The sequence below is a fragment of the Spermophilus citellus genome, assembly GCF_964194105.1.
Source record: "Spermophilus citellus genome assembly, chromosome: 1".
Taxonomy (NCBI): domain Eukaryota; kingdom Metazoa; phylum Chordata; class Mammalia; order Rodentia; family Sciuridae; genus Spermophilus; species Spermophilus citellus.
The window spans coordinates 258,444,537-258,588,715 of record NC_138182.1 but is presented as its reverse complement, the minus strand read 5'-3'; the positions used below and the strand labels follow the sequence as shown (position 1 = coordinate 258,588,715).

The following is a 144,179-nucleotide window of genomic DNA, read 5'->3' as shown; positions in this document are numbered from 1 at the left end:
AATGGGGGAAAATTCCAAATCCAAAAAGAAACCTCTAAACAAACATTGAGATTATACAGTAGTGAATCAGGGTATAATCTGCCCTTTAAACTATCATATGTAATACAGATGAAATCACAAAATATTTTTGATGCCATTATGTAAAATGGAGTAAGCAGACTACTTAGACTCAAAGTAATTTTTAAACTGTGTAGTTCTACAATCAGCAACCCCTGTAAAAGGTGTCCAACTGGGTTTACATGCACATTGATGATGATAAAATAATGCAGTGAGGGCTGGGGGTGTGGCTCAAGTGGTAGCGCGCTTGCCTGTCATGCGTGTGGCCCGGGTTTGATCCTCAGCACCACATACAAACAAAGATATTGTGACCGCTGAAAACTAAAAAATAAATATTAAAAAAAATTCTCTCTCTCTCTCTCTCTCTCTCTCTCTCTCTCTCTCAAAAAAAATAATGCAGTGACTTAAATTATTAAAAAGTTCTAAATCTTCCTGTGAATTTAGGCATACATTTGGTACCCCGCTGTATAATTTTTTTATATAATCATATATGATAACCTTTTTTTGTCTTTTATTTATTTTCAGTACTGAGGATTGAACCCTTGCTGTCCGTCATGAGATGAAAGGGCTCTATGATTGACTACACCTCCTTATACTGAATATGGTTTTTAAAATTCCTATTTATATTATAAATTTGTTGTTATTTCTTATTTTTAATCCACTTCTTCACCTACCACCCACATAAGACAAAAATGATTATGGATTGATTGTCTCGTCTCACTGAACATTAGAATTGACTCTTTAAAAGAAAGAAGAAAATGATGTATTGCATAAGAGCTTTGAAATATAGTTTAGAACAATTTTCATATATATTCAACACACCCTTGACATTTTTACTTCCTTCTACATATCAACACTGAATATATCTGATTGAAAATAAATTTCACCAAATGGAAAGTATATAATTATCTTTTGCTATTGATTTTAACCCCAGGCCCCTAAGAAAATTTTCTAAAATAATATTTGAAACATCAAGAATTTTTCATAAGCAAAAATCTTCTACTTATTTGAGAATTATATCATGCTACATGCCTATAAAAGAGAATAAAATTAAATTGGTATTACCATGTATATCAGAAAATATAAATTCTGCATTGGTAAAATAACATTAGAATATGGGAAGTATATTGATATACAGAATGATCCAGACTCCTTTTGTTTTCTTTCTTGCCAATACATGGTTTTGACTTCTATTGATGAGACTAATCATGGTTGTAAAGTAGAGATCCAAGTTTCTTGCTTTCTTCTGTACTACTAGCCACTGCACTAGAAAGAGAGAGAGAGAGAGAGAGAGAGAGAGAGAGAGAGAGAGAGAGAGGTGTATCATGGGTAAGGACTTAGGAAATCCTATCTTGAGTCAATCAGGGAAAAAGGGATGAACTTCCTAGAGTTTGCTTGCCATGTTGGTGTATGCCTGTTGTCCTAGCAACTCAGGAAGCTGAGGCAGGAGGATGGTAAGTTTGAGTCCAGCCTGGGCAACTTGGCAAGACCCTATCTCAAAATAAAAAATGAAAAGGGCTAGGGATAGAGAACACCAGTCAAGCCCTCTTGGGGGTGAACTGATTGAGAAAATGTAAAATTCTGAAAACTGGAGCAAAATCCACATGGCTACTACTAGAATTTGCAAAACTAGATATGTGAATCTTCCCTTGAGGCATATAAACTGACAAGATGAGTGTGTCATTTGAGATCTTAGATAACTTAGGAAGGAAAACAAAGGAAGCAATGCTAGTCAGCTAATACATTCCAAATCTAGGTATTTCACTGATACATTTATAAGCCCTAAAGTTTATTATTGAACAGGTTTGTGCCTCCACTGACTTCATCATGAGATGAAATTACATCAAAAAATCCATTTTAATACACATTTCCACCCCATTCTGGGAAGTAGGTCATAAAATCAATTCAACTTCTAAATATTTTCAGTAGATTTTTTTTTCAGCAATTCTCAGTATCTCTGGATATATCACTCCCTACAGTTTAGTTAGCCTAGAAAATATACAAGTTTTCTTTGTGAAAATGTATTTAAATGGTTTTTAGAGTCATCCCTCAAGTGTAACTAAATACCTAATCATTTTAGGGATTCTTAATCTTGAAGTGACTCACTTCTGGAATTTTGCTCAAGAGCCATATATCTCTGATTGACCAACAGACAGGTTTTTTTCAATCTTCAGTTGATATAGTGTAGAGATCATTGCATTTCTGTTTCAGTCCCAGAGACTTTGTGATCAATTTGTCACTGGAAAATACTTCCCTGAAGCATCACTATTAATTGCATAAACTATACCTCATATCTTATGACTCATTGATATTGTTTGGTTTTAGTACCTATGGATGACATCATTCTTAGGGAAATAACCTATTTCAACTACAACATCTCTGACTAGCACTACTGACTAAAAAAGAGCAGACTATATGATATTCTTCAAAGATGATGATGTTTTACCATTCATGTATTTCTTGAAAGATGAAGGCATCTTTTACCCTGAAATTGATAAAAATTGTTTTTATGTATTCATGAATAGGTCACAATGAAACTCACCATTCTATATAACGAATATGCACCAATAAAAAGAGATGCATGGAGTAGGTTGAATAAATCACATATGACAAACCATTATATTATTCTCATTTATTTAATTAATGAATTTTTATAGGTAATGAATCAGTCATTTCAGATCTTCATTAAGAACTTTATTTGGGTTAGATGACCACCAGTAGAGCAAACCACTCTCTAATTTGCTTAGGTTTGAATACTAATGCTAAACTTTGGGAACAATACTGATAATTATAGATAGATACATTATAAAATTATGTTCTGTAACCCTTTTTTGAGTACTTTCAGAATTCATTCCTACAAATGTTTTCTAGATTGTTACTGATACAAATCCTAAAATTTTAGCAATGTTTGCATGTTTAATATCTTTTACAGTTTGAGTTTGTAATGATTTTCCCACCACACGTTGAAGTCTGTTTCTAATTTAGAACTGGAGATAATTAAAAATAACATGGGATGGTTTTCCCTGATAAGGTCAATCAGATGAAGTTGTTAATGGTTTTAAGCAAGAGAAAAAAGTGTGTCATTGAAGGGCCCATTCTTTCTGCAAATGATATACCCTGAGACATTTGAATGGTTGAAATATGTGGAGCCATATGGATCTTGCTCCAGTTTTCAGAATTTTACATTTTCTCAATCAGTTCACTGGCTTTCATACTGAGGTTGTGATAAGGCTGTACACATAAATAACCTTGAAATGTTGAGTTATAAAATTCCCATTGTTACTCTCTGTGCCTTGAGCCAAGATTTTAGGCATTTGTGCTTATTGTTTTTTTTTCCTTCAAGACATCTGTTCAGTTTGCAACAGCCCACTCACCTTCACAGTACATTCTTCTGCATATTCCTTTATTTTCTTGTTGTGGAACAACTGCCAGATCCTTCAAAACCTTAGTGCTAAGAGGATATTGTACTGCGGGTCGTCCTTTGATGAACTGTTTTGCCAAACTGCAAATGAATGGGTGGTAACTTCCTTTTAATTTCATATGAATTTTACTATGGGAGAAGGGAGACTTAGCTCTACAAAGACTGATGATAAACATCATTTCTTGTACTGCTCTGAGGTTTTATTGCCTCTAAACTCTTCTCCCCAATTCTGTATGATTCAGAATTGTGATGCCTAAAGTTTGTGGTGCCAGATTCATATTTGGTGTTCCTAACTGCAAAGGAACTAAAGAAAGTTATTTTTTGGAATTCTTCCTTAGTAATTATGAGTTATGAAGCATGGCATTCACTAGGCATTAAAAAGTTATTTCAAATATACTTGACAGAAGAATAATGATAATATATAGCAATTCTTAACTTTCCTTTGGGCATAGTCTATTTATTTTATATTTTTCCATTGTGTCTCATTTTTTTCTTATTAAAATGTCAAAGCACTTTATCCCTTAGAAGAATTAAGTTCTTTATCAAATATGTCACATGTATTTATTTCCAAATATATCTTCAAAATCTGTAGGCTTCTTATTGTATTATAACTTTTATATGTATTATCTTTTTTTATTTTTTAGAAGCTTATTAGTTCATTTTGGATGTACATAATAATAGGGTTCATTTTGACATAATTATACAAGTGTGGAAAATAATTTGCTCCAATTCAGTTCCTAGTACTTCCCTCTTCCCTTCTTTTCCCCTTCACTTTTTTCTTTATATTCATCTATGGTCATAGGGAAGTTTGAGCAGATTCATTTCTCCATTCTTCCCATTTCCCATCCTTCCTCCCTTCCCCTCAGTCCATTTCCTCTACTTCTCTGATCTCTGCCATCTTTTTATTAAAGTACATTAAAATTTTAAAGACTTTTAATATTGTCATAACTGTAATTGTGGTTTTATATATTTTTCTAATTATATCATGGTCCTTTTAATTATATTCTGTTAGATCCCAAATTTTGCTTTGTTTTGATTTGCCTAAAATGTCTTTCTGAGATTACTGAAATTGTCTTTTTCCCATTGATATGAAGTTTATGTCTCCTTGGATTTAATGTCATCAAAATTTATATTGGTCATCTAGTGCATTAATATTGTTGTATTAAACTAAAACAAAACAAAATTTTAGTAGTTTTCTTGTTCCCGAGCCGGCCAATCTGCTTTCCTGCACAGGTCACGTGACCAGGACCAAATGCTTTGCAGTGAGAATGTGGACTTTGCCCATTTTACAAGGAGGTTTTGGAGGGATGCATGGCAAAGACTATGATATGTAATCCCAACAAAAGGAGCAAGTGAAGTTTTAAAATAGGCTTTAAAAATCATTCCTTTGATATATGTCATTAATTTGTTTTTACATAATTTTCTATTTTTTTTCTATTGTCACTGTAAGACCAAAAATAAATAAATAAATAAATAAATAAACAGCATTTTCTTAAAGCTTTTAAAAAACAAATTCAGTGTTGTACTTACTCATTAAACTTTTTAAAATTTCTGTCTGCATGCTTAGGCTGTGAGGATTCAATTCTATTTTCAAAATCAGTTAATTTATTATCAAATCATATCAGAAAACTTTAATTTTGAAATTAAATTTTCATCTTATAAATTAGTGGCTACAATTTCTTTGTTAATAAGGGAAATTATTGTGAATGTATGATAATATCACGTAAGCAAAGATTACTAACTTGTCAAAAATACCACAGATATCATTATATTGTAATTATTTGCCAAACAAAAATGGAAGCATTCTTTCAGGCCTTTTAGTTAACTCATTTTATTGAAAACTAATGTGAAAATATTGAGATAGATGAACATTTTGGATAACATAACTTTTGAGTACTACAGTGTATATGTTGTGCACTGTTGCTTTTTCAGAGTAGCTGAGCTTCTTTAATCCTAAGCAGTTCTGCTGGACCTTCTCCCACTCTCCTCAAGGACCCACCTTTGTACCTAACCTCTTGGCCAGTTATTAAAATGGGACATACTAAGCTTTATCAATCAAGTACACGTGCTAGTTTAAATAAACATTTTGATCGTTTCCTGAATTTTAGTATAGTAAAATGCAGTGAAAGACAGCCTAAATGTATGCTTGAAAGTGTACAAAATGTTTTAGGGAATTTGTTGTGAGATAGAGTTCTGAAACTTGGGGTTTTAGATCAGCTATATCAGTTAAAAAAAAAAAGAAAACACCTTTGAAAAAGTAATTTACTACTATGAAAACTGATTTTTTGCTTTTATACAATTACTCATTTGAGTGATATTGAATCTGAGGTCACTTTAAACTATAAGTTGTAGCAAGAATAGCTTAGAAGTGGGAAAATAATGGAATATTACTCAGCAATAAAAGAGAATAAAATCATGGCATTGGAGAACATAATGCTAAGTGAAGTTAGACAATCCCAACAAAAACAAATGCTGAATCTTTTCTCTGATATAAGGAGTCTGATTCATAGTGAGGTGGAATGGGGTCATGGGAGGAATAGATGAACTCTAGATAGGGAAGTTGGGGGAGGGAAACAGAGGGTTCAGGGTTTAGAAATGATGGTGGAATGTGATGAACATCATTATCCAAAGTACATGTATGAAGACACGAATTGTATGAAGTATAAATATACTTTATATATAACCAGAGATATGAAAAAATGCGCTCTATATGTGAAATATGAATTGTAATGAATTCCGCTGTCATATATATATAAAAAATAAAAAAAAATTTAAAAAGAAATAGTATGTTCTAAAAACTTGGCTTACATTGTATGTTTGCATAGAGATTAATTGGCTAATAGATTTCTCATTTCTTGGGATTTTGGTCACATAGTTTCAGTCTTTTTTTTTTTTTTCTTAAAATTTTCACATTTTGTTTATAGAGTTTTCTTGCAGGGCTTAATTAAGTAATTCATCTACATATGAATATTCTAGGTGATGTTCTAATTCTGTGGTTCTCAATTAAGGGAAATTTCTTTCCTCTTCTCCTAGGTAACATTTGGCAATATTTGGAGACTTTTTTTTAATGGTCTGGAGTTGGGGCAGGGAGAACATTGCTACTGTCATGGGATGAATAATGTACAGGATTGTACACCTCATCAAGCAACAAACAATTAAGTCCTACAAAGTATTGGAAGTACTACTGTTGAAAATCTTATATAAATTCATTCTAAATAGAATGCTATGAATTTTCAAGGGATTGGATTAACATTTCATTTCCAGCAATAACTGATGTAAAGACTTTCTTATTTAAAAATGGATATGTATTTTAAAGAGATGAGATGTTAAAATCAATTGAATCATAATAATGAGAGATTTGTACTTTTCCAAAATCACTATCATACCTAGATGTCCTTGAATATAATGAGATCTAAGATGGCTGTTAGAGGAAAAAATTATATATGCACTTTGAGAACCAATGTAGTTTATGACCATACCACAAAGTGAACTTAGCATTCATGAAAATTGATAAGCACGACACTTGGCCCCAGTCCAGGGGTCTAATATGATTTGACATTCCTTTCCATCTGGAAACAGTGAAAGCATTTGAAGACTTACCAAAATATGCTGGAAAACAATCTAAAATTTTGTTCCACATCTAACTGCTTACAAAATAGAAACAATTAACTACGGAATACTTTTTTAGAACATGGAAAAAATAGGTATGCCAGATTTTGCAAATTAATTCTAACCTAGTAATAACACCTACTTTGTGAACTTCGTTCACGTTTATCACCTCTACAATTTGTTTTTTCTATGTATTTTACACTTTATTCCTTTCTTTTTGGCTTTTAAAAAAAAACTCCCTAAGTAGTCAGGCACATTGGCTCATGCCAGTAATCCCAGTGGCTTGGGAAGCTAAGGCAGGAGGATCATGAGTTCAAAGCCAGCTTCAGCAACTTAGTGAGGCCCTAAGCAACTCATTGAAACCATGAATCTAAATAAAATATAAGGAAGACTGGGGATATGGTTCAGTGGTTAAACATCCCTGAGCTCGATTTCCTGTACCGAAACAAACAAGCAAACAAATACCTCCCTAAGTATAGTACCCTTGTTTAGTTTTCTTCCCTAAAATGAAAAAGGTCTTAAAAATCATAATGCTAATTATAATACAAATTTATTTCATTGAGGAAAACTTCTGATTCTCATAGTCTTGAAAAACAAAGAGTGTCTTAAGTAGTGAATGATTAAACATCATGTGATCCTTGCAACAGAAAACTAAGGTACCCGATATCCATTTTGTTTGCCAAACATAAATTCCTCCTTCTAAAAATTACTACACATATACCTTCTTCTTTTTAAAAAATTTAACTTTCAGAAAATAACTAAATCCATGCAGTGCAGTGGGATATATACCTTTTTTGTTGTTGTTGAAAAAGTATAAATACAAAAAAAATGACAATATTGCCTAAAAAGAAAATGGCTCACATTGATATAATTTGAAGTTATTAAACACAAGGCATGCTAAAACCTTGGCAACATGAAAGAGTAGATGGAATACACAATGACCAAGTTCACTACCTCTAATGGCCAAGAGAATGTGGTAATGCACAACTATTATTATAGTAGATGTAATATTATAATAGCTGTCAATTATAATAACTGTGCCTAATTTATATAAATTAATTTACACAAACAGAGCCATTCTAATGGGTAAGCTGGCAGTAAGAGTCAAAAGGTAAATAACAATCAAGTAAAAATTAGAGACCTCACTGTATTATTTAAGATATTACATTCCCCAGAAGTTGAATTTTCAGAGAGAAAATTCCATGAGAATATAGGATGTTTTAGAGATGCTACTTATTTTTAGAATGTAAGGTACTCATTTACTCAATGTTAACTTCCATTTGTTGCATACCTACAGTATGCCACACTATGCCTTATGCTCAGTAGCTTCACAAGAGAAAAATAAGAACTAGTATCCTGTATACATATAAAATGTATTTTAGTGACTGATGATAAACAGTTAAACAATATATAAAATTAATAATCATATAACATTGTGATAAATTTCATGAAAAAATAAATGAGGTGAAGTGAATGAGAATGTCTTTGAGGTACAGTTTTAAGTAGGACATTCACAAGGTGATAAGGAGATGACATTTGCTTTGAAACTGAAGCATTTAATAAATAAAATATATGAGATACAGGGAAAGAGCTTTCCGTGTAAGAGGACGAATAAGCCCACAGCTCCTGGTGTGGAAGTTGATTGGATCTAATGGTGGAAATGAATAGATGCCATGGGGCCAGAAAAGCATTGATCGAGAGAAACAGATGAGAGAAGAGTTTAGAGAAATTGACAGCAGTATTATCATGCATGTGTCACTTGGCTGAGGAGAAGAAAGCTTGGCTTAGAGTTCATGCAGAAATGTGGGGAAGATGGCCATACTTCTCAGTGACACCAGAACTCCTGCGGTTGGAGGTGGCACGATGGCTGAGGCCAGCTTGTTCAGCTTCATCATCTGGCTATAGAGGCAAGAGGATGCAGGGAAAATTACTTAAAAATTTGACCTATCCCTTTGGATTTGCACAGAACAAGCTTGTGTCAAAATGAGAATAAGATCCTAGGTAAACATGGATCTTATACAGTTTGAACAGGTACCCAGGTTTTGCCTCCAAATATCAATTTCAATGTAGTTGGCAGAAGGAATTTATTATGGGCTCCACTAGCATAATGGATATGCCTAGATCTTTCTGTGCTTGCCTTGAAAACCAAAACTAAATCAAGCTTCATCAGATGGTGGATACAATTAGAATGTTGTGAAAATCAGTATCAGAGAAAACAGGTGACAATGTTCCCTGATCTCATTTCAGTTGGTTTTGCAATGTCATGATGGTCATTTTTTGCTGAATATTTAATGCATTGAAAGTCTGTTAGAGTTTAAAATTTTGATATACACATCTGCAACTATAATGAGATTTCCATCTACAATTTCATGACTCGTACTCTTTCTATTCCCAATTACTCTTGTCCAAATTCCTTATTTTGGATCAGGAGGAAGTTTAGCTACTAGAGTACAAGCCTTAGAATTATTTTTATGGTGATGATATATTTTCTATGTATCTTTAGTTTTAAAAGTAATAAGGAGTACATATTGCATGCAGCATTACCACAGAGCCCATCTTCCAAATATGCCATTCATCCACACTTGTTTTCATTTTCCTACTTCATAAATTCTTACCACAAAGATATGGCCTATCCTTAGATCTCAAAGAGTTCAGCCAATCACTTAAGAGTAATTTTTTCTTGACATTTTTAAATCCACCATATACACAGTGTACATGAATAACAACACTGACTATACAATAGGACTAGTATACACACTTGTCAAAAAGTTTCACAAAATCATTTCTGTTATTCCAAATAGATAATTTTTCAGATTCAAAGTTGAATTTGTCATTTTTATCTAAAAGACTTCATTCAATAAATATTTACTTATTGAATAGTTTATTCAAGGTACCTTCAGTGGGTTGAGATGGAAATGACCATCTACTTTTAAAACAGGCCTTTTTGCTAAAAGTCCTTCTACTTAAAAAATAATAATGAATTATTTTCACTTAATCTATGTATTGTTTGGTGCTGGGAGAGTGATTCTTTGATGACCAAGAAAGCATGTGTGGAGCTGGGATTGTGGCTCAGCAGTAGAGCTTCTGCCAAGCACATGTGAGGCTTGAGTTCGATCTTCAGCACATACAAATAAATAAAATAAATATATTGTGTCCAACTACAACTAAAAGATAAATATTTTTTAAAAAGAAAGCATGTGCCCAAAATTTTGTTTAAAATTAGGACACGTGTGGCCCTGTTCTCAGTAGCAACACTGTCCCTACTTAAGCTTATTGAGAATGCCTTCAGCAGCTGCTGCCAGTACCTTTAAGGACATTCTTTCACTCTTGTGGTAAATGAAGGCTATCATTCATTCATTTCTTCATTCACTTAATGAAGAGTATGTTTGCAAGTCAAACAATACAGGAAGGATATAAGGAAAATGGTGAACAAAAATTGTAAAAGTACCACACAGGATAGAAAGTAAAGACATAAAGATGATTTTAATCTTCTTTTTACTAGAAAGACCTTAGAAGTGAATCATATTGCTATGAAAATATTTACTTATAGGCATATTAACTGCAGAGAGCACAAACACATTGTTTCTCCTGAGTTTTTTTTTTTAAATATACTTTTGCTCACTTCAGATATAGTGGAATAATAAATGAAAATGTAGCACTTCAGTGGTGATAAATAAGCTAACCTCCACACAGTCTATACTTCCCATTTGTACCTCAGTCATCTACTTTCAGTTGTAAGAAACTGAAACTGCAGAATGCATGTAAAGGAAACCATTGCATTGCACTCTTTAATTCATTTTTCTTAGATTATTCTAGATAATGATAATGACATCACAAATCAATTATTGATAATTTGTCTCAGAGGCAGTAGATGTGGGTTACACTTCTTAGCAGACCATGTCCTCAGCTTTTCCAAATAAGACACCATATAATCTTAATAAATAAGTAAAAACATTATTAAAATTTTAAATATTTAATAGTAATATTCTGTCAAATGCTACAATTTCCACATGTATTGATTTTTATTTTTTTTTTGGGGGGGGCAGGGGGTACTGGGGATTGAACTCAGAGGCACCCGACCACTAAGCCACATCCCCAGACCTAGTTTGTATTTTATTTAGAGACAGGGTCTCACTGAGTTGCTTAGCTGCCTTGCCATTACTGAGGTTGGCTCTCAATATACAATCTTCCCATCTCAGCCTCCTGAGACTTGGCATTACTGGTGTTCACCACTCCGCCCAGTTCCACATGCATTTTATGATAGATTAAATAATGACATTACATTCTTAAAATTCAACATAGCAAATTCACCATTTTATTAATTATTGGGAGGCATCAATGAATTTAACTGAATGAAAAAATAACTTTAAAACCTCTTTATAAAATGTGTATAAACATATTATCGAAATTACCTTCTGGTTTTCTAAGAACCAGTGTGTACATGAGAATTTTTTTTAAATTTCCCCAAATAATGAAGAACACAAAAAAAGCATTAAAAATTTTTAACACATTTGACAAGTATTTTTGTAGTTTTTCTATTATGTAAGCAAAGTTATTTTTGTGATATGAAGAGTAAACTGATTCCAATTCAACTTTCAATCAATTGGAAGATATTTTCTGTATTCACAAATGGTAATATGATTTTGAAAAACAAAAGTGTGTTATGGATGCGAGAGAAGATTGCCAATGGGATTATCCACAAATTGTAAAATTTTTAAGAATTTCCTTTTTAGGATACTTTATTGCAGTTGAAATCACATCAGTTATGCCACTTTATTACAGTTTAAGAAACTCTTATTTTTTCCATTGATCCATTAGAACACTGTATCCCTTTTATAAGTTCATTTGTATAATCATAAGCCACTGATATTTTCATAGAAAATATATAACAATTTTTAAAATCTAAATCAATTTAATTATTTTATTTGATATCTAGTAATGTGTAACACATTTCTGCAAAATTTAACTATTTAAAACAACATTTATTATGTCAGGTTATGTAGGTCAGGAATCCAGGCCTGGTTTTAGGGTCTCTCACAGGTTAAAATCAAGTATTGAGTTCCAGTTAGACTACAGTCCTGAGTTCCTTGCTGGTTGTTGGGTTTTGTCCTTTTTCAGAACATGAGTGCTCCACTGCTAAGCTGTATCCCTAGTCATTTATTTTTTTGATTTTGAGACAAGATCTCTCTACATTGCCCAGGCTGGCCTCGAATATACAATCCCCTTATCTGAGCCTCCCAATTCTCTGGAATATAGGTGTTCACTATGGTTCCAGTCAGTCTTTTACCACAAATCCTCTCCAAGCCTGCAAGTCAAGAAGGCAGGAGAGGGATCTGTTAGCCAGATATAAGTAGCAGTCTTTTCTAATTTAATCCTGGAAGTGATATATTTTCACCTTTGCAGTATTCTATTGATTAGAAGCAAATTCTAAGCAATTCCACATTAAAGAAGATAAGATTATATAGGGTGTTCATACTAGGAGGAAGGGTTCTCTGAATACCCTATTAAAGCCAATTATTAGGAAAAATCTATTTTGAAAAATACAAGGCAGAGATTCTTTAACAAGTTTTCTAATGATGCTGTTTTATTCTTGCCTTTATGTTTCTTGGTTTTAATTCTTGAACTGTCTACATTTTGAATATAGAATAAAAACTTAAAATCGCAGTATAGCCATTTACTTGCTGAATTGTATTATCATGTTATTTAATTTTTGTTTGGTTAACCCTGTTTGGTTAATCAATTAAGTGGTATTAATATTATATAGTTATGGATATGAATTAAGGTAATAACAATTATAAGTATGTGTGCATAATACATATGAATAATAATTATATATATGCATATATGTGTGTATAATAATAATTTACTTACCACTAATTAATTGAGCAATTATGTATATAAGGATCCATGCCAGAAATTTAGAACATTAGCATAAATATCTGGGAAATAAATAGGCCTCTCTCAGAGTATTAATTATTAAAATATGAAATATATCTATTCTGTAGTAAGCACCAAGCAAATGATGTCTAAAAAAAGGATTTGCTCTTTATTAAATTTTCTTTTTCTAAATTCTAATTTCTGAGCCTCACAATACCTTCTACCTTCTGCCCATCAGTGACTGTAAATGACCAGTTCTTACAGTATTAACAGAAAATCAAATACAGGTGCAGGGATTTTTTTTCTTCAGCATAATAACTTGTTAGTTTTCATTTCTCTACATCTTTCAGATTTTAAAACATTTTCCCCAAATCCCCAAATGCACATAAGTACAGGCACTTAAAACCTTCTTGAGAGTTTGGACTCAGGAAAATAAAACTCAGCATGAGAATATTTCCAGAAAATATTTATTGATATTATTAAAAAGATTTCACTAAAAATAAATTAAATCAATACATAATCTCTTTATTCAGGGATCATAATTCCATTTGGTAGAGCTGTTTAACATTGCCATTCATAGGAAACCTGATGTTTTATTCATGTGTTTTTTTTTAATAGAGGCCAAACATTCATATTTATAATATGAAAAAAATCCCATATTAATATTTAAATATCTGTCTCTAAATTTAATCAAATATAATTAGCATAATGAAAGCCAAAATACAGATGATCTTAGTCAATACAATTTTCAAATGGACTCTAAAACTACTGTTTATTGGAATTAAGTTTTAAAAATTCAATTTATATTTAAGAAGCTATTTAATATGATATTCTTTGCTATAGTCCAACAAGTGAATAGTTAGAATTCTTTTCCTTACTTTCCCCTTTTATAAGTATTTAATAATCTACTTCACAGTATTATAAAAATTAACTTAGCATTTTTTAAAGTTCCTGGCTCAATGATTGACAGGTAATAATTACTCATTTATAAAATTTTATTTTTTAAAAACTGACTCAAAATACAATTAAGTCCTCAAAAAAGGATTGACTTGCAAAAAGTCTCCAGTGTATCTGTGAGAATATGGAACATTTCTGCTTCCAGGACGCCTTTAAAATATGTCACTAAATGACTAGTACTGGGTTCTGTTGGAAGTCATGTATAAATTATGGCTTTGTTTGAGCCAACATAAGGCAATGAAGCTACTTTTCTGAGAACTCTTGGGTGAAATTCTCCAGTTGGAGAAAGTCCAGATCATAGTGGTACCCTGCATTAGCTCACAGTCCTAGGTTCAAATGCAGCTGCTCAGAGATGGACAAAACCGGCCAAGCCCTGAACAGTCTTGTTTTCCTATCCTTATCCTGCTTTCCTCAAGAAGCCTGCAATACTGAAACATTTTGATGTTTTTTCCCTTATATAAAGCATTGGGTCCTTTTTACTTTTTTCAGTTCCAGTTCCTATCAGAGATGGAAGATTTAACAGGGATCCCAATTCTAAAACTAATTTCTGTCTTTGTCTTTTATTCCTCAGTGATTATTTTTTTAAAAATTTATTTTCCTAGCTGATTCACAGCTCTATGGGGGTACTGGTAACCCCAGCAGGGTTCCCCTCCCTGCTCTTCTGGCCAATACTATAACACTTACCAGATGTTATATCCTAAACTCTGGGATTGGTGGGGAAAGAAGTGAATGGATATCTGACAGGCTGTAACTGAACAATCAGTAATTCTGGTGGGCATCTGAACATTGAGGTAAAGTCAGCTGACAAGATAATTAGGAGACTTTCAGTCATGGTGCGGGTGACTGAAGCCAGGATGGCAAATGTGTATACAAGGAAAGGGATGATGGGGAAAACCAGAAATCAAAACTTTAAAGAAAAGTTAGCATTAGCTTTGCAGTGATGGCACATGCTATCTTGAGTTCCTGTTGGTCTCTGCTTCACAGTGTCTAATCTCTTTATACACTTGTACTGCCATAATTTGGGGGTGAACATTTTGACAAATTCCTTCAGAATTCTGTTGGCTTTTGATGTAGAGTGATATGCTCAATAAGTTGTAGACCTACCCTTTTATCATCTGAGGTTGAAATATGTGGTTCCTATTGTCTTTGTCTTCATGTCGCTTCCTTCCAATTTTTGTTCTGGCTTATGAGTTACATATTCAACAGACACTGGGTTGCACAAGGCTTGCTATGATTTGGATCTGGAATGACTCCCAAGACCTCCTGGGTTAGTAGATGCAGCAATTCAGAGGTGAAAGGACTTGATCACAAGGGCTCTGGCCTCATCATGAAGTCCATATCATGTCCCATTCTGAGGGTCAGTCCCACTGACAGCTCAAAGATTCACTAGGAGATAAATCCTCTTTGGAGGAAGTAGGTCATTGAGGGCATGTCCTGGAAAGTAATGTCTTCCTTCCAACCTTTTCCTCTCATTCTCTGTCTTGTGCTCTCTCTCTGCTTCCTGGATTCTATGAGCTTAGCAGCTGTCTGGCACCACATGATTCTGACATGATTTTTTGTCCTACCTCAATCCCAGAGGAATGGAGCTGGCTGAACATAAATCTTTCTGCTTCTAAGTTGTTCTTGTCGGAATGAAAAGCTGGCATAGCACTCTTGAGGCTGCCCTTCAAATCATCCACCTGGACACCTGCATCAATCACTTCTTATCTCTACCCAATCTGAGCATCTTTTTCTCCTCACCTTTAACCAAACCTCAGGAAAGTAGAGAAACAGAGGAGTAATAAAGAGTCAAGACTCAGTGGGCTGACACTGTTGGATCATCTGCATATTATTGCTGTTCTTTTTTTTTTTTTTAAAGAGAGAGTGAGAGAGAGAGAGAGAGAGAGAGAGAGAGAGAGAGAGAGAGAGAGAGAGAGAGAGAGAATTTTTAATATTTACTTTTTAGTTCTCAGCGGACACAACATCTTTGTTGGTATGTGGTGCTGAGGATCGAACCCGGGCCGCACGCATGCCGGGCGAGCGCGCTACCGCTTGAGCCACATCCCCAGCCCCATATTATTGCTTTTCTGTGGATGATTCTTCAGCATGGTTTTAGTCAGCTTTTTTGCTGCTATGACTAAAGTATCTGACCAGAACAATTGTAAGGAGGAAAATTTTATTTGAGGGCTCACAGTTTCAGTGATCTCTGTCCATAGACAGTGGCTTCGTTCCTCAGGGATGCAGGTGAGGCAGGAAGAACATGGCAGAGAAGTGTGGCAGAGGGAACCAGCTCAAATGGTGATCAGGAGGCAGAGAGAGAGATTCTCCATTTGCCAGTTATAAATATATACCCAAAGCCACACCCAAATTTCCACCTCCTCCAGCCATACCCTACAACTTCAGATACCACTCACTTGATCCCTATTGGGGTATTAAATCACTGATTGGGTTAAGACTCTTACAACCCAATTATTTCTCCTCTGAACCTTCTTGCATTTTCTCACACATGAGCTTTTTGGAGACACCTCACATCCAAACCATAACAAGCACTTATCCTTTTTTTTCCCCTTTCCTTATTGCAGGAAGGTAATTTTCCTACCTTTTGTCCTCAGTTATCTCCACACCAAAGTTTTTAGTAAAGCATTACAAATTTAGTAATTATGACTTTCAAGGCATTTATTCTATAAATAAGCCAAAGAAAATACAATTTGAAACTCAGGGTCATGTCCTCACCCTTTCTTCTGTGCACACACTTGGAGCCTCCCACCCAAAGAATAATGTTATTATAAATGGGTCATAGCCACCCACACATTATGGGAAATTTTAAAATGTGCAAATTTTAATAACTTTAAAAATATTGTACCTCCAAAAAATCATAAAGCATGATTAAGGTAGTTTCATTCCAGGGATGCAAGATTTGTTTAACATATTCAAATCAATAAATGTGATAATGACATGAATAAAGTATAGAAATCATATGATCATGTAAATAGATATTTTTTAAAAAATTTGATAAAATTCAACTACATTTATCATAAAAGCTAAGAACAAATTCAATATTGAAATATAATACCTCTCAACCTAATAAAGGCTATATATGACAAGCCCATAAAAATATCACAGTGCATGATAAAAAAATATGAACTCATTCCCACTAAGAAAGGAGTAAGTAAGACAAGGATGTCCATTCTCACTGCTGCTACTCAATATAGAAGTAGACATTTTAGTCTGAGCAATGAGGCAAGAGAAAGATATAAAAGACATACAAATAGAAAAGAAAAAAATCAAATTATTATTTGTAGATGATATGATTCTATACATAGAAATACCTAAACACTCCACCATCACAACAGACAAATGAATTCAGTAAAGTAGCAGGATAAAATGTCCCTCATGGGAAATCAGTAGTTTTCTATACATCTATAATTAGTTTGCTGAGAAAGAAATCACAAAAGCTTCCCGTTTATAATAGCTAGAATATAAACAAATATAGGAATCAACAAACAAAATGTTTGGAACAAAATTAATTAAGGTAGAAAATTTGTGCAATGAAAATTATAAACACTGAAGAAATTCAGAGTTGGAAAGATCTTCTGTGTTCACAGACTGAAAGATTTAATATTCTTAAAAACTCCCCATGTTATCTACAGAAGCAATGCACTCTTCATTAGAATCTCAATGACATTCTTCACAAAACAGAAAATTCTAAACTTCCCAAGGAAGCACAAAAATTCCAAATAGACAAAGCAATCTTGAAAATAAAGAACAAAAGTGGAGGCATTATAATACCTGACTTCAAGACATACTATGCAGCTATTATAACCAAAAAAGAATGTCATTTACATAAAAGTTGATGCATAGACCAATGGAACAGAATAAAGAATCCAGAAATAAACCCATGCATCTACAGCCAACGGTTTCTTAACAAATGAATCAAAAACATATAATGGAGAAAGCAGGCTGTTTAACAAATGGTGCTTGGGAAACAGGATATTCACATCGAGAAGATTGAAACTTGGCTGCTCTCTCTTATCCTGTATAACAATCAATCCAAAACATATCAAAGGCCTTAATATAAGACCTGGAAATTTGAAACTGCTATAAAGAAGGGGAAACACTTTAAGATGTTGGCACAGGCAACCATTTTCTTCCAAAAGCACAGAAAACAAGAGTAACAGTTGACAAATGGGATTATGTCAAACCTAAAAGCCTTTGCACAGTTAAGAAATCAAGAGTGCAGAAACAACCTACAGAATAGGAGAAAATATTTGTCCATTATTTATCTCACAGAGGATTAATAGTAAAAACATTTAAAGAACTCAAAAAAATTAACAAAAGCAAAAAATCAATAATCCTATTTAAAAATGCCCAATAATTTGAATAGACTGGTCTCAAAAGAAGAAATATAAATGACCAATAGTTATATGAAAAAGTGTTCGTTATAGTTAGCAATCAGGGAATTGCAAATCAAAATTTTAATGAGATATAAGCTCACTCAATTTAGTGTGTCTCATAAGAATATGGTCAAACTACTATTAAAAATAAAAAATATTATCTTACATACACTTTCATGTTCTTTCTCCTAATAGTAAAATTTTATATCAAAGGTATTTCAATAGCAAACTGTAAAGGATTAGGAAAATTCAGTCAGGCTTGATACTATCAAATAAAAATAATAGAAGGCCCCCTTTAAAATATAAAATTATCTTTATAATAATATAGTTAAGAACTATTTATCACCAGATAATCTTTAATATTTATATCAGGCTAGGATATAAAATATTCAAACTATTAATAAAACAATTTTATGGAAATTACAGAATATTTGGTTTATTTATTTAATGTGAAACATAACCTTTAATTTGTATAGTCTAAGATGAGAAGTTATTTTTGGATGACATATAATTCAACTTCTCTTGAGAAATCTTTCATTTCACTTTTTCAGAATAATCTAAAAAAGAACAACTAATGTTCATCCCTAGACAATAAAGTAAAATTTATTCTGTATGGAATTCTTACCCATATTGCTTAAACTTCTTTGGGATTTACAGAAGGTTGTTAGTTGTTAGAAAACTTAGTCAATATGTCATAAAAATATTATTCCTTATTTATAATTTATGCTAGAAAATTTGTGTGTGAATAAAGTGGGAACAATAGAAGCCTGGTGGTATCTTTCATAACTTTTTTTAAAATGAATAATGCAACCCTGTCAAGTTCATTTCCCTTGTTGACTTGCCTTTTCCTATTTTTGTTTGTTCCATCAGATACTTGTAAATCTAAGGCGCTTTGAGAATAACTCTCCCATCCTTGTGTCTGTCTCCAAAGGAGAATGTAATCTTCAGTCATCTAATTAAGAGTAGGAGTCTCTGTGCTTCAGGCATTGACATCAACACAAGTCTGATGAGCCAGTGTGCTGACATCAATGAACACTTTATTAAATTACACACTCCCCTAAGCAGGCATGGGCTTTCAGAGCCTAATATTTTATGCACTACTGCACTGACTCCTTGTTTGCTGAAGCTCAGGTTGTTCAGGCCTCGCTAAGTATATAAAGTTCTAATGAGGTTATGGAAAAAAAAATTAAACAAGATAGTTGGCATGCTGTTAGGTGTTAAGTGTAGTCCATTGTTTTGACAAGTGATAACTAGAATCAAAGAATTTCAAGAAACAAGACAGAGTATAAGTTTAAGGCAATTTAATTTTTTCGTTTGAACAACAGTTTCTCGGGGTAGAATAAAGGAAGCATTGATCAAAATAAAATTTAAAATGACTACTTTTTCTGCAGACTACTAATTTAGATATGTAATTAATATTTAGTAGGTCTTGTGTTCTGTATAATTTATCAAATTGCATATTCTTAATAGTTTTAAATTATTCAAATATTCAATATTTGATAAAGGAGAATGCAGTGAAGGTAAATACATTTTTAAAAATTTTTACATCCTTTTATAGAATAGCCATCCTAACAGATGGGAGATGTTGCCTCATTGTGGTTTTGATTTGATTTCTCTATGTTGGTTGATATTGAAAAGCATATCATACACCTGTTGGCCATTCATATCAGTATAAAATTTAAATAGAATAAAATGTATCCTTCCTAAGGTAAAGTTCTATGAATTTTGACAAGTTCCTATTTTCTTATTAGTACAGTCAAGAAAGAGAATATTTCCATATCCCCCTCCCAAATTCCCTTGTAGTATCTTAAGTTTACTAGACTGGGAGGGAAGTTACAGATTTGTGTTGTATCTCTATACTTTTGCCTTTTCAAGCATGTTATATGAATGCAATCATATACTATATATAATTTTGAGTTTGATGTCTTCTTTTAGTGTAATGTATTTAAGATTCTTGCATGTGGTTTCATGTATCAGTAGTTCATCCAATTTACTGTAGTGTGGATACACTACAATTGTTTATCCATTCATCCATTTGAAAATATTTTGATTGTTTTCATTGTTTTATGATTCTGAGTAAAGTAGGTACACTTTACTTGCATAGAGTTTTATTTTAATAATTCTTTTTTAAAATATGTAGCCTGATAATATTGGGTGATTGGTACATATGTAACATGATAAACAGAACAAAGCAAATTTGTTTTCAGAAGTAGCTATGATATATTGTTCCTACCCACAAGGTATAGTAGTATCAATTGCTCTATATTTTTGCCAATATTTAATAATGTCTTTTTTAAATTTTTGCTTTAGCTATTTTATTGAGTGCAGTGGTATGAATTGTACTTTTAATGTTTACTCACAATAATGAATGCTGTTGAGCATCTACTTATGTGCTTGTTTGTCATCTGCATTATCTGTTGAAATGTCTGTTCAAGTCTTTTGCATGTTTTTTTTTAATTATTGGCTTTTATGTTTTCTTTATGCAATGTGGATAAATGCTTTCACAGAATAGTATTTTGCAATTGTTTTCTACAAGTTTATGAATCGTATTCTCATTTTATTAAAGCATTTTAAAGGCATTTAGCTTTTCTAAAAAAAATATTTATATATATATATATATATATATATAGTTGTAGGTGGACGAAATACCTTTTTTATTTATTTATATGTGGTGCTAAGGACCGAAACCAACCAGGGCCTCACACATGCTAGGGGCCTCACACATGCTAGGTGAGCACTCTATAGCTGAGCCACAATCTCAGCCCAAAAAGCATTTAGCTTTTAATTTTGATGGTCAAATTTGTCATTTTTTTAAAATTTTAGAAATACTTTTTAAGAATCATATCTAAGAAACTTTTACCAATTAAAAAACAAAAATGAGTCTTTTTCTAAAAATTATTAAAATTTGAATTTTACTTTAGTCTTTTGAAACTGACATTAAGCTTTCCCAATTATAAATATTTTAAAAATAAAACATCTCTTCGTTAAATTTTTACTTTCCTGTAGGGGCTTGAAAATTTCAGCAAAAAGATCTTGCATATATTTTCTTATATTCCATCTTAAATATTTTGTGTCTTTTTGGTCTCAGGTAAATTATACTTTTATTCTTATTTCAGTTTACAATTGTGAGATTGCGATTACTTGACACTGTAATTAATGTTTTTTGTTTCATCTTGTATTTGTCAACTGCAAGTATCTACTACTACATGTTCCTGGTTATGGGAAAATGCAGGAGCTTAAATTAAAGTGACCTTGAAATATTTTCTTTGATGAGCTCAGTTCATTGAAGGTCATTAGGATGTGTACCCCCTCACCTGCATAAAATGATACACACTTTCCCCAAGATGCAGCAGGTCACTTTGGGCAAATAGGTTAAAAGTAAGGTATATGACAATTAAATAAGTAGAATTTCACAAAATATCATTTGAAGATAGAGAGAAGTGAATATATAAGGCGTGCCAACTATCCAGGAGAGAGAGAGAAAGAGGAAGTGCTGGACAGCACTCTGCTTGAAATAGTAAATTGCAATTAAGTGGCCAAATGGCACTTTATAGATTGTGGCTTAATGGTCCAGAATTTAGATGTACTGTTTTGTTTCTGGCACTGGTCTTAGCATTCTAAATTCTTACTGAAATGATGAGCCTCTCTGGGTCTCACAGTAATTTTGACTGAATATAGGTCAAGTATATAATTGCTGCACAGGCCAATGCATAATCTCTTTTATTGTCTGAAAGCTTAAAAAATTTTACTACCTTTCATAGTTTAGATTTTTGTTGTAATGATTAGTATTATACTGGATTCAGGCACAAAATGATGCCCTGAATCAGAATTTTAAATTCTAATACTTTCTACTGTTTAAAAATTAAAAGTAATGATTTCCCCATTGATGTTTGTGCTACAAAAATCAACCAACAACCAACAGCAAGAAAAACAAAACTTAGACACACCTGTATAAAAAGGAAAAATTATTGATCATGAACCTCATCACATGAAAGACTATAAGCTGTGTATCAGATGGAATTTCAATAGGGGAAGTTGGGAATTAGTAATGATATGGTGAAGATCAGACTGTAAAGCTAAGCCAGAAACCACTCAGTGTATCCACAATTTAAAGGATGTTTAAGACATTTCTTTTTATTAAGCAAGTTACAATGTTAATTCATCAAACTTTCCACTGAAACTATTCTTTGTGTGTGTGTGTGTGTGTGTGTCTTCAATACCCTTTATTTTTTTTTATTTTTTTTTATTGGTTGTTCACAACATTACAAAGCTCTTGACATATCATATTTCATACATTAGAATCAAGTGGGTTATGAACTCCCATTTTTACCCCAAATACAGATTGCAGAATCACATCGGTTACACATCACATTTTTACATACTGCCATATTAGTGACTGTTGTATTCTGCTACCTTTCCTATCCTCTACTATCCCCCCTCCCCTCCCCTCCCATCTTCTCTCTCTACCCCATCTACTGTAATTCATTTCCCTCCATGTTTGTTATCCCATTCCCCTCATAACCTCTTATATGTAATTTTGTATAACAATGAGGGTCTCCCTCCATTTCCATGTGATTTCCCTTTTTTTCTCCCTTTCCCTCCCACCTCATGTCTCTGTTTAATGTTAATCTTTTCTTCCTGCTCTTCCTCCCTGTTCTGTTCTTAGTTGCTCTCATTATATCAAAGAAGACATTTGGTATTTGTTTTTTAGGGATTGGCTAGCTTCACTAAGCATAATCTGCTCTAGTGCCATCCATTTCCCTGCAAATTCCGTGATTTTGTCATTTTTTAGTGCTGCGTAATACTCCATGGTGTATAAATGCCACATTTTTTAATCCATTCATCTATTGAAGGGCATCTGGGTTGATTCCACAGTCTAGCAATTGTGAATTGTGCTGCTATGAACATTGATGTGGCAGTATCCCTGTAGTGTGCTCTTTTAAGGTCTTCAGGAAATAGTCCGAGAAGGGCAATAGCTGGGTCAAATGGTGGTTCCATTCCCAGCTTTCCCAGGAATCTCCATACTGCTTTCCAAATTGGCCTCACCAATTTGCAGTCCCACCAGCAGTGTACAACAGTACCCTTTTCCCCACGTCCTCCCCAGCACTCATTGTTGTTTGACTTCATCATGGCTGCCAATCTTACTGGAGTGAGGTGGTATCTTAGGGTGGTTTTGATTTGCATTTCCTTGCTAGAGATGGTGAGCATTTTTTCATGTACTTGTTAATTGATTGTATGTCCTCCTCTGTGAAGTGTTTGTTCATGTCCTTGGCCCATTTGTTGATTGGGTTATTTGTTTTCTTATTGTCTAATTTTTTGAGTTCTTTGTATACTCTGGATATTAGGGCTCTATCTGAAGTGTGAGGAGTAAAAATTTGTTCCCAGAATGTAGGCTCCCTATTTACCTCTCTTATTGTTTCTCTTGCTGAGAAAAAAACTTTTCAGTTTAAGAAAGTCCCATTTGTTGATTCTTGTTATAAACTCTTGTGCTATGGGTGTCCTATTAAGGAGTTTTGAGCCCGACCCCACAATCTGTAGATCGGAGCCAACTTTTTCTTCTATCAGAGGGAGAGTCTCTGATTTGATATCTAGCTCCTTGATCCACTTTGAGTTGACTTTTGTGCATGGCGAGAGGAGGGGATTCAGTTTCATTTTGTTGCATATGGATTTCCAGTTTTCCCAACACCATTTGTTGAAGATGCTATCCTTTCTCCATTGCATGTTTTTAGCTCCTTTATCAAATATAAGATAGTTGTAGCTTTGTGGATTAGTCTCTGTGTCCTCTATTCTGTACCATTGGTCCACCCGCCTGTTCTGGTACCAGTACCATACTGTTTTTATTACTATTGCTCTGTAATATAGTTTGAAATCTGGTATCGCTATACCACCTGATTCACACTTCCTGCTTACAACTGTTTTTGCTATTCTGGGTCTTTTATTTTTCCATATGAATTTTACGATTGCTTTATCTATTTCTACAAAAAATGCCATTGGGATTTTGATTAGCGTTGCATTAAACCTATAGAGAACTTTTGGTAATATCGCCATCTTGATGATGTTAGTTCTGGCTATCCATGAACAAGGTATACTTTCCCATCTTCTAAGATCCTCTTCTATTTCTCTCTTTAGGGTTCTGTAGTTTTCATTGTATAGGTCTTTCACCTCTTTTGTTAGGTTGATTCCCAAGTATTTTATTTATTTTTGAGGATATTGTGAATGGAGCATTTTTCCTCATTTCCGTTTCAGAAGTTTTGTCGCTGATATACAGAAATGCCTTTGATTTATGTGTGTTGATTTTATATCCTGCCACTTTGCTGAATTCATTTATTAGTTCAATTAGTTTTTTTGTAGACCCTTTTGGGTCTTCTAGGTATAGAATCATGTCATCCGCAAATAGTGATAATTTAAGTTCTTCTTTTCCTATTTTTATGCCTTTAATTTCTTTCGTCTGTCTAATTGCTCTGGCCAGTGTTTCGAGAACTATATTGAATAGAAGTGGTGATAGGGGGCATCCCTGTCTTGTTCCAGATTTTAGAGGGAATGCCTTCAATTTTTCTCCATTCAGAATGATGCTAGCCTGAGGCTTAGCATAGATAGCTTTTACAATGCCGAGGTAAGTTCCTGTTATCCCTAGTTTTTCTAATGTTTTGAACATAAAGGGATGCTGTACTTTGTCGAATGCTTTCTCTGCGTCTATCGAGATGATCATATGGTTCTTATCTTTAAGTCTATTGATATGGTTAATAACATTTATTGATTTCCGTATATTGAACTATCCTTGCATCCCAGGGATGAATCCTACTTGATCATGGTGCACAATTTTTTTGATGTGTTTTTGTATTCGATTCGCCAGAATTTTATTGAGGATTTTTGCCTCTAGGTTCATTAGAGATATTGGTCTGTAGTTTTCTTTCTTTGCGGTGTCTTTGTCTGGTTTCGGAATCAGGGTGATGTTGGCCTCATAGAATGAATTTGGAAGAGCTCCCTCTTTTCCTATTTCCTGAAATAACTTGGAAAGTATTGGTATTATTTCTTCTTTAAAGGTTTTGTAGAACTCCGCTGGGCTTTTCTTGGTTGAAAATCTTTTGATTGCTTCTTCTATTTCATCTATTGATATTGGTCTGTTTAAGTTGTGAGTTTCCTCCTGACTCAGTCTGGGCAAATCATATGACTTAAGGAATTTATCGATGTCTTCACTATCTTCTATTTTATTGGAATATAGGTTTTCAAAATATTTTCTAATTGTTTTCTGTATTTCTGAAGCGTCTGTTGTGATATTGCCTTTTTCATCCCGTATGTTATTAATTTGAGTTTTCTCTCTTCTTCTCTTCATTAGAATGGCTAGGGGTCTGTCGATCTTATTTATTTTTTCAAAGAACCAACTTTTTGTTTTGTTAATTTTTTCAATTGTTTCTTTTGTTTCAATTTCATTGATTTTTGCTCTGATTTTAATTAATTCTTGCCTTCTGCTACATTTGCTATTGTTTTGCTCTTCCTTTTCTAGGGCTTTGAGATGAAGGGTGATCTCATTTATTTGTTGGTTTTTCCTTTTTTTGAGGAATGACCTCCAGGCGATGAATTTCCCTGTTAAAACTGCTTTCATTGTGTCCCATAGATTCCAATATGTTATGTCTGTATTTTCATTTATCTCTAAGAATTTTTTGATTTCCTCCTTTATGTCTTCTGTAACCCATTGATCATTCAGTAACGTATTGTTCATTGAACATGTGATGTAGGATTTTTCCTTCCTTCTTTTATCATTGATTTACAGTTTCATTCCATTATGATCTGATAAAGTGCATGGTATTATCTCTACCCCTTTATATTTACTGAGGGTTGCCCTATGGCATAATATATGATCTATTTTTGAGAAGGTTCCATGTGCTGCTGAGAAAAAAGTATATCCACTTGATGATGGTTGATATATTCTATATACGTCAGTTAAGTCTAGGTTATTGATTGTGATATTGAGGTCAATAGTTTCTTTATTCAACTTTTGTTTGGAGGATCTGTCCAATGGTGAGAGAGGTGTGTTGAAGTCACCCATGATTATTGTGTTGTGGTCTGTTTGATTCTTGAACTTGAGAAGAGTTTGTTTTATGAACGTCGCAGCGCCATTATTTGGTGCATAAATATTGATAATTGTTATGTCTTGTTGGTGAATGGTTCCTTTTAACAGTATATAATGTCCTTCCTTATCCCTTTTGATTAACTTAGTCTTGAAGTCGATTTTATTCGATATGAGAATGGCCACCCCTGCTTGCTTACGAGGACCGTGTGCGTGGTATATTTTTTCCCAACCTTTTACCTTGAGCCTGTGTATGTCTTTTCCAATCAGATGTGTCTCCTGGAGGCAGCATATTGTTGGATTTGTTTTTTTAATCCATGTTACCAGCCTATGTCGCTTTATTGGAGAGTTTAAGCCATTAACATTTAGAGTTACTATTGATATATGGTTTGTACTTCCTGCCATGTTTGATTATTTATCTCTTTATTTTTTCTAATTTAGTTTGTTTCTCCATGATTAGCTTTCCCCCGTCCTCTGTCTTTAACGAGGCACTTCCCACTGATGTTTTTGGTTATTGTCTTTCATTTCTTCCTCGTGTAGAGTTTTGCTCAAGACGCTTTGCAATGCTGGTTTTCTGGCTACAAATTCTTTTAGCTTTTGTTTATCATGAAAGATTTTTATTTCATTGTTGTATCTGAAGCTTAATTTTGCTGGATACAGAATTCTTGGTTGGCATCCATTGTCTTTCAGTGTTTGAAATACGTTGTTCCAGGATGTTCTCGCTTTCAGCGTCTGTGATAAAAAATCCGTTGCTAACCTTATTGTTTTACCCCTAAATATAATCTGCCTCTTTTCTCTTGTAGCTTTTAATATTTTCTCTTTGTTCTGTATATTGGATATCTTCATAAGAATGTTTCTTGGTGTTGGTCTACTGTGATTTTGTGTGCTCAGTGTCCTGTATGCATCTTCAATTTGTATATCTGTTTCCTTTTTTATTTCTGGAAAGTTTTCTGTAATTATTTCCTTCAGCAAGTTACTCATTCCCTTGGCATGAATCTCTGTCCCTTTCTCTATCCCGATGACTCATAAGTTTGGTTTTTTTAAGTTATCCAAAATCTCTTGGATGTTTTTCTCGTGATTTTTTACCAGCCTATCTGAGTTGGCTAGACTCTTTTCAAGATGATATATTTTGTCTTCATTATCTGACATTCTGGCTTCTACTTGCTCCACTCTGTTAGTGATACTCTCGATTGAGTTTTTAATTTGGTTTATCGTTTTCTTCATTTCTAGAATTATTGTTTGATTTTTTTATAATCTCTATCTCCTGATAAAGATGCTTAACTTCTTCTTTTATCTGTTTATGTAATTCATTTTCAATGTGATCTTTAAGGTTCCTTTCCATCTGTCTAAGGTGTTCCTTGAGTTCTTTATATGGCCATTTTTCTGATGACTCCAGGTCCTCCTGAATATTTAGGCTGTCCTTCATTGTTTGTACTCCTTTTCTTCCTTGCTTTTTTATGCTCATGATACTTCTTGTTCTGTTTGACTGCTGAGTTACTGTTTACTCTTATAAATTTATTTGATGCTTGGGAGGAGAGGTATTAGAAGGGAAGGGAAGAAGTCACTAAAGAGAGTGAGTGTAGGCAGGTAGAATTCAAAAAGGGGAAGAAGAAAATTGAAAAGAAATGAAAAGACAAAAGAAGAAAAGTGAAAAGAAAGAAAGAAAAAACGAAAAAATAAAAATTTAAAACGAAAAAAATTATAATGATTATAAACAAATGGAAATTAAAGTTTAAAAAATAATAGTAATAATAATAGAATAAAAAGAATTTAAAAAAAATTGAAACCATTAATAAGAAAGTTGAAGAGCAACAACAACATCAACAACAAAAAGTGAAAATAAAATAAAAAAAATACCAATAATAATCATTATAATAATAATAATAATAATAATAATAATAATAATAAATGCAGTCATAGAGCTCAATTAACTTCTCTTCCAGTAGGTGGGAACTGGGCCAGGCTTCTCTTCTTGATGGGTGGGAACCAATCACTGTTCCTCAGCTCTTCTTCCCAGACTGTGCGGGTCTCCAATCCTGAGTGCCTAGGGCCTTCTCTTGTGGTTCCTCAAGCCAGGCCCCGCTCACCTGTGAAGCTCGCCACAATACTGGCTACACGCTGGGTCTGCTGCTCCTGGGAGCCCTGTTTCCATGGATGCCTGGGCACACCCTTTCTGTTTGCCTCCCTCAGACCCTAAGTTTGTAGGGCTTGGGGCTGAGGACCCCCAGCGAATTTGTTTGCCCTCAGGTAGCAACTCCCCTGGTAGCTGGTGCAAGGGACCTCTGTTGTCAGCAGAGGGATACCCTGGGTCTGACTATCATGCTCAGTTGGCTTTTACCTCTGTGAGTTCAGGTGGGCCGACTAGTTATTTCAGCGGGATCATTAGTGCTGAGTCACTAGAAGCAGGCGAACCAGAACTAGAATGCAGCCCAATCCAGGCTCGGTGTGTTCTGAGAGGGGCAGACTGTTCGCCCGGGATCCCCTTCAGCTCAACAGTGCCTAGTGGTCCTGAGCGAACAGTATTTTGACAGTTTACTTCTCCCTATGCTCGCGCAGCTGAAGGGGTTAGAGACTTGATCTCTCCGCATCCGCCGCCATGTTGGATCACTTAGATTTTAAATTGTCACTCATCTTATCAGCTGTTCCATTTAACTCGGCAGCTCACTCGCGCGGTGAAGAGTCTGCTCTATGGTGCTCCGTGGGAAGCGGCGGTGGCGGCCCAGCTGTGGCCTTCGGGACCCCCGGGGAGGGGGTGCGGGCTGGGGGGGGAGGCAGCGCCTCGGGGCCGCGTGGTCCGGGTACTGGGCACACGGGAGAGCGGGCGGGGTGTGGGAAAGAAATTGAGGTCTAGATTTAGGAACTGAGCGTGGGAGGAGAGATGGCGGGGGAGAAGCAAAGCGGAAAGGCGGAGAGGAGAAGGAGAAGGGGCCGATGGAGCCAGGCAGCTCGGGGGCTGCAGCCTTACTGCTCGCGCTGAAGTCGTGATGGACTCACTCCACCTTGGCTGGAGTCATGGCGGATTCACTCCACCTAGGCCCCTTTCTTGACATGGTGCCGAGTCTTTGTCGACAAATCTCCTTTAATGATCTTTACTTCATCTTTTAAGACGCGGCAACATATGCTGCGGGCGCGGAGTACGGAGCAGCTTACTCACTTCCCGCCGCTGTCTTCTCCTGAAACTATTCTTAAAAAGGAAAAAGTAGCTATTGAATCTTTGTTCTCAAGAGTAATTAAATAGCAAATATATACTTAAAATTTGACATGTCGATATATTTAAAATAAAAAGCAATCTATTGAATTTAGATATGCAAAATGCTTTTATTGTTTTGAGAAAATATTCTAGATCCAGAATCATGCTGTTATCCAAACATGTCCTTCCACAGTTAGTAGTTCTTATGCCTCCCACCACATTAGAAAGAAATCTTCCTCTCCCAATTGATCCATGATCCACCAGTTGAGCCAACCTGGAAGCTAGCTGGAGTGTCTTCTAGATAAGCTTTAATCATAGAAACATCTGTTCATTACTAAATTATGTAGAAAATTTATAAAGAGTGCAGATGCATTTGGTGACCCAAGTATATTTCTAGTTATAATACTGTTTGAATTGAACACCTCAGATAACATTACTCTTGAAACTTTCCATACCCTTCAGATTATCCCATAGAAGAAAAATATCTTATGCTGTTTTGAAGACAGCTCAAAATCCATGATAAAGTTTGCTACTAAAAATCAGGGTCAACTTCCCCATTTAGGCATAGACCTGAGTGCTTGAAATACTTTTAAGGACCCATGAAAATGTTTTAATTTCTTTTAAAATCCAAGAACTAAGCAAACCTCTAAGTAAAATAAACACATATAGTCACATATAAGTTATATGACTATATACATGTATCTATTAATGCACATGTATTTATATGAATGCAATTGTAATATACATTTTGTTTTAAAGCCCACAAAATCTAACTACCTAGTGTCCATGAAAAGCATAACACAACCTTGAGTAAGAAAAAATTTTTGTCTTAATTATTATTATATTTGGGTTCCACATTGTTTCAGGCCTGGACCTAAATTTATATTTGAGCTTATTTATCTTAGAAAAGTGAATTTCATCAAATTAGTGCACAGGCTGCATTTTATTCTTGGAGCTCTGTAATGTCCTTCCTCTATTCATGTCTCTGTACCTGTATCTGCCACATTATTCCCACTCATGAAACACAGTTCCACTCCACTGTGTTGTCATAGCTGAATTTAACTCTTACAGTTGTTGGCAAACCTAACACACACACACAGTTCACACATATTGGCACTCTATTTTTCTTTCCTTTGGATCATTTTGGATATAAATTCCATCAAAATAATTCCTTAGACCACTGATGTTTAAAGTAGGTACTCCTTCATGTTTTTACATTGTTAATTCTTAGGTGGTAAAAGACATTTCACTTTGTTTACATTTGACAGCTCCTATAGGGCAGGCTTGATGGCACAAGAAACAGTACTCCATAGACACTGCTAAAAGAACCATTCTGAGTGTTGATGACCCATCTATAGAATGGAAATTCTGAACACATCCCACTGAGATGCAAAGAACAAGAACAAAAACAAAAATTTTAAAAGAATGGTTCATTGATTTGTACAACATACTATGGGTTAATACTTCAAATATTTATGTACCTAATAACAGTTTTTGGAGTCTAGTGTCTATATCTAGGCATTGATAACTTTAAAAATTAAAATAAATAAATAAACGAATATTAGAAAAAAGGATATAAACCTTGAATTTTTTGTTTACTTGAAAAATATGATGAAATTATAATTTAGTATTGAGATAAACATTATAATAAATAAGAAGTACTTTATAAGCTAATCCTGTCTTCCATGAAGAAAATGAACTTCAGCTGACATGGTATTTTTCCAATTTTATATTTCAACCACAGAATGTCATTTAGTAGATAATTCTTTTCTATGGAATGGGATTCCATATAGGGAAAGGACACGTGATCAACTAATGAGTAGTTCAGTTTAGTAGTGGGCATATCCTAAAGCATAATTAGAATTAAAAAATAGTGCTAATATATTTAATATATTTTTCGTTTTTTTTTTTTTTTTTTTTTTTGCTTAAGCCCAATTGTATCACAAATCCATGCCACAAGGTCTGTCTGATGATTACTATGTTTATCCTCATGTTGACAGCAACATGTATCCTTTTAATTTAAGTAGATTTTAATGAACATTTGTTTATCTTTGTATATTTGTGTTTTTCACTCATTCTCACAAATTAGTGTCAAAATATTTTGCACTTTTAGTTTAACAGTTAAAACATCTTAAAATACGGTTAATTCCAAATTAGTGCATATTCTATACATTTCCACAGTAGAACATATTAAAGTATATAGTGGTTTAGTACATATACAAAAGGTCTTCATTGAAGTGACTTAGAAAAGATCCTTAGTAGTGGCTTCCAACTTTGTTTATCTTTTCCTTGGTGTTCTAATATTAATGTTTTCAATAAGAAATAATTCATTCTGGGTGCAAACTCCAAAAGAACTCTGAAATTCTCTGTCTTTGTTTCTTTATTCATTGTTTTACACAATCATTCAAGTCCTGGATCAAAGAAAATTGGGTACCAGATGGCTTTTATCTGAGCATCTTTAAGTTACCCTGAGAGCATTCTTGCTACCAATTTCCACGTAATGAAATAAATCCCAGCTACAGTAAAATGAGGCTTCCTGAAAGGAGCAGGTGTAATGTCACAGCTGTATTGGCACTGCTAACATGGTCGTGGATCAAGTTACATCTGGGACTGTCACATTTGCTGCTGAGTTAAAAAGGTTGTGCAGAGAGCAGGAAGAACTTTTGGATGCTGTTCCTAAGCCTATTAGCAGGAATCTTAGAGATAATGACCACACCAAGTTATGTACTTCATTCACCAAGGCTCCTCTTCACCCCTGCCATATGCTTTATCTACTTCACTGCTGCAAATTTATGTGGGTTGTACATGGCTGGAAAATTACAATATGAAGATGTTAGTTCATAGTACAGCTGGAGAAGTGTTTTGCCAGTTTGTGTGCAGGTCACATTCCCAGGAATAAAACTAATTTCAAACAGTTTTGCTTGAAGGGGAATTTTAAACTGAGAATAGCAAGAACTGGAGCTTTTTGGAATTCTTTCTGCATTGATAGTAAACGTAGCAATCAAAAATGTTTGATAACTTATCTGAGATTAACAAACTTGTGTTGTATATTTTTTTACTCAACAAAGATGTATTGATCACTAGTTTGAATAATGTCTTATGTGAGTTCTGTCATTTTACATACAAATAGGATTATGCATACAATGTTTTTGTTTTGTTTTAGGGAAGGGAGACAAGTTTCTTTCTTATTAAAATATTTTAGACAGAATAACAATATTCAGTCAATTTCAACAATAATATTCATTGAACACTTTGCATTAATCCCTATATTACTAAATTTGCATGCAAGGTATGCATGCTTTACAATTTAAACAGTAGTACATATGCAGAATATTTAAAATAGAGTGATAAATATTCAGTATAGAACTATATATTTTTCTAAGGCATTAAAGCACATTAAGTAATGTATAATGAAGTCTTGGAAAATATGATCAAACATATGGACTCATTTTATTTGTGTCCTTTGTGTAATGCTTTGATTCAATTATCTCACATTGTGCTTTATCCGAGATGCATAAAATGGCACCATTTGAATAAAAAGGAAATATTTAGTATGCATCAACTCATTTTAATTATACCAATACACCTGAAAAGTGTTCCTTTATTTTTCATTCTTGAATTTCATTAGACAGTATTTGTTGTATGAAATACTAAAAGCATTAAAGTTACACAACTACACAGGCTTCAGTTTGTTCTCAATAATCTTTAGCATTTTTGTTACTATTATAAATGGTGGTTAAAAGAACTAATACTTTAGGATTCTAATCAACATAGACAATTGACTGAAGAATGATTAATTCTTTTTATTAGCCAAAGATGGATTGTAGCTTAAGTAACCATCTGTGATATATGAAGACTTAATTAGTAATTGAGTTTTGCCAAAATACCCACTATTGTATCCTGTGATCTGCTTTTTTTTTACTGTTTTAATGATAAAATTTGAAGATTTTAGAGGAATTAATATGTGTTATAAGTATTTACAGAGAATAATGAAATCTCATGATTATAAAAATTATAGAAGCCCAGTGAGACAAATTATCTAAAATGTGCTTATACAAGAAATCATAGTTTATATATTTATGTTTCTGATTAGAAGGGAAATTGTTGTAGTGTATGCTGACTTGAGTCAAAACTTTCTGGTTAAAAAAGTGTCCAAAATGACTTTGAATATTGATAAATAATGTTCTAATCTTCCAGCAGCAATCATTATCATAGTAAAATGTGTACCTGTTTTCTGAAGCACTAAATGGGGAAAAAAGTCATAATAATATTTTAGAGGTGAATTTAGGTTTGAGTTGGTCTACAGATTTTCTGTTGAAAGCATGGTACCAAGCTGTGTTGACATGATATGGGAGCTAGTTGACAATGGAAAATCATGCATGCTGTCTCAGATATGCTGAGTGGGAACAGACACTTACCAAAGGTCCTAAGAATCCAGAGTGTATGTCAAAAATTGAAAGCACTAATTTAAAGGAATATGGGAATGCACATGCTAAAGGGTGGTTTAATGATTCTTAATTTGCATGATATTTATGTTAGTTTTATGATGAAAATATGATTTTAAATGGACTACTCAAAAATTAAATTTATTAATTGGAAGTTACATTATAAAATTCTGTTAATTTAAGTATTTTACTTTTATCTTAATCCTGTTGACACTTTTAATAGTTTATGATTTCCAACAAGTACAAGAGTTCCACTGAATAGTATTGTTATATTCTAAAATACAACTTTTATTTTTCATCACAAGTAGTCCAACCTATTTAGAAAGAGTTCTTTGAGCAGGGAAGGGGGTACCAGGGATTTAAATCAGGGACACTCCACCACTGAGCCACATCCTCAGCCCTATTTTGTGTCTTATTTAGAGACAGGGTCTCACTAAGTTGATTAGTACCTCACTTTTGTTGAGGCTGGTTTGAACTCACAATCCTCTTGACTCAGCCTCCCAAGCCTCTGGGATTACAGGCATGCCTCACCATACTCATCCAGAAAGAGTTTTTAAAAACATGTATTACTTAATTCTAGAAACATCTGCTGTTATATCTACATCTAGCTTACAAAATGGAGTTCACTAGTGGGGAAAATTCAATAGAGTCTAATCACCTAAACAGTACTCTGATTTATATATTCATGAGGAAGTAGCTTATACACATAAGAAGTTTCATATCAAAACTGAAATGAAAAACAATTGGAAATCATGTGAAATAAAAATTTTAAAATTATCTGATTTCAGATATTGAAATGAATTATGAAAGGTAGATGTTATGTTCCCAATAGGAGATACACTCAAAATTTTTAATTGATTTGAATCTTGGTGAAGTGAGTTTTGGAAAATTAATTTAGCTAACACTCTGTAGGATAACTTTTAAATAAGAAAAGTTGAGGTTTAGAAAACCTGGCAGTAGCTATGAGCAAGGTAAGCTCTCATTCATGAAATGATCATTTAATGTTGGGTAGTGGCACATAGAACACAGGGCTGGTCGGGAGCACAATTGTGAGTCATGAAATACTAAATAAAACAATAAAATATATTAATTTACCATATAAAAAGTCTATTGGTTGAGGGGCTGGGGATGTGGCTCAAGCGGTAGTGCGCTCGCCTGGCATGCATGCAGCCCGGGTTCGAACCTCAGCACCACATACAAACAAAAATGTTGTGTCCGCCGAAAAAAACTAAAAAAAAAAAAAAAATTAAAAAATTCTCTCTCTCTCTTTCTCGCTCTCACTTTCTCTCTCTCTCTTAAAGAAAGTCTATTGGTTGAATCTAAATTCAAAATTATTCTATAATTTGAGGCAGGTTACAGGCAAAAATCATTATTGTGGTATTAATAATAAATGAGCAATGCTTTCACATGTCTACATATAGACTCTGAGCCACATAGAACATCCTAGGGAAAACTAACTTTGGACAAATTAAATGATGGTTTACTAAAAGTGTCTACATTTATGTATTCTTGTCAGTGGAATAGTTTTTTCCAATGATCATTGTGTAAAATGTACTTAAAATAGATGAACTTAGAATGACTGTTGCTTCAATGAAATTTTATGCTTTAGTGGAAAAGGGTAGAAACCATTCATTACACGAACTTTTCCTTCCCTTAGGAAAAGTGACTTTCCGGATATACCATTGAGCACACCCTGAGATACAAAAAGACAAATATCATTTTATTAAATGTTTTTGCTACTTAGAATCCAAACAATATGAGTTTCTATAAAGTCATCACTTTAGGATGTACAACTATTTTGTGCATCAGGTGATTACTAAACTCCAAGTAAAGTATCACATATAATATTTTAGTAGAGTTTGTATCAATCATGTTGAATGACTTCACACACTATGGAGGACATTTAGTACACTCAGGAGATTTACTGCTTCACCATTAGTATTATTTCTAAAGCACATTTATATTAGCTTGTCAATATTTTAAATAACAAAACAAAAAGTAAACAGATTGCTAGCGAATAATCATAGATGGAAACACAAATGTAAACACCAGAATGCTTAGAATGCATGCTGTATAAGAGAAGTAGAACTCAATCATTTCATTCTCCAGCCACTTTTTAAAACAAATGTCTTATCATCCTTGACACATAATTTATTTCTATTGGAAAAATTTAAAAATCCACACATAATTTTAAAATAAAAATAATGTTCTGGGACTGGGTTTGTAGCTCAGTAGCAGAGTGCTTGCCTAGCATGTGTGAGGCACTGGGTTCCACCCTGAGTACCACAAAAAATAAATAAAACAAAACAAAACAAAACAAGGCATTCTGGCCATTTACAACTACAAAAAGTTTTTTTTTGGATAAGAAATTCTAATGATAAGATAAATGAGGATTAAGAATTTTATTTAAAATATGCATTTCCATAGATGAATACTTTAGCATAACAACACACAGCAGGTAATGAATCATATTCAGATGTTTGCATCCACTTACAATTTATGCAGGCATTTATTCATTCATTCAAACTATTTATTCAGCATCTACTTCGTGCAAGATCCTGTTGTATGTATTGTTACCAAAGAACTAAAGAAAACAGAGAAAAAAATCCTTCCTGAAAGAGATTATAACTGGTTGGCAGAATTTATGCATAACAAATAAATAAAATGCATGTCATGTGTTGGTATATGTAAAATATCAGAAGAGATTTCAAAACAAAATCTGAAGGAACCAAAGGGCCTATGTAAGTTGCTATCTTGGGAAAAGACATTCCAAGCACAGGGAACAAGCAGAAAGACTTGAGGAAAGAAGCAGATGAACTCTGTTGCAGGGTGAAGAAGAGGGTCCTTGTAACTGGAAAGGAGTTGGTCAGGAGGGCAGCTGGAGGGTTGAAGTGAAGCAGGTCAGAGGAGTGACAGTGATGAAGGGAATGCGGTAACTGTGCATAGATTTTAGATTTCACTCAAAGTTAGATGAGAAGCCAGTTGAATGTTCGGTGCACAGCAGTGAAATGGTGTAACTTACTTTTGAATGGGGTTACTTTGGAGATTTTGTTGTGAAAATATTGACAGGCACAACGTGGAGAGTGGGGAATAGACTATTGCCACAGTCCAGCAGAGATGCCATGCAATTTGGGACAAACTTGGTGGCAGTAGGGACCATTAGAACTGCACAGTTTGGGTAAACATAGCACAGGTAGAGCTGTGACTTGATTATATCCTCTTACCCACTAGTATTCATTGTTTTAGAAATGATTCTCTGAAGTGGGATTTTTTTTTTTTTCTGCATCTGGGAAAACCCAGATGTTTCACACACCAAAGAAAAGAGAGGAAATATTTTAACCCAGTGTAATCCTCTTTTGTTTATATGTTTGTTTGCTTGTTTTTGCCTTTACTTTTGCATCTAGACTAAATTGGAAAAAAATTGTCCACTGTTTGAAAAATATTTAGGTATTATTATATTTCACAAGTAATGCACAATTCCTGTAGTTTATTTAAATCACTGTTTTTAAGTAAAATTTATTCCAGAAAAAATGATACACAATATAAAATACACCTCCAATCTATAGGAATTATAAATTCTAAATACTATTAAATCACCAAAAGAGATAAATTAACTTCATGATGTCTCTTCTTTATACTTTGTTTGAAAGAAAACACCCATAATTATATTTTCTTAAACCATGCATATTTTATGACACAATGCTCCCCCAAACCAATCACTATTCTATGAAAAATAGTTACACTAAATATTTTAATAAATTTGTATAATTTTAAATTTAGAATGACAAGTAACAGTCATGATGTTGTCAACTGACTTTTTTTTTTTATCTGTTTGCTTAAAGATTTTGGAAACGTACCAAACATTAATGAAATGTTGGAAACCAGTTGCAATGCAGTAAAATCCAATCCAGTAAAATAGGACTACTTTTTCTTCATCCACTTTGGGATTTGTCAACAAGTGAACTATGACAATACACCAGTTTTTGAGACTGATTCTACTCTGCGTATGCCTGCCACATTTCTGTTCTCCAGAGATAACATTCAGAAGGACTCCTGTGCCTCAACAAAGGATTTTAGGTGCACAAGTGTCAAGAAGTGATGGCAAAATTCTGCATCGTCAAAAACGTGGTTGGATGTGGAATCAGTTTTTCTTACTGGAGGAATATACAGGATCTGATTATCAATATGTAGGCAAGGTAAGTCCATACTGAAATGACAAATATTTACCTTCATACTTTACAAGTCTTACTATGTATGGAAAATGAAAGGTTGTAGAGATGATGATCTGTATAACTTTGATTCCCAAAATATCCCAAAAGCATTATTTATGAAATACTATTCTATTTTGAAAAACTAGGAAATTAATAAATGTAGGAATTCATTAAATTGAATTAATATTTTTCCACCAACTCATGGACTAAAGATGTAAAAAAAAATCACTTAAAATTTTAACTACAAAACAATGATAGATATGTTAATATAGTCATTTAAATGACTATATGCATATGTGTTTGTGTATATATGTGTGTGTATATGCATGTGTATTCTTTAGTTTTCTTAAATCAAAATTTGAGAGTATTTGTATAAAAGAAAAACAACTAAGAAGATCAGCAGGTAGAAACAATTTACTTACTACAATATGAGGGGGGCATACAAGTCTTGCATTAAACTTTGTTAAGTTTTTATCTTCTAAGTAACACTATTTTTGATAAAATATATTTTCATTCATTTAAAAAATGTTGATATGTTTTATCATATTCAATTCTATCAGTCCTTAAACATCTGATAATGTAAGAAAGATGATATTAAAGGTGAAATATTATATTGAGAAGGAAAACAAATAGCAACCTAAGCAATCTTAGCAAAAAGCAAGAATTAACAGACTTGTCATAGACCCAATGGTTGCATGCTTAAGAGCACAGAGTGAAGGTAATTTTTATGGATGTCATTATAGAAAACTTTTAAAACATGAAATCAACCACATAAAGATGTGATAATGGTAATCTTGCCCATAGAAACTATAAATAGTTTTGTTTGGTTTTTCCTGGACATAGGGATCATTTGGCATCTATTTCCCTTCATCTAGTTCTTAATGAGGATTTAATAAATGTTGAGAAATTAAATTATTACATTATATATTCTCTCCACAGAGTCAAGATGCTTCTTGTTTTCTTTCTTTTTTCATTTCCCATAGAATGTCAATACTTTAAAATCAAGAACTGTACTTCATATCTTTGTCCATAGTCTTGGAATAGAGCTTAATAACTACTTAGCTGATTGAATTAACTTGAGCCTTATTGAATTGAATTCCCTCAGCCATCTGGTACCACTTGGCTCTTCAGCAGATAAAACTAGTCTAGAATTTTAAATCACTGAGTACAATTAAAGTGAGTAACCACTTAAGATATATGCATCTTGATATGCAGTCAAATTATAGTCTCTCTATTCTGCTCTATGAAAGCAAATCAGAAAATCATTTAATGGGATGGGCATAGAGAATTTACGGTAGTTACTTTCTGTAATCTATATACTGAGCTCCTGGATGAACAAAAATTTAGTAAATGCTTTACCTCTGAGATACAACTAGATTCTGAATCTGTATTACAGCCACAGTGTCCATTTTATACTGTATGTTTCAAGTGGTAGAGCACTTTCAAGTTACTGTGGATTATTCATTTCATAATCTGTGAAATAGGAATTTTGTTATTTTTGTCTATATTACAGTATTATATTAGTTATATTGCATTAATTGCCTATATTATTTAAAATCTTATTTTAAATGGAAGCATACACATTTATATATGTCAAAAAGGCAATGCCAAACTTACAATAATTTAATAAATGTGCCTTATGATGAATGTAAATTCAGAATAAGATATATTTTCTTCAGGAAATATAAAAACTTAAAATATCCTACATATTCTCACTAATATTATTTATAATAAGTTTATTACAGCCATGGAAATTTCCCCTTAAGGTTTCACTTCCTTTAAGATAAGCATGTGATCTTAATGTGCGATGAGCATAAGAATGTAAAGAGGAAGAACATTTTTTAAATATTCAAACAACTGGGAGTGCATTTAATTCATCAGATAAAAATTTTTGCTTATAGTGTGAAAGTTGAGGGAAACACAGGAAAATCATACAGTTGGCCACAGATCACCTAGCATATATAATGTTTTTTTCTGCCAACATTTCTTTTTCAATGTTTAATTGCATTCTCTTGGTCTTCATTTTCTCATCTATGAAATCAAAAGTAATGATTATACCAGTGAACATTTATGCACATTCAATTTTTAAAGTACTATTATATTACTAATGTAAAGTGTATTTTAATATCTATTTTAAAAAGAGATAAAGAAATAAAGAGAGCATCGGGCGGTGGGGAGAGAGAAAGAGAAGTCAGTGGCTGAATTTCACCACCACAGCTACTATGTTATAAGAAACAGAGTTGGACTGGGGCTGTAGCTCAGTGGTAGAGCACTTACCTAGCGTGTGTGAGGCACTGGGTTCAATCCTCAGGACCATATAGAAATATATAAATTAAATAAAGGTATTTCATCTATAATATGCATATATATTTTTAAAGAAATAAAATCAACCATAATGAACTTAAAACATTTCTTTGCCGAGTTTTCAATAACTAAGAAGCCTATTCTAATAAATCATTCAATCAAATAGATTTCCAAGCAAAAAAAATATCTATCATTAAACCTTTTTTCTTCAAAGAGTTAGTAAGAATGCTGCTCTTTAAGGTATTTTCTATATACAAAAATTGATAGCATTTTGGGGAAGTTTTCATGTACTGGGTCCAATTTCTTCAACTTTGAAAGCATAGTCTTCAAGAGTTGAACTTCAAGAAATATACTTTAAACTGTGTAGCCTTTGTATTGAAAACCTCTATTTTCAAATTTCCTAATTTGATTTGAGAAACATTATAATTTTGAACTTTTTATCAATTTGATTTTTTTTATATGTAGTTTCTAGTCACAGAGTCTTGTTGCCTGTAAGAGTTGTCCTGTTTTATCATAATTTCCAATTTCTCAGCTTCCTATTTTCAAATCTAAAATAAATAATGAAACTAAAACTTGTATTCTTGAATTTAATTTTGGTAGTAACAGACAACTCTAAGTAAATTACTAATATTATTTACTGTACAAACTTTGTATCTTATATAATAGTCTGAAGTGATGAAAAGCATGTTAAAATAGATTTTCATAAAAATCAGATATAGAGACAAATCCAAACCCACAAAAATTAATAATATAAAAATATAATAGTGGATTTGTCTCTGAATCAGTATAGTAAAATAATTCACTTCAGGAAATAAAACTGTGAGCATATATATATGGTCATGTATATTTGTGCATTTATATAATCAGAATAACCCTCAATCCTCTTAATATAATAAAATCATACAGTATCCAGAGTCATAAAAGATTAAGGGGCCTCCTAGCAATTCTGAACTAACAGATGTTATTAATATCCTTTTCTAAATACAGAATTAGGTCCCAATTTTTGAGCATTCTTGAAAAACAGAAACCATGTTCAACTATTTCTTAAAATCATAACCCTTTCCCCTGAAACATTGTTACCTTATCAGACTGGATCGATAATGCCTGCTTTCCATTTTAATAGATTAAGAATATAGTTGAAGCTGTTATTCCCACTGATAATTTACCTGGGATTCCCTTCCAACCATGAGGTACATCAAATCTTTAATGCATTGCTGAGCTTATACACTCTGTAAACCTAAGATGAACAATCATTCTCCCTCTTGAATAGTCAATAGAAATACTGCTCCTAATGCATTTGTAACAGTTTGGAAACAGCTGCTTTTGTTTGCACAAATTTCTTGCTGGTCATTTGACATTTCATTATTTTAGTTTACATTTTCTGACTCTAAACTTTCCCATGATCAAAGAGGAATGAGTCATGTATTTTGTCAGTTCTTCTCAACTTCATGTTTTCAGAACTTTCTCATTTGCCTGCACCTTCTGAATGACTGTGATGAGCTCAAATTACCCTAGATTAGTGGTTCTAACTGTGAGTGATTTTGCCTCCCCTGGGGCATTTACATGTGTGTGAAAGCATTTTAGGTTTTTACAACTTGGCATGTGATTCTTAGGTCTTGCTGTCAATGGCCAGGACTACTACTAACCATTCACAATGCATAGAACTGACCCTCCAAGGAGTTTACAGTTGTCAATGTCAGTAGTGCTAAGATTGAAAAACACCTTTCTAGAGTTTGCTAGAGGGTTTTTTCCTTTTCTTTTCTTAAATGCTTCAATCTTAATTTTAAATTCTTCACGAGTTCTTACTTCTGAATCTACTTTAATTACAATCATATATTTTCCCTTGAGAGTTGCCAGTCATACTTGTTTTCCCCAGCTTCTACTTCTACCAAGACCTGAACTCCTGTCTTAAGGCTTGTAGTGGCACCAACCTGCCAGTCATCCCTTGCTGTAGAATTGTGGGCACCAAATACCACTATGAATGAAGTAATTATTCATTATGTCAATAAATATCTAGAAGGCCTTCCAGGTGCTACTTTGTTGTTAAGCATATGGCAATAAAAATTAAAATTCTCTGCTCACTGACTATCTTATATATTATTACAAATAATATTTAAGGGTGTGAGGAAATTATGAGGCTTTTTTTCTTTTTGTCTCAGGTATGGCCAAGAACAAAACAATAGTTAGGAAATATCACCATGTTTCATTTTTGCAATACTGAAAACTAAAATTGAAATAACACAGTTTTGGAATTTGTGTTTCATGAATCACTGTTATTAAATGTTAAGACTAGACAGTCAAAGAACCTGCTTTTATATTTGTCTTTTTGTTTTTAGAAAGAGTTGTTCATGTGTAAAGCCTCATAATGAAATGGTCACTCAGAATTTCTAAAGGAAGTATCTCTCAGAAACTCTTTCTTTTTTTCTACCAGAAACCTTACAGGTGATACATGAAAGACAAACTCATTTTTAAACACTACTGTGTTCAGAAATATCAATGATATCCACTATATTGGACTGTGTTCCTGTTTCCATGTTACTTTTAATTATATGGGCATAATCATGGTCAACTCTGAAAGGAGTGGTTAGAAGTCAAAGTGAGGCATGTCTAAAATGGGCAATTTAAAAAACTTCATAATATATGGTAGTTTGGAGAGGAAAAAATACTTTTTAATTACTGAAATCAAACCTATATAAAAATAAAATGATTACTAATTATAAACTATTGATAGGCTAGGAATGGAAGGTGGAGGTTGCTGGGATACATTTATTTTCTATTTGAACAGTACCAAATACAGATACAAAATAAATAGAATCTAAAAAAGGTAAATGGAGTAGGAAATATTAGTGAAAAAAAGCTCTGGAAGAAATCATTATGTGGTATCATTGACAAAGACTCTTTTAAATTAAGTGATACATTTCTTCCTAATGGGTGGGCATTTGGATAAAAAGAGACATTGTTTCCCTTATATGTAATAAGTTATTCCCTGATAGCACTGCAAAGTGAATATATGATAGATTCTCTGGTGACTTTTATACAAATATACTAATAATCAAGCTGGAATCAATAAAAGCATTTTAAGAGGGTGCCCTGCAGAAGAATCCAATAATGTTTTCCAAGCAAGCCACCTATTGGTTCTTAAGTCACACACACACACACACACACACACACACACACACACACACATATATATATATATATATATATATATATATATATATATATATATTATTCAACTAATATTTTAACCAGAAATTATATAGAGAAAGCATGCTTGCATTCACAAAACTCACTATAATGTTGTAAAAAAGAAGTAAGTATTCAAGATGATCTTAAGTAGCACTCCAGATATACTTGGCAGAGCTTGAAAGCCTCCATAATTATTTTGAAGATTAAAAATTATATCAAAAAGTATGTGCAGCTAAGATTTGTAAACACATAGAGAGGACATGGAGATTCATTTTAACTTTTAAGTCATTCCGAAAGACTACTTTAACCATTTTACATATTTACTTTACACATTATCCTATACAGAAGTTTTATTGTGTCTTAGTGACATTCTAAGAAATTGACCTTGAAGTTTGGTTTATGTAAAACATTTTACCTTATTCCATTTAAAATAATTGTCATCACTTTCAAACAGAATATGAAATGTCAAATGTGAATTGTGAAAAATAAAATCATTCAGGCACAAAATCAATTGGGAAATAGGAGGCTTGAAAAACATTTTAGATGAAATGAACCTAATAGGCATATTACACATTTTGTCCAATACTAGCAGAATACCCATTCTTCTAAGCACAAATGAAGCATTCTCTAGGAGAGATCAAGTTGGATAAGGAACAAAGCTTAACAAAGTTAAGATGGTTGTAATTGGGCTGGGGATGTGGCTCAAGTGGTAATGCGATCGCCTGGCATGTGCGGGGTGCTGGGTTCGATCCTCAGGACTACATAAAAAATAAAAAATAAAGATGTTGTGTCCATCAAAAACTGAAAAATAAAATAAAAAACTCTCTCTCTCTCTCTTAAAAAAAAAGATGGTTGTAATCATATACAGTATTTTTTCTAGCTATAATGGAATTACTCTAGAAAGTAATAAAAGTAGAAATTTTAGAAAAATTGCAAATGCAGGGAAATAATATGTTCTTGAACAACCTATTGACTCAACAAAATATTAAAAGTTAAATTATAAAATGTCTTGAAATTAATGAGAATCAACACACAATATATCAAAAGTTTTGTAAGGCAATAATAGTTCAAAGAGAGCAGTTTATAGCAATAAATGCCTACATCAAAAAAGAAGAAAAACTCAAATAACATCATTACAACTCAATGATTTGGAAAAATAAGAACAAACCAGACCAAAAATCAATAGAGGGAATAAAATTTTTAAAAAGATCAGAGAAAAAAATAAATTAAGAAAACAATAGAAACTCTGAGGAAAATCAAGAGTTGTCTCCTTGAAATGATAAACAAAATAGACAACTTTTTAGCCTGAATAAATAAGGGAGAAGAATCAAATAAATAAGTCATAGACAAAAAGTGAAGTAATTATAATTAACACAGAAATACAAAAGGGTCAAAAAAATCACTGAGTATTTATTCTATGACAAATTGGATAAACTAGAAATATTTCATAGAAATGGATGGCATTGTAAAGTTGAATCAAGAAGAACAAAATCTGAACTGACAAGTAGGGAATAATAAAATTAAATCCATAAAAATATCATCAAATAAAGTCTAGTATCAGATGGATTCACAGTGGAAATCCCCATCTAAAGAACTAATGCCAGTCCTTTCCAAATCATTTGAAAAATTGATATGGAACAAATATTTCCAAACTCAGTTATGAAGCCAGTATTACCCTACTAACAAATCCAGATAGATACTACAAAAAAAGAAAGAAAGAAAGAAAGAAACTTATAGGAAATTCAGTATTTTGGAAGAACATAGATACTAAAATCCTCGACAAAATACTCACAAACCAACTGAACAATACAGAAACTATAATTCACCATGATCAAATTAGTTTTACCTTTTAGCTGAAAGGAGGGGTCAACCTATGAAAATCAATAAATGAGGTACACTATATTCATAGAAATAAAAAAATATATATGATCATTTAAGTAGATGCATAGTAAGCATTTGACAAAATTCAACATCATTTCATTATTAAAATCTCTCAATAAATGTGGCATAGAAGGAATGATATCAACACACTAAGGATCATATATGAAAATTCCATGGTTAGCATCACACTGGAGAAAAGTTGCAAGTTTTTCTAAGATCAGGAACAAGACAAAGATGCTCATAAATTCTATTCCACATGGTACTGGAAGTTCTAGCAACAATCATTAAAAAACAAAAGTGAATAAAAGACATTTAAATAGACTAGGAAAAATGAAGTTTTGTCTGCTCACTGATGACATTATCTTATAGAAAGAAAACCCTAAAGAAGATATCAAATATCAGCTAGAATCAATAAATTCTCTAGTAGGAGGGCACAAAAATTTCAGTGATTCGATATGTGCAGAATTCGTACTGCAGTGCATTTAAATGGGAATGCAGAAGGATAAATTGGAGAAACACATGTGGCAAACTTCTGAGTATCTTGCCTGAGATAAGCCCGTATATTCAGCAGTACTGAAGAAGGTGGGAAGCAGTATTAAAGCAATCAAGAGAAAATCCTTTTTGTTTTTTGTCTTTCCTCATTGATTAAAAACTGCAGTACAATAATCCGTAGACTATATGATGGGAAGAATTCTTATTTTTCTTTATTTCAGAGAAAATGTTTAATATTTTACCATTAATTCCAAAGTTTCCTAAGACTATTTTAAATAATTTCTTTTTCAGAATAAAGAACTTTTAATTCTAATACCTAATGCTTTTTTATTCATAAAGAAGTATGAAATATTTCCCAATATACTTATGTTCCCATTGAATACTGTTTATTTCTCCCTTTTTTAAATGATTTGAGAGATACTTTATTTTTTCTTGTCTGAACTAAACTTTGAAGTTCTGGAAAAGTCCACATTGTTAATTCTTTGTATATTTTAATCCGTTTACTTTGTATATTTTTAAATATTTAACTTTTTATCTTATTGTTTTCTTCTTTTTTTAATGCTTTGATTTATCTCTCAATTTAGGCTTTTCTGATATATATTTTTTGTACACAGAGTATGGTTTTGGGTTTTCACAGGGAAGACTACAGAGGTGAAATGTTGATGTCAACACATCATATGATGCCATGGGCTCAGGCTTTAACATTACTTATTACTGATCATGTAAGGCTAAGGTTCCCAAGTAAGCATTTAGGTAAGATGTGACCCTGTACACTAAATTTTCTAAAATTTTCCTGTTGGATTTAGATATGAACTTTCTACTTGTGACATGAAAGAGGTAGGCAGTAATACCACATTTCCTAGTCTGTTAAATAGTTTGCACAAAATGGATTTTTTTTTTCATGAATGTTGGACAGAATTCAGAAAAGATACCCTATGGCACCACAATTTTATTGTAGGGAAATTTGAACCATTGATTTATTTTCTCTAATGATGATAAGGATAACTAAAGTATTTTTCTTCCTTGTAGTAAACAGCACTTTAAACGTTTATTAAATTTTAATTGGAAAAAGTATAATTATGTCTCATAAAAGAATCCCAAAGTGATATAAATCATTTTATTTTTTAAAATGTTTATTTTAGTATAACACTTGTCATAGTGATACAAAAAGCGTCTGTAAAACACTCACTCAGTTTCCCATATCGTTAACATGTTAATTACCTTAGTGCATTTGTCATATGCTTTATTAACTTGGTTCTATACATTGCTCAGAGTCCATATCTTCTCTTAACCTTTTTCACTTCTAGGATCCAACCAGGACCCCACAATGCCATTAGTTCTCATGCATCCTTAGACTTCTTTGAGCTCAGGAAGCTTTACAGATTTCTTTGGTTTTGATTACTTTGATATTTTTGAGATATACACACGAAATATTTTGCAGCATGTGTCTGAATTTTTTTTTCTGATTTTTTTTTCTCATGTATACAGTATGGTTGTGGGCTTTTTGGTGGCTGACCCAGAGGTGAAGTGCCATTGTTGACATATCTATCATGCGTTGGGCACATACTTCAGCATTACTTATTACTGATGATGTTAACTTTCAATTCTGGTAAAGTTTCCAATGAAACACTACTTTCCCAGTCACTGATCATAGCAAATAATGAATGCACTGGCGGTTATTCTCCAACTCCGTTAAGGGTAGATTTACAATGTTATTTTAAAGTTTCCTGTAGAGGAGAATTTTATTTTCTACCCTATTCATTGATTTAGTTACTCATTATTTGTTGTTGTTGTTTTTGCTTTTGAATGTAATATAAACTCCGTGACTTACTTTATTGCTTAAATTGATCCAAATTTGACCATCGGGAAGTCTAGCCAATCATTTTATTCCCTGAGCACTTTCTTACTTTCTGGAACTATCTTGCATATTTGCCAGCTAAGTGCTGGAATAAGACATTTCACAAGGAAGGCATTTTAAATAGAAAGATGTGAGGAAGTTTAACTTTCCAGAATTCAAGTGATCTTATGTTGTAATGCAGAAAGCACATAGTTCTGAGTTGAAGCAAACATTTAAATACCTAATAAATTAAATACTGAAAGATAATGTAGGGTATCAGGAGATTTCAATGTAATAAATATCAGGAAAACTCAGTATGGAAAAGTCAGCCTCATTTAATTGCTTTTGTAACTACTGGATAACAATCTAGGAGATCAAATTTCAATTAACAGTGATACAATTGAGGAAATTCTGATGGCAAGTCATCACAGAAAAATCACTCAAAACAATAATTAGAGTTGCAAAAAATAAGTAAAAAGTTATTGTTGGGGAGTTAGAAACTGACTCATGACAAATAGCTTTATGATTTGATTAAAAACATCAGGAATCAATATTTTCAGACACAGTGAAACAATTAGATAGGTTTATATATTTTAATCTCATAATTCCATATTGAAAAATATAGATGTTATTAACCCTAAAAGAAAAAGAATGTTTTACAGAAATGCTAGTTATAAAAAAATAAAATGAAACATGTTCAAACTTCCAACAATAGGATAATGGTTAAATAACCAAAATGACTTGCAAAATAAAGCTTGCACAGATCTTAAGGTAAATATACAGACCATAAAAGCTTATGGGAATATTATTAGAAAGGAACATCTCTACTACTGGAAACAACAGATAGAAAATTAAAAGTATGTGTTCTTTACACTAAGTGAATCGAATAAATGTTCAGGTTTGTTCATTTACATTCATTTATTTATAGTTATTCAGTAATTCTTTGATCATCTATGATGCATCAGAAGCTAAGGGTGTAGAATAAATTTTAAAACTTGTATTTTGACAAAATCTCAAAAACATTTGAAAATATAAATAGAATCCTGTCATCATTGAGTTCTTTTGAGAGTTAAATATCTTAATTCATAAAATATTGAAGGCAATAGACTAAAATTGTAGGTGAGGATTCAGGAGACATTTGGAGGGCAAAGTCGACCTCCTGGTCTCAGAAAGGTTTGAATGACTATGAAAAATTCACTTGAAGAGAAGCTCTTCTGTAATAATTAGTATACTAACTCATAATTAATCCCTAACTCATATACATGGGCTATTTTTTGTTTAATCTATGGGTTAGTTTGGACTTAAGCCTATCATCTTGTTCTTTTTTTCCCTGTTTGCTTTTGCTGCTTTTTTTCTTTTCTCTTTTTCTATTGTCTGTTAAAGTAACTGAACTTGGTTGTAACCATGCTAGTAATTTGTGTGTGTGTGTGTGTATGTGTGTAAGTGTGTGCAGGATTTGGTATGCTGTGGGTAGTGGCTAGATACAGAAGGCCTGTGATCTAAGAATGATTTTTTTTTTTTTTTTTGGTGCCTGGGATTGAACTCAGGGTCACTCAACCAGCAAGCCACATCCCCAGCACAATTTTGTATTTTATTAGAGACAGGATCTCACTGAGTTGCTGAGTGCCTCCCCATTGCTGAGGCTGGCTTTGAACTTGTGATCCTCCTGTTTCAGCCAATCAAGCAGCTTGGATTACAGGTGTGTACTACCATGCCCAATGATTTTTTGCATTTTTTAAAGCTAGGTTTAACAAAGAAATAAAGGAAAAGAACATGATGTAAAGGTTAAAAGTGGTCCTACAAACTAAAGTATTTACTATTTCTTATCTCCATCTTTACAAATAAAGAAAAAAGAAAAAAAGAATGAACCTGTTTAGTGCCTTCTTTGGAAATTACTTTATGGAAATTCCTCTTTCTGTATGATAGTGTGAAGCCCTTAAAAATATTGGTGCTAGATTAAACCAATCAAAATGACCTTAATAGTTCTACTACTTTCAGATGTGTTTGTCAAAGCTTTAAAACTCTTTAGCTATCTTTTATAAATGAATAGAAAAATCAAAGTTTTAAAACATTTTATCACAATATGCATCAAGTAAAACTTGAAAATTTTACATGTCTTCCCTTTGGGCAATAAAAGCAGTGTTTCCTAAGAGATAGGAAGCAAATTAGAATAAAAACTCTATTTTTCTCAGCTCACTGCCTTGAGAGACAAGTGAAATAGAAGAACCCGGGCTGACCCTAATGCTAATGACCAAGTTTTGAGATTCCAGGAAAACTGAATTGGCCCATGATCACATGCCTCAATATCTCAGGACAGAGTACCAGAGATGAGAAAGCTATAGAGTGAGATAACTCCATAAATATTAATAGCATACCCCTCAATTATTCATCATGTGTGAAAACTACCTGAGGCTAGGGGAAGAACCACATACAGACATTAGAAGAAAACACTGTCCCCTGTTCACAGGGAGCTGAGAATAGCAACGTTCTTATCAACCAGACAGGGAAAAAATAAAAATAAAGAAACTATGTGTTATTGATTAAAAACGAATACCTTGACTCAAGTAGAAAACAATTAACCTAAGAATTATCACAATTCTTCATTTAGAAAAAAACAAAAATCTTAAAAAATAATATTCAAAACACAATAAAGTTTATTAAAAATATACTGAATCCCAAAATGAATTCTTCTGTGTAATGAATTATAAAATTATAAGTTGTGCAAATAAGCAGGAAAGTGAACACTAATAAACAGATAAGCCAATCAATTGAAATTAACCCAGAAATTAAACATGTTATAATTAGCAAGGATATGAAAATACTTACAATGCATGTATTCCTTCTAATAAAATAATAATTGGGGCCATTGAATATACAAAAGGTACATAATTCAATCCTTTTTAGTTGTAAAGTAAAATGTATATAATGGAAGATACAGAAGGTATAATTATGATTAGGTTAGATATTGCAGAAATAAAGAATAAGGAAGGTGAAGACAAAGCAATAGAAATTACCCAACTCAAACAAAGAGGTTAAAAAACAAATTCTCTTTTAAATTGAAGATTTTTTTCACTTAGTTTTCTATGCTACCCATTCACTAACTTATTTTAGCCAGAATGAGTTTAGTTTCTATTGGCTATTTATGATTTAACTTACAAAAAACATTGTACAAAATTAGTTTATCAATATCCAACTTTAATCCAGCTTTAGTGTTATACAGATGCTGCTGTTAATGTGACACAGATCACGTTATTGCAATTCTCATTGTCTTGTGCGTTCCTCATCTGTTTAAAATCACACATTTTTTTTTATTCTCATCACGATTGCTTCTTACATCTCATATTCAGTAGGAAATCACGTGTCTTTGTTAGGAAATAAGAATTTTCTTTAGTATATTTGCTATTAATGATAATACTGAATTTGAAGAGATCTTGGACTTCATGTGAAAATATTGATTTTTGTGGGTATAGAATTTGAGAATGACAGATATTTCTCTCTCTTTTGGTATTATTGGATTCTTGTTTTTGAAAAATTAGCGGATGGTCTGCTTCTCATATTGAACACCACTTTACCACTTGCCTTTTTTAATTTTTATTTTTTTTCTACTGCTTTTAAGCGTTAGCCTTAAGGTTTTCTATTTAACTTACATGTTTAAATCTTCTAGAGCTATTGGTGAGAGCTAGACTGTGGCCATAGCTTCATAGAAGCAATATTGTTACTTTACATGTGGTTACTTATGCATTATCTTTCCTTTATTTTTTCTGCCTTTATTTCATTTATATAGGTTAATTATCTGTTTTTAACTGTTTAATAATTGAACATTTTATCAACCTCCTTTTTTATTAATTCTTTTCAGTTATACATGACAGTATGATCCATTTTGCCAAAATTATACAATCATAGAAAATATCTAATTCTAATTAGAACCCCCTTCTTGTGGGTTGGTGTGATAACCAAATTATGTTAGATCTATTCTATTGTCTTTCCTATTCCTATTCCCCCTCCATTCCTTTCATTCTCCTTTGTCTAATCAACTGAAACTCTCTTCTCCTCCTTCCCTTTATTGTGGTTTAGCTTCCACATATATGCAAAAATATTTGACCTTTAGTTTTTTGGGATTGGCTTATTTCACATAACATGAGAGTTTCCCATTCAAGTTATTTACTGGCAAATTCCATAATCTCATTCTTCTTTATGGCTGAATTATATTCCATTGTGAATATATACCACAATATCTTTATCTATTCTTCTGTTGATGAGCATAAAGGTTGGTTCCATAGTTTAGCTATTGTGAATTGTACTGATATGAACATTAATGTGGCTGTGTCACAGTAGTATGCTGATTTTAAGTCCTTTGGGATAGATGCTGAAGAGTGGGATAAATGGGTCAAATGATGGCTCAATTCCTGTTTTTTTTTGAGGAATCTCCATATTGCTTTTCAGAGGGGTAGAAAAAATTTGCAGTCCCATCACAATGTATGAATGTACCGTTTGCCCCCATCCTTGCCAACATGTGTTATTTGTATTCTTGCCATTCTGGTAGAAGTAAGATAAAATATCAGTGTAGTTTTCCATTTCTCTAATTTCTAGACATATTGAACTTTTTTATATATTTGGTTTCATTCATATTTCTTCTTTTTTTATTTTTATGGATCTATTGTTTTATATTGTTTCCAGAATTTTTACCATAATTCTTTTCTGAAATAACTTCTTTGCTCTTATCTGAAAGTGGTAGACTGTCTCTAAGAATTTGATAGGAGCTACACACATATTTTCACTATATGTTGTATTTTAATCATTTGCATATCTTGTTAAACACACTGGACTATTTTTATGAAGTCAAATTATTTATTTGTTTCCCTTTTTTAAGTTTTTTCCTTCATTTTTCTGATTCACTTCTTGGAGCTAACACTCTTCATTCTTTTGTTTCTACATTATTTTGTTTTTGATGTTTTTATTATTTCATTATAGTTATACATAACATTGGGTTCGTTGACATAATCATACATGCAAGGAATAAAAATTGTCTATCTTTCTAAATGTTTCACAAATATTTTTGGTCTTAAATATTCTTTTATCAACTATATTCAGAGAAATTTCTGTATTTTTAAAATTTGTTCTGAGGTATTTATGTTTTTGTAACTGTTTAACTCTTCACATTTTTTCCTGAGCTCTCTTTGTTGTCTTTTTTAGTAAAATATCTTCTATCAATTTTTGCATCAATTATTTCGCATCAATTCTTTATAGTCTTTTTTCAAAGAAACCAATTTTCTTCATAATTTTCTGGTGTTATTTATTTATTTATTTACTTATTGATTTGTATACCTTTCTATTGTGTTCTTCTGCCCATTCTTTTTCTTCTTCTAGTAAATTTTACAGTATCTTAGCTGTTTTTCCCCCTCATTATTGATTCAAATAAGTCTTATATAGGTAGTAGTACATACAGGTAGGTATTGTGTGAAACATGCAAGAATGCAGGAATTTTCTCTTTATATGTGAATATGATGTCAGACATGAAACTTGTATACATTGGCTGTTATTTCTTTACACTCATTAAAGTTGGTGTTTCTAAGGCTGTTCAATATGTAGAATGAGTCTCAACTCTCAGTCTCATACATGTATAACTTCCTGCAAATAAAGTCTTCTCTTTGATTCATTTTATCCTAAAATTCTTGTGCCAAAACTGATCCCCTACACTTCTGCCATCAGTTCACATCACTATTCATTTTCTTCTAAATAAGATGGTGCTGATTTTTTTCTTGCCCTTTAATACCAATTTTACTCAATCCTTAAGCAATGTGAGAGTTTGGGAACCAATATGTGCAGTTGAAAATCCATATTAAAAATATCTTTAAAATTTATTTTAACTAGGAATATATAACAGCAAAATGGTTTTTAATTCATTGTACACAGTTGTAGCACAACTTTTTATTTCTCTGATTGTACATGATGTAGCACCACACCCTATGTGCAGTCTTACATGTACATAGGTTAATGATGTCCGTTTCATTCCACCATCTTTCCTGCCCCCTGCCCCTTCCCCACCCTCGCTCCCCTTTGCCCAATCAAAGTTGCTTCATTTTTCCCATGCCTCCCTTTACCCCATTTCGGCCTTTGTGTGTGTGTGTGTGTGTGTGTGTGTGTGTGTGTGTGTGTGAGAGATTGGCTTGCTTCACTTAGCATGATATTCTCCAACTCAATCCATTTACATGCAAATGCCCTGATTTTATTGCTGAGTAATATTCCATTGTGTATATATACCATCGTTTCTTTATCTATTTACCTATTGAAAGGCTTCCACATTTTATCTATTGTGAACTGAGCTGCTATGAACATTGTTGTGGCTGCATTACTATAGTATGCTGACTTTAAGTCCTTTGGGTATAGACCGAGGAGTGAGATAGATGAGTCAAATGATAGTCCATTGCATGTTTTCTAATCACCATACTACTATTCTTATTTTTGCGTTCTTTATATCTCCTGGAGATTAATGCTCTATCTGATGTGTGTGAGAAAAAAATTTGCTCCCAAAATATAGGCTGTCTTTTTACCTCATTGATTGTTTCTTTTGCTGAGAAGAAGCTTTTTAGTCTGAGCCTGTCTCATTCATTAATTCTTGATTTTATTTCTTGTGCTATAGGAGTCTTGTTAAGGAAGTCGGGACCTAATTCACATGATGAAGATTTGGGTCTACTTTTTAAGAATCATATGATTACATCAATTGATGCAGATAAATCATTTGACAAAATACAGCATCCGTTCATGTTAAAAACACTCAAAAAACTAGAAATAGTAGGAACATACCTCAATATTATAAAAACTGTCTATGCTAAACCCAAGGCCAATATCATTCTAAATGGTGAAAAATTGGAAACATTCCCTCTAAAAACTGGAACAAGACAGGGATGCCCTCTTCCACCACTTTTATTCAACACAATTCTTGAAACTCTAGCCAGAATAATTAGACAAAACAAATTAAAGAGATATATAGGAAAAGATGAACTCAAACTATCATTATTTGCTGATGACATGATTCTATACTTAGAGGATCCAAAAAACTCCACCAGAAAATTTCTTGAATTAATTAATGAACTCATCAAAGTTGCAGGATATAAAATCAATACCCATAAATCAAATGCATTTGTATACATTAGTAATTAATCCACTGAAAGAGAAATTCGGAAAACTACCCCATTCACAATAGCCTCAAAATAAAAATAAAAATAAAATACTTGGAAATAAACTTATTCCTTATTCTTTCTGCATGTATCATATTCCATTGCACATATATCACATTTTTATACCCCTTTATCTCTTGAAAGGCACTTAGGTTTATTTCACATCTAACATTGCGAATAGTGCTACAACAAACATAGGCATGCAGAAATCTTTTTGGTGTCCTGATTTTATTTTGTTAGAGAACAAGGAATGATGATTTCATTTGTAGTTTGTGGAGATACTTTGGACATTCTCTATACAGGAACTAATAAGGAATGTTTCAAAGGTACCATATAGGTCACCTAGAGAATGGTTGACTTCATTACACATATCTGGTCTTTCAGCTTCTCAAATCCTTTTAAGCTCCGTCTGTGATTTCATGTCCAGTGTGAATTTCAATATAATATTGATTTTACCATAGCCATGTAGACAAGTTTTTTTTTTCAGGGGCATCTTCTGGTTATGTCATGAAGACTATGATTGTATAAAAATATGGATTTTTGAATAATGAAATGTTTTAAATGAAATTGAGTTCACCTTTTGTGGCTTTATGATCCATAAGAATGATCACTTGTGAAATATACATAGCAATGCTCTGCTTGAGTCAGCTCATGAGAGTACTTTGTTAATTTTTCAGAATGTTTTTATGTTAGCTGATGCCATAGGGTACTTTTATATCACAGAACTTGGAGGACACTACAGGCCTTCTGTCTCCAGAAAGTTATTTGTCAAAGACTTGTAGCCCAGCACCATATAATATCAACTTTAATTTATTTTATAGAACTAATGTTAGAATTGAATCTACTTTGGGGCCTATGGTACATTTTTCCTGGCATATTAAAAATACTCAGTAAACCTTCTATATATACTTCCTGCCTTGTTGCTTCTCTGGTATAACCAGTATCTTTAGTACAGGTCTTGAAGCCACATTGGACCGTCTTCTGAATTCATTCATTGTTCTTACATTGACCTTGACTCAAGATTGGTAATGCTTTCTTGGCTTCTGATATAAACTAATTTATTTTCCTGTCATATGACTTATCAATTATTCCTTTCTCTGAGGCATTTTCTTACTCCTGACCCCTGTGGCTTTTAGTATTAATCAGTCTCTACTTGGCTTAATTGAAGCTGTTCCTATTATTTATATCCTGTTTTTCTGCCAAAATTCTTAAACATTATTTCCCTTCATCTTTACAATATTCAGGACTCATTGTGAATCTAATGGTTAGAATTCACTACAACCTATCAATTATTAATATATTTACTTCATGTGCATACAGTTCACAACTAACTGCAAATATGCCAATTATGATGAATTCCATAATAATGTGAAAGAGAATTGTTTGGCCTAAATCTCTTCAACTGCATTTTTACTGATACAAAACTCCATTTTAAGTAATGTGAAACCTTCAAGCAAAGTGATGAGTTAATGCACACCGTTTTTCTTCTTTATTTGGATTAAATCTTAAGACATCAGAGACAAGTCTTATTAAAATAGAAAGCCAATAGGATTTGAAATTCAGAGGCAATAAAACATTCACACTACATATGATCATCAGTCTAGCCATCATGTAAATTCCTTTGAAAAAAGGAAAAAATGATTTCAAATCATTCACAAAAGACCTTACTACTAAGTGCAAAAATGTAAATGAGGTTGAACAAAGTAGGTTAAAAGTAGGAAACAACAAATTATCATAAGCATTTTTTATATATTCTACAGAGACTTTTTAAAAATGACATCTGACTAGACAGAAAGGTAGAGAACATTTTACTAGTACACATTCTTTGCAGTAATCAAATAACAATTACGTTGTATACATGTTGCATCTTACAATGAAGCCTTTTGGAATATCTATTAAAAAGTGTCTTGCTATAGACACCTATGGAAGGGAGAGGTAAAGAACAGAATCAGGCAAAGAGAGATGGAATTGAAGGCAGTCCTTCACACTTCCACATCTGTCAGACTCTGAATGTAGGTGCCATCTGAGATGGTGACCTGTTTTCTGAAACCAACAGAATACTTTAAAGTGATTTCACACAGCCAGAGCAAAATTCAATCCTTCAAGGCAAAAGTGGAACTATCAACTCTGCGTAAATTCCCAATGCATACATTGGGTTGTAGTTTTCAATTAATAGAAATAGTTCATTAGTGTTAAAGTTTTATGTAAAATCTTCTAAAAATTAATAATGCTAAGAGAATATTCCCAGATGGGACAGGAAACTGTAACAATTTCAGACGAAAATAAATCTTACGTAAAACATTCATTTGTTCATTTAAATATGCACAGTGATGACAATGAATGTCCTAATAAATAATAAAAATTTCAATAAAAATATTTATATGTTTGATATAAGTATATCAAGCCTTCTAAAATTTTGAGAAGCATAAATTATTTGAGTGAAAAGAATGAAGCAATTTTAAATAACAATTTTGCACAAATTATTGTATAATTACATTAATGATTTTGCGGGCAATCTATTTTTTGACAAAAGTTATTTTTGATATATCTTAATGAGGAATACATATATAGTATGTATTTTATATTCAGATAAAAGCCATCACATTTGAAGTTTATTGAAATTAGTACACTGATAAAATTCCTACAATTCTTTTAATTTTTGTTGTAAAATATAAAGTTCCACCATTTTAACCATTTATAAGTGTGCAATTCAGTGAGATAAATTAGATTCACAGACTTATACAAATATCCATGCCAATCTCCATAACATTTTCACCCTTCTCAGTGCAAGTTTTTCCCATTAAACCATGATTCCAAATTCCAAATATTGCCCTGCTCATCTTCTTGCAATCAGTATGCTATTTTAGTCTATTAATTTGGCTCTTCTGGTTACCTCTATATGAAGTATAAAGGAATGATACATTATGTGTTCTTTTATGTAAAGGAATGATACATTATTTGTCTTATTGTGTCTCTGCTGTTTTACTTACTGTATTGCTCTCATGGATTTTTCACCTTGTATCAGGTCTCAGAATTCTATTCTTTTTAAAGATTGAATAATATCAATTTTGCATGTACACTATATTTTGTTTATTCATTCCTCTGAAGATGAACATTTGGGTGATTTCTTCCCTATGGCAAATCTGAAATATGCTGCTCTGAACATTGGAATACAAATAACTGTTGAAGTCCCTGCTTGCATGTCTCTGTATACACACCTGTAAATGGAAGTGCTAGGTTATAAGTCTGTTCCACATAGAATTTCCTGCAGAACAATCATGCACTTTAGGACAGTGTTTGTACAATTCTTCATTCCCAGCAGCAGTGTACATGGGGTTCAGTTTCACTGCATCCTCACCAACACTAGTTTTTGTTTTTCTCCACTGTTGAAAACCACCATCCTAACTGGGCATGAAGCATGACCTCTTTGTGGTTCACTTTGCATTTTTCTAATGACTAGTGATGCTTCATATTTTTTTCATGTATTTATTTGTCTTGGAATGTCCTCTTTGGAGAAACATGTGTTGAAGTCCTTAGATCAGTTTTTAATTGACTCCTTAGTTAAAATTCCATCATTTTGATCTTTTTAAAATAATGTGATTTAAGAACATGTTCTTTATGTCCAACATTTCTTTTTGGAGGCAATATAGCACAATATTAATAATTGCCCTCTGAGTTCTTATATATATATTTTTTTCTTATCTTTGTAACAACCTTACCTTGAAACAGTTTCAAAGTTTCTTGTCTTAAAATATAAAAGTACAAATTTAGTTATGGCAATGTCTCCTAGATATTTTTCTGGAGTGTAGAGCATGAGGTTTTGTTCAACTGACTGCCCTACTGCTCTTGAACTGATTATGGGAAAACAATTTAACTTTGAAAGGTTTTGGGGTGAGATTAAAATTGAGACACCACAAATTGAGACCACCCCATAAATTTGAGACACCACAAAAAATACATTATATGCCTATGTATACCTTGACACCTTTTGTGATAAATTAATAGATTATATATTATCAATCTATATAGGAATGTTAACATATATACCATTTCTGAAACACAACACAGAAAGAAATATAAGGATATAAAATAATAAACATTGCAATAAAAATACATTATTTAATTATATATGAACACTACTAACAAAAGGAAAGAAAGAAAGAGTCTGCACACAATAACAGGACAGGGCTATGACTTGTTGGCTTATTTAAACTTTACCTATAATCCTCATGAGCAGTTTGGTTTTATGTAGCAAAATACAGTGATTTTGAGTATAGCTGCATATAAGTTTTAAAAAAATGCATATACTGTTGTTATCATATGAAGATACAGAACATTTGAATTTGAATTACATGGTAATTTCCCTGAACGTTTCCTATCTCCATGATAATTTCTCTCATTTCTCTTGATATAAATCAATATTCTAATAGGAATTTCATTAAATCTATAAAACAGTTTTGGTAGTGTGGCCATTTTCACAATATTAATTCTGTCTATCCAAGAGAATGGTAAATCTTTCCATTTTCTAAGACCTTCTTCAATTTCTTTCTTTAGTGTTCTGTAGTTAGAATTGTAGAGGTCTTTCACCTCTTTTGTTAGATTGATTCCCAACTATTTTAATTTCTTTGAGGCTGTTGTCAATGGGGTAGTTTTCCTAATTTCTCTTGCAGTGGCTTCATAACTTATGTATAGAAATGCATTTGATATATAGGTGTTGATTTTATATCCTGTTACATTGATGAATTCATTTATTCTAGAAGTTTTCTGGTGGAATTTTTTTGGATCTTCTAAATATAGACTATTGTTGTCAGCAAATAGTGCTAGTTTGAGTTTTTCTTTTCCTTTTCGTATCCTTTTAATTTCTTTCATCTGTCTGATAGCTCTGGCTAGAGTTTCAAGGAATATGTTGAATACAAGTGGTGAAAGAGGGCATCCGTGACTTGTTCCAGTTTTTACAGGGAATGCTTTCAAGTTTTCTCCATTTAGAAAGGTGTTGGCCTTGAGTTTAGCATAAAAAGCTTCTGCAATGTAGAGGTACATTTGTACTATCTTTAGATTTTCTAGTGTTTTGAACATGAAGTCATGGTGTATTTTGTCATAATATTTTTCTGGTGCTCGCTTCGGCAGCACATATACTAAAATTGGAACGATACAGAGAAGATAATATTTTTCTGCATCTATTGAAATGATCATATGATTGTTATCTTTAAGTTTACTGATGTGATGAATTATGTTTATTGATTTCTGTATGTTGAATCAATCTTGCATCTCTGGGATACACCCCACTTGATCATGGTGCACTATCTTTTAATATGTTTTTGTATGCAATTAGCCAGAATTTAATTGAGAATTTTTGTATCTGTTTTCATCAAGGGTACAGTTTTAATGCAATTCCTAATAAAATCCCAATGACATTCTTCACAGAACAAGAAAAAGCAATCATGAAATTGATTTGGAAAAATAAGAGACCCAGAATAGCCAAAGTAATTCTTAGCAAAAAGAGTGAAGCAGGAAGCATTACAATACCAGACCTTAAACTATACTACATAGTATAGTAGTATAGTAACAAAAATGGCATGGTATTGGCACCAAAATAGACCTGTAGACCAGTGGTACAAAATAGAAGATGCAGAGACAAACATACATAACCGTATGGTTATCTGATTCTGGACAAAGGTGCCGAAAACATACACTCTAGAAAAGAGCCTATTCAATAAATGGTGCTGGTAAAACTGGAAATCTGTATATAGCAAAATGAAATTAAACCTCTATCTCTCACCCTGCACAAAAATCAACTCAGAGTGGATCAAAGACTTAGGCACTGGAACAAAGACTCTGTGCCTAATATAAGAAGAAGTAGGACCAAATCTGCACCATTTTGGCTTATGACCTGACTTCCTTAACAAGACTCCTAATGCACAAGAAGTAAAATTAAGAATCAATAAATGGGATTAATTCAGAAAGTTACTTCTCAGCAAAGGAAACAATCAATAATGTGAAGAGAAAACCTCAGAATGGGAGCAAATTTTTACCGCAAGAACATCAGATAGATCACAAATCTCCAGGATATATAAAGAACTCAAAAATTTAACACACACACACACACACAAAAAAAAAAAACGCCAAATAAACCAATCAATAAATGGGCTAAGGAAATGAACAGACACTTTAAATAAGAAGACATACAACTGATCAACAAACACATGAAAAAATGTTTATTATCTCTAGTGATTAGAGAAGTGCAAATCAAAACTACTCTAAAATTTCATCTCACTACAATCAGAATGACAATTGTCAAGTATACAAGCAATAATAAGAGTTGGTGAGGATGTCAGGGAAAAAGGTACATTCATACATTGCTGGTGGGACTGCAAATTGGTGCAACTACTCTGGAAAGCAGTATGGAGATTCCTCAGAAAACTGGGAAGGAGGTAACTACCATTTGATCCAGCTATCCCATTCATTCCTTTATACCCAAAGGACTTTAAATCAGCACAATACAGTGACACAGCCACATCAATGTTTATAGCAGCCCAATTCACAATAGGTAAACTGTAGAACCAACCTAGATGCCCTTCAACAGGTAAATGGATAAAGAAAAGTACAATGAAGTACTCAGCCTTAAAGAAGAATGAAATTATGGCATTTGCAAGTAAATGTATAGAGCTAGAGAATGTAATGCTATGTGAAATAAGCCAATCTCCAAACACCACAGGTGAAATGTTTTCTCTGATGAATGGATACTGATCTATAGTTTGGAGGTGGTGGTAGGAAGAATTAACAAACTTTGGATTATGCAGAGGGGAGTGAGGGAAAGCGTGGAGTGTTAGGGATGGGAAGGATGGTAGAATGAGGTAGACATTATTTCCCTACCTACATGTATGTTTACACTACTGGTGTGACTTCTTCCATGTACAGCTAGAGGAATGAGAAGTTATGCTCCAAAAGTGTTCAAGGTGTCAAAAATGCATTCTATTATCATGTATAGCTAATTAGAACAAATTTTAAAAGTCATAGTTATTCCAAATTTGCATATACATTACCAGTGTATACAGCAAAATTTTATCAAATCAAAATTAAAAAGTCAAAAAATTAATATAATTTCTTTATCATTTTATATCAAAGGACTTATGAAGCACCTACTATTTCTTATATGGCTTCTTCTTTTCAGCATCATATTTGGGGTATATCTATTACATTTGTCAGTGGTCATTTCTATTTATTGTGGAGAGCAGCTATACTGTATTATCCCAACTCCAGTGATGTGCATTTTATGTCCTTTTGTGTCTATATATTTTCCTTTTTCCCCAAATTACTAGAAGTCAAATTTTGCATCTTGGACAAGATATATAATTATCTTAATGAGAAAATTCTAATTTTCTGAAATAGATGAATATAAAATTTTAAATGATCTTTATTAATGTATGAGAATGCCTATGGCTTATTGCAATGAATTTCACTGACTTTTAAAATTTTTAAATGCTTTTAATTTTTAATTGACAAATAATAATTGTACAAACTTATGGATTTCAATATAGAGCATCTGAACATGTATCCGTTATATATTGATCAAATCAGGAGCTTCAGCATATCTGTCAGCTTGTACATTTATTATTTCTTTGTCATAAAACATTTTAAATCCTCTCTCCTACTTGTATTTAAATACATGACCTCTTATTGTTAAGTACAGCCACCGTATTCTGCAATAGAATATCAGAAACTATTTCTGCAATTGTAACTTTGTATCTCTTGATCAAACTCTTCCCTTTCTCACCTGCCTCCAGCCTTCCTCAACCTCTAGTGACTACTATTCTACTCTCTTTTTCTTTTTTTATTGGTTGTTCAAAACATTACAATGCTCTTATCATATTTCATACATTTGATTCAAGTGGGTTATTAACTCCCATTTTTACCAAGTATACAGATTGCAGATTCACATTGGTTACACATCCACGTTTATACTATCTTTTTCTACGAGATCTGCTTTTTGAAAATCTTCCACGTGAATGGGATACTGTGGTATTTAGTCTTCCTGTCCCTGACTTCTTTCACTAAACTTGAAATTTTCTATTTTCACCCACGTTATCACAAATGACAGTATTTTATCTTTTTTTTTCTTATTTTTGTTCTCATCAACACTTTCTTTTTTTTCTTTTTTTTTATTGGTTGTTCACAACATTACAAAGCTCTTGACATATCATATTTCATACATTAGATTGAAGTGGGTTATGAACTCCCAATTTTTACCCCAAATGCAGATTGCAGAATCACGTCGGTTACACATCCACAATTTTACATAATGCCATATTAGTAACTGTTGTATTCTGCTACTTTTCCTATCCCCTACTATCCCCCCTCCCCTTCCCTCCCATCTTCTCTCTCTACCCCATCTACTGTAATTCATTTCTCTCCTTGTTTATTTTCCCATTCCCCTCACAACCTCTTATATGTAATTTTGTATAGCAATGAGGGTCTCCCTTCATTTCCACGCAATTTCCCTTTTCTCTCCCTTTTCCTCCCATATTTTATCTTTTTTATGTCTAAATAATAATCCATTGTGCATATGTACATTTCCTTCATCTGCTCATCCACTGATGGACACTTAGATGATTTCATAATGTGGACACTGAATAGTTGCAACAATGAACACAGGAATGAAGGTATGTCTGCAGCATGATTTCCTTTCCTGAGCATGTGTTCTTGCCTTGATCCAAAAGAAGAGAAGGTACATAGGAAGACACTGTTGCTAAAATCTCAGCTTCCGAGGTCTCAATCTATAGACAACTGACTTACTCTTGGCCTGAGATGAGGCAGAACATCATGGTGGAAGGACATGGTAGAGGAAAGTAGCTCAGGACATGGCCATCCGGAAGCAGAGAATTCACTGGTGTTTTTTTGGATTTTAGATTGAGTTGATCCAAGAGGTGTGTATTGATATTTCAGTGTTGTTTAATTTTCATTTCCCTTATAACTAAAGGCGTTCAAAATACAAAATAGGCCCGAGAAATGGCTTAATTACCAATTGTATATATTATTTTATACAATGTTTTTCTAAGATCAGGGCAAATATTGTTCTATGTTGCAGGAAATTTATCATCTAGTCAGAGGAATTTGCTTATTCTGGATATAAGATCTGTGTCAGATGTAAAGTTATTGTTAGTGGCTTTTTCTTTAATCTTTCACTGGCATATTCATTTTCTTTATGTTCGAGGAAAAGGTTTACATTTCAATGAAGTCCAGTGTATTATTTTTGTACTTTTTATGATTGGTGCATTTTTGTCTTTTGGGGGGTTATCTTATAAATCTTTAATTACCTATATTTGCTTCTAAGCAAATTTACAGTTTTACATATCCCAAATTAATATTTGAATATTTTTGTGCATAATATATGAATATTTTTCTATATAGAATCAGCTGTTCTAGCATAATTTGTGAAAAAAAATCTTTTCTGTTCATATTGAGATGTGGTCATGCATCAGTCACAAATCCATTGACCATGTACACTGAGGTCTAATTATGAGTGGTAAATTCTGGTTCATTGATTTATTTATAGATTGTTATGCCAATATCACATTACCCTGATTACTATAGCTTTAAAGTAAGTTTTAAAATCCAGTAAGTACACTAAATGTGATTTTTCCCTAAGTTTTTTTTAATTCTATGTTCTTTGCAATTTCATATAATATATATATATATATATATATATATATATATATATATATATATATACATACATACATACATACATTCAGGGATATTATTATTATTTTATTGAGGTTTTATTTATAAGTGAGGTTGGAGAGAACTAGCATATTCAGGTACCATGCTTGGACTCCTAAAATGAAACTATCATGGACTAAGTTGTTTAAAAAACAGAAATTAATTTACTCATTGTTCTGAAGGCTAGAAGTCTTAGACATAGGTATGCAAGGTTGGTTTCTGGTGAAGGCTCTCTTCCTGACTTGCAAACAAGTACTTACGTGTCTTTTCTTTCTTGTGAGTGAATGGATAAAAGGGTGTGGAACTGAAAGAAAGAGAGAAAAAGAAAAGTATCTCTGCTTATAATATCATAAATCCTTAGGGTCAGGGCCCCACTCTTATGGTCTCATTTGGCCTTCATCATTTCCTCAGAGGGATCATCTCCAAATGCAGCTAGGGTGTCAACATAAACTTTTGCGGAGTGAATACAAGTTAAGTCCACACCATATCTTAACATCAAGTTTTCAAATCACTGAACAGATTATATGTTTCCATCTATTTAGGATTTCATTTAACAATATTTTTTTTAGAGTTTAGTATAAGGATCGTATATGTATCTCAATACAGTTTCCCGAAATATTTTGTGTTATTAGTGCTGTAGTAAAAGGTTCTATAGTTTAGAGACAATTTTCAAGTATATGATACTATTTCATGGGAATATATAATTATTTTGTGTCTGACCTTGCATAATGTGACCTTGATTCAATTATCTATAATCTTTAAAATTTTATACATGTTTTTTTCTACATAGGTAATCATGTTGTCTGAATAATTCCACAATCCCTTTTTTCCTCTTTTCCTTTCTTTCCTGAGTATTACATTTTTAAGTATATTAAGGGCAAATTAAGCTAGACATTTTCAGGACTCAAAGAACCTCCATTCTGTAGAATAAGTTTTCAGAACCAAATCTGATAAGTAGTCATTTTTAGAGATGGCAGTCAGATGTGGCATCTCAGAGATGGATGAAGTTATAGTTTAGAGAGTGGGATTGCTGTAGACACAATAAGATGTGGAAGAAGATGGTCATATGCACAGTGCAGTGGCAGTGTGAGAGTAAGAGTAAGCAGAATGAGGAGGGAATTCACGCACGGGGGGCTCAGTATGAGGTACTGAAGCAGGGATGTAGATGTGGTCACCTGAGAGATGATGGTGGCAGAGAGGGGAGATTTGTTACAGAAAAGAGGATGAATCAAAAAGTAAATACACTAAGGATCATTTCAGCAAATATTCTTTCTGTCACAGAAGGAAGATATAAGTAAGGAAATGAATAAAACTGTGTTATTGAACAACAATTAGAGGCACTAGAATGAATTCATTTTAACATATGTACATATATACACACATATATATAATACCCATGTATAGTATATGTACACAAAAATAAACCTTAGTTCTATTTAATGAAAGTGCTTAGGGAAAGCAATATCTTGATAGTAATGAGCTAAACTAGTACCTTGATCTTTTATAAGTGTCCCTAGTAGCTTGATTTTTGAGGATGAGTCCACAAGAAGATCAGGGTTTATACAAGTCTTATTCATCTTTTACCAGAAAGCAAATAGGTTCTCAAAGAATGAAGGCAACTTTGTACTCAAAAGCAACTCTATAATGTTTGAACATCAAAATAAAGAATATTAGTCATGAATCATCACCAATTGAAGAAGATAAGAAACAATTCATGAAGATATAACTTAATGATTAATTGATGGAATAAAAAAATAAGAAGTGCAATGCTTACATTGTTTGTTTCCTATGAAAATATGTATTAATTACAAGGAGAAGACACAAAACTTTCCAGTGGAGAAGATTTATGTTGAACAAAATGAATATAATATGTAAAGACAGAAAATGATACTTAGTGCTCATTATCAAGGTGAAAAAAGAACACAACACCACTTTTGTGATAATCCCACCAAAATGCCTGCCCCATATTTAAATATAAGGAAACATGAGAACTAAATCCAGGAAGATCTTGAAGTTCAGCTCATCTGTAATTACTACGATTGTCTAAATCTTCATTAAGGAATACTGACAAACAGTTCCAGACTCAAATATCCTAAACAAACATAGCTACTAAATGGGCAGGTTATTTGAGAGTCAAATCCTTTATGATAAAATGTGTTCTTACTTCATTCCAACATTTATTTTGACTTTCAAATATCTTTTAAAAGATTTTCTTTTTTTTTTCTTTTTCTTTAGTACGCTTGCTAATATATTTGTGTGTACTCATTGAAAGTATGAGTATTTGGGGTACTGTGTTAAAGGAAATGGTGAGATAGATGAGTTTGTCTTTTGGCTTTGATTTTGAGTGTGGAGGAATCCCCTTTTGTCTTCCTAAATCGTATATGATGTTAACTACAGAAATCTTTATAGAATAAATGAAAACTCATGTTTTAAAATTGCTTATAAATATACAAATTCAACAGCCTTGCAGATACTTTTTTTGTGAGTTATATAATGACACTTGCATGCCATTCTCTGCCACCAATTATATGTATGGAAATGGGAAAATCATTTAATTTCTTGGGTTTCTGGTTTGGTCATGAATCAAATGGAGCATTTGGATAAGATTAAATTAAAAACATCATTACTTCTGCCATTTTTTTTTTCTTTTTTATTTGTTCTTTTTTAGATACACACATAGATTATATTTTAACATATACACATGGAGTGTAACTTATTCTAATTAGGATCCCATTCTTATAGTTGTACATAACATGGAGTTTCACTGTGGTATATTTATATATGTACATAAGAAATTTACATCAGATACATTTTACCGTCTTTCTTATTCCTATCCTTTTCCTTTCCCTTCCTTCCCCTTTGTCTAATCCCCTATACTTCTATTCTTCCCCTCCTTGACCTTGTTAGGTTTAGCATCCACATATCAGAGAGAACATTCAGCCTTTAGTTTTCTGAGACTGGCTTATTTCATTAGCATGACAGTCTCCAGATCTATCCATTTACTGGAAAATATCACAGTGTCATTCTTTTTTTAATGGATGAGTAATATTTCATTTTTTATATATAACATAATTTATTTATCCATTCATCATTTGAAGGACACCTATGATAGTTCCATAGCTTAGCAATTGTGAATTGTGCTGTTATAAAACTTGATATAGCTGTTTCACTATTTTATACTAATTTCAAATCCTTTGGGTATATACCAAGGAGTGGGATAACTGGGTCAAATGGTGGTCCTCTTCCAAAATGATATTAACATAGATGACAAAAATAAAAAAATGAAAAACATAAGCTATATAAAAGATTATTACCATCAGACTGAATGATAATGTATCTCTATGTAAATTTTGTAAATCAGTATCTAAAGAGCAGTGTTTTCAAATGATGGAGTGATAATTTGCATTTATCATGGTTATATAAATTTGTGAATATAGTTTGGTAAGCATATTTTTAACTTCGATGTATTTTATTTTCTTGTTTTTTTATCTCTTTTTTCTAAGTTTTCATTAATCTTGCCCTTCTTTTTATCAACTATAATATATATATATATATATATATATGTATATATATATATATATATAATATCATAGTTTCTTTTAGTTTTTTTATTTTTATTGGTATATTATGGTTTTATACAACATTAAAATTCATTGTTACATTTAAAAAAATTAGTTGTAGATGGACACAATACCTTTATTTAATTTATTTATTTATATGTGGTGCTGAGGATCAAACCCAGCACCTCACACTTGCAAGTGTTCTACCCCAGCCCCATTGTTACAAATTCATATGTGCAAATGTATTGTCTGTGAGATTTATTCAAATTGTTGGGGAGCACTGATTATGTAGTTACAGTTCCAGGCATGACCCATAGTAATAACTGATTTATAACACATGGATTTACTGGTGGCATTCCTTCATTCAGTATACATTTACAAATATCATATACTGCGGGCTCTGCAAGGGCATTTGCAGTTCAAATATGAGTACAAATCCTGGTATCAGAACATTATAGTCTAATGGAGAAGACAGGCGCTTTTGTAAATAATTACAGCATTGCGGGCCAGGCAACATTAGGAGTGAAAATGTTTTTCAAAAGACTTCATGGAGGAGGTAAAGCTTCTTTTGATTTTCAAAGGATTATTAGGAGTTTTACAGATGATCAGAAGGTGATTGTTCATACATACATGTAGAATGTGAAGCTTCATGGTGTCTTCAGAGACCTACAGTAGTGAAACTTTGACTTTAGTTTGATCAGAATTATAAGAATACCAAAAAGGGCTGAGGCTAGGCCTAGGGCTCAGCCGTAGCTCTCTTGTGTGGCATGTGTGAGGCATTGAATTCGACTCTCAGAACTGCATATAAATAAATAAAATAAAGGTCCATCAACAACTTAAAAAAATTTAAAAAGAATGCCAAAATATCACTTTGTGAAGAAATTTTGAGGAAAGCATTGGTATTTTAAGTTTTCCGTCTACACTGGAGCCCCGGGATATGGTTTGTAGCATATGGTCCTGAAAATATTAAAGTTGAAATGACAGAGAACGGCAACAGATCTTGATGATTTCGCTAGCAAAGGAAAATGTGTTCAAAAGTGCATTATGATTGGTATTATGGAAGAGTTGGGATTGGATAAAACTATAGATACATATTATGAATGTATTTTTTTCAGTAACTGAGATGAGGTGACTTGAGATAGACAAAGCCATCAAAAATTCCCTAAGGATGGATTTGCATGTAGCATCTTTCCTGGGTCATAGAATTTTATAGAAAAACATGTTCTCATTGTGTGAGTTTTCTAGGGCTGCCATAACAAAACACAACAGATGGGGAGGCTTAAAGAACAGAACTTTATTTCTCCCAGTTCTGATGGCCACAAGTCCGAGATCAAGATGTCTGTCAGAAGGATGGGTTTCTTCTGTGATCTCTCATTGGCATACAGTTAGCTAGTTTTTGTCATGTCCTCACATGATCTCTTCTGGGTTTCTGTTTTCCATTTCTTCTTTTTATAACATTGGATTAGTACTGGTGCTAATGTGTGTGTGTGTGTATATATATATATATATATATATATATATATATATATATATATATTATTGGCTCTACTTAGAAAGATTCTGATATGTTAGACCAGGATCATTTGTTTGTTTTTTGCTTTATAATTTTAGTTTCTTTGCATGATCCACATTGGAATAGAAATAGGGGGTGGCCTTATCTAACATTATGAATTGCTATCTCTAATTAATTACTAGGATCATTGTCTCATGGCTCCTTTATAAAATTGTGGTTTTTCTCCAAGCTTTAGCTTTTTCAGAATGTCTTGGAAATGATCTGATTTTACTATTGCTTTATGCTGTAATTTTATGTTTATTTTAATTCTCATGATTCCAAATAATATACATTTAATCTTAAAATGTGGTAATTTTTAGTCAATTTATGGCATCTGTTCTTTTAAGAGCATAGTCTGTAATGTTCACCTAACTCTAGGAAATTGAGTACTTCTAAAGTTTGGAGGAGACTTGTAGAGTTACTACAGAGAGTGATAAGGGAATGGATGAATGCAAATGGATCACAAATGATGGCTCATTTTGAGCTAATCACAAGGAAAATGACCTTTGAATTAAGTCCAGAGTAGTTTAACCGTAACACAGTTAGAAATGTGTATAGTCATATCCTCATAGGATTGTTTTTAATTTTTTAATTTATCTTGATTATGAAATAATTTAAAATTCATACCAAGCATGTTTCTGCAGTAATTAATACAGAATATGAAATTTCTGTTAATCTCCTAGATTTTACTGCTTTCAAACGTCATACACATGCTGTACCATTCACATTTTTTTCTATGTATAATACACATTGATATTTGAGAATTATACTTAAAAATAAAATATGTGATATTTTATAACATAATTAAAATAATACAAGGGACCACATTCTGTTCCTTTCATCTGTGCCAGTTACTATTTAGGTGCTGTGTTTAAATCTTCTCAACACTATTGCAAGATAGATATTGTCATTCCACAGGAGGAAACTAACTTAGGAAAGTCAGTTATCATATCTAGCCATTTAGTTAATAAACAACACAGCTAGGAATCAAATCAAAACTACATAATTTAGAAACCTGGATTATATATGCCTCTATAGTGTAAGAACATATTAATACTTATATGCAAAGCATCACAGAGTTACTGCATTATTTTGTTTTGTTTTGTGGGCAGGGTTCTGATTGAGTACAAAAATCCATCAGCAACAATTTCTCAGACTGAAATTGTTTTACTCAAAAAATCTACACACATTTATAGGGGAAAACAAACCCTGGAGTTTTAACTCCAGCATGGAATTTCTTGAAAACATGACCTAATCTTTCAGAGTCTCAGTTTCCATGTTTATAAATGAAATAATGGTATCCATTCATGCAAATCATAATTCCAGAAATCAAAATTAGGTGATCAATATGCAAACTCTTTAGAATTTATCAAGCCCTACCAAAATGTGCAGCCCTATTAAAACTTCCATGAGAAAATACAATAATTATTATCAAACAGCATATTTAATTAAATGCAATTTTAATTATAAAAATGAAAAGAAGAATCTAAAAACATAGTCAGAATTGGAAGTGGCAGCATTAGTGGTAATTATATGTTGGGCATGTACTATGTTGGTGGTTGATTTTCTTCCCAAGCATATTTTTTTCCTGCCAGCATCTTTAATATGCCAGAAATATGCAAACTGAAGGAAATGGATAGAATATTGAAAAACATACACACATGCAAGGAACTGGAAATATTTCTGAACAAAATATCATTAGTTCATTTTGATTTAATCAAAAAAGCTAAAGACATGTTACCTAAAGTTTTTGAAGTTAAAGGCAAGAGAAAAATATTGAGATATTCACAGATTTAGAAATAAAATACTGAAAACTGATGTTACTTAAAAGCAGTGATATAAAAGTAGCAAATATTAAAGAGTACCACATTGAAGTACAGAAAGTATGACCACACATTTGATTTGTTTTCTAGCCAGCAGAAATACATAGCAACTGAAATCTGGCCTGTGTAATAAACTGATTTTTTTGGAACTTTAATCAGTTAAACATTTCCAAATAAAAATGCACATTTACCATTTATTGAATAGGGTAACTAGACTGTAACATTTCTTTCTTATGATAACTAGACTTAGATTTTAAAGTATAAATTTGGAAAGCACTTTTTTATGACACAGTTATCAGTTACTAATACTACTTTTTTATTGCCTTGCAAAAATGCATGTTTTGGGTAATTATTCATTTATTTGGGGGGGGGTGGTACTAGTGATTGAACCAGGGGGTACTTTACTACTGAGCTATGTCCTGTGCTCTTTTTGTTTTATTTGAGACAGGGTCTCACTAAGTTACACAGGCTAGCTTCAACCTAGGAAATCTTCTTCTTCAGCCTTCCCAATCCATGTGATCATAGGCATGGGCTGAGCCTGGCTACTTTGGATAATAATATTTTAACCAAAACTTCACTGTATTGGAATAGCCTATTTTTCTCTTTCCTGCCCATGATATATTTTCAAGTGGTCAGAAAACTTTTGAATTTTTTTTTTCAAATAAAGATGTCTCAAGATGAAATGGGTCCTTCCTTGTGAATGAGTGCAATAATATACTGTCTGAACAAAGTGCTGTTGATGAATATTGATCTAAGTTCAACTTACACATATTGCAACTACATTTTTTTATTTTATAAAAACAAAGATAATTAATTTAGAATGTTTCTCCATGTGTCTAGATATACATTGCTTGCACAGATTTAATGTCAGAAATAAGTATTAAATTTTAACATATGCTAAAATTTCAACATGGCTAAAATTGGCTGTGGCATGTTGTCTAAAAAGGAAAGGTGGGATGATTCATTTACCAGAAGAGTAAAATGTTAGCATCCTATTAATTCCTATGGTACCTATTTTTGAACAGCATATTTATCTGTGTGTGCTAATTTAAAATACACAAAATATAGTGCATATTTTGATAAGAATTATATACTACTGAAAAGATACATTAAAATAAATAATTCAAACTACACATCCACCCACCACCATCACATTACCCAAGGAAAATGTTTGAGTTTAAGAATAAGATTTTTAAAGTCAGTGAATATATAAAAATTTTAAAAGTAGTATGCTGAATTAGATTGGATAAGACTCTTATGAAAATAATATGGATTATGAAGCACATTAAAGTTTTTTTTTTAATTGTTGTTTTTTTAGTTGTTGTTAAACCTTTATTTTATTCATTTATTTATATGTGTTGCTGAGAATTAAACCCAGTGCTTCACACATGGGAGGCAAACGCTCTACTACTGAGCCACAACCCCAACCCACATTAAAGTTTTGATTTTAGATGCCAGAATTCATGGTGGCAGTCAATGTGAAACAGATAGTAAGACTTCACGATGTGAAATGTACTGATTCTTACCTAGCTTATGTTTCAGTTGATCAAGACTTATATACGTTGTAATAATCTGGAGAGATGTTATTCTTTATTATATATACATATGTGTGTGTGTTTGTATTTACCTGTCCTACTGTGTTTCTTTTTATCTTTGATTTTTAGTCATACATCTCCTTTTCTTAACTCTGACATTTTTTATTTGCATGTGAATGGGTAATGAAATTTTTGCCTTTCGAGTGTATACATATGTCTTTTGTCAGTTTAACAGAGTGTGGTAAAAAAAAGTATGGTCATCTAAATAAATCTTGTTTTCTAAAATAACTAATTATAGTAACTAATGTAATAATTATCTTTAATAATTTTTATCCTAATAGATACTATTACTTTAATTTTTTATTCGTGGGATTGCTTCTTATCCTAAATGAGAGATTGAGAATATTTAAGTTTATGAATATCCTAGAAAATTGAGAATCTTGATTGTAGTTTGTAATAATAGACTATTAAAATTTTATAGACAAACATCCTGCAATGAAAAATATAGTGATTGCATTAAATGCCCTTAATTACAGAAAGTTTGCCTAGAAATATAAAAAATGTTAACACTACTTAGAGTTCTACAAGTTTTCATCATTTAAATGATCTTTGGTGCACACTGTACTTACTCTGTTACACTCAATTTAAAAATAGAGTTCACCTTTTTCTCTTTTTCCTATTCCTATTTTATTTAATGTCACATAAATTTATAACACACACACACACAAAAACATTTTACGTTTTTCCTTTTTCTCTCATTTCAAAAAACTTGAATTCTGGGGGCTGTTAAAAGTTTTATGCAGAATATAAAATTGTTGGGATGATAACTCAAAGGGGTTTTAAAAACCATTAAATTTAGTTCTTGCTTGAGAGAACTGATATATATGCACCATTACTTGCATCTTTAATCCATTCCATTCATCTTATTTTGTTAAGTGACTATACCAATTTTTAAATAATTGTTAAATTCATCAGGGAGGATTTCATTGGAACAGCATTGATTGTCACAGATGCTAAAGGAGTTATTTGTTCTCATATTAGACAGAGATACTTATTGTTAACCTCAGGCCTTTTTTTCAATGACTAGAAATAAGCACTATGAATTCATATCATTTTTGTTCCCTTGACTATGACTAAAGGATACAAGCAAACAATTGAGCTGAAAAATGAAATTAAGTTATGGAATTTTAATGGTGTGTTGTCTTTATTTTTATGTGCAAGGGGCTGGGAATCGCCAATCAAATTATGCATGAAATTATATGGAAATGCATTGAACTCATTTTTTCAGCTAGCAATTGGTTCTGTTTTACTAAAACACAGGAAAATGTAATAAGTAGGAAAGAACGATGATTATTTAAATTAAGAGCATGAAAATAAAGAAAAACAATACAACTTTCTTAACTGGCAAAAAAGGAAATTATAAGTAATGGAAATAAAACCCAGAAAATTTCAACTAGAAAATTATATAGTAATGTCAGATGTAAATAAAAAGGAGTCTAAAGAATTGGAAGTACATGCAAAATAAAAAGAAATTAATTTTAATAATCTTTTTACCTTTGATCAAAGTTGCAGAATATGGTATAACAATAGAAAGCCATCTTTCATAGAATTTAGGAAGATGAAGTGATATTGTTTAGGAAATCTTGAAAAGAAGAATATCTCCAAATTCATTTTCTCATTATTTTTTAAATAAAAAGTATGAAAATAATCTTTAAAACATAATTTAATTATTTGGTTTGAATCATTTCAATTGATTGGTAGTATATGTAAAAATATTTCTGAACAACTCTAGTGTCTAAGTGAATATGTAAGAGTTACCACAGTGTTATAAATAAATTATGCTCAATTAATTTTTCTTTATTACATAATGGCAGGAATAAGAAAGAAATGGGCTAATTTTTAATAGTTATATTAAATATTTAATTAAATTGTATGAATTCTTGTAATTTTCTAGTCACTAAATTTTTTACAAAAACTTCCAAGTAATTACACATAATGGTTAGTTCAATCAAAAATTTTGTCTGATCATTAGTGGTAAAAGGACATGTAATGAATTTTTCAGGAAGGATGGAATTTAGACTATAATGTTGATTTAATTAATTCTTATAAAAAGGCCTTGTGGGACTAATATGTAAAATAACTATATTTTATAGATTTTGGAGTTTCAACAGTGAAATATAAAAATGAACATACAGTTATATATTATTTATTACTGTAAATCAAATCACAATTATTTTTTGAGCAATTATAGACTAGGATTCAATTTAACAATTGCACTATTTTTTCTCAAAAGTGTATGTTTTAACACGGTTGCCTAATTACTCTTAACTCTTTCTTTCTTATTTACAAAAGAAGAAAATAACATAAGTATACATTAGAAGCACAAGGAACATATGATACCGGACAAAAAATTATGAAGAATTTATTGGGAATTAATACAGGGTCAGCATGCTAGATACCCCCATCACTTCATCAGAAGTGCACTGTGAGGAGAGTACTACAGAAGAATGCTGAGGTTGAAGTGGCATTATTTTCACCTTTAATTTGAACTCAATGTTTATTGAATTTACTTTCTCCACAGTAATCAACTGTATTGATTGGGTTTGCATCTCTATCTCCCCAGATTTCCAAATCTACTAATGACATAAACAAAATAGTCAATCATATATCTCCCTGGAGGTGATATATTAAGTGCGACTACCTACTGTTGAACCTAATCTTTAAAAAATAAACAACAACAATAGAATGATTAAAAAACGTGTAATACTTTTTTTAAAAAAAGAAAGAAGTAAAATACTCAGTACACAAAAATGAGAAGAAAGAAAAGAATAAATTGGAACAATTTCTAAAATTTTATAAGATAAAAGTTTGAACATTGCTTTGTTTACCTTAGTGAAACTATCAACCAAAAATTTTTAAGAAAAACCATTCCAAAAAATCAAAGAAAGAAAACAAATGGGGAGAAAAATAATTTGAAGGAATTAGAGAATATGCAAAAAAAATTAAAAGGTCAATTCCACATGTATGAAAATATTCAATGTAAGTACTATATATATCTGTTGACTAACCCCACTAAATTTATTGATTTAGCACAAAAATAGTAATTTTAGTAGCTGTCATGATGCCTATGATTCAGGACAACAGGAAGAACGTGACTGGACGATTCAACCTGAGTTTTTCATGAAGGTGCACTCCATGAGTGGCCTAGCAGCTGGAGTATCTGACAGATAACTGATATCTATCTCTTTTTCTTTTTCTCCCCTTCATTCTTGCTCTTGCTCCCTGTCCTTATATGGATTCAGTAAGAGCTAGTTGGTGCTCCTCATAGCATGCTGGCATCAGAGCAACTCAAATAATTACATAATAACTGCTCAGTGCAATAGTGCATGAAATCTAGTTCACAAGGCAAAAGGTTCTCCATCTTTTCTCATCCAGCATGAGAAGTCTTGAAGCATCCCCTTAGGTATATTCTGTTCATTACAAGAGATTCAGAGGGAGAGGAATTGTGTTCTTGATGTGGAAACCATAGAAAGGATATAAAATTTTTTCTCTTGATTAGGGAGTGATAAGTTATTAAAAGAGGATATAAGGTGAAAAGATTTGTTGGATACCCCTATGGAAAATACTGTGCATTACATATATGCAATTAAAAGTGAAGTATCATAGATGAAGAATATGCCTTTGGAAATAAAATTCTCAATATATGACTTGGAGAGAAATGTAAGAAACACAGACAGGGGAATAAAACATGAAGACAAAGAAAAAAAATAGAAGCTAAGGGATAATGGAATTAAAGGAAAAATGATGAGGATTGATGTCTGAATAAATAGGATGTCCAAATATGTTGAATGTTAAAAAGGTAGGAGAGGGACACTGATAAAAAATTTTATTAGAATGTCCCAGAACTGAATGGTATGAGGCTGCTGACTGAAAGGACTTGGTGAGTGTGTTGCAGTTTTAATACTATAAACTTTCGGAAATCTGGATAAACAAAAATTTCTGCAAACTTTTAGAAGGAAATAAACCCATGAGTTTTATACAAAAGATCAGAAGTCAGAATGAGCATAACTTTTTTTTTTTTTTTTTTTTTTTTTGGTACAGGGGATTGATCTCAGGGGCACTCAACCACTGAACCACATCCCCAGCCCTATTTTGTATTTTGTTTAGAGACAGGTTCTCACTCAGTTGCTTAGTGCCTTGCTTTTGTTGAGGCTGGCTTTGAACTTGCGATGTTTCCATCTCAGCCTCCTGAGCCACTGGGAGTACAGGCGTGCGCCCATGCGCCTGGTAACTATACCTTATTTTTTTTTACTGTAATGTGAAAATGAAGATAAAGAAGTTGTCCATTCAAGAAAAAAAAATCCAGGCTTCACGTTTCTGCCCAAGAGAATAAGTGCACATATACTCAGTATTTATCACATGGAAATGAAAAAAAAAAATAAGCAAAAAAAAAAAAAAAAAGGTATAACATACTGGAGTTGGAAAGACACAGGGCAGTGGTGAAGAACTATCACAGGGTGACAGAGATAAACACAGTTTGAATCTCACAAATTCCCTTTTGGATCATGTCAGCAGACTCTGGGGGATGTGTCTTGAAAAAGATGAAACCTGGTTGACCTCACTGTCTAGGCAAAAACATAGGCAGTTATAGAAAAGCCTGTGGTTGAGTGTAATTGTAAGCAATAACTCTATTATTCTATAGTGATTGTTTTGCCATTATAACAGAATGTTACATACTGATTTAAAAATCTATATGGTATAAACCAAGAATGCCAAGACATTTTTAAAAAATAGATAGGAATTGTTATTTATTTGAACAGATATCAATAATTATTACAACAAACTGAGAGTGTTTTTAATGAAATAATCATGCCTGTCATAATTTAGTTTGTTTTGTGCTGCTTTATCAAAATACCAGAAACTGAGTAAGGAAAAAAAATATTTCTGACGTATCTGGAGAATGCCAAGGTCAGTGACAAAAAGTTGGCATCTGACAAGAACAATTTTGCTGTATTATCTCATAGTGGAAGATGAAAGGATGAGAAAGCAAGAGAGGACCAAACTTGTCATTTTATTTAAACCTATTTCCATGATACGGAAGCCACTCCTGAACAACAGCATTAACTTTCTCATTAAGGCAGAGCTCTGATGGCCTAATCTGCCCTCATTAGTCCTCATATGCCAAGACTGCTGCACTGGTGATTCAGCTCTCACCAAATGCTTATTGGAGTGGTGCAGGGGAGACACATTCAAACCATAGCAGTGCCAATGGACAAATGGAGCAAAATGGAAGGATCTAAAACAGACAAAAATACATTGATGATCTAGTTACAGTTAAGAATTAATGGCTTAAGAAAAATCTTTTTTGAATGCTGATTAGAAATACAAATAAGTCTTTGTGTTATGTATAGCATCATAGGCATACATCACACACACATTCAGAAGGTAAAAGTGAATCCAATTTCTAAAGGAAGACTTACAAAATATTAAAAGAGAGAATTATATGGCTCAATATATATGATTTTGAGTTAGGAAAATATTTCTTTAAAGAGATACAAAGAATAATAGTCATATAATGAATGATTGATAAATTTGACTGTATTAAAATTAAACATTATCCTAGGACAAAGGAAACTATTATCAGTGATAAAATAAAAATCTCAAACTTGAAGAAGTCATTTCTAATGACATAACTATAAATTGTTAAATCAGAATGTATAAAGAAACCCGTAAAATTGAGAATATGTCAAGCAGATCAAGAAGAACAGAGAGGGAAGAAAGATATGAATGCACAATAGAAGAAAATTGAATAGTGTACAAAAAATAAGTGAATGGGTGATCTCCTTCATAAAAAGAGCAAAGGTATATTCAAGAATCAGGCCAATTTGAGTATAGTTGGTTGAAAGGAGTATGAAGTCAAAGTGACAGGCAGAGGCTACATCATTATGGATTAAATATAAATAATTATAAGTTACTTATAATTAATTATAAATTAAGCTATGAGCTTTAGATAATGCTCTAAATATGCTGGAAATCCACTGATGGATTTTGAGCAGAGTAGTGGCATGCACTGTTTTACACTGAAAGATGATCTCTTTGGCTAGGAGGTAAAGAGTAATCCTGGAAGGACAAAAATAGAAGTGGAGTGACCAGCTTGGAGAGCTTCAGTGGCAAACTATGGAGACTGACATTCAAATAGCAACAGTAGAGATTATGAGAAGCAACTGAAGTTATATCTTGAAGCCAGAAGGGTTTTGCTTATGGAATAAGAGGGTAGAGCAAGGGGGAAGAGTCAGTGACTCCTAGGATTTCACTTTGCTTAGACTTATTTTTTTTTTGGGGGGGGGATGCTGCAATGGAACCCAAAGCTTTGTGCATGTGAGACAAGTGCTCTACCAACTGAGCTATGTCCCCAGCCCTAGGTTTTTGGTTTGAATGAGTAGCTTGATAATCACAGTTAACTGAATTGGAGAGCCATGATTTGTTCAGAGGATGGAAATGACACCCTTGTTTTAGGACAAGGGTTAGTACTATTACTGGGAAGGTTTTTCTCAAATTATTTGATTATCACCTGTGATCATTAATTTTATGTGGCATCTTGATAATGATAGGGTGCCCAATTGTGTGGTCAAATATTTGTCTTACTATTGCTGTTAAGATATTTTTAAATAGGATTAACAATTTTAATCAGTAAACATTACATATATAGATTAACCTCCACAATGTGTCTGGGACTCATCCAATTAGTTAAAGGGCTTAAAATCAAAGACAGAGGGATCCCAAAGAAGACTTCTCAAGATTCTAACAGAAATGCAGCTTGAGTTTTCATCTTGCTACCCTGTCCTATGGGTTTCTGACTTGAGATTTCAAAATCAAGTCTTACTAGAATTTTAAAAATTCCATCCTTCCTTACAGATCTCAGAATTTCCTGTCCCCACAATTGCATGAACCAATTTCTCTCTCTCTCTTGCTCTCATTTTCATCAATGATTGACAAATTCTCCAAAAGTAGATCGGCTGTCTGTTTTGCCATTTCAGCTTTGCATGAAGAATGTTATCTCCTGCTTTCTCTTCCTGGCAGTGCACATTTGCCAAGGGACCAAGTCTGTATTTTTAAACTTTAAGAAGCACTGAGATTGAATGCCTTTAGAGAAAAACATATAAATCGTCAGTTCAATTTACCATTCCTTGGAGGACTCTCCACTCTCACCTATTTCCTACTTTTATATGTTGTTTTGTTTTGAACCTAATAGCCATTAATCTCTAGCAATATGGACAGTTGTGTTCTGCTTTCTGAAGCTTTCAGCCTTATTCTTAAGCCTCCCTGCAGACTCGTAATTCAACACATCTTAAGTCTTTTGCTGAAGAATGATAATGTGCTTGAAGTCCCTTGCTTCAACAGTGTTTGCCCTTTGATGCTATGTAAGCTCTGGGTCTCTAATTCCCAGAAATACCCTCTTCTTTGGTCAACCATAGGTCTTCACTTCAAACCTATAGCAAGAATGGCCAGTTTTCCAGTATAGAAAGCTGGTGGTGATCCCTAGTTACCTCTGCACACTTTTCCCCTCTCAGGTACCAGTTCTTGTTGTGTATACAGTGATGGGGCCATAGAAATAGGATTGTTTCTTAATCTATCTGGCTATTGCACATGTCACCAGTGGGAAAGTGAGCCTGCTATTACTAACCTGAGTAATGCTATTCCTAAGATAAATCAGAGATGTGTATGATACCCTGACAGTTTCAGAGAAAATTTAAATTTGCATCCTTTTGGGGTGAGGAGTGGCACTGAGGATTGAATTCAGGGGCAATCAATCACTGATCAACATCCAGAGCCCTATTTTTGTATTTTGTTTAGAGACAGGGTTTGTCTCAGTTGCTTTGCACCTTGTTTTTGCTGAGTTTGGCTTCGAACTCTGAATCTTTCTGCCTCAGCCTCGCAAGCTACTGGGATTACTACAGTTGTGAACCACTATTCTTGGCTAGATTTGCATTCTTTTTTTTTTTTTTTTTTGGTGGTTCTGGGGATTGATCGAACCAAGGGCCTTATGCATTCGAGGCAAGCGCTCTATCAACTGAGCTATATTCCCAGCCCTATATTTGCATTCTTATTCCTACAAAAAATAAATATGTTCCTTGGTAATCCATGTATCTATCATATTCCCATTGATTCATATTCATAGTTGATTTGAGCTCCTGTCTAACTTATAACCTCAATATTCTTCAATATGAAGAATAAGATTTTCTTATTGTACAGATCCACTTTCATCATAAGGCAGTTGTTGATCCCCACTTTTCAACATCTAACTTTAACTTTTCCACTCATCCAAAATATTGAGGATTTTTAAGAAATAGTACAAAATGGTCTAGGTGTAGTTGTGCATACCTCTAATCCCAGTGGCATGGAAGGCTGAGGCAGGAGAAGTCAAGGCCAGCCTCAGACATTTAGCAAGATCCTAAGCAACCTAGCGAGACGCTGCTGCTTCCAAATAAAATATAAAAGGACTGATGATGTAGCTCAAGGGTAAAGCACCTTGGAGTTCAAGCCACAGTACAAAAAAAGCAAACAAACCAACAAACCCTACACAAAATGGGCCCTTATAGTTTGAAAAAAAAAAAGAAAGAAAGAAAGAAACATTTGTGTGGCATTTGATTACAATATTCATTTCCTTCTAGTAAGAGGTAATGGTGTATTCTATACTGTATTTATTATTAAGAGTCCAAAAGAATAGAAGGCTTGGTTTCTGTCCTAAAAATAAATATATGTTTTCTTTCAGGATGACTTACAGAAATAATATCTCAAAATTGTCACTTGTGTTTTGAAAGTTTTTGCATGTATTTATATACATATATGTATACACATAATTTATATATGTAGTTATGAATAAAATATAGAGAATTTATGCTATATATATATACTAAAATTATAATTCAGGCAGAAGGAAAGAGACACAATTTTTAAATGTACTTTAAAAATCAATTTGTGTAGGATCACAGTTATAACCTTGAAGGCTGAGTAAGAATTTTGCACAATGGATAAATGGAGAAGTTATGGACACATGACTTCTAGTAGTTCTGGGGAACTTGTCTTCCTATCTGGTAAAGGTGCAGATGTCTCAGCCAGAGAGAAGCAGCCTGCTTTATTGATGACAGCCTCATATCTTGATCTCTCTATTCTTTTGATTAGGAAAACACAGAAAGTTAACTTAGAATAAGTTTTTCCTTTTTAACCTAATGCCCTATATTTCAGAGGATCTGTGCACCTACCAGATAATGCATTCAGTATTGTTTTTGTATTTTTCACACACACATACCTCATACATATAATTAAGCTTTTTTCTACAATAACATTTATTGAATCTTAAAATAATTCTCATTTCAATAATTATTTTAAAAATATGAATATAAACATCCAAACTCCTCTTTCTAGTTCTCCTCCCTTGACAAAGGACCTCTATGGGATTAGCAACCCCTTCAAATCACCCTTTGTAGCCAAGTCTTCAATTCTCTTGAAATCATAAAATATCACGCGCAGAATTTTCACCATTATCTTCAAGTTGGTGTAGTACAATTCATTCAAGAAATATTTAAATAAACTCCTTCCATTGGTATTCATTCCTAGCTCTCACTTTCCTTTCATAGCTTCTGTTATCACACATTTTTTTTTTTTTTTTGTGAAGAGGTTGACAGAAAATTTCTCAGTTGCTTTCACAGTTCATGGAATTGACATGATCTTCCTTTACTAATTATTCTTTAATCTCTTTTCACATAATTAATAAAAAGTGAAGTCAGGCATAGTGACACACATCTGTAATCCCAGTGTCTTGGGAGGCTGAGACAGGAGGATTGCAGGTTTGAGGACAGCCTCAGCAACTTAACAAGGCCTTGGATAACTTAGTGAGCTCCTGTCACAAAAAAAAGGGGGGGGGGGTCTGGGCTTGCAACTCAGTGGTAAAGTGCCTCTGGGTTAATTCCCTAGTACCAGTCCCCCAACAAAAAAGTCATATATATTCAAATATATACATATTTTATGTATGTATTGTAAATCCACAATTGTTAAGACTTTTCTAAACTGTGGGACAATAAGGTATCAATGTTCACCTGTATTTTCGGACCACAAAGGAATAGTTTGCATAATTTGCTCATTTTCAAAACTATAAGAAGGAAGATACTAACTTCTTAAATAATACAAACTTTCTCTAAAATATTTCCTTTGTAACTCTATTTACAAAGGATAATCTTACAAGTTAGAAATAATATGTCTACTGTATATTATACATGACACTGATGTTCTTGCCATGTAAAATGTTTTTTCTTTTAATTGTGGGCCTCTGAAGTAGATAATGCCTATAAAACTATGTCTATGAAAAAAATCAGTGCTTTTGATGTTGTCTCACTGTTTTTCTGTACTAGAAAAAAAAAACCTAATTGATATGCTTCAAGATGTAAGTTTACTAAACTTTCTTTTCTTTGGTACTGGGAATTTACCTCAGGTATATTTAACCACTGAGCCACATCACAGCCCTTTTATTTTATTTTTTTATTTTGAGAAAGGGTCTTGCTAAGTTGCTTAGAGCCTCCCTAAGTTGCTAAAGCTGACTTTGAATTTGTGATAACTCCTCCCTCATCCTCCCAAGTTGCTGGGATTACAGGCATGCAGCATCCCTGGCTAGTTAACTGCTTTTCTAAAAGGTGGTACCTTCTAGAATTGTACAGCACTCTTGAAGGGTCTTGAGGAATTCTTAATGGCTTCAGAAAGAACTCCCAAACTTCCTTGACCATCCAGATTAGGGTCATCCGTCAGGGGCTCATATTTGCAAGGCCAACCACCCTGTCCATATTTTACTTCCCCATCTCCCAAAAAAGATTAACTATTTATTTACTTTTGACCAGATTGTGTTTGCTGGCATTAATGTGCTTTCAGCTGCTTCCTGATGCTAGGCTACCTTCACTGGTATTTTTTATTGAATCTGGTTATTTGAGTGAATGCCTTACTTTTCAATAAGATATAATTCACTGGACCAGTAAGAGCAGTATGCTAATGTTGATACCACCAGAATCACAAAGGGTATCTGCTACATTCTAGATTTCTTTTCAGCAGCAATAAAATATCTAAGCTATTTGAAAGAAAATCAATCATAAAATGCTCATTGTATATCAGAAACTATTCAACAATATCTGATATTTTTACAACAATGAACATGAAAATGAACAGAAATTGTTAAATTCAGAGAATGTATGTTATAGTTCTCTTGATTCTTTTATCAAAATTCATCTTTCGGAGTACTATAAACATTACAAATGTGATTCTACTTATCTATACAATTATTTCTCAGATTTTGGACTAGAGTCAAATACTAACAATTACCAACATCTAAAATGGCCTTAATATTCTGAATAAGAAAGAATCTCACAATATAAACAATATAAGAAGTTTCTCAGAACTAGTCATCTGACTTTTACACCAAGTACTAGTATTTTTTTTCTTTTCTTTTCCTTTCCTTTTCCCTCTCCCTCCCTTCCTTTCCCAACCTCCCCTGCCTCTCACTCTCTCTCTTTCTCTCTATTTTTTTCTTTTCTTTTCTTGTCTTGTCTTGTCTTTCTTTTCTTTCCTACCAAGGATTGAACCCAAAGACACTTAGCCACATCCTCATCCCCTTTTATTGTTGATACAGGGTTTAACCAGATTGCTTATAGCATCTCTAAACTGATTAGACCGGCTTTGAACCTGTGATCCTCCTGCCACAGCCTCCTAAACCCCTGGCATGTGCCACCATGACTGGCTTGGTATTTATTTTCACTTTAAAATTTTTTCAATATTTTTTCTAGCCAAAAGTGGAAAAATGAGGTAAAAGCCTTTATGGATTCTTTCAGTAACATGTTAAACTTCTATGTACTCTGAAGATAGATCCTTTTATTATTTTAGTGATATTTCCTTATTTTATGAATGAACAGGAAAAAAAATGAACTGCTATCAAGAGGTAAAAGATTTGCTATGGTCTGAATATTTATTTCACCCTAAATTCACATTTTGAATCCCTAACCTCCAAGGTGATGGTATTAGATGGGCCTTTGGGTGGTGGTTAGGATGTGCAGGTGGAAAAGCCTTCAGGAATAAGATCGGTACAGTGCTCTTATTAAAAGCAGCCTCAGGCAGACCCCTGGTTCCTTCTGCCATGGAGGGCACAGCCAGAAGGTATCTAAGAGAAGGTGTCAGCAGACCCTGAATCTGCTGACAAATTGTTCTTGGACTTTCCAGCCTCCAGAACTGTGAATGTAAATTCCTGTTGTATAGAAGCTATGTGTCTATGGTGCTGATTATAGCAGACTGAACACTGTGAAACAAGGATCCTCCAACATGAACTCATCCTGGAGTTTACTCTTAATTTAACTTCCATGCAATAAACAATTGACTCTCTAGTTCCTAAGCTGGGTAATCCAGAGTTCCTTTAACTTATAAGCTTTATTTTATGTAAATATCTCAAGTGACTGCTTTATTATAAATGTTATAAAAAGTATCAGAAATGTGCCACATTTCAAATTACCGGGCATTTATTAATCATTTATATTTCATATAATTCTTTAATATAAATGGATTGCTTAGTTTTAAATATTACAACTACTCAATATAAACAAACATAATGATGTTATAATTAAACATATTAAGCATAAAGTTAAGGCATAGGAAGATGACTTTTAAATGTGCAGTGCGGTACCAGTTGTTCTATTTTCATTAGTTGTCATGTATCTTGCCATGTCCTTTATCTGCTTGTGAATTTACAAGTAACACAGCAGGTTGTGAATTTTTAATAGGCTTTCCTCAAGGAAAGAAAAGGTCAGTATTAACATAAAATTCTTCTTAAAGATTTGTGGCACAAATGTTTCACACCGGAAAACAGGTGTTACTGAGAAACTAAAGCCATAATAATCTAATATTTTTTCCCTGTTTAAAGAAAACTTAGTCTCATATAATAAAATAGTACAAGACAAGTTCTTATAAAAGTCATTTCTCTGTAAGTAGATGCTATAAGTTTTTTAACACATGTTCCATTGATGCCTCTTCTCTGCAATAAAAATAAGTGATCTTATTCAATTAAATGTTTAACAAATTCAAGCACTGAGGCCTCACATCCAAATAAAAAAGGGAAGAATAATTACAGGGTTACAATTACAATAATTAATTATTGTCTGAACTTAGTAAATGAGGCAGAACAGGAAATAAACTGTATCACACATACACAGAATGACAGAAGGAAACAATGCCAGTGCACATGTGAAAAGAGTATGCTCAGAAAAGATGATTGGAAAACTAAGGAGATATGTAAAAATAGAGGAGAAGGATTGCCCATTTGTCTCTTCCTGTATCTGCTAGGAAAGCATCAGCATTCAGTGTACCTGCAAGGAGTTGCCTTTAACAACCCATGGGTTTCATCTTTGAGAAGAGGCATTTTCTCCAGTCTCGGGAGTATAGGAATTCATCTCTCTGACTCATTTAGTATAACAGATGTCAATTTTAGTTTTTTCTTATACATTTCTCAATTTTTTAAAAACCCTTCTATCATTAAACAGAGGTTAATATCAAGACGGTAAATAAGGTCATTTTAATCTTTGTTTTCTTTTTGTTTGTTTTTAGTTGTAAATGGACACAATACATTTATTTTATTTATTTATTTTTAGGTGGTGCTGATGCTTGAACCCAGTGCCTCACACATGACATGCTAGCCAAAAGCTCTACCACTGAGCTATGTGCTCAGGCCCAATATTTGTTTTTACTTTTTCTTTTCTTTGTTTCTTTCTCTTTTTTTAATTTATTTGCTTTCTTTTTTTTTTTTTTTTTTTTTTGCGGTACTTGAAATTTAATACAGGGACACTCTTCCAGTGATTTACATCCCCAGCCCTTTTTAATTTTTATTTTGAGACAGTGTCTGACTAAGTTGTTAAAGGTGGTCTCAAATTGCAAATCTTCCTGCCTTAAAGTCCCTGGTATCTGGGATTACAACTGTGCATCACAACATCCAGTTTCATGTTTTACTCTTTTAAAAAAAATATTTATTACTCTTAAATAATATAATAGAGTTTACTTGTGTCCCTCTGTAAGCAAAGTTTTCTTCAAATACAAATTATCATTACTTCAATATCATATAGTTCAAAAAATTATTGTGTCTATAGTTTCTTAACAATAAAACACAAATACATAGGGAAAATTAATGAGACGGTTACAATTATAACTATTTGCTCCTCTTAGTTATATTTCTGTTGGAGAAAGAAGACATCCTTCATTTTCCAATTTTTAATGTCACAGTCTGACTTACAATCCTCATCTCTTTGATTCCCTGCTACATGTACAATTTTCTAATCCAATGGAAACTCCCACAATATGTGATCCAAATATAGGATCTAATTTTTACTCTCTGTAGTATAATATAAGTAAAGGTAAAAATCCTGCTGTGATTTATATTCTAAAATTCAGAATTATAGAAATTAATATCTCACCATATGAGCAGCTTTATAAATATGTTTAATTGATTAGAATAGTTGAACTGATTTTAATCAGTTTCGTATCTTGCTTTATATCCTTGACCAAAATCTATCTTCTATATTCATCCTCTTTTCTAAGATGTAAAATTTGTAAAATGGAAAAACTTTTCCCAGTTCAAATGTCTTCTCATTCTTTATTGGGTAGTTTGGGTGTGTATACTTAACAAATCCTCCATTATTCCTGTAGGCTAATTTGGTAGCTGTCCTGTGAATATCCATCCACACCTTGTTTGAATCTTTCACTGAACTAGAATGAAATTTTTTATTTCTTTTAGATGTACCTGACTCTTCTGATAATAAACAAATATTTATCCATTCAAATTACTGAATGAATAAAAAAATCAGAACTCTCTACTGCAAACCATAAAGTTATCCTTTCAAATGATGGATATTGATATTATCAATGCTCTTTTCTTGAATTAATTTGATTTCCAGGCAGAAAAGAAATGTGCAATGCCTACATCTGCCATATGGAAAATTGCCACTGTGTGGTACATGCATATAATTGGAAAGTTTCCCAGCAACTATGTGCATTTTCATTTACTAAAAAGCATCAATCTTGTGACTTTTTGAGAGTGGTTCCCTGGACAACACAATCATATGTTACTTCTGAGAGCTTTTCAGTTAAAAGTAGATATTTCCTGAGTTTTCCACCCCTACTTTACTTTTTATGAATAGCTAAAAATGTATTTAAAATTTTGTTCTCTGATTTCTTTATCTTTGTCTCTACAGTGAATATGCCTTTTGGGTTTTCTGTCTTACATTATATTTATAATAATGAGTTATCAATCCTGAAATAAGAGAAATAAAAATATTTTTCAAGAGTTGATAGGTAAATACAAATTACTGATAATCATTTAAAATCAAACTACTTTTGTTGATAGTGATAATATTAGAAATTAAGAAAAATCTACAATTTATTAAATATTTCTTAAGGCAAATAATAAAAATTTGAACTGTAATATTTTGTTTCAAATAATAAAACTGTAATCCTAACATAAAAATGTTTACTGATTGAGTGCTACAACTGAAGAAAACCTTACAATCCTTGTGGTTTTCAAAGCCAAACTTCGTCCTTCCTATGGCCAAACTCCTCCCTTAAGGACACAAATCCAGTGGAAGGCAAGAGACACACTCACTAGAATCCATATCCTTTTTTATAATCCACAGTGCATGAGGGACACATTACTACCTGCTCAAACATCCTTGGGCTTCCTTTAGGTTCTATGGGTATCTCCTCTCCAGGTCTTCTTAAGACCAAATTCACTCACTGATACCTGTATCCATAAGTCTGAGGGCTGATCTTATGAGTGGGTATCTGGTGAAAAGCGGTATATACGGAACTTTTCCATGACACACAGATTCCTGGGTTTGCATTTGTACTCACTGTGATGGCACTGGAATGGGATGTCCATGTGGATGCATGCAAAGCTCTTTGATGTGATGGATTAATTTTGAAAGATTGAGTGTGGTTTTCTTTGGACATAGGCAAGGGAGCAAGAAAGAGACTTGCCCTGCATTGTCTTGTCATTTAAGGATTTTAAGAAGATAGATTTGATAAGGCAAGAAGACAGAACATATTTTATTTTATAGTTTCCTATTTTTTTCAGTAATAAGGACCAAATAATTTTTAATTTGACTTACAACATATATATTGTGTGTTTTATGTAGATTTCTATCTGAGCTTGTGCTATGAGACCTACAAACATTTATGAGGTAGTCACTGTCTTTTGTTTGAACCAAAAATGATGTATATTTTTTCCTAAAGTATACACTATGCTTTTTCAGGTTTGTCTATCTTACAAATCCTAAAATATTTCTAATTCCCCGATAGAAATACAATGACTGATAATAAGTTTGTAGAAGGTGAAATTCCTGCAAAATATGAGAGTTAAAGACTTTTCCATACAGCAAAAGATTGAGAGAACTATGTTTACAACAACACATCAAGATTGATGGTTGCTGTCTCAATCAGATTTATTTGCCCATGAAAATGGTTATTTACCAAGTAAAGGGAAGAAGGGATTTGGTTCATTTTATTACTTTTTTCCCATTTATAAAAAAAAAATCACAATGATACATAAAAGACTATTCCTGGTGCTTAAAGCATATAAATGAGTGTTATCAAACCTATTCAACTCTCATTTCCAGAAGTAAAATTACTGACCCCATTATTCTGTGGTGAGATTTGAAGGACCTTCTTTGAATTCTTTCATCATTATTCGCCTTTAAACGTTATCATGGATATGCTCATTTTTATTTCCCATAGCTTCATTCAGACCAAGATAAAGGAGATGGATCACTCAAATATATTTTATCTGGAGATGGAGCTGGAACTCTTTTTATTATTGATGAAAAAACAGGTGATATTCATGCCACAAGAAGAATTGATAGGGAGGAAAAGGCCTTTTACACTCTACGTGCGCAAGCAATTAACAGAAGAACTCTGCGGCCAGTGGAGCCAGAATCTGAATTTGTGATAAAAATCCATGACATCAATGACAATGAACCAACATTTCCAGAAGAAATTTACACAGCTAGTGTTCCTGAAATGTCTGTTGTAGGTAAGTTCATTTACAGCATTATGAAGATATTCAAAACATGAAAAATTTCAAGAAATACTTAAAATATTAGGATAAATTAACTGAAAACATTTTTATATTCCTTATCAAGACTACATGTTTAACATTATTTCAGTTAGGAAATAAGGAAAAAGGAAATTAATGCATTTCACAGTGCTTGTGAATTTGTAAATCTTTAATATATATATATATATATATATATATATGATCTTCTTTTAAAAATTAATTAAAAATTGACTTTCAATAGAAAAAATGTGAAAATATTAATTTTTTGTCACATGGATTTGTATAACAGTTGTGTAAAATTCTGTCCTAGGATATAATTATAGTCATCTCTTTCTTTCTACAAAGGCTGCTTCAGGGCTGCCCACAGATACTGAAATTCTTGGATGCTCAATTTCCTCATATAAAATGGCACAGTATTGCATACAATGAATGCCCATCCACACATGTATTTTAAATAATTTCTAGATTATTTATAATACCTACTTCAATGAAAATGCTATAGAAATAGTAGCTATACTACATTGGATAGAGACTATTACAGGAAAAACTTCTACTCATATTCAGTAGATGTACATTTTTTTTTAATGGATGTTCACAACATTACAAAGCTCATGACAAATCATATTTCATAGATTAGAATCAATTGGGTTATGAACTCCCATTTTTACCCCAAATACAAATTGCAGAATCACATCGGTTACACATCACATTTTTACATACTGCCATATTAGTGACTGTTGTATTCTGCTACCTTTCCTATCCTCTAATATCCCCCCTCCCCTTCCCTCCCATCTTCTCTCTCTACCCCATCTATTGAAATTCATTTCCCTCCATGTTTGTTATCCCATTCCCCTCGTAAACTCTTATATGTAATTTTGTATAACAATGAGGGTCTCCCTCCATTTCCATGTGATTTCCCTTTTTTTCTCCCTTTCCCTCCCGCCTCATGTCTCTGTTTAATGCTAAGTAGATGTACATTTTTAAAAAATATTTTTGAACCCAGGAAAATTGAGTCCTAAAATAAAGAACCTGCAGATATAGGTGGCCAATGATTTTAAGAATACTATTGCCTGGTGCAGTGGTTCACACATGTAAAGCCAGTCACTGGAGAGGTGGAGGCAAGAGGATTCTAATCCTGAGGCCAGCCTGGGTAGCTTACTGAAAACCTCTCTCAGAATAAATACAAAGATTGGGGTTTATGACACAGTGAAGGACCATTTGGCAAGCATTCACAAAGCCTTGGGTTTAATTCCAGTACCACATACCCACAAGAAAAATATTACTATTAATGCAATATAGAATTTTAGCTATGTATATTAGTTACGAATTACCAAAAGAGTTTATTTAGCTTATCTATATATACCAAATGATGGAATTCAATTACCGATTTATTTCTTACTATGTATTAAGATACTCATTTATTATAACACATATATGTACACATACATATATGCATTTGTATATATAAAATATACATGTATATAAAAATATACAATATATTTAAAACTGCTGATATGAATCTCAAATTGAAATAAACCCCCACTTGAAAACACACAATTAATCATTTGCTGGTAGAGAATTACAAGGTTGAATTTTGAAACTTATAAAACAGAAGTCATGAAAAGGGTAATATTCAAGAAAGTGGATTTTACTTTTTCAATTTAAATAAAAATAAATATATTTGTAGGAGAATAATGCTAATACTGTCATTTTTAATTAGATAGAGGATGACAAAGAATTAAATGCACCACGAAATTCAGATAATATTTTTAGAGAGACGCACATTTGAATTTAATACAAATACACACTTTTCAAATGTATGTGCATTTTTTAAACTGATGTGACTGCTATGATGATTTTTTTTTACATGTAACAATCTAAATAGTAAAGTTTTAAACTGCAATTCTCAAAAGATTTAGTCTGGATTGTTATTTAATGTTTACTTACTAAATTCCAAGGGCTTGGGACAATCACCTAACTCTAAAGCCCTTATAAATATCATGAACTTTATTAGAATTTAGTAGTTCATGAAAATTAGGATCATCTTAGATTGTTTCTAAGTTTAGAATTTAATATATTCATAAAGATGTATTCTAGATCAGATGTTAATTATTTTTAGAGTTAATTAGTGCAGGGGTGAGGAAGAGAACAGACTTATTCCTTTGTGCTTAGATATGCCCTTTACAAAAAAACAAATCTATTATATGAAAATAAATTTAAATATCAAAACTGAGAATTTAAAAAATGATCATATTTGTTAACATTTGAAAAACTGCAGCATTATCTATTTCATACATAAAAATACTATTGATTAAATATAGATTATGCAGTTGAACTTAAAGTTGAACTGCAGTAACACCATATAAATATAAAAATCAAATATTTATATTTTATCACCTTACTATAAAGCCCTTATAAATATGAACTTTATTTTAGTAGTTCATGAAATACACACACACACACACACATAAACATATATTTGATTTTCATCCAAATTATATGTAAAAGTTTCATTAAGAGGTCATTATTAAAGACAAACGTCAATGAAGTCTTCAATGAAAACGAGTGCTTTTGCTCCTCCTTCTGGTACTGTGCAGAACTAAGCTGAGTTTGGATACTTCAGGTACTTCTGTGGTGCAAGTCACAGCTACAGATGCCGATGACCCTTCCTATGGGAACAGCGCCAGAGTCATTTACAGCATACTTCAAGGGCAGCCCTATTTCTCTGTGGAGCCGGAAACAGGTCAGGAATAATGAATTTGTGTTCGTTCATTTAACCATCTTTGTGATCTTTATTAGTACAGAGAGGGGAGAATGAGAACAAAGCATTAATGCTCAGGAAAGTCTGAGGATGCCTCAATTAAAGATGACAAAACTCAATGTTAAAATATCAAATGTGCTAATGGAAATGTAATTGTTTTGGTGTTTTTACACATGGATTCAGATGACTCTAGAATACACAGGGTACTGCTAGAAAGTATTTATATGGAATTATTTTTATAATTAATAGAAATCAATATCAAAAGAATATCTTCTAAAAATTCACTAGTCTAAAAATACTACTTGTAAGCTGAATCAAATAATAACTGAAAATCCTGTTAGAATAATGAAAGTATTTATATTTTCTTCAAGGTATCATCAGAACTGCTTTACCAAATATGAACAGAGAAAACAGAGAACAATACCAGGTGGTCATCCAAGCCAAAGACATGGGTGGCCAGATGGGAGGTTTGTCTGGGACCACCACAGTGAACATCACACTGACAGACGTCAATGACAATCCACCTCGCTTCCCACAGAGTAAGTGGCCTTTAATGGTCATTTATGTTCGTTCTGCAGAAAGTTTTAGAATTTTTTTTTAAGTTTTAGAAAAATTTAAAAAAATAGAGTTAAAAGAATAAATAAAAAAAGAACTATCAATTTTATTTGAAACACTTGAAATTGTCCTATACAAATGAACTAAAACTATATGTTGATGAGTTCACTGTTATTCAAAATAAAATGAAATATTTCAGGCATATTTTATAATGAGTCTCAGTGGACACACCTAAGACCAAATAAATTTTTTTTTTCTATTCTAAAAGAGCCTGTACTCCAAGATGGAATTTAATGTTGTTAGAAATGAGAAATAAAAATCAAATTCTAGTGATAATCTAATTTCTCATCATTTATCTCATCAAATATTTATTATGAATATTACTTCTAAATATATCTTCAATTCAGTTAGTGTTTGGTTTAAATATTTTCCTAATAAAATATTAAAATATAGAATGCAATGGCTTTTTTCTGATATTTGTATCTTTGAAGACTATTACTCAGAATGAATGATAGTGTAAGAATTCACTGTTTTTTTTTTTTTGCTATTTATTTACTTTTGTAGTTCTAGATGGACAGCATGCCTTTATTTTATTTATTTACTGAGCTATAGCCCCAGCACTGTTTGATGATTTGAAAGCATTTTATTCTTTTCTCTGTTTTTTTAATCAAAATGTGATTATTAGTAGTGTATTTTTTGAATTATATTGCCTACAATTACTTATGTGAAGGAATGTTAAGTTCAGATAGAACCTTCTTCAGAAGACCAATTGTCTGCCTCTGTATCCATGGTGACTGCTTGCTGGGTGTTTGATGCAAGTGCCCATCACACATAAGGTTGAGCCAAGAACAATGAGGAAGGCATCCATGTACTCTATTTTCAAGAAATCAGGTTTCATCTCCACATTATCTTTGTCAATTTACAAGAAAAAGCAAACTGATAATAAATACACATAATTCCATAAAACAGGTTTAAAGATATAAACAATTTAAAAGAAATTTCATAACAGGAAAAAAAAGAACACTGTAAATATACAAGATCATTAAGATGGAGAAAGAAGGACTGAGGGAGGGAGGAGGGGAGGGTTAGTAAGGTATTGGGGAGTGAAATTGATCATATTTTGTTTTAAAGTATGTATGAACATACCATATTAAAACCCACCATTCTGTATAATTAATATGCACCAATTAAAAAATAAATAAAACAAATTTTAGATTACAAATGTATTCCTGGCCACCTCTTATCTTGAGCCTTTTACCAGGAGAATGAACATGCAAATTGAAGAGAATAAGCCATAACTAATTAATTTCACAATGTACAATGAGCAAAGTATTTTGGGAAAAAAATGCATTTTATCAGTAGTTAATAATCATTTGGATTAGTACTATATTCTTAAATTCTCAGTAGTCTAAAATGCAGTCCATTCACTAATGGCACATTTGATAAGCAAATATACAGATTCTAATTAAATGAAGAAAATTAGACATTTTATAGGCAGCAATTGCTGTGAGTCCTTTATTCATTCATTTAATAAATATTTCCTTTTATTTTATTAACTTGAAATTTTTGATTGCCATCTCTTAGGCACAATATATAAACCCTGCTGTAGTAATAGTGGCAATAATAATCATTAAGATGCTAATAATAATGAAAGGAAAAAACTGCAATAATTTTTGCATTTTCTAAATGGCATTTTTATAGGACACTGTGCCATATCATTTATTGACCTACCTTATTTAATCAGAACAACTCATTCAGATCAGTGTTATGATCTCAATTATATAAATGAGAAGAAAATGAGTGGTTAAAGATGTTAAGGCCAAAGTGATAGTTATGACAGAGATGTGTTGACATCAATGTTCAATTCTAAATGTGAAGCACAATATATTTAAAGGGATTTTAGCACATCCTGCTTCCTGACTCATTATTTTAAAATATGGATGGAAACATAATTTAGTGATTTTTATTTGCTAAATTATCTTTTATATTACAAACATTTGCAACTGTATCTGACTGTTGGGAATACTCAGTCATGGCAATTAGAATGTCATTTGATAGCCTAAATCATCTAACATTCAAGAAACTTGATTTTAATTTCTAATATCATTTTATTAGATACACAAAGTTAGTTCTGTTTATGTAATCTTTCATGTATAATGTATCATAGAAATCTCATACTAACTTTGAAACTAAGAGTGGGTATAATAAAGAGAGAAAACCAATGCTGTCTAGTAACAATATAATGTAAATTTAGAATGTTTGCTACATGTGTAAATGTACATTTTCTATCAGCCATGTTAAAAAAAATAAGGGATACAGGAGGAATTTATTTTAATTATATATATGTATTTTTTAAATTTATTTTTGGTGTGTATAGACACAACACAATGCATTTTATTTGTATGTGGTGCTGAGGATCGAACCCGGGTCCCACCTGTGCTAGGCGAGCGTTCTCCTGCTGCACCACAATCCCAGCCCTAATTATATATTTTTTAACCCAATATTGTCCTTTATATATGTCATCAGTATAGGACACAGTTAGATAGTTTTCCATTCTTTTTCCCCTCCAAGTCTTATACTTGGGTCAAATATATTCCACTGTCATCAAATTTTAATTCAGATGAACTGCATTTTCAATGCATAGCACAAGAGTTTGAGTGATTTGATTGTAACCTGCCATATTTGCAGTTCAGGAGCAGACCCTGCGATCAACCTGCATGAGACTCAGTGATCTCGTACTTCTAGGAGCATTTTCACCTTGATGAACTAAACTGCACTTTCTATTTTCCAGTGTCATTAGTTACACTGGACACTAGTATATACTTTGTGGCCTGATGTAAGACTAAATAAATAACTGAGGCATTGACTCACTGTCTAGCACTTAGTTTATTTATTTAGTGTCCAATAATGTTGATCTGTGCAAGTGCTGCTCTTTTAGCATCTTCATCTTTAAATATTATAAAAGTAGAGTCAAAACTTAAGCTTTCAATAAAGTTGAATCATCCGAATTTAATATTTCTCAATATGCTGCATAAATACTTCTGTCATTTGGAAGGGACAGGGACCCATGCAAGCTAAGATGTCCTGACTCATTTGTTTGTTTATTTTATTGTGTGAATTTATAACAGTGGTTCTCAGTTTAGGGCAATTTTGCCTGCAAGATGTCAATTGTCAATATCTTGACAAATTTTTTTTGTGTTACCTGGTGGGTCCTACTGACATCTAGTGGATGGATGCTGGGGAGGCTGCTGAGAATCCTTATAATACAAAAGACAATTATTTAAGCCAACATATCAATAATATCTAGGTTGACATTTTAAAATATGTTAAATGAATAACAATTAATTCATGTGACTCAAATTTTTTTTCTAAGGTTGCCTCAATAAGTTTAAAAACTGAAAGTGCATAAAATTAGGCAATTTGATTTTCCTGAACCTCAATCCCTGTATATAAATCACTTGTTACTCATAATAATGTTGCAAATAATCAATAAGGTCAGATAAATAAAATGGCTTCAGTAATTCTCATAGCATATAATAGTATTTCAATACATGGATTTCCTCTTGAGAAGGAAAAGGGTAAATATCAAGGATTATATCTCAGTTTTCAAATTTTAGTGTTTTTCTTGTTCTATGCCAAGCTGCCATTTATTTATGGCCAAATATTAAATAAAAACACCTCAAACCTGGAAAGATATATAATCATGAGTTTCACAATAAAGTAAATGTGCTTGTCTCATAAATAACTGCTTAACACTATCTTTATTTTTTTTATTTTTTTTAAAGAGAGAGTGAGAGAGAGAGAGAGAGAATTTTTTTTAAATATTTACTTCTTAGTTCTCGGTGGACACAACATCTTTGTTGGTATGTGGTGCTGAGGATCGAACCCAGGCCGCACGCATGCCAGGCGAGCGCGCTACCGCCTGAGCCACATCCCCAGCCCATTAACACTATCTTTAATGAGGACTACAGGGCAAATTAGTCAAATATTCAATGTTCCATGAGATTTGCGATTTCATTTTGCAAAAGTTAGAAAGATATTATATGTCCATACCTTAAATATATCTGTAATGCATCCCCATTTGAATATTTTAGGCCTATCCATCCCATTTTGTTCACTTCCTATATGTATTTCCTAAAATCATAATAAAACCAAATAGGCTTTATGGAAATAATCTAAGCAAATATTAAATTACTCTAACTAGATCATTGTATTTTGGCAAAAGAAACTGGACAACAGGATTTTTTTCAAAATTACATTTCATTTACTTATTTTTAATAAAAACATCCCTTGGAAAATAATTCAATTTTGAGTCGAGAGTCATTCATTGTGTGAGGGATATCTCATCTATAGTGAGTATGCTAGGCCCAGCATCCTTACTTAAATGTTGCAGAGAACAGCTGCAGGACTCTACTTTCAATTTCTTTCAAGCAAAACAAAACAAAAACACCAGAAAGGAAGCCCCTCTTCTAGAGAAAAAGAGTTTGCAAAAGCAGTTAAACTGGTGGTCAGGTTTTCATTCACCTAGTTAGTGTCTAAGATTTGGCTCCAGTTTTTGAAGGAACTGCAAGTGTCAAGATAGCAATAGGACTCAAGAGACACAATTTGGTATACAAGACTAGCATCTGAGACTCAGGTAAAACATACAGACCTGACCCACAAACGGGATACAAACCCTTGCAAAATTTTCAGAGGCTACAGCTATTTACACAACACTGAAACAAAATACAAAGGGAACAGATTACTTTACATTCTAGCTAAGGATGTGTCTGCTGTCCTAGCATTTACTCACAGAACTTTTTTCGTACAACTTAGGTTGAGAAATCACAAACCAATAGCAAGTAAATTTATGTAATGTCAGGTTAGCTGAGATTTTATGAAGGGGAAAACTTTTAAATTATAAACCAATGATCATGCAATGAATGAGAAACCCTCATTTGTGGTATATTAGATATATGTCAAATTAATATGATATATTATATATTATTAATATATATATATATAATATATATATAAGATACATGTCAAATTAATGAGAATCTGATATGGTATTTATTATATAGCATCCAGATCTATCCAAAGTGTACTCAGAATAGTGAATTTATTACTGTCTGTTATATTTTTTTTCCCATGAACTATTGAGAATAGTAACAAAAATCAGTTGTTGTCCACCATTTATTAATGACCTGAAAACTAATGCAAAATTTCTCATAGGAAAGTTTTTGTTAAAATAAATTATAGGTGATGGATGAGCTTTGGGATTGAACATTAATTTAACAAGACTCATCTTCTGCATATTTCAAAACCATCCCTTAGCTGGGCACGGTAGCGTGTGCCTGTAATCAGCTTGGTAGGCTGAGGCAGAAGGAGTGCAAGTTCAAAGCCAGCCTCTGCAACTTAGTGAGGTCCTGAGCAACTTTAGCGAGACCCTGTCTCAAAATAAAATACAAAATAAGGTAGGAGAGTTGGCTCAGTGGTCACAGTGCCTCTGAGTTCAATCCCTGGTACCCAATAAAACAACAACAAAAAAGAAAACACTGTCTCTTCATATTTCCCTTCGATTATCACTAAAGATTACACACAACTATAACTATTTAAAAGAAAGAGTAAAAAATTATTCAGAATCACTGAGGTCTGGAAACAATTTCATATTTATATATGCTTTTTGTTCTTTTTGTTTGGATGTTTTTTTTATTACAGCTTTATAGTTATACATAGCAGTTGGGTTAATCCTGACAAACTTATCAATGCATGGAAATCAATTTCAGTTATGATCCCCCACTTTTTTCCTCCTCTTTTGCCCTCCAATTTTCTCTCCCCTCTCTGACTCACCTTTCTCTGCTTGACTTCCTTTTGTTTGTGTATAAATTTGTATTTGATTGGTTCTAGATAATATCCTGTCCTTCCTTCCCTCTTTCCTTTATTTTACTCTAGCTTTCACATATGAGAGAGAACATTCAATTTTCAGTTTCTGATTTTGGCTTATTTCACTTTGCCTGATAGTCTCCATCCATCCATTTACCAGCAAATGACATAATTTCATTATTTTCTATGGTGGAAAAAAAACCTCTGTGTGTGTGTGTGTGTGTGTGTGTGTGTGTGTGTGTGTAATAATTTCTTATTCTATTCATCTATTGATGGGCATCTGGGTTGATTTCATAAATTAGCTATTGTGAATTGTGCTGCTATAAATATTGAGGTGGCTGGTTTGCTACAGTATGTCAATGTTAGACCTTTGGGGGCAACACAAAGGAGTGGGATAGCTGGGTCCAACATAGTGGCTCCATCCCTAATTATTTTTTCCATCACTAATTTTTTAAGGATCGTCCATACTACTTTCCAGAATGGTTGTACTAGTCTGCAGTCCCACCCACAATGTATAAGTGTATCTTTTTCCCCACAATCTTATCAGCATTTATTATTCTCTGTAGTCTTGATTATTACCATTCTGACTGGAATGAAGCAAAATATTAGTGTACTTTTAATTTTCATTTCCCTGATTGCTACAGATCTTGAACATTTTTTTTTCATGTATTTGTTGGCTATTTGTGTTTCTTATTTTGAGAAGTTTCTGTTTAGTTTTTTTTTTTTTTTTTTTTTGCCCATTTGTTGATTGGGTCATTTTTTTAGTTCATTGTATATTCTGGATATTAATCCCCTACTGGAGGAGGAGTAGCTGGCCAAGATTTTCTCCCACTCTATAGTCTCCCTCTTCATACTATTAATCATTTCCTTTGCTGTGGAAAAGCTTTTTAATTTAATGACATCCCACTTATTGATTCTTGGTTTTATTTCTTGCACTTTGGGGATAGGTGTCAGCACCAATATGGTGGAGTGTTGACCCTTATGTTTTCTTCTAGTAGTTTTAAAGCTTCCAGACTATTTTCTTAATCTAATACATTTCAATCTGAGTTTTTTGCAGTGTCTAGTTTTATTTTTCTACATATAACTATCCATTTTTCCCAGCACCATTTGTTAAAAAAGCTATCTTTTCTCCAAGTTATATTTTTGGCACCTTGGTCAAATATTAGATGACCTATAGGTATGTAGATTTGTCTCTGTGTCTTCTATTCTATTCTATTGGTCTTTATGTTTATTTTGATGTCAATACCATGCTGTTTTTGTTACTACCTCTTTGTAGTATATTTCAGATTAGATATTGGTCAGATATTGTGATTCCTCCTGCTTCTCTTTTCCTGTTTAGTATTGCTTTGGCTATTCTGGATCTCTTATTCTTCCAAATGAATTTAAGAATTGTTTCTTCTAATTCTGTGAAGAATGTCAATGGTATATTGATGGGGATTGGATTAAAGCTGTACAATGCTTTTGGCAGAATGACCACTTTGACAATAATGCTCCTGCCTATTCAAAAACATGGGATGTCTTTTTATCTTCTAAGATTGTCTCCATTTTCTTTCTTAAGTGTTCTATAATTTTCATTGTAGAGCTATTTTTTCTCCTCGGTTAGGTTAATTCCCAAGTATTAAATTATTTTTTTGGTCATTGTGAATGAGATGGTTTTTCTGATTTCTTCTTCAACTCAATCAGTATTGGAGTATAGGGGAGCTATTGACTTATGGGTATTAATCTTATATCCTGCTATGTTGCTAACCTCATTTATAAACTGTAAAAGTCTTCTGGTAGAGTTTTTTGAATCTTATAGAATCATATCATTGGCAAACATAGATAGTTTGACTTCTTATTTAGTTTTATCCCTAAGATTTCCTTTTCTTTCTTGCATGCTCTGGCTAATGTTTCAAGAACTATATTGAATAGGAATGGTGAGAGTGGACAGCATTGTCTTGTTCTTGATTTTAGAGGAAATGCTTTTAGTTTTTCCATTTAGTATGATGTTGATGTTCTTGATTGATGACTTATATTATCCTATTAGTTTCTTGTAAGTATGGATTATATGTTTTGTTCAAAGTAAACAAGATAGAACAACATTATAAAATAATAGGTATTTTTATAGCATGTACTAAATAGTATAAAATATAACACAAACATTCTCATATCATCTTCACAACATCTGTATGAGGAAGACTATTATAATTTTCTCCTTCCTTTTATTAGTTAAAACAATAGAAATTTATAAACTGAAGTCACTTATTCATAATTATGCAGTTGGGATAGAAGGAACAGCCTGAAGACTGACATAATTTGGCTCTCAATTCTGTATTTCTAAGCAGTATATAAAGACAATAGTACATTAAAAAATCGTTCCTCCTTCTTGCATTCCACTTTTAGTTAATTATATGATTCACTTTACACATCTGGATTATAGGGTCAGCTTCAAGGAGGACACACTGAGTTCTTCAACATCTAAGCATTTTGGTACAAGAGCATGAAATCATACCTTCATAGGTGGGTGCTTTTGTGATACTTAAAGACCAAACATGACTGGTACTTTTCCTGAGTTCTCTATACTGCTTGGGCAGATGCATAATCAAGTTTTCACTAGACAAGGTCTTTCAAGGAAATTTTATATAATATGCATAGGAATTTACGGCATGTATATTCAGGGAGCTCTGAGACTACCATAATCCCTGCCTGGTACAAAAGAGATTTGATTTAATAACTGCTGGTTTTCTCTTTGTAAATAGAGTCAACCTCCCCTCTACTGGGGATCCAAAGATAATGTAGGCCCCAGGCTGATCTGCATATTTTAAAGTTAGCAAGCACTTTTCAACTAAAGTAACTGTCAGGTATGTCCCAAGAAAGACGCTTCAGCTTGAAAAGAAAATGAAATTTAAAATGTCTCTTTTCCCCTTCTTATTTTCTAGAAAAAATAAATATACTCATGTTTCACAGCACTGTTCTATAATTTATTTAGTTAGATATACTGTGATTTTTACTGCGACCATGAAAATAATGTCAAATATTTGTTGGATTTTTTCCCCTCTTCGCCCCAATGCCTGCAGTTTGCAAGAATTACACAGAAATAATATTATTAAGAATTTGTCAATTTAATAAACATTGATTAAATTCCTAGTGTGTGTCAAGAACTATGCTGGGAAATAATAATAGTTTATAATAATCATAAAGCAAGTATTAAGAAGCAGGGTAGACCCACAATAATCTGCATTTGGATAGAGTATAGAGATTGATTCTCTCTCTCTCTCTCTCTCTCTCTTTCTCTCTCTCTTTCTCTCTTACACACACATACACACACAGAGTTTATGATGTCACTTTGTAATTTATCTTACAATCTTACAATCTTGATGCTTTTGCATGCATATATTATATATATACCATGTGTATAAGTGAAAATACAAATGTATACACCACATATATATAAAAAACATGAATAAACATGTAAGTAGAGATTATGAAGATCAGTGCTACAGCTATCAAAGACTGCTATATCACAAATGATGTGCCCTCTCACATGTAAAACCATCAGTAAAGAGAAAATAGATATAATTCTCCCTCTAAAATAAACAACAACAACAAAAAATTGGCACTGAGGCAAAGAGCATTTTTGTTTTGTTTTGTTTTGTTGCTAGAACAGAGTGAACACCATTGGTATTCAGTGAAAGGTGTATGATTTAGCATGGTGGGGCCCCAGGGTTCAAAGCAGGGATTGTGAAAGAAATTAAGTGCAAGCAGTGTTAGTATCAGGAGGAGGGCTGGATATAAAGCACTGCATATATTATCTAAGAGATCCTTACTATTTTCAAAGCATCAGGCATAGTTCTTCTTTTTGACTAATTGTTTTGGTAGCAGTGAAGCACTCTACTTGGACAGGAAAGGCAAGAATTGATGAGAGTCTGAACTAATGCTGAGGAGAGGAGGGATTTGAGATTACAGTGTATTTAAGGAGTTGATCCACAGGACTTAGAAACCAGGTCGATGAAAGATTTGTGGGATAAAAGGTAAAATATCAATACAAAGATACTTTCACGCTTTCTACCAGACAAGTTTGTTTGAAGAGAAAGAGATTTCAATTCAATTTGAACATTTTGAATTGAGAGAGCTAAAGAAAGACAGTGGGTTATAAATATCTATAACTAGTAAAAAATGACTACTGAGCTATGTATGTGACACACAAGTGAACACAGACGTGACCAATCTTGGCTAAAGGTTTAGGGTGACCAAACGTGGGGAAATATACTATTTCCCCAAATATACATGTGATAAAATCATAAGAGTCCAAGAGAAATCAGATATATAGAAATATGTAAAAACTCACTTGCAATGCTCCAGTTATTCTAAAGGAAACTTGACCTTCACCAATCAACTTGGCATTTTGTGTATTGGGATTCAAAATCTTTCTGTATCATGATACTCTCTAGAACAAACTTGAACAATACCCCAAGATATGTGTGTGTATGTGTGTGTGTGTGTGTGGTGTGTGTTTAAAAAAAGTGAAGTATGCAAAATTATGCTGTTGTTCAAGAATTTTTAATGCACTTAAAATTTCAGGTGAGACATATTATCAGAAGACTGAATAGTACCATATCTATGAATGATTAACTTAAGGTTTATCATAACCTTCCCCAAACCTATATACTTTTTATGTTTGTACACATTGCAATTCTCCATAACTGTTGATGCCAATTAACTCAGAGACAATTTCAAAGAAATGTATAAAGATAAATTCTAAAAACTATGGGGATCACTGGCAGCCTATCTGAAAGCTTTGTCATGCTACTTTCCTCAATGGCATAAACAGGAAACTAAGATATTATGAAGAATCTCTATTTGCTCCAATTTAACTTAAATGCCCAAAGCTAAGTTTGTGATAAGGTCTCCAGGGTTCACAAATATAGGTTTCTCTCTTTCCTCTGATGAGTGTCTTCAATTCCAAAGTCTTAGCACTTCCTCAGTCTCTAGTGTGACTTTCAATTCTCCTCTGCTTTCTCCTAAATGCCCATTTAGCATTGCGTAATTTCCTTAACTACTCTGCAGTTGCCTCCAAGGAGCTTTATCTAGTTTTTAATTTCTTCCTGTTAAGCTCATTAAAAAACATCTTTTAAACATTATACAATGGAATGGTTTATAAACATGCATAATTGTGTCATTTTTCTTAAAGCAAGTATTGTTTGAGATTATTATGCAGCACAGAGATGTTACCATAAGATTGCACACAAAGCAAATAAAAAATTAAACTAATGTTAAATTATTTTGTTGATTCACATGTGTGGTGCTTTTTTATCTCAACTCTGGAAAAGCAAAGCACTCTTATGTAAATGTGAATAGCAACAAGGGCAGGGAACAAAGGATAAAGACAAATTACAGCTCTTTGAACCTCATTGTTTTTTAATCAACAAAACAAAACAGTAGCTATTTGGGGCTAAATTCAAAACCTGAAGGTGAAAATTTGCCTGGCTTTCCCTCTATCTGATTTCTGCCACTTCTTGTGTGGCTCTTAAGGAAGTCTGTGTCACATTTCTTACTTTGCCTGTCTTATGTCTGTCCTCCAATGTCTCTTACCCACATTGAGCTATCGATGATTTCAATTCTGGTGCACCAATCTGTAATGTTTTTAATATTCTAGTGAAAAGTCCTATTGATCAAATGTGTGGTAGAACAAGTGACTTGAAATATCAGTCTCAAATGTCAGAAGCAGAAAACAACAACAACAACACAGAAATAACTCAAAATCTTTTGAAATCTTTAATAATGACAATTCAGGTGCTGTGCAAAAGCATGTTTATTTAAGTAGCCATATATTTTGTTCAGTTTTCAGGAAACCTTCTTTGCAACATCACTGTTCAGATTTTTACTTGCTTATTACAATTCTTTGTATGCTTTACAGAAATGGCAATTACCTGTTTCCTCACATTCTTGCCTTGGCCAGAGCATACTTACCAGGAAGAATTATTTATTTGCCCTCAACTTTAAAAGAGAAGCAGATGATTCAATCTGACACCTGAGAATGAATTTAAAACAACTATAAATTGGAATTGATAGGAAAGCTTACCACATAATTAAAGATCCATCAACTGTAAGATAAAAAATAAGAAGCATGCAAATAGATGTCTTTAAGGAGAAATTAAACTTAAGATGGGTGACAGGTGATCCTTTGCCTTAGTCACTGTGTAAGTAACAATCTTTGCCCCTTTTCCAGCTCTCCTCTGCTGCATGCAGTATGTGGTAAATGCTCTTGTAGGGAGAACAGACTGGCTCTCAATTAAATCAATTTCAGTGAGCTTGACAAACTGAGATACTTGTATTCAACACACAGGACATGCAAATAAATAAAGTATGAATAAATCATTCTTCCATGCATGTAAAATATAGAGAAACACTTTTTAATTTTGAAAAATACTCAATAAATCTTGCCCTAAGAATGGTTTCTGAGTAATTCTGAAAAATAAGCATTATTAAAGTATACATGTAGGACACTGAATAAAAGTATTTTTGAATGAATTAACTACTGAAATTGACGTGCCATGAAACCAACTGTGATGTGTGTACAACATATGATTTTTTTTTCCTTTTTGGTACTGGGAATTGAACCTATGAGTACTTAACCACTGTGCTACATCTGGAGCCCTTTTTATTATTTATTTCAGACAGGGTCTCATTAAGTTGCTTATGGCCTTGTTAAATTGCTGAGGCTGGCTTGTGATCCTTCTGCCTCAAACTCCTGAGCTACTGAGATTATAGGCTTGTGCCACTGTGCCCAGCAACATATGTATTTTTAATAAGTCTATTTAGATTATTTGACAGAAGACCAAAGTTTTTATTTTGATGAAGGCTCCATCTCAATTGTAGTTTTTCAGAAAAGTACAGAACACCTTGAAAATATTTTAATTAATATCTTAGGAAAAAACAAATATATGTATTTACATATATGCATACACCTTTATCCATATATACACTTTCCAACAAATTACTGAGAAAGAATACTGAGAGATCATCATTGCAATTATAACAATACAGTTCTAAAACTTGGGTTCCCCTTAGTGTGAACCAATGGAGCACGTACAATATCCTATTTAAGTCTCAGAAGGTACTAGAAATTAACAGGAATATCACTAATTATAATCAAAATGAAATATACACCTTGTAATGGATATTGTCCTGTACAAATCAAGAAATTAAATAAAATGATAAATAATTTTTGATACTTCACCAGAGCTATAATAGCAAGTTCACTGCAGACCAACTTTCAGAGTCTAAGGATATGTCTAAGAATACAAAGAAGTCTAAGCTAACATGAAAATGTAAAAGAAAACATAGAGGCTAGAGCAAGTAGTCATGGTTAAAAATAATTTTATCATTAATTTTGATGACATTAATTACCTGGCAGAAACACTTTAGCCAGGTGACCAAGGTTAACTTCATCAGTCCTAAGAAAAATCGACAGCAAGTACTCCCTGACAAGTTATGACATACTGAGAACACATCCCTTTTGTGATGTATCTCACAAAGGTGCATAGCCTTAATCTACTCATGAGAAAATATCAGACAAACCCAATTTGAAGATACTCTGAAAGAACTGACTAGTGTTCCTGTAAAGTATCAACGGAGTGAAAACAAAGCCTGAACTCACACACTGGAAGTCAGTAAGGAGATATGATAACCAAAAGCAAAATGAGATCTCCTAAAGACTAATGGAAAAGATGATGAAATTCAAAGAGTAAGAAATTTAATAGTGAGAAACTAATGTGACTCCATTTTTGAAACCAGCCTCTACCTCAGAGCAAAGCCTGTCCAAGGAAGGGGGTGTGACCCTTGTCCTTGGAAAAACCCCCAGAGCACTCCTAGGCACATACCCACCCCGCTGAGTTATTTGTCTGTAACAGGAGAGGTCTATGGTGCCAGGTGTCCCTGACTCATTAAGCTAAGTGAGGACCCATAGCAACCCTCCTAGCAACCTCCAATCAGCATGAGACAGGGAAAATACCTGGAATGCCAGATGACCCCCAAGTAGTTTATGGTGGTTGATAACATGTTGGGAAACCAGGTAGTTTAGCAGGTACAACCCTCATGGCCTAAACCAATCAGTTAAAAGGAATCCCCCTATTGTACTAACCAATCACCCCTACCCAATTTGTTCCCACCATTGAATGTGCTAATCAATGTTAAGAATTGTTGTTTGATTTTCCCGCAGTATGGAATGATTTGCTGTGTGATGTTGTGACGCATAGAGTATCCCCCCAAAACCTATAAAATCTCACTGAACAAAGGACCAGGACTCACTCCCTGGGACGGCTGCATCGGGAACAGTTGTGAGTCCAGGCTCGAGCTTTCAATAAAGACTTTTGTGTGATTGCATCGGATTCAGCTCCTGGAGGTCTATTGGAGTCCCACGAATCCGGCATAACAATGGAAAAGTGATTAGAAAAATATTTGGCATAAATTGAACTTAAAAATTGAGATTATGAAATATAAAAAATGGACTAAGTATTTACATGTGGTAGACTTGGAATTTTGACCATACTATATTACCTACCAAAACACTTATTATTTGCTTTTGAAAGGGTAAAGTTTCTAAGCTGGAAAGCTTGAATTAAAATGTAAAAGATTAGGTATTATTAAGTTCCTCTGTTACACCCAGATTCCTGAGATAGTTAAGACAACGCCCTACTGGCCATTCAGCCTAGGGCCCTGTGCAGTTTGTCACAGGGCCCGAACCAATCAGTTTGAATGTGTACCCAGTTTAGAAGTGACCAATCACCCCTGCCCAGCCTGTTCCGGCCAATGAATGGACTAATCATGTATCAGAGTTGTTGTTCAATTTTCCCGCGCCTCATGATGATTTGTTCTGATGTATGCAAAGCCCCCCACCCTCTCCAAAAAGTGTACTTAAGCTCTGCTTGACCTCTGCTCTGGGCTCTGGGCTGCTCTCCCTTCTTGAGTGAGCACGGAGCCCCAGCGCGCTGGAACGGATCCCTAATAAATCCCCCTTGCCATTGCATGGAGCTAGTCTCGTGTGGTCTCTCCTTCTCCGACATTTCGCCGGACCCTTACACTTTCTTTACCAGGGTTATACTGATCTCATATAATGAGTTAGAAAACAGTCTTTCCTTTCTGTTCTCTGGAAGACTTTGCATAAAACTAGAATTTTCTGGACCATGAATTTTCTGTTCTTTGAAAAATGAGCTATTTGTGTCTGAAGGGTAGATGATTTTAAAATCATCCTTTACTTCTTCATTAGTAGGGTTTGGTATAGTTTAAATTATTTGTATTCATTTTTCAACATATCAATGTTTCTAATATTTTCTAATTTTCCAATCTTCTACAGTTGTAGTCTTTTTCTGTTAAATTTTTAATAATAGGTTTTTCTTTTTCTTCCTTTTCCATAAGAAACGTTTCCAGACATTTGATTGTTTCCTAAGGTCTTTAATATAAGAAACAATGTTTTATATTTTTAATCTCTTCCTTTTATATGTATCAACTTTATTAGTTTCTATATTTTTTTTACTATCTCCTATTTCTTTAGCTTTGTGTTTATGTCATTTTCCTATGTTTCATGCTTAAACTATTAATTTAATTTCATCTTGTCTTTATTTTTTATAAGTATACAAATTGATAAATTATCTTCTTTTGGTAGTATTTTCTGTGCACCACATTTTACTTCATTACTTCTTCAATTGTAGGATTTTCCCCTCAACTTGTTTTTTCTTCTTATTTTGAACATTCATAAGTTAATTTTGATATTTTTCTTTCAAGTTTTTTTTCAAGAATATAAAGATTTTAATTTATCATTTTGTGCTATTATCTAGCGTGTGGCATAGTCAAAGAGTTTAATAAATACTGTTTTAAAAAATTTACTCAAACTTGCCTAATAAACTAGTCCTTGATCATATTGCAATAAGTGCATATCTGCTTAAAAATAATATGTAATCTCAAAATGGGTGTCATTCAGTTTTATGTACATATAAATCAAATCATTCATATTATTTATATTTGTTTTCTAAACATATCATATATTTGTAATTTTGGGTATGGTTAACTGATACTTAGTTGAGAACACATTAGCTTGGCTGCATTTCTTATGTACTGTAGATTTGAAAATAGATAATAAAAATACTAAGGTTTTTAGCAGAGATCAGATTCTAGGCTTTCAAAAACAAATGAAGTTAAATAGTTGACCTTCATAATGAGTTCTTTATGTATTGTAGTGATCATTTTTGTATTCTTTCTGTATTGTGATCATTTTTGCATTTCAGAAAGGACATTTTCTGTATTTTAATAGATTGATTTGTTGATGTACTGATTGTATGACATTTAATTTTTTAAAGAAAGTTCTTGAAGTAAGAAGGCTAGAATTCTAGTTCTGCACTAGAAGATAGATGATACAGACATATATCAAACAAATAATAAACAGTTCTATAGATTTAAATGGGTAATTTTTTATGAGGAGGGAAAATGTATTAAACTGAAGTAAGAAAAACATGTCCGAAACCTCAAGGAGACAGATGTTACTGGTAAGTATAAATTAAGGGAGAGAATGAAAGAGCAAAATTAGGGAAAGTCAGCCTATGGATCTTTTGTTGTACCTTAAGTAAAATGGGAGCAATCATCATATAGTGCTTACAATATTCAGAGGGAAAACATTGGTGAAAAATTGCAACCAGCCTATGTTTTATGTCCTTGTGGCATACATAAGTACATATGTAGATAGTAGAGTGCCCGGCTATGGAAAGAGGTAAGAAGCACGACTGGGATTACTGCTTCTGACCAGTCTATTTGCAATTAGGTTACTAGTGGAATGTTTCTGAGAAGGTCATAGTTGGACAAGTACTTGAAGGACATGATCAAGGGAACCATCCAAATACCCAAGGCTCAGGTGTTCAAAGTGAAGTGATGAAAAAGGCCTGGAGAGGCAGTAGGATAGTAGTCAAGAAATGAGTTAACTGACTTTCCATAGTGTGATACCAGAGACAGACAGAGAAAAAGGTAAGAAAATACCCTCTGAGACCGACTGATATGTGATGAAAACTGAGTTTTCACAATGTTCTCCTAGAAAATTACTTTTAAAACTGAGTGAATGTATATGCCTGTATTAGGTTGTTACATCTGCCACAGAAATTCCACAGGCTGGGTGGCCTAAAGAAAAGGAAATTTATCATCCCACAGTTCTAGAGGCTAGATTTCTAAAATCATGCTGTCAGCAGGTTTATTTCTTCTGAGCCGCCCCCTGCCCCCGACCCCTTGGCATAACACCATTCCTGAAGCACTTAGCCCATGAAAGTGCTATTTTCTTCTGACAAACTGCATTTTAAATATATTTGGGTAATGGGGAGAGGATTTTACTTGAGGGAAATAGCATGAGAAAAACACCTAGAATGATGTTGGAAAGAAAGTAGGGGTCAGAAAAAAACTAAACGGTCTAGTTGGATGCAAATCTTTCATGAAAGTGAACAAAAGTCAAATATGTTAGGAAAGATATACGTAGGCAATAACATGGCTAGACAAGAGGTCTGAACTTTATTATGTATATTAAGGAGAATTACTTAAGGTTTATGAGCAAGAAGGGGCAATAATCAGAACTGTGCTTCCAGTCGATTAACCCGTCAGAAATGTGTAGTTTATGACCAGGTGCTAAACATAAATCTTATTAGCAGTAGAGGTTGTTCAAGCTGGAAGCACATTCAGGTACACCAAGGGCTTAGATAAATTCTTGTTTTGCTCTGGAAGAAAGGAGAGTTTGTCAGATTTTAGTGTGTTTTTTTTTTCTCTGACACTGAAAAGGGCATCTTGATATTTCTGCCATAAACTTTCCTTTGTTTTTTGTTGTCACAAATAGAAATAAGATTCCTACCTGTTACAGCTGATTTTACTGGAATTTTGGACCATTCTGTCTTGCAGCTAAAGGAAGAGAAGAAAATCACCAAATATAACATAGCAAAATTAATTAAATAGAAATAGTCACTGTATATCCTGTGATTTATTGTGATTGTATAAACACAGATAGATATATAACTGCACTCAAAGCAAATGAAAAAAAAAAAAAAGACAACATGCTTATTTTCAAAACCAGAACTCCTGATAGTATTAGAGGTTGGTTCTCAGTATTCATTTTAACACACACACAAGTCAAAGCCCTCATGCTCCTAGACTTTAATAGAATGTTAACCATAATTGGTATACTCAAAGAATGAATCAATCAACATCTAATGTAGAGTTTAAGATTTACAGGATTCTCATATACATTTTTACTTCTGAAAATTCTGTTCAGAAATCTCTCTATTCATCTCTTCTTATTCTCTGCAGACACCATTCATCTTCGGGTTCTTGAATCTTCCCCAGTCGGCACAGCTGTTGGAAGTGTGAAAGCAACGGATGCTGACACTGGGAAAAATGCTGAAGTAGAATACCGAATTATTGATGGTGATGGGACTGATATGTTTGACATTATAACTGAGAAGGACACCCAGGAAGGCATCATAACCGTGAAAAAGGTGTTCTATGTCAGCAGAAATAAGCATTGTGTGTTTAGAGAGTTGAGGTTTCATTATGTACTTTTCACTCATGCATTATCCATTAAAAGATATATCACTGCCATGCTTGAATGTAATTCATAGTTTACTTAAGTAAGAAGGATATAAAGCCAAAAGCTTCTTAGACATGTACACTGTGTTTCTATTGATTGAAACATGAGTCTTGAGATTTTACAAAATTTAAAAAGTTAATGTATGTGTGATTATATTTTCAAGTCATAGTAATAAAAGGCCACGATAATAACATTATTTTCTTAAGAAAATGCTTAATAGCTAATAAGAGCAATATATCATTATAGTTGGAAGCATAAAATGTAGTACACCATCCAGATTCATGAAGCAATAACTAGAGATGCTAATAAAAACAGAATGGATTGGAATATAATTCAATTGTTCACATTTCCCCTTATGCTATGTAAATTAAACTTTTCTGCTAACATATGTTCAGTGATACAATTTAAAGGTAACCAGTTACGTTATTGTAGGATCAGTGCCATCTTATGAGAAAATGTAGGGAAAATTTAAAAAAAATAATTTATAATGAAATGCCAAGCATCAAGTAACCACTGAGGCACTGGTTAATAAGAAAACTATCCTGAGAGGGCATGGCAAGGCAGGAGGTACACAACCTTCATTAAACAGTGACCAGCAAAGGGCAAATCAGCTTTCTTATTTTCCGTGACCAGAATTTAATAGCCAACTTGCTATTAAATCTGTGCTCTCTTTTTTTATGTGTTATTTTTACTTATACATGACAGTAGAAAGTATTTTGATGTGTTATATATACATGAAGTATAACTTCTCATTCTTGTGGTTGTACAGGATATTGTCCTTTCTTATTCCTGAGATTTTCTTTATTTTGACTCTTTCAAGCAAGTATGGAAATTTATCACCAAGATTTTGTAAATTTAAAATTTAAAAAAATTTTTGGTACTGGGGATTGAACTCAGGGGTACTCAGCCACTGAGCCACAATTTTTTTTTTTTTTGATGCTGGGGATTAAACCAAGTGCGAAGTAAGCACTCCACTAACTGAGCTATATCCACAGCCCCTCCCAGCCTTATTTGGTATTTTATTTAGAGATAAGGTATCACTGAGTTGCTTAGCACCTCACTTTTGCTGAGGCTGACTTTGAACTCACAGTCCTCCTGCCTCAGCCTCCTAAGCTGCTGGGATTAGAGGTGTATGCCACCACACCCAGCTTCACTTTTTTTGCTTAGAAAAATTTACTAGTACCCAATACCTCAACACACACATGTATGCATGCCAACATATACATAATCTGCCAGTCCATTTTTTTTTTGTAGGGAATTACCACCTATGAGATAGGTTTGAACATCTAGCCCAATTTTTTGCAAGGTTTAAAATCTCATTTTATTAAGTTCCAAAGTGTTACATTTTGAATATATAAAAAGTAAAAATTGAATCCTAAACAATATTTAAGGATTATATAATTATCTGTGCTACTTTCTAAACTTATTAATAAGCAAATCAAATGCATTCAACCTGGATTTTAAAAATCATTCTGTAACTTGAAATGAGCATGTCATACAATTCCCCTCACTTTAATTGAATGACATGTGTCTTTTTACAGCCACTTGACTATGAGAGCCGGAGACTTTACACTCTGAAGGTTGAAGCAGAAAATACCCATGTGGACCCACGTTTTTATTATCTAGGACCATTCAAAGATACCACAATTGTGAAAATCTCTATAGAAGATGTAGATGAACCTCCTGTTTTCAGCAGGTCCTCCTACCTCTTTGAGGTTCATGAAGATATTGAAGTGGGCACAATAATTGGGACTGTAATGGCAAGGGATCCAGACTCTACTTCCAGCCCCATTAGGTAATTATGCCTGTGTTTGAGATGAAACAGAAGAAATTGAAATTCACATAGAGATTATGAAATTCTATTTGAAACATTTAATGCAATAAAATACTACAGGAGTTTTTCTGTAAGTTATACATAAATTTGGTGAGCCCAGTGTTTAAGGTAAATTGGCTTTAAATATCTGGGAGCAGGTGTGCACAAGGGTTATAGCTTATTCTTATCACATCCTATAGACTGAAGTCTGGCTTGTATCATCTGTTTGTCTCCTTAAAGTGTTTTTTGTTTTCTGGGGGAAAGGAGGTACTGGGGATTGTACTCAGAGGCACTCAACCACTGCCATATCCCCAGCCTATTTTGTATTTTATTTAGAGACAGGGTCTCAATGAGTTGCTTAGTACCTCACTTTTGCTGAAGCTGGCTTTGAACTCTTCCTGGGCTCAAGAATATTTTTTTAGATGTACATTTACGATGCAACCAAGCCATGATATTTGTATGTGAGATAAATATAAACAGTTAAAAATAATATGATTGTGCTATAATTCAGTTTTGTCATAATTTTTACAAATTGTACTTATACTCTAGTCATCAAAGAAGGGAATTTTTGCATTGTTCTTGGTTGTTGGCTTTGTTGTTATTGTTGTTTAGCTGTCTCAAAAAATGCAAGGACATTCCAGAAATATCAGTCACTCAACATTTTTCTTTATTATGGCAATCAAAACACCTGAGATGTGATAGACATATAAAAATGAGAAAGACTCAAAGTTTGCATTGACATTTGCACTGATATAGCAAGGAAACACAGATATACCTAATATTCATCATCAATGTGAACGTTTACTTTAATCTGTTTTTCCATCATGTGTTCTGGATTTCATTTGTTTCCTTAATTCTCAGCAGGTTGATTTTGCTTCCACATGAGCTAGTAAAGTATGAGTTTAAAGGTTTGCTGTACAATTTCTGTATGTACTTATAACTCATTCACCTGACTCTGGTCAGACTTACTTTGAAAATTCTATAAATTCTGCCAACTTTCAAGTGAAGTCATACTATATAGAGTGACAAATGTATGTATGGTTTTATTTAATTATATAATTATGCATAAATACTATTTCTTGGATTGATGTGCAGCATCACAGTTTACATGCCGCAGAAGAAAACTGTACATAATATTCATATATTACTCCCATCTGCCAGCAGGACTTCCCTATGAATATCACCCCTCCAGTCCACTTGTCTTCATCTAAGTGGCTGCATTCCCTGAATTTTTCTTTAGGCTTTAAAATAACTAATATACATGTTTAATTTTACCCCTTAAATACTTACCAAGCATTTTCTTGGCAGAAATTCTAACTAACGTCAGCCGTCTCTGTTCTGGGTCCCTGATTTCAAAATGGTCCTTTTAAAAAATGATACATCAGGGCTTTGATGAGACAAAATTAAGTTGACTAGTATCAAGTCCTGATATAAAGATATATCTCCACAAAGTGAAATATACATTCCATCCTCACGTAGATTGATGGCTATTTTATATTAAAATCTATGTGTAGATACTTAAAAACACAATAAATATAATGTTTAATGAAAACACAAATCAAAGGACCAGGAAGAGTCCATTCATGTATAGAATATACAATGCCAATAGGTATGGCTTTGTATCACCTTTTTGTAGAAAGTAGGAAGGCATACTCTTATATCTTATTATTTTTGTAGAACAAGCAGATACAATGTATACATGTGATATACTATGTATATAATCAAATAAATATAAATATTTATTATATATATAGTAAATTTATATATATGTAGTAAATTTATATATTCTACAGGTTTTGCACCTGCCAATTCAACCAAAATCAATGGAAAATTTTTGGAAAAATATTGTTTGTACTGAATGTATGAAGACATTTTTCTTGTCATTATTTCCTAAATAGTATAGCACAACAATTACTTGTGTAGGGTATGGCATTTACCTTATATTAGGTATTATAAACAATGTAGAAATGATTTAAAGGAGAATGTGCATTGGTTCTAATCCCCACTGGATATAAAAGGACAATTTTATATATTCAAAGAAATAAAATAGCCTTGCAAGTTTAATGTATTTATGTATCATTCTGGACATGTTACAAATTATGTCATATATTCTTAATGCTAATGCAGTAATCAAAAAGTTTTACTGAAAACATGTATCTTGGAAATGATTTTAAAAGAACAATGAAAGTTAACACATAATTTGGTGATTAAGAATCAGAAAATAAAATTATATTTTGAATAATATTTGAAAAAGAAGGGCTGTAGTTTCTCTGCATCTTCAAGATAATATCACATAATACTCTAAATCTTATTATTATTTATTTAAACTGAACTGCAAAAAACTAATTAAGAAAAAACAAAAACTGTGTTTGGCAAAATCATGGTACATGATAACAAAAGCTTTCTATTAATATACATATTTTAACTTCACATCACATTTCTATATAAATAAGGGAACTTCTATTTGCCAAAACTCCTAATAATTCTGTCATTCTTTCTTACATTGGATAAATATTTGTAGATAACCATATCATATATTAACATATTATTCAAGAAGTTTTCATTCTATTGAAGAAGAATATGAGAATCAAATAATATTCACTAACTGCCTACTATAAAGTTACAGTAGTAGATATATTATGATAGTGGTCAGTAGGCACATTGTTTTCAAGTTTAAATTCCTGTTTTAGATTTGGAATGAAACAAATTTCAAATACATGAGATAAATGACAGATATAGTTGTACAGTTACTTTAGGTAGGAAGCAGATAGATTCTTGAAATTTAGGTGATCATGGAAGACTATAAGGAGGAGATAAATTTTATGTTGGGTCTTTCAGTAGTAAACTAATTTTGTCAATCTGGGGTGGAATTTGGGGATTATTCTAGATATAGGGATAAAATTATTTGCTTTATTTGTGAAGGCTAAAACATGTAGTATGATTTTTTAAAAATGGGATTTATCCCAATGACATCATTAAGATTGAAAAACCTGGTATTAGGTTTCAGAATGATATAGAATACAATCCCACAATAACCAATTGATGCCTATTTTAATACAGATGTATGAAGATTTCTCATCTGGAATTGTACTATTTTAAAGTTATACATTTTATAATACATGTGGTTAGAAACTGAAGCTATGTATATATCATACCCTGAAGCTCCAAAACACCATTAGTTGATGCCCAACCAGTTTGATGAACCTACTGTTATCTCCAATTTTGTCATTAAGGAAAATCTGAGCTTCTGGGATTGATCTGTTGCAATGGATTCCTGCAGTAATTCTCCACTACTAAATAAAGCAATGTAACCACATGTAATGTATACTATGTTGTGGTCAAATATATCAATATTAGTTCACATGAAAATAGACAATTATTTTAAGAGCAGAGATTTTAGAAGACTAGCATTTCAATGCAGAACCAAGTTGGAGAGAGTGTTTTTCTGTGATTAACTCATGAAACTCTACATTCTAGATCAGTACTGTGTTTCTTCTGATAATTATTAGTAATATGTGTGTCTTTTAATTTTACCATTTTCTCCTGTAACACTTCAATAACACTGCCATGTGCTTTTCTTTGCCCTCTATGTTCAGATTTTCTTTGGATCGCCATACTGACCTTGATCGGATCTTTAACATACATTCTGGAAATGGATCGCTTTACACATCGAAACCACTTGACCGTGAACTATCTCAATGGCACAATCTTACTGTCATAGCTGCTGAAATAAGTAAGATGACTTTATGTCTATAATACATATTTGTGTTTATAATTCTGTATATTTTAGTTTTGTATATATAACATATATTTATAGATTTAATTGTATACTAAAATAATTCATTCATTGCTTATACAAATTATAGTTTTTGTTCTAAGAAATTTATATTTATTTTATTTATTTTAAAAATTTATTTATATATGACAGAAGAATGCATTATAATTCTTATTAAACATATAGAGCACAGTTTTTCATATCTCTGATTGTATACAAAGTATATTCACAACAATTCATGTCTTCATACATGTTACTTTGGATAATAATGACCATCACATTGCACCATCATTTATAAACCCATGCCCCCTCCCTTCCCTTCCAACCCCTCTGCCCTATCTAGAGTTCCTCTGTACCTCCCATGCTCCCTCTTCCTAGCCCACTATGAATCAGCCTCCTTATATCAAATAAAACTTTCAGTGTTTGATTGTTTGGGATTGGCAAATTTCACTTAGCATTATCTTCTCTAATTCCATCAATTTACTTGCAAATGCCATGATTTTATTCACTTTTATTGCTGAATAATATTCCATTTTTATCCATTCATCTATTAAAGGGCATCTAGTTGGTTCCACAGTTTAGCTATTGTGAATTGTGCTGCTATAAACATTGATGTGGCTGTGTCCCTGTAGTATGCTGTTTTTAAGTCCTTTGGTTACAGACCAAGGAGAGGGATAGCTGGGTCAAATAGAGGGTACATTTCCAATTGTCCAAAGATTCTCCATACTGCTTTCCATATTGGCTGTCCCAATTTGCAGTCTCACAAGCAGTGTATGAGTGTACATTTTTTCCCACATCCTTGCCAGAACTTATTTTTGTGTGTCTTCATAATAGCTGTTATTCTGACTGGAGTGAGATGAAATCTTAAAGTGGTTTTGATTTGCATTTCTCTAATTGCTAGAGATAATGAACTTTTTTTCATATATTTGTTGATTGATTGTATATCTTCTTCTGAGAAGTGTCTGTTCAGGTCCTTGGCCCATTTATTGATAGGATTATTTGGGGTTTTTTTTTGATGTTTCACCAAGGATATAAGATTCTTGGTTGGCATCCATTTTCTTTCAGAGCTTGGTATATGTTGTTCCGTGATCTCCTGGCCTTGAGGGCCTGGGTTGAAAAATCTGCTGATATTCGAATTTGTCTCACACTATATGTGATCTGATTCCTCTCTCTTGCAGCTTTTAAGATTCTATCCTTATTCTGTATCCTAGGTATTTTCATTATAATGTGCCTTGGTGTAGATTGATTGTAATTTTGTACATTTGGTGTCCTCTAAGCATCTTGTATTTGTTTTTTCAATTCGTTCTTCATGCTTGGAAAATTTTCTGATATTATCTCATTGACGAGATTGTGCATTCCTTTGGTTTGAAACTCTGTACCTTCCTTTATCCCAATAACTCCTAGATTTGGTCTTTTCATGCTGTCCCATAATTATTGGATGTTCTGTTTATGGTTTCTAACTATTTTCACTGTGTGATCAACTTTATTTTCCAGATTGTATAATTTGTCTCCATTATCTGATATTCTTTCTTCCAAGTGATCTAGTCTGTTGGCTATGCTTTCTACTGAGTTTTTTATTTGATTTATTGTATCCTTCATTTCAAGAATTTTTGACTGTTTTTTTTTTTCCAGAATCTTTCTCTTGAAGTAATCTTTTGCTTCCTGTATTTGCTCTCTTATTTCATTGTTGGAGTGATCAATTTTTTCCTGTATTTGCTCATTTAGGTTATTCTTTAATTCACAGATATTTTAACTATGGACCTTCTGAACTCCATCTCTGACATTTCATCAACTTCGCTGTCCATGAGTTCTGTTATTATAGTGTCCTGGTTTGTTTGGGGCACTTTCCTCACTTGTTTTATCATGTTGTCTGTGTGTCTTCCTTTCTTGCAGTGTGGATCTGAGATATTACAGTTGTTCCCTATATTCTTTTAGTACCTATGCAGATTGTCTGTACCTCACCTTGATGTTGGGCTTCCAGACCCTGCTGGTGTCCCTCAATGAATGCTACTGCATCCTGGATCTGTGCAAGTTAGAGTGGTTGAATCTGGGCCTCTGGGCTTAACCTCCCTAGTAGTCTACTTGTCAGAAGGGGAGGTCCTGCACCAGAGGCTAGGCTCAGGCAGGTACCTGGCCCGCCTGGAAGGTGGGGGTGTGTGTGTACCAGTCCCGCTGTGAGCCTGGGTATCTCAGGCTGGTGTGGGTAGATCTGGGCCGCCAGGCTTGGCCTCCCATGGTAGTCAGCTGGTTGGAAGGGGCGGTTCTGCACCTGAGGCACACTAGTCTGCTAGTCTGCTGGTGGGAAGGGTGAGCCCTGAGTCAGAGGCTAGGCTCTGGTGAGTGTCTATCCTGCAAAGGGAGGTGTAGACTGGCTCCCCTGTGAGCCTGGGTCCCACACAGGCAGTCTAGGAATTATAGTTTTAATTGAAATCTTAAATTGATTCCTCGAAAACCTATTTTTTTTCAGTATTTCTTTTAGAGATATGCTGAGGGATGACTATAGGTATTGTAAAAGAAGAAAAATTGCATTTATGCTATCTTAGAATTTTTTACCATGTCTGAAAATTAAGTTGATATTATGGCAGATTAAGAGGAGAAAGGCACACACATTTACTTAAGATTTATGTAATAAGGAGCATTCTTAAGGAATTAAGGAACCAAAAAAGTTGCAAAGCCTGAATACTTTTGAACTAGGATGAACAAAAAGAGGCAATAGTGAAAAAATAACTAAATATTTACAGAATGTTTATTTTTCTTTGTTTTTGTACAGAATTTTCTCTGTTTCAATTGCCTGTTCTCCTCAATATTAAGAATGTCACTGTCTTCATGATATGTAAGAATACTTTTCATATAAGAGGTTTTTCTTCTGCTTTCAGAAAAAAAAAAGGAAAGGTTCAGAGTATCCTTCTTGTATATTCTATTTATACTATTGTATTTTATGTTATCTTATATTACAGTCCTGGGGATTGAATCCAGGGCCTTTCACATGCTAGGCAAGTGCTCTACCCCTGAACTATATCCTCAACCTTGATTTTCTCTTTTTCTTTCTTTCTTACTTTTTTCTCTTTTTTTCTTAATGTCTTTAGGTCAATGTAATCCTTATAGCAAAATGATATATTTTCTAAAGTATCTGTAAATCTAACATTTATTATTAACTAATAACATTCAGGTATAATGGGTACTGCAAATTTTCTCTTTTGAGGAAACAACTGAGATGTTAAATTTTTTCATGAACACTGTTATTGTGAATCTATGATAAACCAGGTATGGGTTATGATTCTAAGAATTTTAAATTACATTTCATCTTGATAATATATTAGATTAGCCTCATTTAAATGAGAAGAAACTAAAACTCTGGAGATTTTTGAAACTTTCTGAAATAAGGCTAGAGGTAGTAAATTGGGACTTAAAACAGGTTATTCCAGTTCTAGCTCTAATAATTCTACTCATAATTTACAAAATTTCTTCAAACTCTAAACAGAGATCAAGGATTCAAAAGCCCTCTTTCTTTAGTTGCAAAAGGTGTTGCCTGTACACAGGATGGCCAGCATCATTTATGGAACTCATTTTCAAGTTGAAATGTCAGATTGCCTATTCAAAAAGTATTAAGAAATTCAACAGCAGCTTCTTGAGTCTAGTGTGGGGTTCTTTAAGATGGGAGGTCCTGGTCAACAGGTGAGATCACATGTTCAGGTCCCACAAACCTGCTCCATTTCTGATTACATACTGAGACAAAGATGAAGCAGAGAGATTCAAACTGCTTTAAAAATAAATATTCATCAGGAGTTAAGTCATGGTCAGACAGCAAGCTGGTAATTTCCACATCTGAAATACTAAGCTGAATCCTCAAATAGGTATCAAGGTCAAGTTATTTGAAGTAACCATTCCAGACTTTGGAAGGCAAAACATCAGGTCTGAATCACCAAGTGCCTCTGAAGAATGTAACTAGGCTAGGCAGATCATCAGCAATCCATTCAAAACTTTAAGCTAAAGTAATAGATTTAGTTTATCTTTCTAATTTGGCTCTGAAATATAGACCAACCCTAAAAAATCCAGTTTCATCACAAAGAGATGTAAACAGTGGTACCTGTTAATACTAACAATTGTTGGAGTTTTCCTTTTTGAAAGCTGTAATTTCTCTGTGTTCATCCAAAGAGTTGATTGTGTCCAACATGATTCTCGTCATTCCAAAAGTAAGGTTGTTTGTGCTCTGCTCATTTCAAGATACTTTCTCAGGCCCAATGAGCTTGGAATTGCACTTTCCATTTCAGATACTGTGAGAAATTTAACTTCTAAAGCTAGTTGAAGTAATTATGATTCAGTAAAAAGCTAAGCCAATTACCTCTTCTTAAGAACTGAACCTATTTTTTGCCACTAAATGAATTCAGTCTGTGGCACAACTGTTGGAAATACCTACCTGCCAAACCAACACCAGTCAGGATCCCATTATGCTATTCTGGGAATTAAATTAAGCAATGAAAGTGAAAGGGAAACTGCATATAGGGAATTGTTTTTAGGAGACTTTAAACACTGGTTTTATGCTAAGTGTGGCACACACCTCGCCTGGAGCAGGACAGAATGACACACAAATGTACTTCTTACCAATGTGTTTCCAGGCCCTGCCTCAAACAGTTTAATTCTACATTCCAGTGCAATGTATCACATCATGTGGCAAGTGCTATCTACTGCAAGTAATTATTTAGTGCATTATTCCATGGCATAATTCCCCTTTTTGTCTTTAAAAAATATTTTAAAATGCCATACAGAGAACGAAAAAAAATCTAAAATTAAGGACACAATCAGGGTCTTAATAATAAACTTGAAGTTTCAGAACACGTTTATTGTAGCAGCCAAAGAGTTCCTTCAAGAAAATTTAGCTATAATCATTTCAATACACTCTGAGGACAATGAGCTTGGTATAGGAAGGAAGGACTCCATTATGTATTAGTAAAAAAAAGTTGTGTCCTAAGCATGTGCAACAGTTCCATTTTTTGAAAATCTGGGGTATCTAGACAATAATTGAAGATTTCTCTATTAAGAGATTTGCAAAAGCTTTTGGAATTCTAAGCATAGTCTCACCTCAGCACACACATTTTAAGATCCTTTGTTGCTGGTGCATTGTACTACTCTCTTGCTTCCCTGAAGGACTCTGAGGGAGACTCAAGTTGTAAATATATGCCAGCAGCTGTTTTGTATGATTCTGCATTCTCAGAATGCTTTGTTTGTTTGTTTATTTATACATAAGCCATGGCATTTGCCAGCAAATACACACACACACACACACACACACACATACACACACACACACACACATTGCTTTTTCAGTAGGTGATGCCAGACCCAATGCTTTACAAAGACATTCATCCCTGTCGCTTTAGCTTTTGATTTGAAGATCCTTGGGCTATTTGGAAAGAGGCTAAAGAATCTACATATTGTGTTAGGGCAAAGTCTAACAAAGCCATTTTTGAGGCTTGAAACTTTCTTTTTTCTTCTTATCTTCTTTGACATAGCTAGTGACTGAATTGCTACCAACAAGAGTTACTTTTATGTCACACTTTATATTGAAAATACACATTTTGTTTATGTCCACTTACTGTAGCAGTAGATTAAAGAGCATGTTCTAGAGAAATGGAAGAAGTGTGCATTTCCACTCTTCTTCATAGCAACAGGTAACTAGGGAGTCAGGGGTCCATTTTTGGTGAGTACTCTACCTCTGGGTCTTATGAATAGTATAAGACAGATAAAGGTGCAGATACAATGGAAAATATTTTTCTGTTTATTTTCCTTTTCCCTCTTCTTCTTCCCAATGGGGATCTATTCAGACCCATGTGAACTGTGAGAAAGCTTGTTAACAGGTTTTTAATGTGTGAATGCATTACATGGAGAAAGATTGCACAAACTCTTATAAAATAGCCATGAAGAAATGGAAGGAGACCCTCATGGTTATACAAAATTACATACAAGAGGAAGTGAGGGGAAAGGGAAAAATAATACAAGGGGGAGAAATGAATTACAGTAGAGGGGGTAGAAAGAGAAGAGGGGAAGGGAGGGGAGGGGAGGGGGGATAGTAGAGGATAGGAAAGGCAGCAGCATACATCAGACACTAGAATGGCAATATGTAAATCAATGGAAGTGTAACTGATGTGATTCTGCAATCTGTATACGGGGTAAAAATGGGAGTTCATAACCCACTTGAATCAAAATGTGAAATATGATATGTCAAGAACTATGTAATGTTTTGAACAACCAACAATAAAAAAATAAAATAAAATAAAATAGCCATGAATACATTATATTGGTAATAAAGATGATTTTCATGTTTGAAGTACTAGTCATCAAACTGAAGCTCTGACAAGAACTTTTCCTGCTTTATCACACCTAATTTTCCAAATAACTATGTGAGATCAAAAGCCTTGTGTTTTTACACATACTGAGTAATAAGGCATTGGGCAAAGTCACAATGTGTGAACATAAGTGGACTTGGATATAAAAGAAGCTCAGTTTACCTCCAGGGTATGAACTCTCAGCCACCTGATGCAGGAAAAGGTGGAGGGCATGCAGCCATATACTACAAACAGGAAATTAGAACCTGTCAACAGAATATATGTGGATTAAGAAGTCAGGGCTAAGACTTAAGAGGAGTGTCAAGGAGATGCATTTTTAAATTCCCTCTTGGAAAGAGGAACAGAAGTTGAATATACTTCAGATAGATTTAGAATCCTATTTGCCTTCCTTTTTACTACTTCAGACTTGTAAATATGCCTGCTAAGAAATCAGTTCTTACACATTATTTTTAAAAAGCTGAAATTATTATATTAATAACAATACAATTACACATAGCTGGAAGAAGAATTCTTTTCAGCAGTAATATATACTCTATTTGCATATGACAGTATTTTTTGTATCTGAAAATTATTTAGTTAAAATTAGGAAGTCAGACAAATTTTGTAAGGGCATATGATAATAACCGTAGCTCTTTTTGGTTTATATCACTTAATAAGATTGTTAAATATACTCTTTGGGCTTTTATAAAGCGAATTTTCCCTTTTCTTCTTTTAAATTTAGTTTTAACTGATACATTAAAAACAAAAAATGTACATATTAGTGGGATTCCACTTAATATTTTATATACACAAAATATATACATATTCATATACACACACACATATGGCATGGTGTTTAATCAGGTTAAACATATGCTTCTCCTCAAATATTTATAATTTCTTTATGATGGAAACTTCCCAAATCCTTTCTTCTGGGTTTCTAAAATATATAGCACATTGTTGTTATCTGTATTGCCCCTCCTGAGCATAAGCACACCAGAATTTCTTACTACTTTGTAACTATAACTTTGTATCCATTGATCAACTTTTTCTTATTTTTCTCACTTCTCTACTTTTTACAGCCTCTGGTAACTATCATTCTACTCTCAACTTTTATGCATTCCACTTTCTGAGATTTTACATATGAGTGAAATCATGAAGTACTTGTCTTTTTGTGTCTGGCTTATTTCACTAAATGCATCAATCTCCAGTTTCTTCCAGATTGTTGCCAAAGACAACAATTGATTCTTTTTCAGAATCAAATAATATTCCATTGTGTATATGTATCACATTTTCTTTATCCATTAATCAGTTGACGGACACTTAGGTTGTATCCATTTCTTTACTGTTTTCAGTGGTGCTGGAAGGGACATGGAATTGCAGATGTTTCTTCAACATTTCTATCTATTTTCTAATATTGTTCCTCTACTTTGTCAATGTTTTCAAAGAAGTTGGATTTTATCTAAAGATTGTGGTATTTGTATTTAAGTCTGAATAACTATAACATGATTTTAAAATGTTAAAACACTCGGATATCAATAAAACTGCTTAGTAAAATCTACAATGAAGATGATGCAATTGTGACTATTATAGGTTTGTTACTCAAGCTAAGGTAAATAAGGAACATTTTTTATTTCCTTTACAAATCAAAATATTTTAACTGCATCACTTTATTTGGAAATTTTGATGCTTTTTATTTTAGCATTTGTAGTAAAGACATCATTATTAGCTTGCCATTTGTTTGTAGAGCTAATTTAGAACCAATAAATTCTTATGCAAAATCAAGTCATGGCTGTTGAAATGGTATCATTCATGACTATATAAATAAAATGTCTGAAACTTTATATCCCAGGGTAAATATTCTATCACATTGTAGAATTAGTAGCCATATATTATAATTTCCAAGAAGCAATTTGAATGTTGCTATTAGAATACATTTTAATTATCATGGTCAAAAAATAGGTTTTTAGTAAAACAAGGATTTATTGATCTTGGATAAGTAACTAATTTATTTAAAAATAGTTCTTCATCTCAAAAAAATGTTAAAGATTAAATAAGTTATATGTAAAAATTATGTAATAAACATTTATTCATATCTTGTATATTTGGACAGTAAAGACAGATATGAGCTCAATTATACTACGTTTTACTGTTAATTTTTTTACAAAGTAAAAATAATCCCCTTGTGCTCAATATTAACTGAATTCATGACTACTTAATTAGGCTCTGCAGTAAATTTCTTCATTGCATTTGCTCATTATGTTAGGAGAATGAATGAAATGTTTATTGGTATGTGAGCACTTAAATATCCATAAGATGCCTATATAAATTAAATCTGGTGCACAAACATGCATTCCTAAACAAAATTCTCCTTTATTTTTTTTCTAGACAATCCCAAAGAGACAACTCGTGTAGCTGTTTTTGTGAGAATTTTGGATGTTAATGACAATGCCCCACAATTTGCTGTGTTCTATGACACTTTTGTATGTGAAAATGCCAGACCAGGACAGGTGAGCAACTGGAAGATTGAAAACACAGGGCGGTTCTGTATTAAATGTTTTATTTTCACAAACTTGACTGGAATGAATGAAAAAGGGATAGGAACACTCACATATACTCCCTGCAATATTTTCAACCGGTGACATGTTTTTTTTTTAAATTGAGAGTATCTAAAATAGCAGTGTACCAGGTTTCTTAATTCCTTCCTAAAGTTCTGGTGTAAAAGAAAAGACATTATCATTTGCACACAAATGTATAGAAACAACTTCAGAGAGAAAGAGAGAGAGAGAGAATTTTTTAATATCTATTTATTTTTTTTATTTTTCGGTGGACACAACATCTTTATTTTTTATTTTTATGTGGTGCTGAGGATCGAACTCAGCGCCCCGCACCTGTCAGGTGAGCGCGCTACCTCTTGAGCCACATCCCCAGCCCCACAACTTCAACTTTTAAAGCCCTCGAAAACATGAGCAAACTAGAATCCTCTGCTGTACCATTAGGTAAATATTGAAATTGCTAGAGAAATGGGAATGAAAGTTTGTGAAAACCCAGCAACAAATGCATGGAATCTTTGAAGCATTCCATCAATATTCAGATAAATGTGCAAATATATTTTGAAGTAGGGCAGCAGAATTTGCTTATACATTGGTTTTCATCATTACACCAACATGTAAAGTGCTTAATGACTCAGTTTTAGTCCTTTAAAGCATTCTCCCTACATCAGCTTTGTTTATAATTATTTAAATCTTTTCCTCAGTGGACTCATTTTGTTGTTTAAAAAGCTCCAGAATATATGGCTGAAAAGACTGTTCTTAATTGCTTTGAGTGCTATCTTCACAGAAGGAAGCTGCATGTTATAAATAATAATTGGGAATCCAATGTATTTTATTAGAGAAAGAGAAGCCATCATGATGCTGTATTGTGTTTTGACATCGTTTGATGCTTTTATAAACATCAATGTCCTTGTTACATTTTTATGCAAATTATATTGTGGAATAACTCGAGTACTTCATTTTGAATATAGTAACAGGAATTCAATAGCCTGTCTATTGTGAGAAATGGTAAAATGGCTGCAATTGGATTCCTTTTTTTTTTAACTTGAAAATATTATAGAAGTGTTTAATTGGGAATATTTAAATGACTTAGCTACTTCCAACTTCTTAATGAAATAGTGTCCACCCTAAAATACCATTCAAAATAGTCCTCTGCTTGGTTGGCTCAGCATGAGATAAGTTAAAATATTTTCTCTAAGAGATAAATTACCCATTTTGCTACTACTGCATTCATTGCTCCCTCTATGATTATTCCTTTTGATTTTCAAGAGATATCTTTTCAGAGCATTTCAATTATTATAAATGCAGACTTACAAATGTATTCAAAATATACAAAATAAAGAATTGTGTTTATTTTCCAGTGCCCTTTCTCTTTTTAACTATAGTTGGCTCAGTAATGCTCCAGAATTCCTGTACGTGTAAAACCTAGTTGGCATAATGAAGAAAAATAATCCAATGAAAGATGATTTTAATAAAAAGCAGTTAGCCTACCTTGACTATCCTGATAGAAAGGACATGATTAATAATTCTTGTCTAATTGACCGCATGTACAAGTCTTCCACACTAGTTATTGTTAATATGACCAGTTTGTGATATGTCACCGTGTTCTCATTGGCTGAAAACTAGTTCTGCTTATACAAAAATGTTATAATAAATGATAGAATTCTAGGTTCTGACATCCAAGCTTGTAAACTTAAAGTGATTATTTGATAAACTTCTTCTCTGTGCCTTTTATGATAATCACTCATTAGCTTGGCCTCCCCTCCTCCTAGGAAAGGAGGATTAGGATGTCTGGGAATGCTGCAGTTATTTATAGAGAATCTCAGTCCACCCAATACTCCTGCGAATTAAATGCTCTTTAAGTAGCACTTAGAAAAACAACATGGGGAATAATTCCATTCATTTGGTGTGCAGACAAATTGATAAGACAGAAATAAAACTAATTGCCACTCCCTCCTCCTCCTTATTTCCTGGCCTTAGCTCTGCCTTGGTTTAAGCATACAAGACTTTCTTAGATAGGATGCAGTTTGCAACTGATGAAGTATTAGAAGTCAGTCCTCTCCTGCCTAACAGGGTTACTTAAATTCTCACCTTTCTACCTCAGAGAGACAGGACCTTGAAGGAAGGAAAAATACGTCTTTTACTTCCCTTCGGTTTCCCTCACTTACCTTCACTCCTGCAGTCAGTAAAATGTATTTAATAATTTTCCAAGTCTAGATGAAGAAAATACCATGTTAATCACAAAGAACCTTTCCCAAGGAATCTCTCTAGGAAGGGTTGCTGTTTATATTTACTGTTCACTAAGCACCTTATTAAAGCTAATACCACTGACAGCAAATATCAAACCAGATAGCAACCAAGACTTTATCAAACCAAAAATCATTTCACATATTTTTCATAGGACAATATTTAGTTACTTCCTAACAGCTAAAAGATTGAAGTTTTCCAGAATAAAAGAAAGTTTTTTTTGTCAACAAAAACTCCTAGCTAAAACATTAAAGCATAATAACTACTTATTTAATTTTAAATACATTAAATCCACTCATTATTCCACATTTGGTTGTAGTATGATCACTGAAACATTCTTAATGCTTATATCAAATGTAAAAATACAATGATAATATAAACAATTATATTATTGCCAAGAAGAAAAGCTAAGAAAGAGTTACCTATTTCTCTTTTCCATAGCTCAAAATGAATATTGGATATCACCAGCTTGTGTTCATTTGTTTCCTAAGTGTGATAAATTGTTTCATTGCAATTGGATTAAAATGATTTGTCTCCAGTAGAAATAAAATATTGAGTGTTCATATAGAGAGCCAGCAGAAAAGCTTTATCTACTTCTTGTTGTGAACTTCTGATATTGATTGCAAGTCATTTTTTTTAAGAGAGAGGGAGAATTTCTAATATTTATTTTTTTAGTTATTGGCGGACAGAACATCTTTGTTTGTATGTGGTGCTGAGGATCGAACCCGGACCGCATGCCTGCCAGGCGAGCGCGCTACCGCTTGAGCCACATCCCCAGCCCCTTGATTGCAAGTCTTTATTGCACACTTACCTAAACAATAGTTTTGTGATTTTGAATGTATGATTGGAATAGAAAGTGAGGTTAAATTGAAAGGTAAATTTTGAAAATAAAGGAGTTAAACACTAAAGCCAAGTATGTCTAAAAAAAAAAAAATCTTATGAAGCAGTACCTCTATTTGCAACAGAGAAGTCTTAGAGTCATAAAATTTATTATAAAATGATAGGGATTCTGGAAAATGTGATTCTGTTTTTTGTAAATTTAATATGAATTGGAATTACTCCTTTCATAACAAAGTATATAAATTAACCACTGACTTTTAAATCAATGAATTGGCTTTTTCATTAAAATATCATTGAGCATTTTATATAAAACTTTATGGTTTACATATATATAAAGATGTGGATATATGTCCTCAGAAATGTATTATTGTATTATTTTGAGGATAAAAATGAACTGCAATTTTATTTGTAATAACAGTTACAATCATATGTTCATTTTGAGAATTGTAGTTTTTATTCTAAAGAAATTAGCTCTTTCTTGTGTTTATAGGTGTATTCATATAGAAATCTTTGAGACTAGGAATTTGAACTACTCTACTGTCTTTCAAGATATGTTATTTCATTTATTTCTCTTCAATATACTCTTATGAATCAAAATTTTAAAAATAAATCTTTTAAGTATATTTGATAGATACAAATCAGTTAAGAAATTCTTTGGTAAATGAATTAATAATTCTTGAGTAGTTTTAATACCTTTTTTATGTTTTTATCTTTAATTAGCTCCTATACCATTTTTATGTTTTATAAGTCTGGCTTCTATTTAATCTTATTATAAATAAGATTTAGTCAAATTTATTTTTAAATTGTTTTAAACTAATTTAGTTTTAAAAAAATTTTGATGCTTACTTCTAGATAATAAACATATTTTCCATGTCTTAATTAAATTCTTGTGTCATTTTTGATAAATGAGTAAAATTATAATTTTAAAAGTTAATACTTGAAATTTTCACATTTCTGTTGATGTAGCAAACTTTGAAAGAAAATAAGAATGGTTATAATGATCTCTTCATTTATTTCTTGTTTTGTTTAATGTTTTAAACTTGAAATCCCTAATTAAATCAAGAAAACCTCAGCAACAAATATTTCCACCAACTATTCACACAAAGTTAAATTGAATTGATGCATTAAAAAGCATATTCCTTTTAATTAAGCATATTTGATGATTTTTACAGGCATAAATAGACATCAATATGCATAAGAAGCAACTTTTGAAACCCTGATAATAATTTAAATATTTTTTAAAAACAAAAAAATTATTTCATATGTAACTTAAATAATAAAGAAATCATATACCAACCCAAATACATAACTGTTACATATATTATATATTTATATAGTATCAATCATATACTATATCAAAAACAATGATATGATTATGTATAAACTGTTAAATTTTCCACTCTTATCAGACAGTTTTTTATTAACTCTTATATTAAAACGAATTACCATTTCCCCATATAATACCTATCTTGAATTTAAAAATATATAATTGTATTTAAAGTGCAAATGAAGCAAACTATTGCTATTACAGTAGAAAATAATGTATAAACTTTTCTTTGTAAAATTTATATTCAACATTATGTATGAAGTATCTATTTTCTTTTATTATGTTGCACCTAACTTTGGGGAGGAGCAAAGCAATATTTTTATTTCCACAATTTTTCCTACATCAGATCAACTCTTCCCAATCAATGTTTAGATTTATGTGAAATAACATCCTGGTTCTACATTTAAATATACAAACCCTCAAAAAAATATAATATCTTACAATTTACCATTTTGAAGGAAAAGACAATATTTATGAGAGAGAAATAAGTGGGACTGAGTGGTAGAAGAGAAATATCATTAAAAAGAAAATGATCATTAAGATTTATTCACCATGAACAAAATAAATTCTTTTAAATTTTTCTACAAAGCAAATTTTTTAAAATTATGTATTACAAAAGCAGATTATACATGTGTATGTTTGATGACTATATAATATTTCTCTCTCCTACAGCTAATACAGACTATAAGTGCAGTAGACAAAGATGACCCTTTAGGTGGTCAGAAATTTTTCTTCAGTTTAGCTGCTGTCAATCCAAACTTCACAGTACAGGATAATGAAGGTAAGTTTTAGAACTTGTTCATTATGATATAACATGACATTAACTGGAAATTTCTTCTAAAGTAACCATTATAATATACATGATCTATCAATTTATTGATCTGCATTATGAAATTTTGTTTTTATCTGATAGTTAATGATATTTCATGATAATGTCTTGTTTGAAAATGTTAGCTCTCTTTCATTTAATAAACTACATGAGAGAAGTGTCTGTGTAGATATGAACAATGAGATTGATGTTGAAATTATTAGAAAGGCTAGAAATAATCACTTTGCCTAAGAAAAGGTATAGAAAATATGAATGGAAAAATAAGTAACTCAGTGAAAGTGTTATGCAAACTCTGATGAGATTGAATAGCAGCAGGTTTATTGAAGCCAAGTAGGCATAAAGGAAGAGTAAGAATGTGATGTAGCCTCACTAGACCCTTAGAAAATATGGTGCAAAGGCTTTGCAAGATATGCTGTTGTCCTTATGGTATACAAATTTTATTTTTCAGAAATTAATTTTTCTCATAGTCTCATAAAAATAAAACACATTATACAGAATAGTTATGATTGTTTAAAAGTTGAACAGCTCTGTTCCCTGATAAATATGTCATTGGAGTCATTCTAGTTAAACAAAATTATGTTGTCAGATCTCTACTCGACTTATTGTATTTTATGTTAAGCTAACTATGCAAGCTTCTGTTTGCTAAAAGACACGAGTTTTAGAATGGCTGCAGATTTGTGTATTTTTAAATAAGCCTCATAACCACATTGGCATGTATGTAGTGCTTTCTTCACAAGGCATGATGTGTGTTGGCAGAATCAGAATCTAGGTAGTTTTCAAAGTACCAGCAAATAATTTAAGATAATAGGTCATTTTACGTTGTACCAACCTTTATTCAAGCTATTTCATCTGGTAGAATCTTAGCAAAAACCAACTGAAAGGGGGGGGGGTATCTATTGTCAACATCTGTTTTTTATTAAATATGAATTTATTAAAATGCTCATGTTTTTTCTATCACTCCAAACAAGTTGAAAAAAATTAACATGAAGGTGGCAGTCAAAATGCAGAATGAATGTTTAATTTCTAAATATGAATTGTAGACATTCATATGAAATATGAATTAGAGATTAAGTCTGAATTAGAGATAAACAACATCCTACTTTTTAATTTGCTGAACCTGGCAACAGATACATTGAGTTTTGTTGTTGTTGTTGTTGTTATACATGACAGTAATCAAACACTGAATTTAGACTGGAGCTGTCCCTAGTACTGAATTTACAGTATTGAATTGACAGTACCTGCTTCTAGTTGTATTTTAATTTTCTCTCTGCTCCAGTGAAACTGAGCACTGGTTATTAAAAAGTGATATAGACATGAAATAGTATTGTCTTAGCATGGCATTTCCACTCAAGACCAGCCTTAATTAATTTTTGACAAATATTACCAAGAGTTCTTCAATCTATATACAGTACTCAAAGCAGGAAATAAGCCCACAGAATATAAACCAGAATATTTAACCTAATCATATAAAATTAATGATGCTGTGATACTGGGTGAAGTTTTTTTAAAAAATTGAAATAGCATATATACCACCTTAGTTTTAATTTTCTAGCCTTGTATTTATTAATATTTGCCTTAAACTCCCTTATTTCTAAGTTATTCCTGTTTAAAATTAATTTTATTTATTCTATCATAAGTCAAAAATCATATCATGAATTTCTAAATATACCATAAAATAATTTGAAATGAGTCAAACTTTATTTGGTCCCTCAATCTGTCAAAACAATTACAAAACTAAGGTTCAAACATTTGTTTAAAAAAATTAAAAATTAGGCAAGCACGATTCTAAAAGTACCATATGTATGCTCATATTATCTTAGGGTATTTCAGAGGAAAAAATAGTTATTAAAAGATAAATTTTAAAATTTGTTTATGTGCATGTTTTTTTGTTAGTCTACTTTCCCAGCTTATGTAGTTAACTGGTATCATTAAGTTCCAACTCATAATTAAGGAATAGATTATTTTGTATTCAACCACTGTACCTACAACAGATTACCACTTTTTTTTTTTTCTCTCCTGTTTGATTTAGCAGCTCACTGACTCCCTCCCTATATTGGCAATTTAAACAACTCTGCAGGGCTGACTAAACAAAACTAACTTCTCTGGGCAAACAACCTGGATAGAAACTATCATACCAATTATTTTTTAAATACTACTTGTTTGGGGATAGAAGTCTTTTTTCTTTTTAACTCCACAAATTCCATGTGAGAATACTAGGTGAATTACCAGGTAAAGAAAAAGTCAGTAGTATAATATGCTAGGTAGTGGGATATTTGTCTTTATTAAATCTTTACTTCAGTCTGGAACTTTATTAGGCACTTCTAAGAGTTAGCTCAGGTTTTCTGTTATTACTTTCAGTTATATACATGCTTTAAGTTATGTGTTTGTTTGAATGAGTGGAAATCAATGCTCAGAAATGTTAAATAATTTGCATGCTGCTGGGTATGTATTGAGATTCTTCATGGATTTTGACTATTTTATTGCTTTAAACAATGTAACAATGCTTACAATGTATCCAATCCTATTTTCTTCATGAATATTGGATTGAGATATGCTGTATTTGTGTAAATGAATAAATGAAAGAAAATAATATTTTCTTTTGGTCTACAAAGCAGATTTTCAGAAAACATAAAAAAAAAACTTCTCATCTATGTAAACGTGATATTTACTTATACAAACTCACCATTTTGAAAATACTATGGGATAATTTTTGAAAAGCTAGTTAATAATCAATCCATAATGTTAGATTCTTTGAACTATCTTATTTGTCTTGTTCAATGGCATTGTACATATGTAATAGAAAAATTTATAATGGTTTTATATTTTTTATGAAGAGAGTTGTATTTATATATACAATCCTGGCTATCACCATGAGTTAGTTATCAGTTTACTATACGAAACAAACATTTGTAATGTTTTAAACTTTATTTTAGATAACACTGCCAGAATTTTAACTCGAAAAAATGGATTCAATAGACATGAAATAAGTACCTATCTCTTGCCTGTGGTGATCTCAGACAATGATTACCCAATTCAGAGCAGCACAGGCACACTGACCATCAGGGTATGTGCCTGTGACAGCCAAGGCAACATGCAGTCCTGCAATGCAGAAGCCCTGCTCCTCCCTGCTGGTCTCAGCACTGGGGCCTTGATCGCCATTCTCCTCTGCATCATTATTCTGCTGGGTAAGAAACTTTAAAGAAAATTGAATCATCTTCTAGGATGCTTACTGTAGTATGATTTTAAACAACGAATATTGCTATCAAAATAGTCCCTTGCCCAAACTTACACCAAAGTTTTAGGATATCCAGCCAGAATATAGAAGCAGTGAGACTTTTCATCATTCAGATGTGAATCAAAATGTAAAAAATGCAGCTTTAATACTGTCATTACAATATATGAAATAAGTAATGACAAAAAAAGAAGGGTTGAGGGCAGAATAGCTTTGTTAGATTTTAGAAAGTTGAGAGATAGGTGATTGCAATTCTTGAAAAAAACATCAATGATTGGTACCTCCAATTAGTTTATAGCTGGCCCATCACTGCTCTCCTGAGCCCTGTAGTAACTCTATGGTGTTGTTTCATTTTGGATCATTTGCCAAACTCTAATTCAGGAGGAGGGTAGAAGCTGGAAGAGTATGATAAGATTTTAACCTCAACTCTGAAAGTTAGATATCAGCAAATCTCAGTAAGAGTAAAACAACAATGATAAGGTTTAAGATACATTCTGTTAGAAACACAATTCACAAATTTGATCTAGTATAGGACTTCTCACCAGCATAACTATACTTATTATCAAATTTTCATACTTACATTAAAGTTAATTTAATAATTAAGCCTTCATTTCAAATTCTAAAACAATCTTTACAACAATTTATTTTAACAATTTTTACTGTTATAAAAAGACAGCACCTTTTTATGTGAAATTAGGACCAATAACAAAGACATTGCAACCACAAAGAATATTAAAAATATGTGTTAATTCCATAATATAGCTAATCCTTCATAGAAGATTCAATTTTTTCCATTTTTTTCATAGTATATACAAGAGCTCTGTGATTAAATATCTCAAAGGTAAATTATACATATGAAATAAATCACTAAATTAATGGAATGATCAATTCTACATAACTTTCTTTTTTTTTTTTTTTTTTTTTTTTTTAGTTTTGTTTTTTACTGGCAATTGATGCCAGGAGTGTTCTAACAATGAGATCCATCCCCGGGCATCCCCCGATTCCCCCGACCCAGACAGGTTCTCACTAAGTCTCCGAGTCGAGTGTCTTACTGGGATTATAGGTATGTACCACCGCATTAGACTTTACATTAGATTTACATGTAGTTTAGGAAATGAAAATGTGCACATTTAAAAATATGTATTATTGACTGGAATGGTGGTGCATTCCTATAATCCCAACAATTAAGAAGGTTGAGCATAAAATCTCAATTCCAGGACAGTCTAAGCAATTTAAGGAGGTGCTTGGCAACTTAGTGAGAGCCTGTGTCAAAATAGAAAAGGAAAAGGATTGGGGATGTAACTCAGTGATAAAAAGCATCCTTAGGTTCAATCCCTAATGCAAAAAAAAAAAAAAAAAGTCTATATTTTACATTTAGTTATGAGGTATTTTCATATATAACAAAAAATAATAAATGATTTCACTTAACAGAATATGGGAGGATTGATAAAAGTTTATTTTTATAATTTGACTTTTCTTTATTACTGAACATATTAAGAGAAGTCAAGAAGCAGACTTTATACTAATTAAATCAAAAAGTTCAAATATGAATAATCTATTTATTTGAGGACTTTATAATTTATATATAAATTATATTCAGTCATTCTGCTGAAATATGTATTAAATATAAAATCTCCAGGAAGAATAACATCAAGAGTAGCAAGCTTTTATTAAGTTGATTTTGTCAAACAGTGTAAACAACAATATAATGAAAAACACTTTTATCTTTCATTTGATCAAACAATGTATGCAGTATGTATGGTTATCTTCACTTTATACAGAATAAAGATGAATGTTCGAAATATTTAAAGCATTCTCCAAGGCCATCAATTTGTGAGAGGTTGAACCAAAGTACCTTGCTTCTTGGTGATTGTGTGTACAATTTTCCAGTGAAATTTGGAGTTTGTGTCCATGTTTTTTTCTCTGTCTTATGTGTTCACTGAAAAAATGTTAAAACTCACCCTTTATTTGATTTACTTGTCTCTGAAATAATGATTCTTGATTTTATAACCTAGAGTAAATTGCTTTTTAACTGCTTTTGAGTTAAGAATGAGATTAAATTTACTCTGCAGATGCATTAGCTTCAAACTATTTTTTTGGGGGTATCCCTCTGACCCTTATTGAAAACACTATATCTGACATTCCAAGAAGCAAGGAAATGAACTTGGAGTTGGAATCAATATTACTAAATTTATTATTAGAAGCTTTTTAACTCAGTAAAATCATTTTGTTCATAATAATCAATCTGAGTTTCAAAACTTTACTTCATACATTTTATGGGTGCATAAATACACTAGTTTAAGCAAAATAAAATTATTTTTCCCAAAGACCTGAATAATAAACAGCTTTCTGTCCTCATCAAGGGCTATATTTTTTTTAATCATTTTAAGGCCAAGATTACTTAGCAGTGGGTTAAAACTCCTTTTGGTAGAATTAGAAAAGTTTCTTTTTTGCCCTGTCACCGATTTGAAGACCAATAGTTTGAGAATTCCATGTTAATAAATAAGGAAACAGAACTTAGTATATCTTGATACAAAAATATCATAATTCCCTCATCCTTTAGACATTTCTTCTAAAAGAGGCTAAGGACTGATATATAAGAGAGCAAGATTTCTCCCCTTCGTTTACCTATGTAATTGAATTTCCATCTATTTCTCTAAATCTATTTAATAGACCAGAATCTAAATGTATGGGAACAGCAAATAATAGTGGGAAATTTAAATGCAATCAGAAGAATTTGATGTCAACTTCCTCTTAGAGTTCATGTTATTAACATTGTTTTGGTTATTAAAAGTATTATTTTTATACTTATGGTTACTGTCTAAACAAAGTGGAGAACTGTCCTTTGTGAGCAATACACATTTCAACTTATGTATACACACTTTTTAAAAATGTATCTTGGGCTGTGATATAGCTCAGTTGGTAGAGTTCTTGCCTTGCAAACACAAGGCCCTGAGGTCCATACCCAGCACCAAAATAAAATAAAATAAAAATAAAATAAAAATGTATCTGGCCAAGGTCCATGCATTGATTTGGAGTTAATCCTGTGTAGTGACTTGACTATACTTGCTGTACTGTCATCTAACAATTTGGGAGAGTTCTCTTACAAGATATATATTTCTAAGGAAAGCATCATAAACCTCTAAACCCATATTATGTCTAAACATCTGGGTCTTATTTCCTATAATGTAGGCCTTCTTTTAATAAAGTAAGAAACAAAGCTATATAAATCAATCAACACAGTTATTTAACAGAATCAATATTCTATACCTTATTAAGAATGGTAAGGATGTGAAAATGCAGGCATATTTTAGCCACTTGGATCTTACATGAAGCTTAGTTCAACTTTTCTAATGTTTGTATAACATCTATCTTACTGTTTATTACACAAGGCTCATATATTCTGAACAACCAGAAACTAACACTTCTTAGAAAAACAGAAAAAAAATGCACTGTAATTAAGGAAGATTCCACAGTGCCTTAACAATAAGTCAGAAACACCGCTTTTGAACATCACCTACCTTGACTAAACCCTTTTCTGCTTCCCCCAACCAACCAAAAAAAAAAAAAAAAAGGAACATGCAAGGAAAAATGGGGAAGTAAAAAAAATATCTCAATAACGCATGCTCCCTTTTCCTGCTCCCACTTGCTTGATAGCATTCTGAATGGGCTTCTTATGTGTCTCCTTTTTTTTTTTTTTTTTCAAGTTATAGTAGTACTGTTTGCAGCTCTAAAGAGACAGCGGAAGAAGGAACCTCTGATCTTATCCAAGGAGGACATCAGGGACAACATCGTGAGCTACAATGACGAAGGTGGTGGCGAGGAGGACACCCAGGCCTTTGACATTGGCACGCTGAGGAATCCTGCAGCGATCGAGGAAAAGAAGCTGCGGCGAGACATCATGCCAGAAGCGCTCTTTATCCCCCGCAGGACTCCCACGGCTCCTGACAACACGGATGTGCGGGATTTCATCGCCGAGAGGCTCAAGGAGCATGACCTGGACCCCACAGCACCACCCTACGACTCCCTGGCCACCTACGCCTATGAGGGCAACGACTCGGTGGCTGAGTCGCTGAGCTCCCTGGAGTCAGGCACCACCGAAGGAGACCAGAATTATGATTACCTCCGGGAGTGGGGCCCCAGGTTTAACAAGCTCGCGGAGATGTACGGGGGTGGGGACAGTGACAAAGACTCCTAACCTGGATTTCTGTTCTGCTCAATAGGTGGAAGCGAAGTGAAGGACACTGTCTCCACTTCACCATATTTGATAACCAGGAGACGTTTCCTGCCACTCAGCACAATTCTTTCCCATTTATTTCTTAATTTGTTCATTAATTGCATTAATTCTTTCCTATAGGATGTCTCATGGAATATATGCGACATTTTATTTAATCACTTCCAAGAGCCAAAGCTATGGAAATTCAGTGTTGTCCATCTTAGTAAATTTAAAAAAAAAAAAAAAAAAAAAAAAAAAAAAAAAAAAAAAAAATTCAGAAACATGAACAGGATAGTTCTCCCTTAAGCAACCTCAAGAAACGAGCTGCTTCTGTTAGATACATGTTCTACCCTTGCAAATGAAGCTTTTGAAAAGGTGCAGACAAATTTTAAGATATATCCTGTTCTGTACATTAAATTTAAAAAGAAAAAATGTACATGTGGTGTTAGTAGGTGTGATATGCAACCTCGTATACAAACATTTGTGCAATTTCATTTCATCAAATTCTATCTGCTAATGTTTTATATTTATATTTTTGTATTTATTTTTAAAAAAATAAACCAGTTTTTACAACTACTTTGTCTCCAGCTTCTTTTTTCCCCCCCAGGAAGAAAACAAGTTCTCCATGAACTAAATATCTTGGTAGAAAATTATATTAAATGCAGGTAAGAAGACAAGGTCACTTTAATATTGAAAACGGTAGCCAATTTAATATAACTTAGTCAAGACTTATCTTTCCCAGTGAGTCTTGTTGTGTTATAATATGTGAAAAAAATCTTAATATTAAAATTTTAATTTATATATCATTTCAATGTACCATTCAAACAACTTTAAAATATTGTCATCATTGTACTAAAGACACCAAGCAATGCAATAATTTCATTTTGTTCATATTTCCTGAAATAATTGAGAAAGGAATAAAACATTTTTCTCATTTTTGTATGACATCTGTGCTATTGAGGTTTATAGGCAATAATAGTTCAGACAGATATCAGACTGAAATAATGTTTTAATGGAAAATATATTTACCTCCCATGGTGACTTTGAAAATGGCTAGTAATGACAGTAATAATGCTGAATGTTCCATTAAGATACATTGTTGCAATTATGTCAACTTTCCAAAAATGCATTACACATTTATGTGTAACAAAGTCTGTTTTTCTGTCAATGAATGATTCAATAGCAAAGAAAAGGGAGGGAGGATTTTTTAGATAAATACACTGGCAGTTAGTGCCAGTCCAAAGTTTCTGAGAATCATGGAGTTTAGCTGCCACTAACTAATTCTTTGTTTCTCAAGCTCCACAACATAATTTATTTATAAGTGGAATACTTTATTGGATCTAAGCAAAGTTATGTTCCCTGTTGAGTATACTATAAACAATACCAAAGATTTGTGTGTTAATCAGTGAAAATGCTATGGTTTTGGAGTAAGTCAAGGTATGATATTGACATGTCCTTAGTGCAGAATTAGTTATTTCACTCTTTTTGAACACTAATGTTTTCTAACTCCCAGGTTGCCCCACATCACTCTGACCACAGATACTTAGGTTTGCATAGTAATAATGAAAGATAATGAAAAGATAATGAAAGATAAACAAGCCAGTGGTCTAATTAAAATTACAGCCACATTGAAGACCAAATACACATCACACTGTATAGTAAGATCTAATTTGGCACACTCCCTCAAGTTCAAGAGCCCATTAATGATATACTGAAGTCTGGCTACCAAAAATATAAAGTTTAAGAAACAACAACAACAAAAAAAAAAAAAAAAAACTTTTGTATGTTGAACTGAAAGGAAGAAAAATTCTCTAAACCCCTTAGAAAAAGAGTTCATTAAAATTAAAAATGGGGCTGGGGATATGGCATGGTGGTAGAGCACTTGCCTAGCATACATGAGGCACTGGGTTCCACCTTCAGCACCAGATAAAAAATAAAATAAAATAAAAGTATTATGCCCACTAACAACTAAAAAATATATTTTAAAAAGAATACTTTGTAATAAGGTACTTGCACTACTTGTAAAGCAGTAAAAAGTTAGAAGTGGATCCATTTTTAAAAATTTGGTTAACAATGGAAAAGATAATAGGATATGTATCTTATGAGCATTTAATATTATGATTCAAAATACAATTTTGTTTAAACATTAGTTTTAATGTTTCCAGCATTAGTTGTTTTTAGTAATATTAGATGTTTGGTAATTAACATTCTTAATTAAAGGATTTAATTATCTATGCTCAAATAATTTAAAAGCGACATTAACTTGTTGTCATTTATTTTGACATACCTTTTTTTTAAGAATTCAAGGATTGTGACAATGATCCAAACCAATTTTCCAAAAATACTCTCCAAACTAATATTTGTTGGCAATGAAGGTGGTATGGTAAAGGTGTGAGATTTCTTGGTAACCCTGAAATTCAAAATGTATGCCTATATTAACCTGTTTAATTTTTCTTAATTGTTCTTCTAGAATTATTCTTCTAGAATTATTGTTCTTCTAGAATTATTTGTTCTTCTAGAATTATTTGCTACCAAAGGAGCACACAGGTATAGCTTATTGTATGTCCAAATTTTGTTTTCTGTGGGGATTAGGGCAACTGTCTTCAGTAGCACAGACTATTGATTTCACTGAACCAATGTGGGATACTCATTTATTTATACATTTATATGCTCATTTGTCAAATATTTATTGAGCATCTATTAAAATCAACAAATGTTTTAATTCCTAGATATGTAAAAATAACTCATATAAACATTCTTCTACGAAGGAAAATGAAAATATGGTAAAATTGTTATTAAAAAACTCTGATTTTATGACAAAACACCTAGATTTTCCTATAATCAAAATTTCTAAACACATAATAATAAATCATTCTGTTCTTTTTCATGATTAAATATTCAGATAAGTAAAAAAAATTGGCTTATAAATCTTTTGATCATTAGTAATGATAACTGAGTTCTCATTTTTTTACTTTCAACAAATTACCAAAGACTTATATAATTTTATATTCAGTCTTAGATTGAGTTATCTCTTTCTCTCTATATATACAGATATATCTATTTGCTATATATTCTAAAATAAAATAAATTTAGATTTAGGATTAAGGATTAAGGATGTCTTCTTATCTCAGTTCAGGTATCAATATATGTACTTAACTGTCTATAATTTATATCAATAGTATATTCATAGACATGTACATGCAAACTATGAAAACAATAAAATTAATTCCATAAAATGTTCAATGATTTCATTCACATTGTGAAGTTTAAAAATACATATAGACAAACACATAAACTCAGATATTTATTAAATAATTTTCACTAGACATATTTATAAGAAAATGAATCACTTCTCATTTATTACAGGTCTTTTGATCCAATGAATACATAAAGGGATGGTAGGATAGAGTGATGCCTGCAATCATTCAGAACTCCTTTATTAATCATGATCAATACTTACCTCTGAAGTTTATTTGAAGAATAAAATCATACAAAGCTAATAAATTTTCAAAACTTTTTGATAGAACAAATGGCTGAATTATGGACCTTGCCTCTAGGCAAGTAAGTATAACCAATGTTACATAGGTTCAACAATAATAAAACAATATGCAGAATGATAAGTAAGAAATTAAATGAATAAATGTGTTGTGAGGACCTCTAATGTAAGGGTGGTAGCTGTCTTCCCCTCAACTGTTTTCTCAGTAGATAGTGCTGAGTATGTAGCACATGATAGTTATTCACTAAATATATATCTAGTCACTATCAAAGCATCTCATCCATTATGGTTATTCAAGGTAGAATTGGGGCCTTATTTATTTAATCCAATCAACTTCCTTACATGTGTCAATGATTCTTTTACTGGAGACTCTTAAAATGTAAATAGACTTTATTTAGTCTGTTACCATTTTTTTTTCAATTTTCCTAAGCATTAAGCATCACTCTTGTTAGTTTTTGCCACACACTTAAAAGAATTTAATCATTACAATAACTTTTATAGTGTTAATATATCCATATTATTCATTTTAAATGAATTAATAGATTGGCTAAGTACTGCTGTGCTCTCCTTGCAGTTGGGACTTGAAATTGTACACTTGGACAATTGCCAAGGTAACACATGCCAAATTTCTTTCCTTCCTTCAAATATAGTTTTGCCTAGCAATCTATCCAGTCTTGTAAAAAAAGAAATCAGTGATTTTTCTGAAGAATTTTTTTTTAAAGTTTGTATTGTTCTGTTTCTCAAAGATTTCACTGAAGCCTCCTTACCTATATGTTTAAATCTGAATTCCTATAAAAGATTAATAAATTTGCCCAACTGAAAATGCTTTTGTTTTGAACAAACAGTTTGAACTCAACTTAAAATTACCTGTGGGTTTTTTCCTCATTGCTATGTTTACAAACATCATTTTAATGCTCAAGATCGCCTAGTTTACAAGACTAAAATTTTCTGGAAATTTCAAATACTATTACTACTTATTAGTAGCATCAATTACTTAACATATTCAGAGGTGAGCCATCTAATTCCCACCAAATCCATATCAAACCTTCTCTAACTGCTGTCTGCTTCACCTGTGATTGGCAATGTTGTTTTTCCAGTGAAATGCTCAATCAAGTTATTGGAGAAATTCTCGATCCTACCTATTCTGACAAATCTCACATTCACGTGGTTGGATTTGTTTTATTTTTAAAATACACTGTTAATAGTTCAGATATGTGGTGTCACCCAAAGTTCATGTGTAAGACAATGTGAAATTATTAGATTTCAGAGGTGGAATGATTGTATTATGACAGGCATGATTTAAACAGTGGGTTAATCCACTTATATGGATTAACTGGATGGTAACTATAGGCTGGTAG

The 144,179-nt window shown here is 32.6% G+C and overlaps 1 protein-coding gene across 2 annotated transcripts; it reads left to right on the top strand.

Moving 5' to 3' along the window:
• Positions 1–37,962: 37,962 nt before the first annotated feature.
• On the top strand, positions 37,963–139,307 carry CDH10 (cadherin 10; the record flags this gene model as incomplete). Of its 2 annotated transcripts, none has more annotated exons than XM_081307992.1 (11): positions 37,963–38,193; positions 90,083–90,377; positions 93,025–93,144; positions 93,534–93,701; positions 111,892–112,079; positions 113,713–113,966; positions 117,581–117,717; positions 126,471–126,592; positions 131,721–131,829; positions 134,811–135,062; positions 138,823–139,307. In XM_081307992.1, 11 exons carry the CDS (start codon positions 37,963–37,965, stop codon positions 139,305–139,307), a joined length of 2,361 nt encoding a protein of 786 aa, XP_081164118.1. The 2 variants fall into 2 exon arrangements, with proteins under 2 accessions (XP_081164118.1, XP_081164117.1); XM_081307991.1 differs by having other exon boundaries at positions 138,817–139,307.
• Positions 139,308–144,179: the final 4,872 nt, after the last annotated feature.